Below are 112,996 nucleotides of genomic sequence, written 5' to 3'. Positions count from 1 at the left end.
TGAACCCACAATATCATGAATGAATGGGCCCAAATCGAAAACTTGAATTCTCATCATCATAAAGCCTATTTAACAGAAAGCCATCAACCTCTAATTATGTCTCAAGAATAATTAGTAGCTTTGGCTGAATAGTAGGAGTTCGCTCATAGCAACTTGATAGGACTGCAACTGCAAGGTGCCCCCAGCAGCAGAATTAATCGTTTGGTCATTACTAAATATCGCCCAAACCAAATAATATAAAATGCTTATATAACTGAAAACATCCCCAAATATCATGTAAACAAAACCATAAAATTTCTTCTACATTTGCGTGCAAGCTAATGATGCAAATCTCTCCAATTCTCTCCCACTCATTAGAGTGGTTGAGCTGCTATTCTTGTTTCTTCCTCTTATCAATCAATCCTTCTTGGCCTCTCTCCTTTTTTAAGAGCAGATCCGTGCATTTCTCTTACGTTCCTTGTCTAATCTTCCTGTTATATGTTCTTTGTAAATTAAGTAGTTAATTAGACCAACTAATTTGGAAGAAGTTATTTCCTAATACAGAAAGCAACCTCATTTAATTGACAAGCTTGAAATATTCTAGCATTCTTTATATGTTTGGTATTTAGTGAACGATCAACTATCGATGACATCAATGGCTTCAAAGGGTAGCATTAGATTATACTTCCCTTGTGATTTTCGCAATACGTTACAGAAAAAGAACATGAAAATGGACATGGTCATGGCCAGGTCAGGATTTTCTTATTCCCTTAATCCAATTGCACCAAAAATTCCAAGATTTTATGTGGTGGCAAATGCTAGCAATCCTCAAAGGGTGGACACAATCAATGGGAAAAAGGTGAACGGAATACATGTAGCAGAGAGTAGTAATTCATATGCAGATCAGAATAAGATGAATGCTACTGCAGGTTTAGTGCTAGATGGTAATGTGGATCATCAACCTCTTCACAAATGGTTGCTTGGAAGATTTGTTGATGAAAGGTTGGTCTACAGTCAGACCTTCATTATTAGGTCTTATGAGATTGGTCCTGACAAAACTGCCACCATGGAGACATTGATGAATCTCCTTCAGGTCAGTAACCTTTAATTTTCAATTAGCACAAAATACTATATATTTCTGTTTTAATGGAATTGCATAATTATGCAACGACTGCAGGAGACTGCACTTAACCATGTCACAAGCTCGGGTCTTGCCGGAGATGGCTTTGGCGCTACTAGAGAGATGAGCCTCAGGAAGCTCATATGGGTTGTCACTCGCATACATATTCAAGTTCAAAGATATAGCTGCTGGTACGTTTTCTCCAGATCCTGGAAAAAGCCTGCAAGTAACTGATCGTAAAACGACTCTAATAAAAATAAAATGTCACAGGGGAGATGTGGTTGAGATTGATACTTGGGTTGATGGAGCAGGGAAGAATGGAATGCGCAGGGATTGGATAATTCGAGATTATAATACTAAAGAAATCATAACACGAGCAACAAGGTGCAAGATCTTCATGTTACAACAAATTCCAAAAAAATGATTCCTGCTCTTAGTAATAGTACTATTTATTATTAATGTTACCATCTCAATGCAGCACATGGGTGATAATGAACAGAGAAACACGAAAACTGTCGAAAATGCCAGAACAAGTCAGGCAAGAGTTGGTACCATTCTACACAAATAGGATTGCAATAGCTAAGGAGAACAATGATGTTGAGAAAATCGATAAGCTTACTGATGAAACTGCGGAGAGAATTCGATCTGGTCTTGCTGTAAGCCTAATAATTTCATTTATTTTTTTAAACCCCTTTTCAGTTTATATTATATGTTGCACATTTTCATTAAGAGTTTGTTTCATGCAAATGCAGCCAAGATGGAGTGACATGGATGCCAATCAACATGTAAATAATGTAAAATACATTGGATGGATCTTGGAGGTAATTTTCTATATATGTATGTCCAACACCTAAATAACATGTTTTCACATAAACAGTGGATTAAGTTTGTTGCTTGTGATGGAACAATAATTAGTAACCTCAGTGTAATATGAATTAATAAGTAGATTTCTTGTTGATTGATGCCACAATATACAGAGTGTGCCAATAAATGTCCTGGAAGATTACAATCTGACAAGCATGACCCTGGAGTATAGACGAGAGTGCAGACAATCAAATCTGCTGGAATCCTTAACAAGCACAACCGAGCATTCAAATAATAATTCCTGCAACCGCAAAGCACACTTGGAGTATACGCACTTGCTTCGGATGCAAGCTGACAAGGCAGAGATCGTCAGAGCGAGAACAGAATGGCAATCCAAATCCAACAGAAAAACCATCTAATTCGATCCATCTTTCCTGTGTGATTCTATTGCTTCTATAAATTTGTTTTTGGGTTAGAATTGATGGGCTATGCGCATTTTTGCATGCACATGTATATCAGCTGTATTAATGTATGACACAGTTAGAGACCAAAAATCATATATGAAAAGACCTCTTCTTTTGTTTTTGTTTTTATTTTTCAAATGATTTCCATAATCTGGATGCTGGATACTGGAATCAGTACACAACTAAACTAAACTATGCTTTGTACTCGGAAAGTAATAAGGGGAAGAGAAATTGATAATGAATTCTAGACTTGAAAGAATAAATGAAAAGAATAAAAGTTGTATGTGAAGGACTAAACTTAACAACGGATTTTCAAGACTAATTAAAGTTACAAATTCTCCCCATGCTTTTTTGGTTAATCTGCTCACTTTTTATCAGCAATCTTACGAAATTCATCCGCAAGTTAACAGTTTACATGTTTAGAACAGGTTAGAAAATCCATCTCAAAGAAAAAAAATTGCTAATGAAGCTGTAAAAGGCTCTAACATTTGCTACTAAAGGTTAGTTTTTTGAAGGAATCTGTATAAATAATTGGAGTTGGACGTCTGATTCATTTTCATTTCAATTCATTTGACTTTGTTTAAAATATTTAATCTCAATCATTAAAATAAACATATTCAAAAATGATTAGGCTCGTTTACAATTGTAATTGCTAATTTGTGCTGTATAAGCTCTTGCCTAAACTTGTTTGGGTTGGGTAGCAAGATGCAGAGACCAAGCCCACAAATTAGCTTTCAGGTCTTATAGATATAGGAAACGGGATAGGCTGACGTAGATGGGCCTAACACTGACTAAAGATACTGGATAGGGAACAGCTTCTTTCCTGCTCAACTTACCCAAAAGAAACGGAAAGTTAGCCGCATGACCTTTTTGACTAATGAGTACAAATCCCAATACTTGAGGCCTTGATCAAGGTAAAAGCTCTTTTGCGGTTAGTGAAAGTTAACTCTATGCCCTATACTACAGAAGGAAAAATAAGCTTTTGGATGTGTGTTTCAGTTTGCATTGACTCTAGCTAATATCCACTAATTCTCTCTTCCATCACAATTCAAACCATTCTGACCATTAAAATTGTCAAAGAGAGTGTTGAATTAGAGGGTTGAAAACTAAAAGACTGTGGATGTACAATCTATACTGCACTTGTACTCTTTTATCATTCTCATTCTCATTCTCATCCAACCAAATTTTTGAAATGACTTGTGAGCTGAAATAATTCAGAATCAAATATCAAAAGTTTTGCTTCAGTTGCCCATTCTATAATGATTTGATTCCACAATTATTTAAAGCCTATTATATTCTCTTCAGACAGTAGGGAACTGTTAGTAAGTGAGACACAGGTTTAGGGCTCTAATTATTTATTAATTTTTGGTTTACTCCAGATTATAGGCAACATATGATCGACAATTAAAATAAAATATTGAAGCCACTATACTTTGATATGCACTTGTTTCAAAATATCCCACCTCACAGTGGAATCAATTATTATAATAAATGCATCTTATACAGCTCAATACTGCATGAATGCTGCTTGGTTCACTGCCATGTCAAAAACATATTGTTGAAGCCATGTTTTTCAGATTCAATAAAAATACCCATAAATTGTAGTTTAATTTATTGATCATAATGATAGTACTGTTAGTAAATATGCTTATTAATACAATACAGTCTACTTGTATCAGGTTATGTATGGACTGTACACAGTGCAATTTGTCAAGTAAAACAGGTATGGATTTTTTTTTAATTACAATTTTATCTTTTAGATATGACATTAACCCTGTGTTGGGTGGAGAAACTATTACAATAAAATGCTCACAATAATTTTAAGAAAAATAAAGGGAAATGTATTATGCCTGCGCAGTGCGTTGAGCGAGTACAAGGGAGAAGAAGATAGAAAAAGGGTGGTCCCAACAATACGTAGAAAAGACAAAAGAGCAACTAGTGAGGGCACGTGAGGACCACGACCTCAACTTTAGTCAGTGTCATACTGATATCATATTTCCTTTTATTGGGCCACATTTTTCTGACACTTCTCACCCCCTGTATAAATGATACTGCTCTCCATACTTGTGCCCACTTCCACTCTCTCTTATTTATTCTTCTTTCAGGAACGAACCAAAAAGCAAGCTCTGGAGGGCTCTCCCTCTCTGCGCCCTGTACGCCCAAAAACAACGCAAAACTACAAAAACCCACTTGTGTAATTCCCCTCCCCCCACATGGGGCCTCAAACCCTTCACCCAGCCTAAACTGCACAGAATCTATATGCATGCATGTCCTCTCTGCGCTTCGGTTCTATGCTTCAGCTGTTCTGCTATTTCCATTTTATAGTTACTGTCTTCAGTTCATTGGCAAAATAATATGTTCATCAAATTTATAACCCAGTTTTTAGTTATATTGCTGGCCTAATTATTTGATGGGAGATAAAAAAAGAAAAAGTAATAATAATAGATGGCCGAGGCCGAGAAGTACGAAAACAGTAAAGGGAGTGCAGAAACATTCACGTGGACTCGACCGTAAATACATTGGACCCATCACGTGGGGCCCTTCGATCAGTCAATGAATAATCTATTCATTCGGTAAGTCACGCGCCGATTGAGCGTGGAATTGAATGTTCTATTGTTCGTCCCCGTTGAACCTACGTGGCAAGATTTGAGGAGTGAATATCTGTCTTGTTCTTGATTCCGGAGGCTTCATGCGTTGCCACGTCGATTGACACTAATCCTTATTCCCTGCTCGGAAAATTAATTTTTGCAACACTAAATCTATTATTGTGTACGTAGTTATCTTTCTCAGAAAATTATGGACGAAAGAGAATGGATGACATATCTATTGGCGTGATTTATATGGAAACGAAATGGATTGATTCGGCAGAGAAGTAGGAGAGAGAAAGAGAAAGGTAACATGTTTGTGACGTAGGAGATGAGCATATAAAAGATTAAGATGGTTAGTGTTATTGTTTGTATTGCATCTGCACGTATAATATTACTAACACTGACACGCAATGCAAGTCATTAACCTCGCTGATTACGCTCTAACGTCAACTGAAATGCCTACTACTTACTAGAAAATGCATTTGCGGCGTTTTCTGAAACTGGTACCATCATTACTTCTCGTAAAATTTTTAAAAATAAAAGAAAGAAAAAGAAAAATACTTCATTTATTATTACAGAGCAAAGATGCCTCAAAATGCGAGCTTTTCAGATGCTCTTCGCTGCCCGCAAATATCAAAGCCAAAGTGTTGTCAGCCGAATTTAGTAGAGAATCACCTCCGTCAAATCAGCTCAGCTGGTAAAATCTCTCTTTTCCTTTTTTTCTTTTCTGTTTCTCTGAATATTTATGCTAATGAATAAATGATGATGGCCCTTCTGTGTGTGTGGGACACCGCCCAACAGTATAACGAGCAGTAAATGATGTACTGGTGCAAAAACAGAAATACACTGTAGAATTTATACATGTTCACTTAACGTCATCTCTCCTGCTTCGGCTTCTACATTTCACCCAGCCAGAACCCACACTAATTAATCCCTGCTAGGTTAACACATCCAAATTTATCATACTAATAATTAATTATTTATATCTTCATTATATTACTTTATAAAAATATATGAAATTAATTTATATTATACTAATTATCTCATAATAATTTTAAAAATATTTTTTTTAATTTTTTAATTTTATAATTTTATAATTTTATAATAAAAACTTCTTCTTCAACAATGCTATTTATAGTTTAAAATTTTATTATAGAATTTTATGCAAATATCAGTTTTAATGTCTGTTTAAAAGTAATTAATTAGTATTTTTAATTACTCTAAATTTTAGTATTAATTAAATTTTAATCAAATTTAAATATCTTTAAAGTATTTATATTAATCAAAATATATAAAATTTATATAATTTAATTTTAAATTGTTAAAATAAAATAAATAATATTATTATTATTAATTTTATTACATTAGAATTAGAAAAAAAATTACAAATATAATATATTAACATTACGTTTTACGTTTTTTGTTATTTTGGTGTCTCAATAATTTTTTTTCAATCAAGTGCTACAAATGTGCTAAAACGCGTCAATCAAGGGTATTGCTCCAGTTAGTTTGTGGTGGTTTTGATGCCTCCAAGGATAATTTGACCCACACAGCTGCTTACACAGCCTCACCACATCAGAAAATGGAAAAAATAATTAAAAGATCAAAATACCTTGACTCAAATAAAAACGTGTATACCTCACACTTATTTACAATCAAATTGGTTTTAGGAATTCTTTTTCTTCAATGAAAAATAAAAATAGATTAAGCTATACGCAGAAGAGGAAGGCGAGGGAGAAGTTGACGATGGAAGAGCAAAATTACAGCTATGGGATTCCTTGTTTACTTAGGACTTCATGGACTCCTATGAATCCAAGAAGGAGATTTGTGAATTATTCAAGGCGAAATGTAAGTTTGCTGCATATAATTTGATAGAAAATCAATTAATAAGCATATGAAGAAAATGGTTTAATTTCCATTATTTTTTTCATTTTTATGCAGAATAGTTGTAGATTTTTCCAATGGATTGACCTCCCAATGTAATCAAGGGCCAGACAAATAATACATGGCTTATTGCAAAGGGTTGAAATGGCAAAATTGCAGCTATAAAGGAGTAGAGTGAGAGAGAAGATCTTGTGGGTACTATTGGGTTTAATAATTTTTATTGTCGTTTTGAAATGATATATAATAATGTTCTAAGATGGGGAATGGTAGTGTTAGATTCTGTTCAGTTGTTTTGCAAACCATTATAATGCTATCAGATGTAGGTTGTGAAGTTATAGAAAGAATGTGTTTGTGATAGATGAAATGTGAAGTTGTAGTAAGAATATTTTTGTAATAGATGAAATGGCTACTAAATGTATAAATTTATAGTTTATGAATGAAATGATACTTTGCTTATGACTACTTTGTGTCTGAAAAAATGACAATGAAATGAACATGTAATTTGGAATAGAGAAAATACATAAAATACCGTAATCTAAAAAGATGGTTTAATTCATTTGCTAATCAAAAATACAAAATATGAAGTTCATAATGATACCTAATGACAAAATATTAAGTGACTAAATACTAAGTTCACAATTCTTGATCTGAAAAGACATAATACCAAATTCATTAATCTTGGCTAACCTACATCAACAAAAGTACTAAAAATAAGTAGACAATCATTAAGATTTTTTCAAGGCCTAATTAACAACAAAAAATTAGAAGACTGATTACAAAAAATTCTTTTCTAGCTTTTGATCACGGTTGTTTTGAAGTTGTTTCAATGCCTGAGCTTTTGCCAATCTGTTTCTTTCTTTTGTTCCTGGCTGGGCCTATAACTTTCTGAACTATTTTTTCCTTCAATTTTAGCAACTGATTGCCTGTTACAATTTGCTTTTCCCATTTCTTAAAATTTTCCCTCTTCTTTGTCATGAAGCTTGGCTCTGGCTCATTACCAACTCTCTTCTTCCCACCAGTGCATATGACTATTTCTCTATTAGTATTAGGCTGTTTGATATATCAAACATAATGTTAGTAGTTATCAACATAAATTACTTAAGAAAAATTAAATATGTAGTAATGACATTAATCTTACATCTAAAATCATGTTGTTATTATTCAAGTCAACATAAAAGGCCATATCTATATGGTGGATTGGACTGGTGTATTCTCTTTGGATTGATTGTGCTATAATAATCAAGCTTCCGTTTTCTTGAATAAGGAATTACTCCATCGAAGTTACGCTCTACAGTAGGTGTAACTGGAACTGCAAGTGATACCCTAACAGCTTCTTGTGTCGTGACATTACAACCTTTACAAATAAAAAATAATATATAAATAAATTACTACGATCCAAGAAAAGAACACTGCCATAAAAGGTGAACTTACACTGCATCTGGAAAGTGTTACAATTTCCTGTGTTGGCTGCTCATTAATAACTGAAGCTACCTACTCCTGTGTTGGCTAGTCATGAATAATTAAAGCAACATGCTCATGTGTTTGATGGCTACTACTTGTTCCTGAGTTGGCTGCTAATTTAATGTCGCTTTACATGTCTTCTTGTTATGGCTAATCTGATAACAAGCTTGGCAGATCATGACTCCTCCTCTCCTAGATAGCTTAGTCCCATTTAAAATCTCATATAATTCTTAGGTTTTTTATTTTTTGCAGGTCTTCCAGACATCCTCTTATTAAGTGGTGGTTATAGTGGATCAATCTCTTTCTTCTGCCAAAACTTCTTGCTATTCATTCCACCCTTCATAAATGAGTATGTTTTCTTATATTTATCCTTCCTAAACCAGCTATGAACATAATCTTCTAGATTTTTTTCTATATAGTGGATTGAACACACAACATGGTGATAAGGAATCTCCGTTAACTCCCAACCTCTACATGGGCATGTTTGGTTCTTTAAGTCAACCGCATAAGTGTCTACTTTGTACTCTATTTCAAAACTAGAATCCGCATTCCATAAAAAATAACACTTGGTGCTCTCTAAACAATTATCATACAACATCTTCCTAATTCTAGGACCAAAATTACAAAGCCATTTGTCACATAAAAACCCTATTTTCCCTAAACCTATTCATTACCATTTTTCTTATTTCTTCTAACATAGAATAAATGTTCTTTTCTCTAGCCTCTACTATTCTCCCATTAAATGCCCCAATTAAATTATTGTCCACAATGTCACATTTTACCTCAGTAAGAAAGTATGCCCTGCACCAATATCTTGGATGAGTATTCACCATATCATCAAATCCTTTGGGTGTTAGCTTCTTCATTTCATTCATATTTGCCTCAAAGTCTATCATGTTTTTGAATTTTGCACAAATCTAAAATTGTTTCTATAAAGGCTTCCCTCCATGGTTTTTCCTCCAATTTGCATGGAGGTGTCTCGTACAACACCTGCGTTCAGCTTTAGGCAGTAGTGTACCCACAACATCCAATAAACCCTACAAATAATTCACATAACCAACATTTCATATAATAAATAATATACAAAACCAGTAAAGTTAATTACTTGAAGCTCAAAAACTTGTTCAACAGTTGTGCCTCTAATTTTCTTTTTTCTTTGTTTGGCCTATCTTAGAGCATTCCTTGTAACCTGCAACTCCTCATCATCATCAAACAAATATTCACACTCTATTAGATACGGGTCTTCATCTAAATCATTATTTTGCTCACCAACCTCAACATCACACTCCATTATATATGGATCTCCGTCTACAGTAGTAGATCTGTTTTCAACTTTCTCTTCGAATATGTTATCTTTATCTTGCTCCTCAGATATGTTTGCTCATGCCTGCTCCTCACCTATGTTGTATTTCTTCTCAAATATATTATCTTTTTCTTGCTCCTCGGATTTGTTAGCTCTAATGTGCTCCTTATATATGCTATGTTCCTCTTATTGAGCTTCTTTATTACCTCCTTCCTTCTCAAGAACTGTTTCCCCTCTAAGTACTTCTTCAAGAAAACTACCTAAAATATCATCTGCAATGAATTACTTAAAAGGTCTTTCAAGGCTACCAAGAATGGCATTCAGCTCTTCAGATAAAGAAGACTGACTAAGATTTTCTTTCACAACATTTACAGATTCTGAATTTGAAGCCCCAACGTCTCACCAAGTGCAGGACCATACTCATCAATTGTGGTATCAATTATATCACTAGCTTATTTTCTACCATCTCTACTCTCTTATGAATTTACTTCAATAACCCTTGAAATCTTATGCTTAATATACACCTCAACCCCAGTGTGTTTCTTAAGCAAGTTTAGGAAAGTTAAGATGGATCCCTCATACGAAAACATCAGGCCATGTGCTAAAGGTTCCTCAGGATCTCTAAAGTGAATCTTTAGTAATTTTCTATTACCTAGCAAATGTTGTACAACTTTTTCTAAATTGGAAATAGAAAAATTACCGAGACTAGTTACCTCAATCTCTACATTCTCACTCCTCATATACAGTGATTTTCTACCACCAACTCCCTCACTAATAAAAATTTACACCATAGAAGACACTAATCACATGCTCCGTTATGCTGTCACAAATAAAAAAAGAAAAGAAAACACCAACATTACCTTTAAAGTACAAATGACAACTAAGTTTATTCTTGTTTAATAAAAATGACGGCAAAATTGCATATATCTTTTTTCAATGTCGGCTATTGCAATGTTCAATCTTCAGTCAACAGCTTTAAACTTAAACTACAACTACCACATTGCAATTGAAGACAAGTTCTGATATTCAATTTCAATTTGTTGACAAAACCTAATCTCCAATTTACAATAACAACGGTAACAAAGAGGGATTTAGGTAAAGTATTGGCTAGCTGAGAGCTATACACGTTTCTAATTTTCAAGTTAGGATATTTAGGTATTTTAATTATTATTTGTTTTCATTTTTCTAATGTGGTAAAGTCATGTAAGCAGTTTTGTGGTCAAATTATCTTTGTAGGCATCAAAATCACCACAAATTGGAGCAACGCACTTGATTCATGTATTTTAGGGCGTTTGTAGCACTTGATTTTAAAAAAAAAATTGTTAAAACACCAAAATAGCAAAAAACGTAAAGTTAATATATTAAATTTCTATTTTTTTCTGAAAGTTATAACTTTGATAATAAATTTGAGAATAAGAATAATATTTTTTTATCAATTTAAATTTTAATTACATTAATTTTTAAAATATAAAGGAATTTTAGTACCATAAATAAAATATAGAGAATAATTTGTATATTGCACAAAATATTAGGAAAAAGGAAGTATAACTAAGTCTAATTAACGATTCTCTAACAGAAATGCCAACGGAATATTTTTTTAGTATAAAGGTGCAAAATAGAAAAATAAAAAATATATCTTTTAAAATATTAGGAGTACCTAGTATAATATGAAAAAATAAATTAGACAAATAGTAATTATTTTGAAATACAATTATAGATTAATAAGAATTAATTAGTTTTAAATATGAAAAACACTGGGATCGTTCTCTTAAATAAACTCGAAGTTGAAGTTTAAACCTATGGTGCCACATTCTTATATCAGGTAGTCAAAATTCAAGGATTACAAATTATTCATTATCGTGTCATTATTATTGCACTGAAGAAGGATTAGAAAATCTAATTTTGCTTTAAGAAAAAGGAAAAGGAAGTGAAGTACAGAATGAAGACAAATATCAACGACTTCGAGACACCTCGTATTCTAAATAATACAAACAAAGTGAAACTGTCGAATTAATAAGGAAGAAGGATTAAATTAAGGAGTACCTTCGTCTTGGGAAACAGAGATTCAATTGTCCAATACAAATTACGTCAAGCCCGTCAACCGGTTTCTTACGCTTGTGTTTCTTTATATAATTAATACATACCTGGAATTTAATGATTCATAACAAGTCGGCTATTTTCAAATATATTTTGTTCTACTAATTTGGAAAAGACCAACGTACCCTCAATGCCCACCTATGCACTATTCTAACATCACGCTCCAACAATCCTGTCGAGGAAATAAAAGTTAAGATAACGGAAAGTACTTGTGCTAAAGAAGAGAATTTTGAATAAACTTTCACCCCTCTACGGAAGTGCCATCCTAAGAGAAGAAAACAGAAGGCTGTATCAACTTTCCTGGCAAATTTCTAGTCGGACTGCAAGTTTTAACCAAATTAGACTTGTCTTAATTTTACTGAGAAGTCTTGTTTTCAGTTTCGAGGAAAGAAAATGGGATGGAACGGAATCATTTCTTTCAACAAACGATGGGAGAGAAAAGATAACGAAGAAGATGAGAATGTGTTGATTGGAGGAAAAAGGTGGTCTATAGAAAACATCGAGTTTGTATTATTGTCAAGAAGTTTGCATGTGATTTCGTCATTGAGAGGAAACATGGAAAGGCAATTAGAAAAGGACATTGACACATTTTGAGTTGGAATGATTAATTCATCGCAACCACCGCACTTCCAAGTTCAGCTAATTTTCCCATTATGAACTTCCTCTACTTATTCCACTGCTACCCAATTTTATACTCAATCCATTTCATTTGGCACGACCAAATTTCCTCAACTTTTACCCGCCAAAAATTAACTACTCGACTGATTAAGACGTAATCTAATTTGAAATTATGTATCAATGGATTAAATATAAATATTTGAAGATAACTCAATTCCTAATAGCTGACCACATTGAGAAAAGAAAATTTAAATAATATTTTTATCTACAAAAAAAGTGTTTGCAAATATTAGAACATTGAACAATAAGCTTCATTGCACACAAAAATAACGAAGGTCAAAGACATATTTATTTAATCCAAAGAACGAATGGTATATGAATTGACAAATAAATCAGGATTAAGAAGAGGAAGTCAAATTAGTAAGGACAAAAAGTAGTTTAAGTAAAGTGATCCAAATTTGCAATAGTAAAATGTTAATTGCTGAAAGGCCCATCTTTTATGAACTACTTTGCCATAGGAATGCCAAAAAGACAACTTACCCATTTGCTTTAGTGGAGCCAGCCTCAAACTGAGTACACTTGGAACCACTAAAAATGATTATTTCACCTTCAGAAAACTATATACTAAAGGGTGCGTACACAAAGGTATCAGTATGTCCTCTTGGGATTTTTTTGAACCCCTACAAGAGAAACATAAACAAAAATCTATAGCTGGAAATGATGGAATTAGCATGTGATGGTCGAATCTCATGCAAAAAGACCTTTTGGAAAGGGTTTAGTGGCATCCTATAATGTATATAGAGAATAAGCCATGATTAAGTTTGTATAAACACTGTTGGCACAACTCTCGACATGCTGCTTTCAATATATATACACCAACACTGAAGGGCATTCCATGTGCTAATATCCTCGGCTATATATTATGCCATATGCTAATATACAATTCATTTAAATTATATATAATTTGAGCCTCAAATGAACCCACTCATGAGCCCCATAAAAACCACTTTCTGCTTAATAAAAATTGTCAGGACCCAGAAGCAGTTATTCCACATTCGTCATTATATTTCCATTTGCTTCCGTTGATGATCAGTCGCGTTCTTCTAAGAAAAAGTCATGATATCATAACAAGAATTCGCATCATATAAGATTCCCATTCTAATAATTCATAATTGTTTTTCCAAGGAAAAGATTGGAAATGGCCCAAGTTTCCAACACCTCTAATTCCGCAGTTGATGTAACATAAGGCAATCACCTAAACTGAATTACAATTCGGTAGAGAAATAAACTGGTCACCTCAATATGCAGAGCAGATAGAAAGCTAATAAAAGCCACAATGTTGAATAGACTTTTGGGTTCCAGAAATATGAAATCATTACCCAATTCAAAAACATTTCAATTTGTGTGCCTTCTTTTTGTGAATTTTATACATGGATTCTTAATTACCGAGAAAAATAACAGAACCGCAATAGGTGTCTTTCTATAGTGGGGGGGGGGGGGCCTCCTTGGAGAATTGGATTTGTAGTTACAAGGCAATATAATAGAATTATTAACTTACTTATTGGTGGAAATTTTAAGGAAGGTGCGGTCTTCCATATGTGGTAATCTAACTCCAAGGTGAGAACTGAAAAGGTATGTACCACGAGATTTTTAAGTGATATAATAATAATAATAATTATTATTATTATTATTATTATTATTATAAACTAACTTATTTTAGGTTGCCTTGTCCTGCATATGCCATGGTAGGGCTTCAATTCTATTTTATTTTTGAAATAATTATGAGATAATATGTTCTCTATCTCAGAAATATATATTTTTATTATTTTTAATTTATATTTTCAATATCAAACGAGCAATATAAATGTTAAATATATAGCATTCTATTATTATTTTAGTCATATTTTCTTATTTCATATTATTTTTTAAATTAAAATATTTAAATTATCTGTTACAATATAAATTTTAAGTACTTCTAAGTTGACAATTTAGTGCAAATTAGCTAATTTTTTTATAATAATTAAGACTATTTAAATTAGATATTTTCTTAATCCAAATAAATTATTAAAAAATAACGATTAGTATATAATTAAAAAATAATAATTAATTTATATACATGTAAGATATCAAGAGTGACTAATCACTTTTTATTTTCATGGAAGCTGAAACCAAAGGGGAAAATTAGGAAAATTATGAACTAAGACTAAGATGGGAGGAGAGATTTAAAGTTCAAATTATGCTTCGTTAATAATAATTCGAAATAGCAGATGAATAAAGTGATTTCACAACTCAGAATCCAAGTCATTCTGAAAGAGCCTCTCATTTGCAACCGCATTAGAGATCGGATGCGAAAAATTGACACCACATTGTCCAAGTTCATAATTCCTTTGTCCCTTTTTCTCCCCTTTCAGTACATAAATCAAAAAGCCATTTCATTGTCATTTGCCATTTGCCATCCCAATCCTCTGTCCAAATAATAATAATAATATCATTATCAATTTTCACATCAGAATTACACTAAATGTACACATGTCAAAAAGTACTATTAATTATTAAGAACCCGTTCCCACCAAGGCAGGCAGTCCCCTTTGTAGAATCTTGGATTTATTTTGGTATTTCTTTTGTAGCCCACATGCCTTTACTCCTAAATTATTTGATAGTTTTTCTCCCTACTATTCATTCTTGCTTTGTTCTAGTGATTTAGGTGGAAGCAATTAGCACAACCACTATAAGTGCCGAGGCAAACCCACCATTTGGGTCCATCTTCCAATCATTTCCAAAATCTATCTCAACACCTTCCACTTCTTTAAACAGTCAAATTGCAGATATATACTAAATTATTTCCAAAAAAAAAAAAAAAATCAATACTGTAGTACAAAATATAATAGTTAAAATTAAAGAACATGGTTTCAGAATTTTAATATGCTACTATATTATTTATTTATATATATCAAAAGTTGGGAAAGTTTTTAAAAGAAATAATAAAAAGAAAAAAAAAAACAGTACAAGATTCACAAAATTCTACAGCTTATCTGTAGATTATAACTTTCACCAAGAAGTACAAAAGGGCGCACATGTATTTGAGAAAGAAAGAGCAGGACTGATGATGGGCAGATTACGACCCAATTTTTTTAACCCCAAATCGCAGCTTTGCCCCCGATTTCCTTATATTTTTACATAACAGAACATGCATTGGGGTTCTCGTCACTAAAGATCTGAGGAGGGTAAGCATACAACTCCATCGCATACCTTGGTGGGTAATAGTAATACTCGTTCTTTTTCAGTTCAATAACTTTGGTCTCTTCCGTTTGTGCTTCTTCTGGTTTGGCTTCACCTTGATCACCGCCGCCGCCGCCTTCTTTCTTTTCTTTGTTATCTTCTTGTTCGCCACCTTTCTTTTCTTTGTCACCTTCTTGATCCGGTGCTCCTGCTGCTGCTGCTTCTTTTTTCTCTTCTTTTGATTCTTTACCTTTTTCCTCTCCTTCACCCTTTTTCTCTGCTGGTTCTTGCTTTACTATCAGCGCATGCTTTCCTGTTCTCTTGCGCACGTACTCTACTAGTTTTTGAGGATCAAACACTCCTTTCACAGTTACTTCTGAGCTTTTTAGATCTGGGTCAGCTGATTCCACACCTAATTTTAATAAAATTAAAAAAATCTCGGAATCAAGATCAGATTTTGGTCTACTTAACGCAAGATTTTTCAAGAACTAAAAGATGGGGTTTGGTTGGAATTTAATAAGGAATTAGAAATCTATTGAATTTTATTTAAGACTTCGATTGGACCAAATTGAATGGAATGATCAACATAATTAGGAAAAAGATTTAAAAACTAGGCAACTGATGAAGTGGGATTGGGAGGTGGAAAAAACTAAATATCTTTTAGTTTTACTTGGTTGACGGGGCTTTAGGCCTCCTAGCTAGTATACCATATAATATAAAATAAAAATAAAATCCTACATGAAAGATTCAATAAAGTGGTGAACACACTAAATATTCCTAAATGAAATTGTAAAAACGTGAACCATCAATAAATCTAACAACAAAAGGTTGTAGAGAAAAATTGCATGAACTAAAAAAGAAGAAGAGCAAAAGCACCTTAAAAACTATAGCTACTTAAAACAATTAAAATTTGAAAATAGAAATTAAAGGTCATGCCTTTCATTCTTTGTATCCGTTTCTTGATTTCCATTGCACAGGCTTCACAATGCATGTAAACCTTTAGCACCACTATTATCACCGGGGGCTGCAAAATCAAGAAAATGGATTCTTGTATCATGGATTGAAAGAGAAAGAAAAAGAAAAAGGAGCAAAAGGGTCACATATATTTATATAATTTATTTTTTCTTAAAAAAAAAGACCTCTTCTTTCTTCTCTTCAGGTTTGGGTTTCTCTTTCTCTTCAGCCGCCTTCTTCTCCTCCTCAGACGGTGGTTTCGGGATTGGAGAGATGAGCTCAACCTGCCTATGGCTCTTCCTTTGTACTCTAGCTAAAACCTGAAGTGGATCCGCCTTCTCTCCCTTCACAACAACCTTACTACTCTTGCAGTCGGTTATTACATCTTCAACACCTGAAATAATTCGAGGAAATTAAGGACGTAATGAATGAATCGAGAAAAGAGAAAAAGAAAGCGAGAATTAAGCAAGACATATAGATACCAACCATCAAAGCCCTTTAGACAACGGCGAACCTTGCGAGCACAACCCTCGCAATGCATATAGACTTTCATAATAATTTCTTGAGGAGGTGGAGGTGATTCATCTTTGGATTCTTTTGCTTCATCTGGCTTCTTGTCTTCTTTCTTTTCTTCCCCAGCTGGTGGTTTATCAGCAGCAGCAGGTTTTTCTTCTTCCTTCTTTTCAGCTTTGTCTCCTTCTGCTGCTTTTTTTGTTTCCTCTGGTTTTTGCTCCTCTGGTTTCTTCTCTTCTGCTGCTGGCTTCTTTTCTTCCTACGAATCCAAAAGGAAAAAAAAAAGTTCAGAAATGAAGAAAAACAAGAAAGGAAAACGGTAAGATTGAAAGAAAGAAAAGATTCATTATGGAGAGCTTCAAGAATCAAGACCTCCCCCATTAAGCTTTCTTTTTCTTTTTTCTCTTTGATTCTAGAGTAAAATACACTTGGCGGAGATAAGCTCTGCAGCCACTGCTCTTTCTATCTCTCTCTTACTCAGCCGTGTATAGGGAGGGGCTTTGGCTGTTTTATCTCTCTCTCTATATCCCTACTTCTAAAAGGAAAAAAAAGTTTACTTAAATTTGTATGATAACCCAATTCTATAAGGTGAAGCGAGGACCATCAGATCTGAGGCTAACTCAAAGGTAAATATTATGATGACTGTCGATATAATATGATGATGATGATCATGAAAATTACGTGGCTTTTTATAAGGGGCACGTGCAATGTAGGAAAGACCTGCCTGAGACAAATGGTGCCCGGAGGTTACTTGCTGTTTTCTTTTTCTTTTTTTCTTTTTCTAAAGTGTTGAAATTGTTTTACAGTTTGGGAAGGGTATCTTTATTTTTCTTCTGTTCCTTCTATTTAAAAAGATTGGCAATGGTAACTTTTAATTTAACTGCGGTCCTACCATTTGATCATCCAATTCCAAAAAACAGACATCGCCACTGCTATTTTAGGGAGGGAGATTAAAAAAATCTGGTCTCTGAATTTGTTACCTTACAGTATATGAAAAAGAAATGGCTGTATCCATGAGTTGTTGCAATTTGGATTATTTCGAAAATAAACTATTTAGGAGAAACCAATTCTATCTTCCTGCATGCATTACAAGTATTATTTTGCATATGTGGACTCGTCGGCATCCTATGCAGATTCGCATTATATATATAATTAGAAATTAATTTTATTTATAAATATGATTTAATAAAGAAACTCTGAAATTTCTGCCAAATTCAGCAGACAAAATACAAAATGACCGCTTACTTTTTTGTTAAATCAAAAGCCACTGAACCCAAAGGCTAATTCATGGTTGGTGATGGTGGGTAAATGGGTTAATGAGTTTGTGGGCCACAGAATAAGCAAAGAAGGCAGGTAATAATTAGAAGCAAATGGAGTGGGATTATTATTAGGATTTAACAGGTTCAGTTGGAAGAGTCTCATTTGGTCATCAATTCTCTGTTGAAGGTCATGAGTTGGATGTTTGACCATGGTTCCTATATATGCTCTCTCTATACTTCTCAATCATTATCTCTGCCACTTTCATTTCTATAAATTATTTTAATCTTTCATTATTTATCACTTCTATTGTGAATTGTGATAACAATATTTAATATCCCATTATTTGCTCTCATTTATTTTGTGTATCACTAATATTTTTGTGATTATGTTTTGGATATTGTGCATTCAAAAAGTCTCTTTTCTTATATATATTACAATCAATTAATACCTAATACATAATTAAATTATCAGGTCTCAATATATTATATGATTTATTGATTTTGATATACAAAGGAGATATATAAAAGACTAAAAACGATAACGATGTCCTGCTACAGTTAATTCTTTCAAATCCATTTATGTTAACATGATATATAGTTAATTCTTAATTAATGTAGAAACCAAAGTTTAAGTATACTCCAATACTTATTGGAAGAAAAACATAATTATTTAAAATATAAGACAATTGGCCATTTGACCTTTAAAAAAAACATTCAAATTAATTATCTATTGTTTTATAGAGTTATTAACATTTTAGTTTTAAACTTCCAAAATCTCTGTTATGTGATAATAGGGAGATCATATAATCCAGCTTCATTTTATTGTTTTTGGTTAATCAATTTATTCGTATGTCAGAAATCCCTATAGGTGAAAAATGGTGGCAGAAAACTGTGACTTGTGAATCTTGATTACCAGAAGGATCAGAATGCATGTGCTTCATTACTTGATCAAAAGGACATAAATTTAGAGGAGCCCATATCACATGCTATTTATTTATGATAGGAAAAATGTTGATGTTGAGGGTTGGCTCATTTCATATTTATGGTTACTTATTGACACTATTATTATAATACTGTTCCCTTTAATTATATATATAATGCGACATACCAGAACAATCAAATTTAAAAATTGTAATATGGACCACCTTTTCCATGTAAAGCAAATAGAATCAGCAATCTGGAACGTAAAATTGATCAATCAAGAGACAATTAATTAACTATTTCAACTGCACTATCCAGTTCTCCTTCAGTTTGGGGAGTCGCCATTATTATTTTTCTTGACCTTTTTAGGATAAAATAAATTAAAATCGGACTATTCAATTTTTAAGTTGGGGGGGAAGGATTATTTGGTACGTTAATTAATTTTAGGAATTCTCAGTATCTTTGTTACAGTTCAAGGAATTGGACATGATGCTGCAAACTTTAGAAATTCTCGAGCGTGTCCGGTTTTTATGGCCGCAGGGCATACTTCAGACCGGAATCCTAAAAAGCAAGTTTACATGACCCTATTTTGATGCTGTAAACATGATTTGTTTATGTTTGTAGAAGTTCATGGTAACAAAAATACGGCTTAAGTAGTGATAAGCCTAGCAGAAAATAAGGCGTTCATTGTATTATACCAACTAGCAGACTGCAGGGATTCATTAATAGGGATTGCCACTGTTGAACAACCAAATTCCTATGCAAATTTCATCATTTGTTACTTGGAGATTCCCCTTTAGTTTCACCACCCAACTCGCAACTTCCAACCATTATCACATTTTTCATCCTTGGCATAATTAATTTTGCCGTATCATTTTTTGCATTTCTAGAAACGTACAATCACCAAACTAAAACGCACTAAGTTCTTATATATGAAAAGGAAAAAAAAAAAAGTAAACTTAGTTATATCTGCGCAATCGATGAAAATTCTAGAGGATATAAAAAGCTTTCTCTTTAAAATGAGAGGGATAAGTACATTAATAATAGTAATAGAAAAATGAGTCGAACAGTCCGTTATCAAATACGTAATTTTCTTCCAGATTTCGATTTTTTATTTCTTTTCTTCAAGAAAGATACGAAAAGGGAGAAATAAATACTAGAAATTGACAATAGAATTTCCAGTATCTAATATATGGACAAAATAGAGACGCTTAAATTTCAAAGAGTAGGAAATAATTAACTTATCGACCCAAGTAGGAATGGTCCAGTGAAAATAATTTGGAATAGACATTGCTGGCTCTGATTCATACACAATCAATTGGGTTATTTACGAATTCGTTTATACAAATTATGACATGATTTTGATATGACCGTAGCTTTTTGGGTTGCTGATATAAGCCATCACCGATTAATGGATTACATAATGTATATTATTATATATACATATATCAAGCACTCACGTTATATGATAATGTTATTATGTATACCTTAATGGCCTCTTACAATTCGTCTGTATCATTGGCAGAAATGGGGATAAGGTTTCTCATCGAATATTATCCTCTCTAGTACGAATGATGACCAATATATGCAACTATTTTTTTCCTCCATGCAACTCAACGGAACAGCTGCTCAATAAATTATTGTTGATGCAATTTAAAGTCGAAGCTTTTTGTGGAAAAGTTAAGATATCATTTCCCACTTTATTTGTGCATCATTGAAGAAGGTTAACATTGTTGCCATAATTTTCATTCTTTAATTTTATATATATATACTTTCAAAAAATCTAAATCTAAATCAAATCGTGCATATATATGCGATTAACAGCTTTAATTTAAATAATTAATTAATTAAGTCTTTATCTTCTTATTGCAAGAACTAAGAATAATCAAGTAAGGCAAATCCTGTGATTTTTCTCTACTGCAGCAGGGAATTTCCGTCAAAGGATAAAAGGGAAAACAAGAAGTTTATAGGTGAGGCATTGACACACTGTATAATTGCATGCTCGAGTAAGAAAGTCTATCTAGTTGTTGAAAAGATTTAATAATAACAATGATATAAAATAAATCTAAATAGAGATAAGGTGTCTTATTAGGTACTTTGGTAAGTTAGCATTAGGAGACGGGCTACTAATAGCACAGTGACCATGTACAAAGTTATGTTTTTTAAGATGCTCGCCAAGCTTGTTGACCACCCTAATCAAAGCATACGCTTAAACGCTTAGGTTTAGTTTTAAAGAGGCAAACAACTTGGCTTCCTGTATCCAGTTCTGATTATTACACAGCATATGCTACATTATATTTAAAGCCCCGAGCCAAGTATATATAATACGAATACATAAACCTAACTTTGTCAAATTAGGGCATGCAAGAACTTACTTAAAAATAATTATGTCTGTTCGATTATAGTGCAGTTCGGTTCAAAAAAGTAGCTGTTTTTCAATATAAGGAAGTGATATCGGTGTCATAACTCAAAATAATTGCATGGTTTTTGGAGAAACGATAGTGATAAAAGGGGATATATAGGTGGTGAGGTTCCCTCTGATCATCATCTAGCATAACATAATTAGTGGCCTCCACACTAATTATTTTGGACACTTCACAAACCACAACATGCCCCTTATTTCTTTTTTCCTCATTAAGCTAGCCACAGATGCAAACCACTTGGATTCATTTTGTCCATATCAAATTCTTCTATATTCATATAGTTGCTAAATTTTTTGCCATAGTTATTGCTTCTTTCCATTACGAAAACTCCAAATGCTGGTAAGGTTTTTGCTCGGAAAAAGCCGTGGCAGACTAAAATATGGCTTCAAGCAGCAACTTATATATACTTGTGTTCTTGTTTTTTACTCCTTCTCATTTTGGACTCCACCAGTGGTAGTGTATATACACCAAATAAGATTTTGTTCTATGCAAATACTGCTGAATAATAAAACATTGAGTATAAATTTTGATATTGTGTCCAATTTGTTTTATTGATACATGGTAATTTTTCATTTGTTTTCGTATGGTATTCTTTTATTATATATTTAAGCATTATCTTTTATGATAAATATATTTATGCATTATCTTGGACAACTTTTGAGCACCTTAAATCCCTTATTCAATTTGGCAATTTGGTTATCAGACAATTACTCATTTGAATAATATAGAATTTGAGACGAAACGATTAAAACAAATAAAAACAAAAAGTTTCCGTGATTTTAATACATTGCATCAACTATCCAATAAATTACTACTATTTTAAATATTTTTGTATTCAAAAAGAGAAAATAATTCATATTTTGAATTTTAAACATATATAATATTATATATAGATTGTAATATACCTGGAGAATCAATACGTACTTAATACAACAGACGTCATTCCACTAATGCTCATGAAAAGGCAAAGAAAAGAAAAAACACTGCAGAAAAGAGGGACCCATAAATCACCAATTCACGATCCTCATTACAAACTGTTGATTTCTGTTATCCATATGAGTTTGTCTAATTAATTTCATGCAAGAAGATCACTGAGCATACCTCGTGGCCTTTTCCGCCCTAACTGAAGTTTCTAGATCTCTAATACATGCTGACTAATCTAATTAACCTTCTTAATAGCCACTGAATTTGCCACGTGGAGATGACATGTCATAATCACGCACCTTAAGTTGATGACTCGTGGCAGAAAGCGACAAAACCCACGTGACATAGCCACAGTCTGGATGCCAAGCGAAACCCTAATAAAGACTTTCCGCAAGAAAGACTAGACTTTACATGTTACGGAACACTGTGTATTTGCTGTGACAATACTAATGATGAAAGGAAACGAAATCTCTCTTCCTTTTTGACAAAGCCTCATGTTCTGTTTAATCAACCAACAAATTACACGTGGTTCGCGAAGAAATGAAAGGATTACAGTCGATCTCTATTTGAGTCGCTGAACTTTAATCATTCTTGTTCAAGATCCAAGATCTTCTTGCAAAGCTGATTTATCGTCTGTGTCTCGAGAGGTAAAATCAAGAAACATGTTTTGGGACAATTTGGGCTTCAAATTTGGGCCATGAGGCCACCTGGTAAGCTGGAGACCACGTATATTTTCCATTGTTCCCCCATTAAAATTTTGTTTGGAGAGCTTTCTCCATTAAAATAAGAACATTCGATAAGGATATGAGGATCATGGGGTGAAACTGCCAGCAACAGCTATGATTAATTTAGGCTTAGCATTTACGACGCTATCTGTTTGGTGTGGTTGTGGGCCTTCAGTTTTCAAGTTCTCTAACTAGCTGCCTCAATGGTCTTTATAAATTCAGAAGGAAAAGTAAAAATTATAGAAAAGTATTATGTTATTCTTTTAAAAAGAACAAGAAAAAAAGAAGAGAAATTATGTTACGATAATGCAGTACATAGAAGGAGGAACGACCCAGGTTGAGCTCCTGTGGCAACTAATCCACGAGAGGAATGAAAACAAGACCTGGATATCATATTAACCTAACTTCAGAAACATACAAAGACGTTGCATTCGAGTATTCAACGTACTCCATGCCTGTGTCTAAACATCATCATCTGCGTCTCCTTTGACAATATTTCTCATTCACCCACAAAAATACACAGCCTTAAACAACAAATGGTCTTGGTGTGAAGCGCACCCATCATTTTTTTTGTTTTCTTTTCTTAATTATCATGCCCTAAACACCCAAAAAGAGGCTATCGTAATTCCTATAAAGACGAGCAAATGTCATTCAGTGTTGAAGAAATGCTTGACATATCATGCTAAGATTATTTGATTGGCTACACATGTGAAGATGTCTTGTGGAATGTGGACCCATTTTGGTCCCACATTAACGTGGTCGCGCCCTAGTGGCCCCAGCTCAACAACCCAATATCTATTGAGGCCCATAAACACATGTACCTTTTTCTTAAGCAAAAATAATAAAGAGATTTATATTTTTTATTTTTTTATAAAAAATACGGTATAAATTTTTTATTTTTACTGTATGAAATATTAAAAATATAATTTTTTTTAAAAAGATATTAGTTATTTTTAGTTTTTCTTTTGGTTATTTTTTGACAAAACAATCACATCGTATTTTAAAAAAAAAATTTAAAAAATAATATTATTTAAAAAAAATTTACACAGTAAAAATAATAATTTTTAATAATTTTAGGATGTTTTTGAAAAGTTCCATTTTCTTAATTGGTAGGGCTCAAAACGAGCCGAGCGAATTCAAATATATCATTATTCAAACTTGGTACAATAAAAGTATATTAGTGAACAAGATTGGTTCGAGTTCAAAATATTTTAAATAAGCTCAAATGAGTTAGAAAATGAGTCGAGCCCGAATCAAGCTCAAGCTCTTCAAAATATTAAATTTTTTAATATTATATATTGATTTTTATTATATAAATGAGAATAATAAAACAAAATGAATTAAAATAAAAAAAGCTACATAATAATAAGCTCAAGGTAATGAAAAATCTATTTAAAAAATTAAATAAAAATATTTTGTTATATTGAAACTAAAAATAAATATAGCTTGTAAAAGAAGATTAGATGCCATTTGATCTTTTCAAACTTTAATTCGTGAAAAAATTATAAATTTATAAGTGGATGTGAGTGTATAACATATGTTCCCAAATTAAATATTAAATTTTCACAGTTGTTATAGATAATATAATATAATGAATCTAAAAGCTCATAAATATATTGAGTCGAGTTTTTGTCTTTTTTAATTCGATTCAAATTCTTAACGAATTTAAAAATAAAATTGAACTTGAATAGTTATATTTCTTATAAGAACTTTAAAAAAATAAAATAAAAAAATGAACCGACTTTGAGGTGAAGCTTGAACCATCGACATGGTTTTACACCTTATCAATGGCATTAGCAAAGATCAAACGATGCAAGAGATGCGACTCTTGCGTTGCATGCATAGTGGATAACCATCACCAATTATTCGAGAGAATCAATTCCTTTAGAACAAGGATGATAATGCATGGAGGCAAGAGAGCATCCAATTGACTGCATTAGACAAAATTAAGATAAGATAAGAAAACAAAAAAAATCATTGAAAGGTCCTTAAAGCAATTTACCGGTGACATCATCGTTTTACCGAGAGGGTAAACTGACTAGTTACAGATTTATGTATGTATTTTATAACTGAGAGTAATGTGATTTCTGAGGTCTTCGACAATCCTCTGTATGAATTTTAATGGAATATAAATTGCATAAAGTTAATAGAGGTGAAAGGGGAGCGGTGGGTGCATATTCATGGATTTAGATTGTCGTCAAAGTGGTAGACAAATGTCTTTTCTTTTTTCTAATATATATAAATGTGAGCCATACATTGTGGTAAATCCAAATGACAATGATGACAGAGGAATTGAGCTCTGAAACTGGTCATATTTACATAACATCTTGGACGCAAACACCGAAGCCTTAGCTGAATTAGAATGAAAAAAGATAAAAGAGCCATGGGCAGTTTAGGGCCCAATATTGACTTGATAGTTGATACTTGAGTTTTGAATTAAATGGGGCAAGTGAATGTTATTACTTGGGTCCATCAGCAAAACCCTAAACAATTCAGCCAACCCAAAGATGTTTCAGACCAGGCCAGGCCTCTTTCACACCTAAAAGCTAATTTTGCAATCCTGAACAAGGAGAGACCAGAAGGGAAATTCACTGTTAGTAGATAGCAAAAAGGGAGCAATCTGAATTCTGAAATGAAATTTTGGATGGAAGCTGGCAGTTTGCAGCAGTCAATCTCACCCAAGATGACGAATTCAATTATAAAACTGGGGAACGTACTGGAGTTGTACGCGATGATACTCGAGTGCTGTTGATGGGCTTTTTGTGATTGCTTTGGTGATTAGAACTCATTCAATTGGTTTAATGACTTATAGACATACCAAAAGTTAAAATAGATAACTCTGAACATAACACATGCAATTGCGTTATTACTCATTTGTAACTAGAAAAGGAAAAACTCCAATTTTTTTAAGCTCATAATATATATATATATATATATATATATATATTACAGATAGATGATAGGTTCTACCATAATCCTATAGAACCCCACTGGTTTATTTTGCTATGCTGGTTGAAAACCGAGCTTGAAAGGGAAAATATTATTAACTCATGTTTTGAAAACCCTAGAAGGACAAGAAGACACTGTTTCTTGTGTAATACTATCGCTCTGAAAAGCAAAAGCGCCACACTTCACAGTGAGACAAACCGAATAGCCGGTCGGCGTGGTACGAACCCTAAAGTAATGGCTTTTCTCTTTTTGAAAAAATAAATACAAATAAAATTCTTTGACACTTGTATCAGCTGCCAAAGAAACGCTTGAACCCAAGAAACCTCTCTCTCTCTCTCTCTCCTTTTCAACCCATCAAACAAAAGCTCTTTATTTCTGCAAAAACAATAAGAAAGGCCAGCCCTAGGTCCCCTCCTTCCTCTCGCTATCGAGACTCGAGACACTGGAAAACGAAACATCCCCTTCACATTAAAATAACGTTCTTTATTATCCCCAGATAAACAAAAGAAAGAAAGAGACCAAGAAAAAGAGAGCTAGTGTGATTTTGGGATAAACCCAGAAGAAAAAATGAAGGTTAAGCGAAAAGGTAATGTGTACCAGTTCCTATCTTCACCACCCCCATCACCATCTTCTTCTCCGCATAAAGATCCTGACTCAGTTTTGAAGCTACTCCCAGTGACCATCCTAGCCCTAGCATTTTCACTCCCTAATCAAGACCGTGAAGTTTTAGCCTACTTGATTTCAAGGTCCATTATTGCTACATGTTCTTCTTATAATGCTATAAACCAACATCATTCCAACAGCAAGTGCAGAACTACTGCTGCTACCAGTGGAAAGAGCAAAAGTGTTAAGAAGGTGCCGCCTTTTGAATGCGGGTGTTTTGATTGTTACACTAGCTTTTGGCATAGATGGGATTCATCTCCAAATAGAGAACTCATTCACCAACTTATTGAAGACTTTGAAGAGCATTTGCTTGTCAATGAGTCTCCCAGAAAAAACAACAGAGGTGGTAAAAAGAGAGGTAATACTACTAAAAGAGTTGATGTCATCAAACAGGCTGAGGAAAAGAAACCAGAAATAGTACTACCTGTTGCTGAGGATGAATGTGCAGTGGTAACGGTGTTGCCAGAAAAAAAATTTGACGGTGTGGATATGAAGGAAAATGGAGTTGTTTGCAGAGAACATGAAGAAGAAGAAGAAGAGAAGATAGGTATTAATGAGGTGACAAAGACTATTGAAATGGAAGTGGTGACCGTACAAGCAATGGGCTTGGGTGCTGATTGCCACAAGGGTTTTGCCAGGAAGGTATTGCCGGACGTGGTGGGTTTGTTGAACTCTCGTTTATGGAGCCTTTGGAGTCCGAGCATTTAATTTAATTCTGCAGTTACTAGGTAGACAAGAAAACGAAATTTTCATATTTTAGCATTCAGTTTCTTAGGAGAATTACATATTTTGTTCTTGGTAGTAATTTAGAAAATGTTATGCCATTAATTTAGGGTTTTGGCGTTTGTGGGGGGTACAATTCCAGAATTTCTTGACACAGGCTATAGGGACAGGGGGCCAGAAGTGCAGAAACAGTTTTAAAGTATATTAATCAGGGGGGGATGAATTCTATTTTAGCTTTCTTTCCATTCATTTCATGGACTAATTATCAGTTATTACACAGTTGAGTTGATGGTGACTTGAGTGAAAATTAGAATCTTTTACTGTCTCATTTCATTTTCGATATGAGGAAAGCTTGACCACTGATGAAGGAACTTAATGATCTAAGACTAGCTTAGCTAATTCAATCTACTGCCATTACTAAGGGCAGTAGATTGAAGACAGAGTGGAGCACCACCTTTGCTGTCATATTTACGTATTCAGTGTGGTTACTACTTGAAGCACGGGGACCAGAGTCACGGGCAAATATCTAAGATTAGTCAAACAGAAAAGCAAGAGATTTTGTAGTTTAAACCTAATGAATTAGGTTTTGTCAAACTGATAGGATATCCTCGCCACCGCCGTCGATATCGGTGATATTTTGTTTATTATTATTTTTTTTTTATATAGTTACTTTTTAAAAATAAGCAGCTAAAAACAGATCTAAAGAAATCTAAAAACAGGTGATGCGATTTTTGAGTGAAAACTAGTGTAAAATTAGCATATTTGATTTTTGGCAGACTATCATAACAGGACACTGTGTGGGCTAAATTAACGAAGTAAATTCCTTGGGCCATGAAATTTCTCATGGGCACGGTAATGGCTGTTTCTCAATTGGAAGTTAGATGATCTATTATAGCGAGTAAAACCCTAAAGCGCTCCATGAAGGAGAATATCAAATCCATCCATTAACAACCCGATGAAGATGAACGCTTCTTGTCGTCTTTTGGATAATGTTCAAAGCCCTACTCATTTTGCTTGCTTCAGTATCATATACATATAAGAGATTACAGTTAAAAGAAGCATTTCTTACACGACAAAATGAGTTCAATTATATGACAGTCGATACTTGATTACAGGACCCATGCATCATAGCATGTCATGTCATTATATATATGTACAAAAGAAGGAAATCAACTTCCTATTTCATATGTAAAATAATTTCTGCTGCTGCTGCTGCCCCACCAAAAATCACATAGCATTGGTATATGGTTGTTGTGAGGGCAGAAGGCTTATCCACTTATCCAGACCCCAAAACTACTTTTTAAGTGAATAAGATTGAATAATTAGCTTGGAGAATTTTTAATTTTTTTTTGCTTTCATTTTTAGAGCCAGAACTACCGGGATCAGTTGATGTGATAGTAACGATAAAGTAAAACCTCATGAAAACATGGTACAGTGGGGGAGCCTCTAAAAAGGCCCTAAATTCAGAAATTGCTCAGCAAATAATACTATTGGGCTTATTTTCACTGACCTGGCGCCTACAATTGGGCGGTCCACTACAGCACCATGGTTCTTTCTGGTCCCCGATTGGCCTAGGCCTTGGCCTTGGGTGCATTTATTCATCGGATATAAGGCAACGCGCATCGCTTGACTATCGACTCCTCGAGAAGAATCAAACTAAGAGCTTTTTGCATAGAATAAATAAATACAATACAGCTCCAAAATCACATTACATATATAGAGAGAAAGCATAAGGGTTCCCGTCCTATGGACTTCCGGTATTCCTTCCATGTAAGAAAGCACAATCAACATTATTCTCCCAAATACATAATATTAATTGATACAAATCTGCTAAAATAGATCACTCCAAAGCGAGCTATGACTCGTGATTATATTAATCAGGTCTTCCATCACAGATCAGGAACCACCCACGTGACCGAACATCAGTACTAGCTATTTTCTAGAAAATAAACTCCCAACAATCATCATTATAAAAATCCAAAGAGGTCACTTGCTCATCAAGGAAGGTCATTTTAACTATTGTAAACATTTATATTCAAGTCTCATTCAAAAACTAATTTAAGCTTTGGAGTGGTTCTTCAGGCACATCGTCTGGATCCTCCTAACTTGTGTTTTGCAGGTAACTCACAATCAGATCGTCTATCTAAGGATTGAAATTTTTTTCAGTTATATCATTTGGTGTAGTGAGCGTGAAACACCTTTCTTTTGTGATTTAATCTGCTAGTTATTCCCATGGATTTCTTCTACTCATAGAACTCGAACAACTTGAGAGCCTACTATCAATAAAGTACTAGAGTATTTATTTCTAATAATTTTCTTTATTCTTTTCTATTCAATAAATGACCAGTATTTAAGTTGTCCAACAGTTAATGTCAAGAATTCTTTAAGATTCTTCATACATATTTTTTATATGATATTTGTTTCTGATGTTATGAGAAGATCCTACATTCAAGATCCAATATTTTCGATATGCTTTTAGCTATATAGCCGCAATTCCAAAAGGGTTTTCATAGGAAGATCTCTGAATCAATGAGACTCCAAGAAGATTTCAAAGAGACCTCTTAGAAGATCTCTAATGAAATTTCTTCAAGAGACCTTCCAAGATTATATCCAAAAAAGTCTCCAAGAGATCTTATTGTAAGAAGATCTCCAAAGAAAAAGATCTTTAAAGAAAATTTCAAAAAACTCTTTAAAGAGAAAATCTCCAAAAACTTCAAAGATCTTGCAAGAGAAGATCTCTAGAAACTCCAAAGATTTTTCAAGAGAAGATCTCCAAAAACTCCAAAGATCTTCTAAGAGAAGATCTCTCAAAAATCTCCAAAAGATCTTCTAAGAGAAAATGTCCCGAGAATCTCCAAAGATCTTCTAAGAGAAGATCTTTAAAATCTCCAAGAGATCTTCCCAGAAAATTTCCAGCGAAAAAACTTCAAATGATCTAAAAAAAAAATTTCCATCAAAAGGAATCTCCACAAAGATCTTCAACAAAATGCTCAAAAAAGATATCCATCAAAAGAAAAAAAAAGACCTTCACAAGAAGATATCCAAAGAAAATTTCAAGAGCTCTCCTAAGAAGATCTCTAGAGAAAATTTCCAAGAGATCTTTACAAGAAGATCTCCAAAGAAATTTTCAAGAGATCTCCTAAGATCTCTAAAGAAAATTTTCAAGAGATCTCCAAGAAATTTTTTAAAAGGATCTACATCAAGTATCATCCGAATCCTTAACTCTAAACTTGTGGGGAGTGTGCGATACATACTTGCCTAAAGAGATTGCACATATAAGCTATGAGATTAGCCAAAGTACTATAAGATAGCCTGTAAAGCTATTGGATCACCTAGAAGAGCTATGAGATCGGATAGAGAGCCATGTGATCGTTTATAGATCTCTTTAAGGATGGACAAAGAACTATGAGATCGCCTAAAGAGTTATAAGATTTCTCGTACATCACAACCCATGATCTCCATCAGTTATCATGATTATGTACCATGTTCTCCCCTATTTGAAAATAGGAAATCTTGTCTCCAGCACACAAGGTACTTCTTAATAATTCTTCCATACAAATCTCTCCAGTATAGATTTCTTACGGACATAAATCTTCCACACAGATCTCTCCAAATCTCCCGCATAGATCATTATCAGTTATATCGTATAGACCTCTATATATATTCTGAGCTTTTAACTCGGAACTTGTAGGAGGACATGTAATACAAATTGGCTAAAATAGATCACCTCAAAGCGAGCCATGGCTTGCCACTTTACCGATCAGATCTCCCATCACAGATGAGAAACCACCCATATGACCAATTACCGCAACATACTTAAGCATATTCACCACTTCCTCCATAAATATAGAAACCTATTTACTCTACTACCGATATAAAACTACTAGCTATTTTCTAGGAAACAAACTTCCAACAATCATTATTATAAAAACCCAAAGAGGTCATTTGCTAAAAAAAAAGGTCATTTTAAGTATTGTAAATATTTATATTTAAGTCTCATATAAAGATTAATTTAAACTTTGAAGTGGTTCTCGAGGCACGTCGCCTAGACCCTCATAACTTGTGTTTTACAGGTAATTTACAGACAAATCGTCTATTTAAAAATAGAAATTTTCGCCGGTTATATCATTAATATTTTCAAAATCTAATTTATTCAAATTTCAACATATGCACAAAAAAAGTTTTGAATGTAAGAAATCTGGCTCACTAATAACAACAAAACAAAGAGTAATAAATAATAATAATAATAATAATAATAATACATTAAAATTGAAAAGTCAAAGTTCTAACTTTCATAAGCATGATTCATCGCAAATCGCAGAGAAAACATTGAAATTTTTTCAAATGATGAACTGAAATCTTTAAAAAATTTCAATTCTATTATTACATAAATAAAATAAAATCTAATGCTCAAATCAACTTTTTTTTTTTTTTCAAATTAAACCATGATAAATAATAAGTGAATTCTTTTTAACCTTCTAATTACAAGGTGCACGCATTGTCGTGTTTATTTTTAGATTTTAAAATAATCCTTTAGTTGAAAGAGTGATACTTTTCTATATACACACACGTGTGGGTGATGTATAAACCAGCTCTTCTGCGTCATATATTTTTCAAATTGATTTCATGATAATTGACAAGTTCTAAAATTTTAATATAATTACGAGTGTATAATCCAATGTTGAATAAGAAATTAGGTTGTTCTTATATCAGTATTAGGAGATTCTAAATCAATTTGAGTGTCCCTTCCAAGAATAAATAAATAAATTAGAGTTGACATACAAATACTGTTCGCGCGGATTAGAGTTAGCAGTAACTAGTCTCTCTCCAAGCGCCATATCTCATGTGAACAGAACAGAGTAAACATTTATTTTCTTTCCCTTTCACTCTTTCCTCGTTTCCATTTCCAAACCCCAATAATATTCCAACGCTCCAATTCCACTCCCCTGCCCCCTTCTTTAAACCCCATTCCCCCTCTCAAAATCCTCCGCTCTGCATAAACACTCCAATTCTCTCTCTCTATCAATGGCTCGGCCAGCAAGCCATGTGTATCCTCCATTGAAAGATGAACTCGACATAGTTATCCCTACCATCAGAAACTTAGATTTCTTGGAGATGTGGAGGCCATTCTTTCAGCCTTACCATCTAATCATTGTCCAAGACGGGGATCCGAACAAGACTGTTCGGGTTCCTGATGGGTTCGATTATGAGCTCTATAACAGAAACGATGTCAATCGAGTTCTTGGACCCAAATCCAATTGTATTTCTTTTAAAGACTCTGCTTGCCGCTGCTTTGGCTTCCTGGTTTCTAAGAAGAAATATATTTTCACCATCGATGATGATTGCTTTGTAAGCGATTCTCTTCTTCTTTCTCGGTTTCAATGATTCTTATTTTTATTTCTTTTACGTCTCCAAATCAAAGGTCAAACACTTTCGTATTACTACTACTTTTACTAGTTTGGGCAAGAATAATAGAATATTCTGTTAGAATAAATCTCCGATGATGGACATTTTTCTTAATCGGTCTGTTTGATGCGGGACCCACATGTCTGACTTGGACAAACTCTATGTTTTGATTTTTGATTGGTTTAAATGTCAATTAGCCCCCTGCATTTTTGGCTGATAGACAATTAGGTGTCTGATTAGCTCCGGATTTCTGACGCTAGATAAAGGCAGTGTGTTTTACGCTGAAATTACTCCTAATTAGCCAACATTGTAAAAGTTGGGGGATGATTTTCCATTGCTAACTTTCTAGAAAATTTATTATAGGTGGCGAAGGATCCAAGTGGGAAGGAGATAAATGCATTGGCGCAACACATACAAAATTTGCTAACACCATCAACGCCCTTCTTTTTTAACACACTGTATGATCCATACAGAGAAGGAGCAGATTTTGTAAGAGGGTATCCATTTAGCATGAGAGGAGGAGTAGCTACTGCGATATCGCATGGACTTTGGCTTAACATTCCTGACTATGATGCCCCAACTCAGCTTGTCAAGCCTCTTGAACGTAACACCAGGTTATCTCTTACCTTGTTGCACTAGTATCGTTGACGTGTAATTAGAAGCTTGCTTTGCCTAGCTAATTGTAAATTTATGTTTAGTTCACACAGGTATGTGGATGCTGTTCTCACAATCCCAAAAGGGACTCTATTTCCAATGTGCGGGATGAACCTTGCTTTTAACAGGGAGCTGATTGGCCCTGCCATGTACTTCGGACTCATGGGTGATGGTCAACCTATTGGTAGATATGATGACATGTGGGCTGGTTGGTGTGCCAAGGTCAAGTCATTCTCTTTACTCGCTCTCCGGTTCCTTGTGTTTGAATTAAAACTTGGATAGAGATTTGACTTTCTAGTAATAATTTGCATAAGAATTGATGGTCGATCTTGTTGATTTATTGCACAACTGCCTGAAAGATTTTAACTGCCGGAATAGTTCTTACATTTCTAGATGTTCACATCTTTCCGTGGCTTAGGAGCTAGGTTCTTCCAAATGCATAGTTCGTATTCTGATCGCAATTATAAGTTGGAGAAGTTGTGTGCTACTTCCTACTTGATAATTTCATAAGAAAATCAAAGGTGCTGTATTTGGGAGAGAGATAGTGAACTATAACAGGACATTCTGGATATGTTTCTCATGCTCATTGTGTCAAAAAAGGTTTTTGATTGCATCCTGATGCGCCATTTTAACAAATAATGACTGTTCATTTCAGGTGATATGTGACCATCTGGATCTTGGGGTGAAAACCGGCCTACCATACATTTGGCACAGCAAGGCAAGCAACCCATTTGTGAATTTGAAGAAGGAATATAAGGGCATATACTGGCAGGAAGATATCATCCCATTCTTCCAATCTGTTGCCCTCCCCAAAGAGTGCAATACTGTGCAAAAATGCTACATTGAGCTTTCCAAACTGGTCAAGGAAAAGCTTGGCCATATTGATCCGTATTTTACAAAACTTGGTGATGCCATGGTTACCTGGATTGAAGCGTGGGATGAGCTAAATTCCCCAGCTGAAGGAGCTACGGCACAGACCAACGTCACTAAGAAAGAATGAGGCCTCTCCTTGTCCCTTGTGGATACGGCATTGGCTATATATTTACAATTGGATGTAGTTGCCTTTATCCTTTACTGGCATTTGGTTTCTTCAAGTCATCCATACTGAGTTTGGTGTTCTTATTTCTTTGTCTCTTCTATGAACTAGAAATACTGAATGACTCTAATTTCTTACAACAGATCGAACCATAATGCAGTTGGCTCAGTGATTGTTTTTCTGTTTGGGGAAAATTTGTATTGGCAGGACTCACTTTTTAAGCCCTATATACTTGAGTTAGTCTATACCTTCAGATGAGAAGTGCCTAATTAAAATACTTCTTAAGGATTTTATATGATATCTGTCCGAAAAGTGCCAAGTGACATTGCATTAGGTCACAAACCGATCCCTCCATAAAGAAAAAATATAACGTAAATCAAATCTTGAAATGAATTTGTGAATTACTAAAACTCCTCTAACATATGATAATAATAATAAAAAAAAATGTTTTGAAAACGAACTGAAAATCTAATGATCCATCAATTCACAGATCAATTCTTTCAAAAGTTATTAATTAAACTATCAAATTAATAAAAATAAAAATGAAAATCGTTTGATATATGCAGTTAATTAGTTTGAAAAAGAGTCACTTTTTCTATCAACTTCATCTTTAAGTTTAAAACTATTTTTCTCCTAATATTTATTACTTTCTCTCGATCATTTTAATATATTTTCTTTGGGGTCCAATTCTTTTTTACTTTTAACTAGGAGATCCTTTCTTTTAAGGAAGAAATCTATTGAATGACCAAATTATTGACAAAATTGAATGAGTAGCCAGTTCATTTTACAAAAATATAATGATGCATAATTATTGATATTCATACATATAGGAGTTTTAGTGATTGGCCATGAAACTCGAGGATTGGACATGGAAATTAGGAAAAGAATAAGCACAGTTAATTCCTGGATTCAAACGTTAGTTTGTGGAGGAATAGTAATTGATTTGAGGTCATCTTCCATCTTTGTCAGAAAATGCAAATTATTCCACTGATGCGTGCGTGCTGCCTAACTTGCTTGATGGCAGGCAGCATCAGGATTATGTTAACCCACTTTAGGAAAACTGTGCATGTTCCACTATTAGTTTTTTTTCAAACTCGTTACCAAACTAAAACTCTTTCTATTTTTGGTGTTCATGTCCAAAGTCAATGTATTTATTTTGTAATCCGCACACCAAATTGGTAATCATGTTCATACAAACTTATCAATTAAACTAGTCACAGCTACCCTCAAGAAATTCCTCTACTTTCTCCTCCATGTACTCCAAAGGATAATTATCTCTGCAATTTAGTATTTTACTCTCTTTCTTTTTCTGGGATTTTGACACGTGGCCCTATTCTCCCTCTGAGTAATTTCAAGAACGCATTTTCCGACATCAATTTGATGCATTAAAAACTAAATCTTCATAATCCTTTTCAGAAGGATCAAAATCCTAATTAATCAGGATATAGAGTTAACTCTTTTAACTGATTAGCACCGTTAATAGTTAATGTGATTTTTAATTGGCATTGTTATTTTCTCTATTGTTTTCATAGAAATTCTTGAATATTTAAAGTGTTGGAACTTATAGTTTTTGTTGGAATCAGGTAACTAAAAAAAACACTCATAGAAGTATGAATAACTTTGATGGTTTATTATGCAAACTTAGGCTAGTATATATAGCCTTACAAAGGATAGGCTAATGAAAGGAAAATCTCTACTACGTTGAAAGTGGAGGTTGTTACACACAAAAACAGGAACAATCTTGAAATAGTCTTCTCCTATAATACATGAGATTATTTCTACAACTAATCAACTTGAAATACTAAGTCTTAGTACCCAACAATGCCTCTCCTAAACTGGTTGTGGTAACAATCAGTTTACCCTATCACAAACTCCAAGTTTTTCTCTGAGATTTCCAAATGCATCCAACTTAAGCGGCTTAGTCATAATGTCCGCAAGTTGTTCTTCTGTTCCACGATGGACCATCTTGATGACCTCCTCCCTTACCAGATCTCTGAGAAAATGAAACCTGACGTCTATATGCTTGCTTCTTCCATGTAGTACTGGATTCCTGGACAAATTAATTGTTGAATTATTATCACATAACATTGTAGTACCTTGAGCTTGAATAACACCAATTTGCTCCAGAATTCTCTGCATCCATACACATTGACAAGCACAAACAGCAGCTGCGATGAACTCAGCCTCTGTAGTTGATAAAGACACAACTGGTTGTTTCTTGGATGCCCAAGATACAACCCCTCCATTCAACAAAAAAACATATCCACTGGTGCTTCTCCTGTCATCTAAATCCCCTGCATAATCGCTATCTGTGTACGCAACTAAAACAAACTCTTCAGCACTGCTTTTCTTGTACCTCACTCCAAAACTTGTAGTTCCTTTCAAGTAGCGTAACACCCTTTTTGCAGCCTGCATATGCTGCTCTGTTGGTTCTCCCATAAACCTGCTTAAAAGACTCACCACGTACATCAAATCAGGCCGTGTGGCTGTAATGTACATCAAGCTTTCAATTAGTCTTTTACAACCTTGAGCCTGGTACGACTGGATTTTTCACTGCATTGCCCTCATGAAGATTGAATTTTTCAAGCAACTTCTCTGCATACTTCCTTTGACTAAGAAATATTTCTCCTTGCTTCTGGACCACTTCCACCCCTAGAAAATATTTCATTTTTCCTAAATCTGTCATGTCAAACTCCTTTTTCATAGATGATTTGAATGCAGAAAATATCAAACCATCGCTGCCCGTAAATATAAGATCATCCACATACAAACTAACAATAAGAACTTTATTACCTTCTTCTGCCTTGATGAAAAGTGTAGGCTCGTAATCACATCTTTGAAAGCCTTCCTTAAGGAAGTAAGATTCAATCTTACTGTACCAAGCTCTAGGTGCTTGCTTTAGACCGTATAATGCTTTCTTGAGTTTGTAGACTTTCTCCTTGTCTCCCCTTCGAACATATCCCAATGGTTGTTCTACAAAAACTTCCTCTTCAAGCTCTCCATGCAGAAAGGCGCTCTTTACATCCATTTGATAAACTATCTATTCCTTTTGAACTGTTATAAACAAGAGCATTCGAATTGTATCCTACCTAGCAACTGGTGCAAACACTTCATTATAATCAATTCCCTGTTATTGTGCATAACCCTTGGCCACAAGACGGGCTTTGTGCTTATCCACTTCACCATGTTCATTTAGCTTTGTCTTGAACAACCATTTAACACCAATTTTCTTCGCACCTGCAGGTAACTCAGTTAGCTCCCAAGTATTATTCCTTTCAATGGCTTGTAGCTCTATTTCCATTGCTTTCCTCCATTTTTCTTCCTTCACCGCTTGCTCGAATGAGATTGGATCTTCAAATGATGCAAATAAAGCAAAGTTACCATATTCTTCTTCATCTGAAAATCCTTCTCCCGTGGTATACTCGTGCAAGTAAGGAGGTGGTCTCCTAACTCTTGTACTTGTTGCTGCTTCCTCCACATGTGCAGTTGGATCTTCACAATCAATCTCATCTATTTCACCCTTCTGATCATCACCTTCCATAGTTAGTATTTCTTCTTCTGCTTGCATTTCTTTCTTCTCCCAGTTCCATCCTTTATCTTCCTCAAAGATTACATCTCGACTGATAATTATTTTTCCTATGAGTGGATCATATAATCGATACGCCTTTGACTCATCACTAACTCCAAGCAGTATACAACACACACTTTTATCATCTAATTTCTTTCTTCTTTGATCTGGAACATGCACATGAGCTAAGCATCCAAATACTCTAAAATAATCCATACTTGGTTTTACATCACTCCATGCTTCCTCTCGTGTTTTCTCCTTCATCATAGACGTCAGACTTCTATTTAACACGTGTGCAGCCCATTTAGCAGCCTCAGGCCAAAACTTCTTAGGTACTCCTTTGTCATTCAGAATGCATCGAACCATATTCATGATTGTTCAATTTTTGCGTTCTGCTACCCCATTCTGTTGTGGCGTATAAGCTGCTGTGAGTTGCCTTGTTATACCTGTCTCCTTACAAAACATGTTAAACTCATCTGAGGTAAATTCACCTCCTCTGCCAGTTCGCAAGCAGCATAACAATGATCCACTTTCTTTCTCAACTTGACTCTTAAATTGCTTAAAAATGGTAAAGGCTGCAGATTTATCTTTCAACAAAAAAATCCATACCTTCCTACTGTAATCATCAATAAGAGTCATCATGTATTTTATGCCACTAGTTGAGGATGGAGAAATTAGTCCGCAAATGTCTGAGTGTACCAGCTGCAATTTTCTCAAAGCTCGCCATAAACTCTTCTTTGAGAAAGCTTCTCTATGTTGCTTGCCTACACAACAACTGGTGCATGCATTTGTCACTCTCTATAAAACTGGTAACCCTTTTACCATATTCCTAAACTTCAAGGTTCTCAAACCTTTATAGTTTAGATGGCCATATCTCTGGTGCCACAGGTTAGACTCATTATTTGTTATTATCTGCATACACTTTGGAGTGTTTGTTTCTTCTAGTGTTGCTATTAAGGCAAACATGTGATTGGACGTCATCCATGTTTGCACTATCAGCCCCTTTGCTGGATGAAACATCTTGCACACATCATGTTTGATCATGATGGTTAGGCCTCTTTCTTGAAGTTGACCTATACTGAGCAGACTGCTCTTTAAGTCTGGAACATAGTATACTTCTGATACTACCATTGCATTTCCATCAATTTTGAAGCGCACACTCCCAATTCCCATAACTTCTAACCTGGTATTGTTTCCTAACTTAACAAAACGCCTAAAACTCTCATCAAAATTTGTAAACCAAGTTTTATCTCCACACATATGATTACTACTTCCAGAATCTAGAAACCATACCTCTTCCTTATTGGCATTATTTTTCTCCACAAAGGCCATCAACAACATTGCATCTTCCTCATCGACCTCTGCGTAGTTCACCTTTCTTTCCCATTGCGGACAATCATATTGGAAGTGACCCAATTGGTGACACTTGAAACACTCCACCATTGCTTTATTCAGTGACCTTCCTCAACCTCTCCCCCTTCCTCGAGTCATGCCTCCTCTGCCTCTTCCTCCACGCTCATCATACGAGATCTTCAGAACTTGCTTCTCTCCACCTTCGTTAGTGGTCTTCTTAAACTTTTGTTTGTGCACAAGTAGTGAACTTTGCAATGCATCAACAAATAGATTATCAATGTCTTTGAACTCTTCAATTGAGCATACAATATAGTTAAAGTTTGTTGTAAGAGTTCTTAAAATCTTCTCCACAATTTTAACATTTGGCATGTTTTCTCCACAGTTCCTCATGTCATTTGCCACCACCATAACTCGGCCAAAATAGTCTGTGGCCGATTCTCTACTCTTCATATCCAGGAGCTCGAAGCTTCTACGCAACGTCTGCAATTGTGCTCGCTGCACCCTTACATTTCCTTGGTATTTGATCCTCATAGAGTCCCACAGCTGTTTGGATGTCTCCTTTTGAGTGATGGTCTTCAAAATGGTCTTATCGATCGAACTAAACAGGTAGTTCTTAGCTTTAAGATCCTTCAGCCTTGCTTCATCATAAGTTTTCTTTTGAGCCGCAGACAAGACCATATCAGATGGAGACTCTGTGAAACCATCCTCTATCACGCTCCAATATTCTTTCGACCTCAGAAGATTCTCCATGATGAGACTCCAGTGATCGTAGTCACCATCAAATTTACGAATGCTAGGTTGAGCAAAACTGCTACTCTCAGCCATACTTGATTGCTCTGATACCAGATGTTGGAATCAGGTAACTAAAAAAACATTCACAGAAGTATAAATAATTCGATGGTTTATTATGCAAACTTAGGCTAGTATATATAGCCTTACAAAGGATAGGCTAATGAAAGGAAAATCTCCACTACGTTGAAAGTGGAGGTTGTTACACACAAAAACAGGAACAATCTTGAAACAGTCTTCTCCTATAATACAGGAGATTATTTCTACAACTAATCAACTTGAAATACTAAGTCTTAGTACCCAACAGTTTTTAGGGTTTGAGATTCTTTAAAAAATCATAATTTATCATTTTTTATAGATGAATTTTAAAAAATTATTTCTCATGTTTTAAATTCTATTATGCTTTTCATATTAAGAATTATATAGGAAATTCATGATAAATTAGAATGATTGATTTAGACATCCTTACAATCATAAAATATGTAATATGAAGATAATTTTTAATTATTAAATGTTAATATAAAAGATCATAATTGAAGTAATTAAACGTTAAGAGATTTCATATAAAAAATTTCTATATATATATATATAAAAACCAAGTTGATCAACATGAGCACATAATACATATATATGATTTATCAAATAATAAAATAAAAAGAAACTAAGAATTCTTCTATAAAACCCAAGTTTAAGACTAAGAAATTATTGTTTTCAAATCTCCTAGTTTATAAAAAAAGATTAATAATAAAGATAAGAGGGAACAACATATACTTGCAGAAAAACAAGTTGAATATATTGAGCTGAAAATATTTGAAAAATGATTGATAAAGAATGTTTAGATGTGATGAAAGTTGTATAGCATAAATAATGGATTCAAACTTGAAAATTTTTTTATTTACACTTTCTGTATACACCATAATTAATTAAAAGGGTGGCACTATGAATATTTTATATTTTGGTATTAAATGATCGATACATAGTTTATTATTTAAAACTAATAAATATGTATCAATTATTTATCGATTTGGTATATAGGTGGAGACTAAGTCTAGACAAAAAAAAAAATTCAAACTTTTATAGAAAAAAAAAAAGCATTTATATAATAATGCTCTATTTTCTTTCATTTATCCACTCAAAAGATTAACATCCTCTATGAATTTTAATATTATTTTTGCATAGATATTAATAAAAATTCAGAGCTAAGAAGTTTTTAAAATTTATCTTTTTTGTGTAAACTTATTTTTTTCAAATTGAAATTCTTACAAATATAAATCTCATGATCTTTAATTATTTAAAGAGCAATGTATTTTTATCAATTATTGTAATATTTGATTCTTTTTTTTTTTCCAAAAGAAAAGCCCTTAATAAAAACTTTTGGACTCTCCTTATTTGCCATATACTCCCAATATTATACCAATTTTATTTTCTTCTTTTCCTTTTTCTTGTTGAGGGAAATGCTTTATAATCTAGAAATGATTTTCCAGTTTTCTTATATCTGAAATTTTTAAAAACACAAAATTGTTCATTAAGTGAAATCTCCATGCATGACAGCTATAATTCAAGATGCGAAGAATCTAGATGGTCATGAGTAATTAGATTGGCCTAACAATTTTAAAAAATGGCAACTTTGCGTTTCCATTGCTAAAGCTCGACCAAAATTACAAGGAGCCGTTATACAGGCGACGAGTATAATTTCGTCGCCTATTCAAATGCGACAAAAGTTAGCCGTCGCTCAGCCAAATATAGCTACAAGACACTGTATTCGTAGCCAGATCAAATAACGAAGGAAAGACGGAGTTTTCCTGTTGCCATTTTGATCCGGTAATAGATATTTCAGTCGTTATAGAAGAAAATTTTACCCCCATTTTAAAAAGACAAAGGGCTAATTTATTCTCGAACTTATGAAATATCTAATTTAAATTTTCTAATTTTTATCCAATAATCGAATAAATCTGATTTAAATTTTTTGAAAAATAAAATAATATTAAATTTATTAATTTATTAATATAGTATTTAATGACATTTTATACAAAACCGTATTTGGCAAGATTTAAAATTTAAATTTAATTTATTAAAAATTAATATATTAATAAGTCAAATTTTAACTTTCTAAGAATTAAATAAGATAAATTTTAATTTTTTTAATAAAAAAATCTATATATTATTATTTTTAATAAATTAAATTGAATAAGAATTATATAATGATTTTTTAAATATAATTTTTATTTGTAGTATTTTTTAATTATTATTTAAGTAGATATTATTAAAAGCATATTTATTAATTAATGAGGTTAAGTTTTATATTTTTGCATTCTACAAACTATAAAAACTTTGATAAAACAGTTTAAATGTGTAGCAAATTAACAGTATTTACTTTACTATAAAATAAAAAATATTATACAATTTTATATTCATATATTTAGATTAAATAAAATATATAACGATGAAAAATTATAATTTAATAGAGATTTTAATATCAGATGTGTTTTATGATTAATGATAAAAATTATAGGTAAAATATTTTAATATTTTATTATATCATATGAATAAAATCGATGAAACAAAATAATATTACAATAAAATAAAATATAGCATAATATTTATTATTTTAAAGTATATTTATAAATATTATCTTATAAAAATATTTTTAAAATGAGATTTAATAAAAATATTATCTTTATTTATAATAAATTTACATTAGATTAAAATTTTATTATTATAAGAATTATTTATACTTAAAATTATATATGGAATGTTGAATAAAATAAAATTAAAATTAGATATTTTCACCATCAATTCAAAACAAGCCAAAAAATGGATGTAGGAGAGGTAGCAATTATTGCATTAAAGGACAATATACATTACATTCAGTACCTTCACTTGTAAATAGCTGGAATCTCTAAAATTCATGTTGCTCCAAAATTTGTATCAAACACTACAATATTAAGAAAAAAAAGTAAAAAATAAAGCCATCACTTATTATAGATATTATTTTTATTATTATAATTTAATTAAAATTTAAGATTTTTGATGTAATTTTACTTTCTAAAAATTTAAATTAAATATGTTTAGTTTTTGTACATGAATTTAAAAAATTATTTATCAAAAATATTTAAATTGGATAATGTTTAACATTGAAAATTATTTGCCGAAAGAGTTCACATAGCAAATTAATCATTTGTCCATTTTAAAACGGCGAAACTCAGAGAATAAATTATGACATACAGATGCTAACGTGCCGTTTACGACTCATATTGACAAATACAGTTGCAATGCACAAAAGCATATCTCCGTCAATTGGTTTTTGTATAACCGCCTAACTTTTTGTACATTTTCTGCTTTTTATAATCACATAATATCCTGTTTTTGTATCTTCTAAATGTAAAGCCATCAAATACTTTCTTCGTCTTCTTCTTCATTAAATATGGCAAACCTCAGAATCAATTTTAGTGGCAAGGATGAAACGAGGAAGGTTAAGGCAGAATTAACAGGTCTCCAACATTTGGGCGTTCAAAACATTTCTCAAGAGATCAGTGGTGGCAGCCCAAGAAGTTCGGATATTAAGGTAAGTAGTGGAAAAAGAGATGGGGATTATGATAATAAAAAGGAGATTACAAGACATAGGTATGCTTTTCAAACAAGGAGCCAAGTGGACATATTGGATGATGGGTATAGATGGAGAAAATATGGGCAGAAGACAGTCAAGAACAGCAAGTTCCCAAGGTTAGTATTCTCCAGTTCTCTTTATATTAATTAGCAATTTTTTGATGATTTCTCATAGCTAGATCAGAACCAACAAGACATCACAAGACCCATGAAGACATATAAATCTGTTGGTATTTTTTTTTTCCTATTGAGCAGAAGTTACTATAAGTGCACGCATAATGGATGCAGCGTGAAGAAGCAAGTGCAACGCAAGTCTGAAGAGGAAGAGGTAGTGGTGACCACTTATGAAGGGAAGCATACTCATTCCATCGAGACATGCACTGATAACTTTGAAGACATCCTCAGACACATGCAAACTCACACACTCCTTTCTAAACGCCACGCAGTTTGAGATAGACATATTGGAACAAGAAGTGTGAGGACGTGAGGGTTAGACCCAGCCCAGGCATTGAGTTTCCAAGAAGTGTGTAAAAAATATTTATAGAAAGGTATATTGTTCTGTGCTTAGTTCGATCCAGTATATATTTGCTAAGTTGAATTCAAAATGATATATACTTGAAATTAAGAGGGAGATTCTCTGATTAATGTGTTTGATACCAAGAAAACGTAACTAGTGCAAACACAAATATCTGTGCAATCGTAACTAGTGCAAGCACAAGCTATACTACTGAAGCATGGATGAAAAGGAAATGAAAATTAATCATAAAATTAAAGTAGAAATGGTCATCATCGCATATTGAAATTCTGATGTATAGCTTCATACTGGTCATGATGATGGTAAATTAACAAAATCAGAATAGTTCATACAAAATAGATTGATTACTTAATCAGCATCTTACATTTAGGTTCCACCACAAAAACATTGAAAAAGAATTCATTTTGTTCTAAAATGAAAAATAAAATAAGAATCATGTTGGGACTAAGATCACCATATTACCATCCCTATAATTATCAATAGTAAAGCTTCTCATTGAGATGATACCAATCGTATATATAACTATTAAACCAACCGCAAGCCAACCCTTGACACCATTTTCGCCTCTCTTCTTTTCCTCTTCACTCCCTTTTACCTCCGCCGCCACCGCCTTCTCTCCCTCTATCATCAATATTTCTTTCTCTATACACTCGTCACATATATAAGCAGAAGAGGAAGAAGAAGTTGATGACAATGATGATGCTGATGAACAATAAACAGGACGCGACATCTCTTCTTTGCTTTCAACAATATTTTCCTTCTCGTCATCAGAATCATAGGAGCATACTGACCTCACTTCACTGATTTCTTGAACCAAGCCATCCCAATTATAACTGCATATAATCTCCTGAATCCCTCCAGAATTTACCTCATTCGCACCTTCTGCCGCGTCGAAAAGCCGCCTTCCCTTAATCTTGCCGCTCTTAATGGCTGCCTTTCTTTCTCTTAATATCTCCACAACTGCCAAGTCATTGTTCCTCACCTTCCATGCTCCTCCTGATGGTGACCTCCTGTGCTGAAGTAAAGACATGAGTTTTCTTGGAGAATTGTCAAGGAAATAAAGGCCTCTATCAATGGTTCTGGAATCTGTTAGTGATCTACGTAAGGTTCTTAGTTTTGATTGTTTTATGGAGTACCATTTTTCTTGCAAACTCTTGTACTGCTGTTGCAGTTTTGCTTCTGTGTCTTTTCCTTTTCTAGTTGGTCTTTCCATGGTGGGGTCTGTTTCTTTATCGTACTGTTATCATTAGTTGGGTATTGTGGTGTTTTTGAACTAATGATGAGGTTAGTGGATTTTTATTTGAACTTGATTTACTGTATCAGAATATAGTGCGGATAACAACTGCCCACGATCTTATTCAAATATTTTGAAATTTAATTTTGGAGCCAGTTATAATGACCAGAATCTAGCTTGGGATTGTCTTGGAAGAAGAATTTTGACCGTTAATTTCTTAATTAGCATAATTAGGCTGAAGAATTGTGCGCTTCACCTCAACCTTTGGTTAGATGTGTTTCCCTTTGTAGGAGAACATTATCTTTTTAATTCCTAAAAAGCCAGATTATTACTCCTTTTTGCTGCAAAATTTTCAGCATTTTCCCCACAAATTTCACCACTTATTACCAGTATATTTTTCCGGCTCCTTCAGCCTTGAGCAAAAAAGGCCTAATTAAATGTCTCACGACCTTTCTAAATATACTCATAATTCGTTCTTAAATTATTTTGGTTTTCATATTTTTGGCATTATCCCGTTTGCCAAATGGCAAGACTGCATATCACCAAAAGGCAAAGCATGTAGATGATTTTTGTCAAAAGTGGGGGGAAAAGAAAAATAAAGCGTCGCCCCGTTTGCATAGCTGTTATAATTTAGCGGACAAACTGATTGCCTATTCCCCCACCTCGCATCATCGAGAAGAACATTTCCGAAGGCGCCTGCATCAGTCTTCCACGGGTCACACCCATGAATTAAGAATTCACAAAGATCATCCATTTGCACAACTCGGCCACGGCAATACTTCATACATTTATCCTCCCCGAAACAAAAATGACATCACCAAACTTCGAACAGGGATCATTATTGATCAATCATCATGAATAGCTGTTTGGCAACTCTGTTATTGAAGACTTCAATATAATATATATGTTGCAACAACATAGTAAGATTACTAAATAGTCACAAAGCGTCCAAGCAATATCTTAGAGATTCATCAGCAAAAAGCCTATGTTCAAAACATGCTGAGAAACCTGTTAATAAATACAATTGTCCTAGGTGTCAACTTCTAGCTTTGGGTTAATTTCTTCTGGTGAAGGAGATTGTCAGTTTAAAATTTCCCGCATGGGAGACGAGTAATAGATGCCCATTAGAAACAAGCTGCTGCTTAATTCACTGGTCAGCAGGTATTATGTCCTCTATTATTCCTTTTCCATCCATAGCATCAAAGAAGAAGAAATTCTTGAGGGGATCACCTTTGCCTGATATCACTTTAATGACCTCCTAATGGATTTAAAGATGGGCACTTTCAATGAAATGAATATCAAAAAGTAACTCGGACTAAGATGAGAAGAATCAGTAGAAATCTAACCTGTCCAAGGATTCCTCCTATGATGGCACAAACTGGAGGGAATTCTCTTCCACCCATCACTAATCTTTCCAGGAGGGCATTAGGAATATGAGATTCACTCAGAGACTGATATGCATTCAAATGGTACTAATGTAAGAAGATGCACAAAACCCATATAACAGAAACAACCAATTTCTAATATTATACCTGTGCCTCACAAAGTTCCTTTTTCAGGCTGAGAACAGCAGGAAGATCCTTAATATAAATTTCACCTGGCTTACGTCCCTCAGCCTCTTCGAACCTTTCTATCACTGCAAAGAGAGGAGGACAAAACATGTAACTTCCTGTAGATAGAGCAGTTTGAACCACAGGCAACTATTTGAAAATCCCAGTTCCATGGAGCAGTAACATCATGCACAGGTTTTTCATAAATAGATGACCAAAACACTATTTTTTCCCTATCACAAAAATAACAATACAACAGAGCTACACTCCTCATCCTAAACAAATGTGCATTCATTTGATAGTATAAAAGGTATCATTATGTGCTCAAACTACCAAATGCCACCTAGAAGAGCAGCCAATAAATGCTTCTTAATATATCCAAGCTAGCTTGTATAGCTTCATGTTTTCAGTTTCTTTCTTTTTTTCTTACTTTTCATTTCGTTTCCTAGAGCTAGAAAGACATTATTAAATCAATAATCGCACCTCTCATAGAAAAATAAAGCTTTGACACTTTCCTGGGAAGTGTTTTCCAAGGTACTGAAATTGATTCCTGCATCAAGTAGACAGGCTGTCAGCATACAGTAGGCTAGTGTATATATCATTGCAAGACTCAGCTTCAAGGTTAACGATATTTCAATCATAGTTTAGTATAAACATAAAAGCTTGTATATCTTAGTTCTGTGTGTTACATGCAATTTAATGAATGCTAAAACCATGAGACAACATTTAAAATAATCATGAAAAATATACAAGATCCTATTATTGGGAAGTGAACTCAAAAGTATACTTAATTTCCATAGCAATTTTAACAACATCAAGCACACAGCACATTAACTCTGAGCTAAGAGACTCGATGAATTATTGACAGATAAAATGGCATAGTAGCAACTCACTTTTAACAATGATCTGAAAGATTGTAACTCTAGTTCAGCCAAGAATCTAGTCATTTTGCTATTTCGTAATGTACACTAGAAAAGTTTACTGGATCTATTACTTGTTCAATACCTTGCACTGGAATTAGTCACGTAGCAAAAGGAACAGATAATGCATTTACGGTTTATAAACTCAAATCTATAGAAACTTAAAAAGTTCAGTGATACCTGAAAACTTGGGTATTGCAGTTCACATTCTGTGGTTTCATCTACCTTTTTCTGTAACAAGAGAGATAACATAAATTTAGTGCCTCTGTTAACAAAGTATGATACTTGAGGATCATTAAAAAGCCATAACTTGGTAGAACATGTCTAAATTTACACCTACAATTAATAATGCTAAGAAAGTGCACCGGATCCACTTATTGGAGCAAGACACTTATAGAAGAGAAGCAGTACTTTACTTAAGGTTCTTAACTTCGTTAAAGTAAATTAAGCTCCGTTTGTTAAGCCTTTTGTCAGTTCATGATAAAGTCAGCATGCATACAGCAATAGAACTCAGTTGCAAAGAAGTAATATCATTAAACAGCTCAATTTTACCCTCCTCCGTCCTTGAATCAAACACCGCTAATACGTGATCTGAAGTGATCATAGAAATTAACATTAGGTAGTACGTTAGTTACGAATCACATTTGTACAGCATCTTTATAACTGGGCATTGAGTATAAAAACAAGAGATAGGAGTCAACGCAAGTGGACAAGAATCAAGACTTTACCACTGGAAACAGAAATACACATTTTGATGCTAAGCTAGTGGAGTAGTTTTCAGAAATTCTATCTAGGATCAGACACTTCAGAGCTAATATAGAAAGTATCAGAAAAATCAAATTAAATACATTAGCACATGAAAGTATGCCATCAAAAACCATACAAATATTTAAAAATAAAAAAAGTAAGAAAAATAACTGAAGATTTAGAGATGAAAGATAATTACCTTTGCATATAGATACTTCTGCAAATCAACAAAAATCTCACCACAAGAATCTCTGCAATCAACTGTATAAAATGCTACACGCTTTGCTAACTTGCGGCACTTCTCATTGATCAATTTCTTCAGTAGAAACACAAAATACATGTAAATCTGGTGAAACTCTAGAGTACTCGATGAATGTAAAATGAATAACAAAGTAACTGTTGCTAGAACTCAATCAAACTGGAAGATATTTGTAGTACTTTAGTCGCAAGGGTGCAGCAACTGACAACTACGACATCAAACTTATCAAAGAAGTCTTCACTGAAGCCTGACAAATCACCTGGAATTTGGGAATCTTAATCGTTCTCAGTTAATTACATATATGCCGAAATTAATAAACACAGCATATCTAGAATCCAAAGTAAGCAATTTAACGACTTCTAAACGTTCAAGCCAAGAAAACAACATTGCACATGACAAACTGAACTCAAAAGAAAATCAAGGCAGCCGCACCTCTCTCAACCGAAACACGAACCATTGGATTGAATTCTTTCAAAGAATCGCAACAAAGCTCAGCAATTGTTTTACCAGCACAACCATTCTCATCCGGCGGTATCAAAAAGTTAGCAGATAATGCATCTTCAGTGACAGCACGGTCATCGACTAGTGTCAAACTACCAACCCCTGCTAATACAATGTTCTTGCAGAACTGCTCACAAATATACACCCCTCGAGGTCAAAAGGTTTATATAATTTATCTAACATAGTTAAAATGAGCAAACATGCCAAATAGCATAAATTATAGCTGTTTAAGTTATAGACATACCTCAGCAACAGTCCCTTTCATTCCATAGACTAATATGTGAGATTTGGTCAGTCTATGGCATAAAAAAGAAGGTTATAGAATTGGAAATGGTAATGAGAAATCAAGGGAGAGAGAGAGAAAGAGAGAGAGAGAGAGAGAGAGAGTACCTTCGTTGAGCATCAGCACCCCAAACCCTAATTTGACGATCGTACAATGCAGTCTCCTGCTCTGTCAGTTCCTCTCCGTCCATATTTAACCTAAGTCGACCAGTTTCACCAAAATTGCATGTACTGAACTGCAAAGAATTACAAAAAAAAAATTAAGATAAAAATTAGAAACCTTAAACAGAAACTAAAAGAACAATAGTGACGCGCAGTTACCTCGAATGAAGCTGACTGTGATCTCAAGCAGTTGCAGTCAGAAGTGCAAAGTAGGAACAGGAACTTACATTTGAGTGTAGTGAACAAGTTTGAAATGGGTCCAACCAGCAAAACAGATTATCCGGGTCAAATCTTCGGATCGAAGGCTTTTTTGGGCCATTGATATGTCTGACGGGCCCAATGAGTTTTACTCTATGTAATTTTTCTTTTTTCTTTTTCTTCTATCAATGGAACCTCCTCCTCCTCCTCCTCGTAGATCGCATGCTTGTATACTTCTTTTTCTTTTTCTTCTTCTTCCTGTGTAATTCACTGTTAAGTATTCTGTCTGTCTCCATTTTTTTTATATGTTTTCAGTTTTCTGTCTTTGCCTATTTGACATTTTCATTTGTCATCTGTCTATTTAATATTTTTCACATATAATCTACTTATTGGGTATCAGTTTTTTGGTTCGGTATTATTATTCAGTTTGTCCAACGTTGTATTAATATTTTGTCTGCCCGTTTCTTTATTCTCTTAGACATCTTCTAAAAGAAATATTATATAATATATAATATGTCACATTTCCTTTTCTATAATTGTTTTTAGCATTACGTCTTTGTATCGGTTTTCAATATTTTGTCTTTTATTTTCATGATATATGATTTTTGTCTTCTTCTAACATGTTACTTTTTCCCCTCAAAAAAATTTAAAGAAAAAGTAAAAAAATACTTTTGGTTTAATCTTTTAATACAATAAATTATCGGACTTTTTTATTTTAATATTATAATAATTATATTATTAGTAGTAATTTATATAACTTTGAAATTAAATATCAGATAAAGTCCATTGCTGTTGCAAAATTAGTATTATCAAATAAATTACGAAATATAGAATATTTTAACATTGTACAATCATTTAAAAATCGTCAAAATATTAATAAATTGAATTATAAGACTAATTTTTTTTATTTAATTATTCTTTTCAAATTCTATAAAAATTAATATTATCAGTTTTAAATGAAAATTAAATTAGTAAGAATTGAAATTGTGGAGAATCGCAATCAATTAATACTACATAAAAAAACTATAAATACTGAATTAAATTTACTAACATTTTAATTTTTAATATATTAAAATATTAAAAAATATATATGATCCTTTGTGATAAGAGATCAAATCACATAATTATTGTTTATAATAACAATTTGAGTTTGAAAACGGTATTAAAATGATTAGTATATATCATTAATATTTTATTAGCATATAATAAATATAATTTGATTAATATAATTAACATATTGGGTTTATGGAAGCAGTCAGACATCTTATATCTAGTAATTTATCTTTTTACAATTTTGATAACATAGTTAATCTAAGTTATATTTTAATCAGTTAGTTATTGATTTTAATGGAAAGACATGTCAGTCGATTGAGATGATTTAATCCGATCCTTAATGAATAGAATGCAATAATAATATTATAACATAATCTCAGAAAAATAGTAACATATATTATTTTTTTTCCTTTTATTGTCTAATTTATTTATTTATTTTTCTGTAATGGTGGCTCCACATCAATTTGTTCCAAGTACATCTGACATAATAAAAGATATGTGCTGGCACGTGAATAACTAACAATATTTTGTAATAAAATATCAGTTTCTGTTTTTTATTTGTATTAAAGAAATATCTTGGGTTATTAGACTGGCGGCAGGAAAATCACATAATTATTTTCTTTGCCTGCAATAAAATGCATGAGATCTTAGCTTGATCTCTTTCGAAGAAAATTGGAAGTGCAAAAAACATTACTATCAAATCATATAACAACATTATGTAGATAAAATAATAGCAATTTATTTTAGTTTAATTATAATTAAATTTTAAATATATAGCTATAATAAATTATTATTTTATTCGATATATTGTAAATTATTTAAAAAAATAAAATAAAAATATTAATATTTATAAAAAAATGTTACATTTAAGGAATCAAATTTGAGGATTTTTTTAAATAGATTATCAAGATAATATAATTGATATTGATATTTATTTTTTCTTTTCATTTTTACTATCCATATATATTAAGTTCTTTAATTATATTACATATATATATATATATATATATATATAACTTTTAAATTCCATTTTATAATATTTTTACAGTTAGAATTTACAAAAATAATTAATCCTTTTGGTTCCTCAAACTAAAATATCAAATGACAAGTGGGTCCACCTAGGAGCTCGAACCCGCTTGAAAGTATTATTTTATTTATAATATAATTTTACTTTGAGAAGTTATGAAATGTAATATGAGGATTAAATTGTAATATACTTTTGTTGCTAGTTTCGTTCAGTAGTTAATTCAAATTGTAAGAAATTGTATAGACCTTGGAAATTTGATTGTATAAATCAATATCAAAAGAGTCAAAAACAAATTTTAATATTAAGTTATAAAAGTTAAATTAAATTTTTTTGAGGAGGCAATCAGAGAGAAAGTTGTGAATCAATGCAGAACAGTATCAATGGACCAGATTTAGTTAGCTGGAGGATGGAGGTGACGGGGAGCAATAACTCCTTGTTTGCAAACTGAATTTTATTACAAGGAAAGAGAGACCAACACTAGAGATGCCAATTCAATCCGTACTCGCAACTATGTCCATAACTCCATCTAAATGGAGTGGAAATGGATTTAAGCCATCTTGTCAGGTTTTTGTCTTTCCAACAATTTTTATATATTCATAGAATATAAGTAAATAAATATATAATTATTTTAACAATATATTAAATATTATTTAAATTTTTAATTCCTTAATTATATTTCATAATAATTAAAAATATTAAATAAATATTATTAGAAAACATATTGTTAATATAAAATACATGTAATAAGTATTATCTAAATCTAGTCCGATTTTATTTAAATAGGTTAAGCTCTATTTCTATTCCTACATGGTGGCTCATTCACTGGGTAGTAAAAGCTACCAATAGTGCTGTAATTGAACCGAGCCGAGCCAAATATCAATAAGTTGAAACTTGACATATTTAATTCTGGTAGAGGCTCGAGCCGATTTGAGGTTTTATAATGGAGCTCGGGTTCGTTAAGTATTTTTAATAATTAAGTTAATCAATTGTAACATCTAAAAATATAGCAAAAAATGAAAAAAAATATCAAATTTAGTAAAAAGAATATAAAAATTAAAATTTACAATAAAAATAATCAAAATTAGCTTCTAAAAATATAGTAAAATATACAAAAAAAAAACTTATTACTAAAACAACATAAATAATGAAAGTAAAGACTATCAGTGCATAAAAATTATAAGAAGACCATAATAAACATATCACAAATCTGTGTTAACTTAAAAAAACATATAAACCAACCCCACTAATTCATTTTCTAGTGCCACTCACTTTTTATGAATAATACTTATAAAATTTAAAATATAAAATAGTTGAAATGTGATATAATAAAGTAGCTAAAAGATTTTCATAATAATATATTAACTTATATAAATTACAATCTTCATTTTTTTTAGTTTAATTTTTAATTTAATTACCATTTATAAATATAAACGTAAATTTAATCTAAAGTTTTAATTAAATTAAGATTTTTTCGAAGAAACCGTATAATCTAACACCGACACTCCACTCTATTGACTCCAAAATTCAAGTTAGATAAATATGATATATCTAAAAAGCGAAGAGCATGAGATTGAAGAAAAGAGACTTTATGTTAAAGTTAAAATATATAAAGTTTCACAATAATGGCAATACCATTTACTATATTCATTTAGACACAATGTTTAATTTTTTCTTTATACGTTAGTACCTGGTTAGTCATGACCTATTATATACTAATTAAGGTTTTAATAATAAATGATTTTTTATTAAATTAGTATAATTAGATGATGCATTTAGAATATTTTTTATTGTCGTAAATATGTAATTAAGTTTTATAATACACAATAATTCATAAGTAAAATAAAAATTATATTAATGAGTCAACTTTATTTTATTTTATTTAAAAATCACTCATTTTATTAAATATGTTATAGAATGTATTTGTTTATTATTTATTATTTTTATTGTATTTCTTACTAATAATAATAGCTATATTTAAATATTATAGTTATATTATTATTATTTTGAATTTTAGCTCGAGCCTATAGATGAGATTGCTCACGAGCCTACTTGTCAAACTTATAAACGAGCATGTTCACAAACTTTATAAACGAGAAAAATTACGAACGTTTTCGCAAACTTTATTAACGAACCGAACTCGAGCTCACGAGCCTATTCGTGAGCTAACGAACCAAACTTTATAAAGCTCGAGTTCGGTTCCATAGAATTATCAAGCTGGAAATTGAGTTCGAACTCGGTTTGTTTAAATTAATGAACAACCTTAAACGAGCTTTTTATCGATCCGAGCTAATTTTAAATAGTTTACGAGATATTTGGTTCATTTACAGTCTAGCTATTAGAAAGTATATATGTCCATTTAATAGGATGATTGTTTCACCCGGTTTTGAAATTGATGTTTCCTTCTTCTTTTTTTAGTGAAATCTTACTAAAAACAGGAATGTTGCGTGTTAATGTTGATGAATCATATTTAGTTAGTTGGAGGATGGAGCTGACGAGGATCAAGTTGTTTTTTTTTTAAAATATTGTCGGATTTAAAATCGGATATTCATTTTTAAAATAATATAATTTTATTATTAAATTAACACATCAATTTATGAAGAGATTAATTGTTAAAAAGATTACATATTAGCTTCGCGGTAGAGCATTTTTATTAACCTCTTTTTTTCTTTTTTTTTTTATGCTAAAAGGAGTTAAAAGTAAAATGAAAAATTAAATTTTTAATTTTATTATTAGTTATTAACAGACACTAGACACTTGATTTAGGGGTGATTGGGTCAAGTCTTAATCTATGCAAGAAGAAAGATTCCCCTCCCTCGTAAAGGTCTTACACAGTCCGTCTTCCATTTCTGGTCGGGGTGAAGACTTTGAGTGCAAGAATATATAAAAAATATCTTTGTTAATAACAACCCTTAAATGAGAAAATGCAATCTCATCATCATGTGATAATAAATAATAATAAAATAAGAATAGAATATTAAAAACAAAAAAAATCACCATAACAAAAAACATTAATATTAATAATCGTTGATATTTTTTCATATATAAACTGATTTTAATATCGTAACATTAATTCTCATGCAATGAAATTACAAATTAAGCAAAATAAGTTATGCATTCATGTTTCTACCATTTATGGAGATGACGATGTGATGGTGTTTGTTGAAACAAGAAAATGCAAGAAAGAGAGAGAAAAGAAAAAGATCGCATTAAAAATGCCGACAGGAAAGGTTTTTTTTTTTTTTTTCCTTCAACAATGGATTAGTAAAGCTGCAGGAACTTGGATAAATAGAAAGGAAACACATGGAAAATTGTAGAACACCAAACAAACAAAAATCTTATTACCATTTTGAAGTATTCATGAAGAGGTGGTCCTACTTACATTTGCTATTACAGCTGCCACTGACTTTGGTAGTTGCACATTTGAAAGGTTGGTCTCTTTGTACATTATAGTGTGTGAAAATGCATCTTTTATAAAGAGTCCCTTAATAAAATAAATTTGTAATAACATTTTTTATTGTTTAGTATCACATAAAGAGTTTGGTTCGATTCTTTAATTTGAACACTTAAACTTCACTCTATTTCAGATTTAATAAATGGAATATAGATTTTTTATGCATTTTATTTATTGATATAAGTTTTTTTTTGTACTTTACCAATTTCTTTTATTATTAATATTATATAAATGATGAATATACTAAAACTAAAATAAAGAGTAAATAATTATAGAAATTAACAAAATAACAATATAAAAATATAAAGGCGATAGAACACTAAAAGTAAGATATCAAAGTAAGAAAACAAAATGTCAATAATAAAATAGATAAATTTCAAATTATGCGGAGGCTAAAATAACTAAAAATACAAGAAGATGTGAGAGTTGTTAGACAATTTTTATCAAATCAATTTTACAAGATATAAATTTTCAAATAGAATTTATAGATTAATTAATCGGTCAGCCAATTATAATTTATTATAGAATAAAAAAACAAACATAAAATTAATAATTAAAAATTATATATAGCTCAAAAAACTGTAAAGTCTATCTATAGATTAAACAAAAAACCCTAATTGCTCATCTAATATTATAATCCATAGATGTCCATCTTTTTAAATGAATGGTATACCTAATTTTACAATGTCCATCTTTTTTCTAATGTTTGATTGACAAGAAATAAGAATTTTGATTTATGGCTCCATAACAAACTGAAGTTGGAAAGAAATGAGAGCGATGATAATGGAAATATAAACAATTGCACTCATGTTATTAACATTTCAACATTACACTTATTTTAAACCAAAATTCAGCTCCTAAAATAACGTCGGGCTGTGACCAAGAAATAAAAAACCACCCGATAAAAACTCTTTGAATAAATTTAATTATGCGGTAAGATGTCCATTTTAAAAAATAAAATTGTTATGTAAGACCGTATAGATGAAATGGTAATGATATCTTTATACAGTTACATTAAAATTCTTGAAAAAATACTTTTTCATCTGTAAATGAAATTATATTTATAAAAACCTCAAAAATATTTTATATCAAGTGAAAAACTCACATTTTAAAACATAACATACATATTAAGTTGATAATATTTATTCTATTAGTAACTTACTTTCCGATTATGGTTCTAAAACACAACATTTCAATTATATTTTAATATTATATCAATTAATAAATTAGATTTTTAAATAAAAAATAGTTTTAATATTAAAAATAAATACTATATTACCTAATAAGTTAGCTGCTTAGTTACACAATAATTTATAATTAAAAAATAATAACATATCAATTATGTTTGTATTATTAATTTTATAAATAATTAGAAAATTAATTAAATAAATTTATATTATTACATTAATGAATCTTGTAACATTAGAAATTTTGTTAAGAAAGATACTTAAAAATATATTAAATTATTATTATTTTATTAAATTTGATCAATAATCATAAGATATTGGAAAGTTCCTAAAAGCTCTTGATGTTTTTATGGGTAACACTTTTATTTGTTGTTTTAATAAACTACTTTAGTTGTTCACTTAAATTTATTTTAATACAAATATTTATAAAGACTAAAAAGAATCAAAATACTTTAGTTAAAATTTAAACAAATCTAATATAAAGTCAATTAGAAGTAATACAATAGCATTTATCAGATATTTTAACAGTTGACCAACCAAATAATTAAAGTGTTTTACTAGTGACTAAGTAAAGTATATAATTTAAAATAATAATGATGAAAGTACCTATTAAGACAGCTTTAGAGATACAGAAAATTTTCCATGGAATATTACTTTTTATTCATTATCTTGTTTTTTTTTTTCTCCCCTTTTTTTCTAGGGAATCAAACAAACAAAATTTTCCCACTTACCGTTGAATAAATCTGGATGAAACCACGACCAAATTATTACAGTAACAATATCATATTTCTTATGACTAAAAGCACATAGATTTCCTATTAGATATCTCCAAATTTTAAAATACTTTTTCACGTGCCTCTCCTTAAAAAGCAAACAATAAGAGAAAGACTATCATTCAATAAATTGAATTAAGCAATAATTTCATGAAAGATTTTAAATTTAACTATTAATCGGAAATTATCACTTTTATAATAAAAAATCTGTAAGAAAACTACTGATACAACTTTCCTTTAGAATAAAAAGAAAAGGAAAGAAAAGAAATGTTGGCGAAAGAAAAGAAGAAGAAGAAGGAAAGAGTGATATACCCAACTCCAAAAGAAAGAAAGAAAAGGAAAATGTCATGAAATGTGAAACACAAGGGCACATGCTTTGTCCCAACCCAAGCATCTTATATTACATAATCCTTGTACTTCTTTTCTTTGGCTTATCAAAAGTTGAAAGGAACAAACAGCCTGTCCTTTTTATTGTTCTTCTTTTTTTACAGAAAATATTTCCACATCTACAGTTCTAAATAAAAAAACCCTAAAAGTGGCAAATTAAGTAAATGATATATTATTAATACAACTAAGAACTTATTAAAAAAAAAAAAAAAAAAACTAATCTCTTAACTCTAGCTCTTTTTGGCCTTTCATTGTAGCTTCTCTCACTCGTTCGTATCTCTCTTCACACACTGCAGCTTACTACTGAAGTATTTAAAGTGCCCCTCTTTAGCCATTTATGGCATTTTGGTAGTGGCTAGGAAGTGATTTTGAACCTAACTTTTCAAAGTTTGATTTTGTTTATTATATATTGGGCTTCTCTTTATTGGTTCTCATATGGAATCCTTGTCAGTAAATGAATGGCTGCAATGATCAAACCAGTCTTCTTTTGCTGCACATTGTCTCTGTAAGTACTCTCTCTCTCTCTCTCTCTCCCTTCCCTCTCTCTTATTATTTCTTTTATTTATTTATTTATTTATTTACTACTACTACTACTATTATTATTATTTTAATGTTTGTAGTTAGTTGCTTTCGTCTTTGTAGTTTCCAATCTTTTTGGAACTATATATATATATATATATATATATATCTATATGTCCGCAACTGTATTGCTAAATTCATGATTATTTATCCAGCAAAATAAGAAAAAAGAAAAGTTGCTTTCTTTCTGATGTGGGTTTATTTTTTTTTTCTCAATTTATCGTTTTGTTTGATTGAAAAAAATGTTAAGCGTTTATGTTATAAAAAAGTATCGGACTTGATTAAGATAATATTTCCATTTCTACTTTACTTCTTGTTGCATGTAGAAAATTGTTTGGATTTACTTTGCTCAATTAAACATTCAACAAAAATTCCTTCGTCTTCTCACATCAAATTTGAGAGGTTCTACAACAAGTTTGTGGATTTGTTTGATTATATTGTTGTTTAAGATTAGATGGGGTTGTAAAACAGTGTTACTTGGTTAAGAAAACAAAAAAGAACTTTCTGTGTTGTTTCGTTGTTGATTATGTGTTGTAATTGCTGTTCTGTACTTGTTATTTTGGTTTGATTGTGAAATAATTTCCTACTGAAAGGTTTTCCTTAACAGTGAACAGTCAAAAGAGAAGCTTACTTAACTGAATTGAGAAGGGTTTAGGGGCAATATATATTGAAGGGATTGATTTTATAGATATATGGACTGGAACTTGACGGCGACTTCTTGGAATTTGACAGAATTCAAGCAAGAAGCAATACCAAATTTAGATTCATTTGATAGCCGGTCTGCTAGTTTTGCAGATAATAGGAGTAGTGGGGATTTTTCAATTGATCTGAAACTTGGTAGAGTTAGTCATTCAAATGATCAAGCAATAAATCAGTGGAAGCAGCCTGGAGCAGACTCAAAAATGGAGTGTTCGTCACCTTCGGTATCAACGAAGAGGGCACGGGCAGCTAATAATGGAACTCAGGTAGCGTATTGCCTTGTGGACGGATGCAGTGCTGACCTTAGCAATTGTAGGGACTACCACAGGCGCCATAAGGTTTGTGAGCTTCACTCCAAAACTCCTCAAGTTACTATAGCTGGCCAGAAGAAACGGTTCTGCCAACAATGTAGCAGGTATATGCCAATTTTATGGTATCATGTTTCTTCGTGCTAGAATTGCCTAGTACTTCAGATTGAGGCTTTTCTGAGATTTTTCTCTGATGGATAATCGCCAATAGTTTGTAATTTTGTAGTTAAGAAACCAACTTACAGCTAATAGGTTAATATCTTTGCTGGTGAGAGGAAAGCTTCTGACACTAACGATAAAGATTTTGAAAGAAATTTCTTTAGTACGAATAAAAGTATTTGAAGGAGGATTCGGTTATGGCATGTCATTCAGAGTGATTTGAACCCTTTTGAACTGAAACATTTTTCTGCATGTCTTGGGTAAGAGGTCTATTAGCTAGCTACTGCTGGTTCTTCAGAATTTATTCTGCACATCTGTAAGCTCTTGAAAGTCTCTTCTATGCCCTTGAAGTGATATTGTGTATTGCCATCTCATCAATCTCTTGCTAAATCTATAATGTTGATAATGATAGTTATAAATTTATAACTAGTTTAAAATATGAAAGTCCGTTAACTTCCTACTTGGATAATGTTACTACCAGCGCTGGCTTGGTTGGTCTCTTGCATTAACCATTTTAAGTTCAGGAATATCTGCATTAAGATTCATGACCAGGCTTTAGCCTCTTAACAGTTGCAATGCTCTCTTCATAGGTTCCATTCCCTAGAGGAATTTGATGAAGGAAAAAGAAGCTGCAGGAAACGGCTTGATGGACACAACCGCCGACGAAGGAAGCCTCAGCCAGATCTTCTCTCACGTCCTGCAAGCTTTTTGTCCAATTACAAAGGTTTGTCACGACAATGTCTCATGGACTCTGTTACAGCTATACAGCAGGTTCTGCTACACAGTTGAGCAATTCCACACATGATAATTCTGCCTAGAATCCTTTCTTTCATGCATTAAAACAACTAAGTGCTTCTCCAACTGTGTTGGGCCATATCACTAGGATTATGATGATCTAGTGGCCACCACTGGAGCTATTATCCGTGGTCCACATTCGTCCTGCATGTGCTCATCTTTTGCACCTAAATTAGTATTGTCATGGTCCAATTCTACTAGTTAGTCACAAGTCCCTAGATGTCAAGTCTAGAATATGCTTAAAGTCACATTAACCAGAATGCTTGGCATATATTTTTGATTGGTTAAAAGTACCATTTTATATCATTCAAAGCTGCTCTTAAAGTTCAGATGCATTCACAAACACAAAGAATTCAAATCCTCAAGATGTTGTTTTTGTTTGGCTTTATCAGATCGAGAATAGAGGAATCTGTAAATCATAATCAGACTAATTTGTTCTCTGCAAATATTGGAATTGATACTTTTTAACAACTAATGGAATAAATATTCTTCTTCTCCTTTTTCTCAGGGAACCATTTGTTGCCATTCTCTAGTACACACGTATATCCATCCACAACGGTGGTGAGCTCTGCATGGTCTGGAGTTGTTAACACTGAGGCAGACGCTGCTGGCCGATATAGTGTACAACAACGGATGAATATGATTGGCAAACACAGTCCTTTCTTTGGATCGTCCCTAAGCAGCAGCAGCAGCAGCAGCTACAAAGGAGGGAAGCAGTTGCCATTCTTGCAGGTCGACAACAACCACTCCCCCCTTAACCATCAAACAGCATCTCCTCCTCCTCCTCTTAGTCATGCAGCTTCTATCTGCCAGCCACTTCTGAGGTCCATTACTATGGATGAAAGCAGCGTGATCAGTAGCTACAGCATGTTCTGTGACAAGCTAGCACCAACAACAACACAAGTCCGAGACTCAGATTGTGCTCTCTCTCTTCTGTCATCAGCAAAGGCACAGATATCTGGGAACCACATGCTGCAACCTAACTCAGTTCCTTTAGCTCATTCCGCAGAACCAATGGACTCAGTTCTGGTTTCCAATGGCAGGGACGCTTGGTCATCCACAGACAATGCTCCTCAAACTCTTCCGTTCAATTGGGAGTAGAGAACGAAATGCCATTTACACTCCTTGGTGGGTGATCAGCTCTATATTAATTGTGGATTGCCATCTCGTCTAAACTGCATCCTTTCGTTATTTAAATTTAAGTTCATCTCTTTTTTGCACAGTCGAGCTTATACATGCAATGCATGCCAACATTTGTTTCCATTATTTTTTAGTCTTCATATTAGTTTTTAATAATTTATTTAAAATGCTTTCATTTTTAGTATTAAAACTTGTGAATGATTGGAACCAAAACGTTGCAATTTACTATATTTCATTGAGGAATTCGATTTTTGGAAGATTTACAATAATATTCACCTCTTGCATTGCTGCTTCCTGTAATTGTTATAGAGATAAAAGAATCAAACATTAATCCAAATCCCAAAAGAAAAGAAATACCAAAGCTAACTCCTAAATGTAAAGTGTAAACGACATTAGCATAAAGGACCAAATTGCTAACCTTTTAATGCTAAAGGGCCAAATTGGATCCTAGAGTTTAAGGCATTAGCCCATTAAACTATAATTGCAAATTGAATCTCTCAACTTTTGATTATATTTAATTCAACCCTTAACTTTCAATCACAGTCAATTAAGCCCTCGATCTTGTACTTTGAAGACTTTTAATAAAATAGAATTTATTGATGACATTTTAATGAACTAATAATTTTTAATTTTATTTTTTAGGCTGCTTAAATATGTATAACTTTCTTGTAATATCAATAACAATAATAACAACAACAAACAACAATGATACAAATTTCTTATTCTTTTAATATTTTTCATAAGTAACTTAAATATGATATTTCAATTAATAATAAAGATAATTACATAAGAAAATAAAAATAAAAATAAAAACATCATATACATTTAAATTTTAAATTTTCTCATTTCTGAAGTAGACATTTTTTATAAAAGAAAGAAAATTATGTTTAGATTTCTTGTAAAAAGTATTAAAGAATAAGAAATATGTAATAATTATTGTCATCATCATTGATATTTTTCGATTATTTTATTATTTTCTTAATTTTCAAACAATGAATTAAATAAAATTGATAGAATACTAATCTCAAATGTATAAAATTCTTAGTTAAAATTAATTTAATTTCTAAAAAGTACATTTTTCACTTAAATTTAATTTCTTTCATATACTTATATTATATTAACTATAAAAATTAATTAATAAATAAGGTTAAATAATCTAAAATCTTCAAAGTTCAACTTCCAAGGGCTATTCCATATATATAAAAGAAAAGATGTCAAGGACTGAACTGACCACGATTGAAAATCAATGGCTGGATTAATCGTAATTAACTAAGAGGTTCAATTAAATTGCAATTGAAGATTAAGGGTCAATTTGACAATATCGCTAAACTTTAGGTGCCAATTTGTCATTTCAGCCATTTCTTTTTATAAAAAGAAAGTGGCTTGTGATAGAAAAGAAAAATGTAAAAAAGGCATTTGCAAATCCCTTGGGCAAGAGGATGATTTAATTTCATGGATAAGGTAGGTGCCAGAATTAGTACAGTTGAATGTGGATTCTGGACTATGTGTCTTATAATCTTGCTATAGTGGACAGGAAAAGAAAAAAAACAATTAGAATATCTAGAATCAAATAGAATAAAATCATTAGTCACTATAAGGACTTGGAAACACACAATTTATTAGCGTAAACTATAGGATCCATTATTTATGAGAGTCCACAGATACACTGGTTTCTACCTAATGGTCACTAAAGTTGATATCAGAGGATTTTGAAGTGATTCCACCCCATAGAAATACAACATTGATGATGCCAAAATTTTCACTTATTTCAATAGTCTTTGGATTTTCTCCAGCTTTCAGATTTCTTTTCTGACTGTTCCTTTTTAGTTGTCTGTGTAGTGAAAAAGTAAATGTCAAAATCTGCGTCAGAACAAAACTTGAGGAAAACAGAATCGGATGTGGGGTTTGTAATTAATGATTCCAATCCCAGTCCTTGTGAAAACCTCAACTCCAGATCTGCTCTTTATCAGGGAGTTTAGGAGTGGGCAATGAACCAAGACTGCATTGGCATATAAATTAAGGCAAACAAATATAATTTCCTTTCTTTTGAAAATTTCTAACACATGCTTACAAAATAAGAGTAAACAATATGTTAATTCCGGATTCTCAAGTTTGATAATAAAAATAAAAAAAGAATCAGATTGCACAAGCAAAACAACAGTTGGCAATTAGCAGAAATTACCAAAATCCTATCAATCTAAAAAATCCAAACCCAGATATCAAGAAAAGAAGTGAATCCAAATCCCCTTTAATGCTCTTTATTGCAACAGGATTCTTTAGAAGAAAAACCTTCCTTTTCTATCTGAATTTGCTTATTTCTTTCCATGTATAAAATAGGCACCAGTGCCCATTTCATTTCCATGCAAATAATAAACTGGGTCTACTCTGTCTCTCTCTCTCTCTCTATATATATATATCTATATATATACACATATACACACAGACATAACGTAGTAAATGGAGAAGAACCCATCAAACTCAAAGAAAACGGTGATGCTGATGAGGACTAGTGGGTTCTCTTTGGTGAGTGAAGATGTTATTGAAAACATTCTGTCGAGACTACCTGCCTTGTCTTTTGTATCAGCATCTTGCGTTAGTAAATGCTGGAACAAGGTTTGCGTTCGAATTCTGTCAAGGCCTAAGCTTGCCTCTGCTCTCTCTCTCAACCCTTCACTCCATGTAAGTTCCCCTCTTTATAATCTTCTAAAAGGAAAGTTCGATTAAATTCTCTTTTATAAATAACCCCACTTGTAATTAATAGGAAGCTGTGGATGAGGTCCTTGGCAAGGTTCTTTTGCAGCCCATTGTTCCTCACTTCGTCATCGCCTGCATTGGCAAGCAATTCAGCTTGGAAATCACTCACCAACTGGTAATAATTCTTTTCATTTGGCCAACCTGGTTACAGTTGCCCTTTGCTCTCTTATAAATAATAACCTTTTAATTGATGCCTTGTTGTGAAGCTTACAAAGAGATTCGGTACAAGAGTGCCAGTTATTACTAATGCTGCCAGTGGAATCATTGGTCTTGATGCTGCTACTGATGAAGTGAGGGAAGTTAGGTGGGAATCAAGCGATGATGAAGATGACAATAATGATCCTGATTCTGAAGCAAATAATCTACTTAATAGAGGGATTGTTCTGGTAGTTGGATTTGTACCTGGACTCAAAGTTGAAGCCATACCACTTCTGCGTTCAAAGACGGTAACCATTCTGCTATCCTGATTAGATGATGCTATATTAATTAACATGCGGTTGTCATAAGGTTGTCCTGAAAGCAAAGATCAGTGACGGCTTAGTTGGCATAAAATTTATGTATGCCACAGCAATTTCGTTTTTTCTTTTCTTTTCTTCTTAATTTGGATTGATTGTGAAGTCCTGACGGTATCTTTTCGCAACCTTTTCAGGTTCCTCAGCCAACTTTGGTTGACAAATTTTTAACGGACATTAAGAATTTCAGTGTCTCTGTGTCAGACTGCACCTCACCTGCTGGGATCATATTGTTTGGAGTAAGTTGTCAATTACTCCACTTATATATATATATATATATATATATATATATATATATATATATATATATACATATATCTCTATCCTGGTTAACAGATCCCTGACTGAATGCGTTATTGGGTTAAATTTTTCTCGAATTGCTAACATGTGATATGCTCTTGATTTGTCTCAGGATCGAAGCATCGACCTCAAACCTGTCCTTGCAAGGATGGGTAAGTATCATTACTAGTCATGTGAATAATGATCAAGACTCTAATCCAACTCATGAAATCTATAATGCTCATCTAATGTATGGTTTCTTGGGTGTTAATTGCAGATTATGCACTAAATGAGGAAACAGTAATGGTGGGTGATGCAAGTGGATGCTTCTTGTGCAGAAGTGTCGACAATTCACATAATAACTATGGAGACATGTACTTGCTTGATGCTGTTGCTCTTGTTTTCTCAAAGGACAAACACAAGTCTCATGGTACTCAGCCCTGCATCTTATTATATACTAAAATTAGTAATTCCATCGCTCACAAACTTGCCGTATTTTGCAAATCTTGAAACAAAAAAACCACACTGAATGCATGTTTTTTTTTTAAAATTTCTTTTCTCTGATTTGTATTCTATCCCTTTTATGTGGAAGGAGCAGATATAGGAGAAACTCAGTTTCATATCACACTGTCAACGGGTCTAATGCCATTTGGTCCCCAGCTCCAGGCAATCTGTGTCATCGCAAGAGGCACAGATAATTCATGGCTCAGTGCTAGAATGGAGGGACAATATGATGTTCTTAATGGTGAAGGCCTTTTAACGGATATTAATGATCAGGTACATACAGTGCGTCTGGTGATGTAAAGGTGAATTTTATCAGGTGTAATTTATGTTTTCCATTCTTCCTTTAATTAAATTAAAACAAAAAGAAAATTCTTTTGCAGTTCACTGATGAAGATTTTCCTGAACTATATATTGGAGTTGTACAACAAAGAGAATACCCAATTGGTGCAGAGAGTACAATATCAAGAGCATCCATGGCATTTTATGAAGTTATGGGGTAATCTATATGTAGAACCACACTGTACAAAAATTGATGTGTCTCATTATCTTTCTTTTTACTTGAAAAAGAATTGAATCTTGATGAGTTATTTTATATTCGACAGAGGAGAAAACCAGTTCTTTGTGATTAATGGAGTTGGAATCAGACCTGGAGACTACTTCCTTTTCTACCATTCAGATTCTGGTACAGCATCATCTTCATGCAGTGATGCATACAGAGACCTTGCAACTCTGAAGTCAGAATCAACACACAAGAACTGCAATAATCCTTTAAAGGAAGTTACAGGCAGTAGCAGTAGCAGTAGTGGTAAAGAGAAAGAAGTGTTCGGAGGCTTAATTTTCTCTTGCTATTTAAGGGGAGAGATATTCCACCCTAATGTTGACAGTTCTCCAATTCATGAAAATTTTCCAGGAGTTGCATTAGCAGGAATGTATTGTAATGGAGAAATTGGAAGAGGTTCTTCAAGCTCAATAAGTCAAGAAGATGATGAAGAAAACTCTGCTCGTTGCTGCTTGCATTACCATAGCGCAGTTTACTTGGTTTTATCATATGTTCCACCAACTGCTTCAGAGGCTTAATTATTAAAGCTTGCTCAGGTCTCCTAAGCACAATTGTGTGCGTTTGTTATGTTATATATTAGCATATATGTGTCAGCTTGGTATGTACCAAAGCGGTTGTTGTTTTAAGTTCTCTTTTGTTGTTTATGTATGAAAGTGAAATTGGGTTCCAATATAATATGGTATTGCTAAATAAATACCCCTTTTCTTTTTTTATCTCTTTCTCTATCAAATTTAGAATTCAAATACGTTGTTGGCCAGTATAATGGTAATCAGCTCAAAAAAATCGAACCCAAGTGAGAAATTGTCCAAGGTTGTAGAAGAAGATACAAACATGGAAAGGTTTAAATGTCAATTTGCTACTTAAACTTGTAATCAATGAACAATTAACCTCAAAATCAGTTTTATTTTTATAAAAAAAACGCCATGTCGTTCGAATAAACACAGAATTGTCATGTATATAGATACCATCATCATCATCACTGGACATCGCTAGAACAAGAAAGAAAGCAAGTTAACCGTCTTAAGAAATGGAAGAAGAAACGAAGAGGAAAGCTAAAAAAGAAGACTCGAGAAATGGGTTTGATTCGTTTAGCGAAGATATAGTAGAAAAGATACTGAGAAAATTACCAGCTTTATCATTAGCATCAGCAGCCTGCGTTTGCAAATCATGGTACCATAATTCCAATCGTATCCTCTCGAGACCTAAGCTCGCCTCTGCTATCTCTCTCAATCCTTCCCTTGATGTATGCCTACTTGCCCTAATTTCTTATACATTACTTCTTCTTTTTTTATGTATTTCTTTTATTTATCCTGTTTGATTTATGCATGCTTGATTGTCAGATTGCTTTACAAGAAGTTGTTGATAAAGTTCTCTCTGAATCAATTCGACCGCATTTTGCCATTGCAAGTGGATTTGGGAATAAATTAGGCCTGGAGAAAAGTTTTGATTTTGTATGAATGTTTGTTTCTGTACATTATGGAATTTGCTTCTCTCTGGAATTTCTGGTTTTTTTGATAATTTTTCACGCGGTTTTTCAGTTAGCAGGAAAATTTGGTTCAAGGACTCCACTAATTGTTACTTGGGCTAATGGGATTATGGGAAGAGATGCTGTTACCAATGAGTTTAGAGAGGTTTGATAGTTAGTTAATGTGTGCATGTGTTTGTAGGAAGGATGTTGAAACAAAAAGAATAACTTTTTAATTACATTAAATTAATGTGGTAGGTCATGGGAAGAGATGATTCTAGTAATTATGATGGTGATGGTGATGGTGATGATGAACATATGGAGATTAATTCTGGTTTTCTTTTGACTGTGGGTTTTGTACCGGGATTAAAAGTTGATGTCATCCCATATTTGAGAAAGATAAGGGTAAGTACTTCTTACAATTTCTACACTATTTGATTTTGTTTGATATTAATTCTCATGCTCTAAACATGCACATGGTTTTTCTTTTAAAAGTTCTAATGTTAAATGCCCCATATTGAATGACATGGTAACATGTCTGATTTGAAATGGAGAGAAGGAAAATGGAAAAAATTAAGGAAATGATTTCTCTAAATGAAACAGAAAAGTTGTGAATTGTCATTTTTTGGCTCATTATTATTTTAGACGTAGCATATGGAGCTTTATATGATTGTTGTGCCATCTGACTCATTAAAATAACTGATCTTTATTTTTTTCGCTAACAGCCAGCACCTATGGAAATGATTGATATATTTGTGATGGATATCAGGAATTACACAACTTCTGCTTCAGGTTGCACATCACCAGTTGGAATTATAATGTTTGCAGTAAGTGATGTTTTACCACTTGCTAGAACATCCTTATATCTCTTTTTACAGTTTTTGTTAAAATTTGGATTTGGTATTACACAGAGTGAAGATTTTGACCTGAAACCTATAATGGAAAAGCTGGGTGAGTCTTTCTCATCAAGGAAACCTTCTTTCTCATGTGTTATTTTATGAATGAAAAGAGATATCTAGTCGTTTTTCCTGAAGGGAATGTCACAACAAAGAGGATGTAACTTCTGCTCTAGGACCCCACATAATTGAAGTATCGCTAGTACAACTGGATGGCTGAGTTTATTGAGGATTCATACCTTTCTAAAATCCCAAATTTTACAGAACTCTTTTAGGATTGTGTTATGTTTTATGTTTGACTTCTATTGGCAGGTAAATGCAAACTACAAAAGGAAATACCTCTATCAATTCATACTTTGCTAGATATTACATTTTTCTTTTCATAGGGTGATGATGGTCCTTTAAATTTATCTGTTTGGTTATGTAAGTACACGTGAAGGACTGAACATATTTCTGGACGAGAGATTATTCTGTAGTTCACTTTATGGTTGGCATAGATGACGAAGTTGCTGCTAGATTATGCCATATTACTAGATGCTAGCTTGTCATTTACTTCAAGTTTGCAACATATTGCTCAATGCAGATTATGCCATCCAGCTAGCTTGTGCACTTGCTTCAAGTTCTTGTTCTATATTGCAGATTATGCTATGTCAAAGGAAACTATTATCGTTGGTGATGAGAGAACTAAATTTTTGTACAGAAGCAGGATAGATTCAACAAATCCATTTGCAAAGGCTATTGCTCTTGTGTTTGCAAAGGATAGAGAAAAACCTCATGGTAGCTCTTTATTTGTCTGCTAAACTTTTTTTTAATTTGAACTGATGAGCTGGTATACTCGATTTGATTTAATATAATGTGTGCTAATTTAGCTTAGCAAACAGGATTAGGGGAAATTCAATTCCATGCTGCATTATCAAATGGTGTTTCTGCAATAGGTCCAAGGTACAAGACAGCTTCTGCCAGAGAGGCCTTCCATGATCGAAATACTTGGCTGACTGCCAGACAAGAAGGACAACCGGAGATTCTTGATGGGCAGAGGATTCTAAATGACATCAATGATGAGGTATGCTAGTATCTATTGAAAATTATGCTTTTAGTTTAAAAAAATCTATGCTTTAAATTCCTGTCAAAAGGAAGAAAGCAGCTGGAATTAGTAGAGACTTTTAAATGCTTTTTCCATATCGGGATGCAAGTATTTCATGATTACAGCTCTTTTAACGTTTACAACATTATCATTTCAATTTGTTATAATTGTCTTTACTTTTGAAGCCTTCATTTTATGCTGGATTTTAGAGTTTTTCCCAACAAAATCTTGTTGCTTTTCTTTGGACATTGATGAGAACGTTGTACATATTAGATCTCAACCCTTTTACCCCATTTATTATACTACTATTTCTAAATTGAAAACTGGCTGCAGTTGGAAAATCGTATTGGAGATACTGATCTATACATTGGGGTTACAGAACTCAGAAAACGTCGTATTAGGAAAGAGAAGCCAAGGTTGATGTCATCCTTGTCCTTCTATGGAGTCATGGGGTAAGATGTCAAACTTTCATCTCGCCTTTATTTGGGGATGGGGGGAGGGAGGGAAGATAAGCTCTCTTTTGGTTGACTTCCATTCCACTCCTTTGCTCTTCTTAACATTTTGTGGTTTTGCTTTTCAACAGAGGAGATGAAGAGTACCTTTTTGTTCATGGTATTGGCATCAGAACTGCTGACTATTTCCAATTTTACCATTCAGACCCTAGTGCTGCATTATCTTCATGTAGGAATGTATCTGCGAACCTAAGAAACTTGAGGCTAGACTGGAGTTGTAAAAAATACCTTTATCCAACTGATGGTGCCAATGAGTTTAAGAAGGAATGTATTGGGGGTTTCATTTTCTCTTGTTGTGGTCGTGGTGAAGCATTTTTCGGGAGTCCCAATGTTGATAGCTCTCCGTTCCTGGAGAATTTTCCTGGGGTCCCATTGGCAGGAATATTTTGTGGTGGGGAAATTGGCCGCAGCTTCTCAATCTCGAATACGCTCGACGACCGTGAAGAAAGCACTCCTAGTAGATGTCTGCATGTGTTTAGCTCGGTATATCTGGTGCTATCGTATACTCCAAGTCCGGCCCCTATGGAGCAATAAATCCTGTTCATGTTTGTGGTTAGAATGGAAAAGAATCAGACATGACCCGTTGCAAGTAGCTAATAGTGTCTCTTTTTCATATTTCCATTTTCTAAATCAGCAGTCTTTGTTTTGTAAGTAATGATTATACCATAGACATATACATGGTGGCAAAAACCGCACAAAAATTACTCTGCTGGAAGGCCAATAGCATGCCTTGGTTTGCATTAGTTGTACCTGTTAGGTAATATGATCCTTGTAGCATGTTACCTGTTTTATTCTTTCTATGTGGAGTTTAACTGCGGAGTATCGGATGATTTTACAGATTTACCAACATGTACATATTTTGTTACGTTACCACAAAGAAACGGTGTGATTTGATTTAAATTACTGTCAGCATGGAAGCTAACCTTGGCACGGCCATTCTACTCGAGTCCGTGAAGCCACCCAATGCTTGCCGCGGTTGCGCCACTAAACTTTTATCAACGGAATTCAGTAATACTTCCCTAATAGTAATGAGAAAATATACACATTTCATCTATTGATATATGATTATCCAAAGGATAAAACTATTTAGGTAAGACACTTAGCTGGCTTTCAAAGAAAGCCTTATCAGAAAGGAAAAGGCACTTGGCATTTTGCAATAATATCACTTTGTAACTAATTAAAATTAAGTTCAGAAGAAAATAAAGAATTTTCTGGAGAAGCATTACAACTTAATTAAAGAAAAGTTATACTTTATTTTCACTTTGCTATTTGCACTATAGAATGAGATGGAGTTTTATCATTTAATGGTAGTTGCTAACTAACTATGTCTTACTTTGTCCAAAGTCACCATTAGAAAATGTCTGACAAGAAAACAAACAACTAATTGCACAAAAAACTTATTTCTTCTTTTAAGGAAAGAAATGTATAATGGACATAAAAACTAATATGTTTTAGTAGAACAAAATAAAGGAAAAATCTATTGGAGATGCCTTATTTGAATAGAGAGAAGAAATAGAGACTGACGAGGGCCTTCTTTGGTGCACCTATAATGAGCTTCATAAAAGCGCTATCTTATGAAGGTATTAAACCTGATCCCATTTCTTTTCTTTTTCTACAGAGTTTGGAATTTTCTTTCAAGAGTCTCTTACAGCTCAGTTGTAGTCTAAGGGGATCTGCTTTTAGTTAGTTCTAATGCTAGCTACTTATTACGTTCAACCGGTACCCTCTCAGTCTTTGAGTCTCTTAAATTCAATTCTGATGTTGCTTTCAACTCTACACCTGAAGTGAAGCTGGAATCGCTGTTATCTGCAGAGATCATAGAGGCAAGCTAGTTCATGGCGCTTCTAGAATTGTTAAAACATCCTCCTCTCTCTCCCAGCACAATCTTTGGCTTTAGCTAATGCAGTCGATCCATGGAAGCTTTGAGTTCTTTTCTAGAACTGACAATTTAATTTTGTCTAATGCTTTGCTTTCTGCACATGGGAGATTGAGGCAGTGTTTTTGTACATAGATATCATAACAAGGCTCTGCAACAGCTTTGATGAAGAAAATATCTAGTTGCTAAATGGCTAGCTTTGTTTTGGCTCTGCTTAGAATGAAATTTCAATTTTAAAGACTGAATTTTGCATTCAAGAATAATTGAAGAGGCGAATACTATACGCACAGCTACTGCTTCAGCCAAGTCATCAGAATTTAAATATCAAACGAACAAGTCATATACATGTACATGTACATATATAGTTGATTATTGGTGAGGTTGGTGAATGCTAGCCTCTATACATTGACTAATCGCATTCACATGCAAGATACAGCACAACTGTGCACCGTGTCTTGTCTCCGAATCTTCTCTTTTAGGTAATTAACTTGCAGATGTTGGTAAACTCCACATTAACTCAAACAAATTATAAGAAACTTCAGCTCAAGCATCTCTATAAACAATCATGCATGCGCTGATGGGCATGCACTGCACAGCTTTAAGAAGAAGAAGAAGAAGAAGAAGAAGAAGAAGAAAAAACCCTAAATATTTATGAATTCTATGGTAACAGTAACATTGAAAGAAGAGAAAAGAAAAACCACGATTATATATCATTTACCAAAAGAAAATTAGCCCGATCAACATTTTTCTCATTTTATTCACTGCGAGTGAAGATAAGGTGGAGAATAATTATAAGAACGATCACAAGTATTCAGCTAGTTATCATTACTGTCATCTTTACAGACAAATTCTACCTACTGATGAACAAAGAAGGCATCTTGAAAGTGGAATTATTGGGACTTCATGTACAGCTTCACTCATGCATATTCTCGAATTATTGTCTGCTATCACTATAATTTAGAAGTTGAAAAACACCAACCAAAGAACATGCAGAATACACTGAGAAAGCTGAATAAGGGTGACATGTGTAACATTCAATAAGATTATTTTGAGTGCTTGCGCATCTATGAATATATAATTACTTAATGAGCTTAATCAAAAAAAAAAAAAAAACAGAAGCTTTTCTTTTGGAGGAACTGCAAATTATATATAACAAAGAAAAGGCTCTACAGATTTAATTAAAAAATTATTTTGCAGATTTTATGTAAAATATTAAAAAAAAAACAAAAAAAGATGTCTCCAATAAATCACACTCCATAAAAGTTTATATGTACAAATTAACCATGATAATTATAAATATATTAAACCACGCATGTCTTTATACAAGTGTATAATCACTTCATCAATGATGATTAATATACATCAAATCTCTAATTTTATCTGCTCTAAATTTCATGCCAAAATCCACTGCAGAAAAGTTAAAGACTGGCATAACATGAAAAGAATTAAAAAGAAAATAAATCATTAAAAGAAAAAGATTTTAGCTAGTAACCATCCATAAAGAGAAGAACTAAATATGGGGGATATTGGCACGGCTCAATCAGATTAAAGGACCCAAAACTTTGGGAGATTTGATTTGATTGAGCCATTCCAACATCCCCACTTTCTCTCTATATACAATACACTTACCAACGCATGACAAGATGAAGAGAAATCGATAAAGAATCAAACCACATATTCACCACTCATCATCATGTCTTTGAATCTTGTTATGGGCATTCAAAACGATGGACCATGAGGTTCCTTTCTTTTTCTTTTTCTTTTTCTTTTCGTTTTTGAAGAGAAGTTGACAAAAACCAATAGAAGGGTAGAGAAGGGCTCTCAATTGTTTTGGTGGTTGATCTAATAGTTGATATATAGTAGGCAGAAGAAAGTGGGAAAATCAAGAAGATAATATCAAGAAATCAAAAATGGTTGAGATGTCAAAATCTTTGCTTCATTTAGAAGAGTCACAATTTATATAAAATTTCCCATTAGGTCTTCCCACATTGCTTAGTGTGGTTGATGTCATTGGCACAAAGGTATACCAAAAGCTTTTTTTTTTTTTTTTCTTTCTTTCTCTCTTTCCTAACTAATACTTTTCTTTTTTCTTCATTATAGTAACAATTTCTATATTCTTATATTGCCATAATAATATATTATTATTCTCTAATTTATCAAGAGAGTTTGTCATTTTTCATTATATAAAACAGAAGTATCTAATTCATAAATGAAAATGAATTTGTACTTTCGGTTTCAACATTCTAGAGTGTATATAAATGGACATCCAAACAAAATCGTGAAAACATCAAAGAAATGAACATCTAGCAATTGTTATTTTCCTTTCAAACTTTAGTGTTTCAAGTTTATAAATTCTTAAGAATTAATTTTGATCATATTGAAATACGTATAACAATATCTTCTCTATTGGACTTGGTCTCTGAAAGCAATTGAAACTTAATAAATTGACTGTAACATATATGTTCTTTTTTTCTCGAGTTACTAACATCCCAGAAAAAGGTATAAACCAATAAAATCTCTTTTTAAGTTTGAGCAATTAACATATATGTATATATTTTTATACATACATTACATATGCCTAATTTAAATATATAAATCTGCTATTATGATTTGTATAAGTATGTATTTTCTTAGTGAAAATACAATGTATTGAGCCATTTCCATAATATGGTATATTAAATTTCGATGAGCCTTTAGTAGCAAAACTAACCGAAGAGGTTATAAGTAATGTTTCGTTGTATATTTATACTTTGTTGGCTTTTTGTTTCTATTTGATTACTTTTGCACTTGTTAATATATTTTGGTTCAGCTAGTTATGAATGTACATGTATAGCAAATGATGATCATGATCATGTACATGTAATGCTTTAAATTGTGATTGAAAAAGAAAAAGGATGGTCGAATTATATTTGCTCAAGTGACCAATTATTGTACAATGGAAGGTCATACTTTTTGTGGTACCATGCTAGGGGGGGTTAGTTGAAAAGTGTTTAAATTATAAAACCCAATTCTTTAAATTTATGTTTTGATAAGAAATCCAACTACTTCTTTTTAATTAATTTTGCAATTAGTGTTGATGATTGTTTTAATCTACTTTTGGGTGAGGAAACTTCTTCTTAATGATTTGTCTATTTTGTCCACTAAAGATTCGGTTCCAATGACTATATGCCTGATTATTTTTTGAACCATTTAGTGGATATATGATCATATTAACAAAATCAACCATTGGAATGAAAACTTATATTTAAATATAATTTGATTTTTACCCCAACCTTGATGAGAAGCAGCAGATTGGTATTTGGCTGTTGATTCGCCCAACGGTTTATTACAAAGAGCCCCTCAATTTGTGATTAGAGTGGTATATGCTCACTTTCCACCTCAAAAAATAAAAATTGTTGTAATAATTACAATAAATTTTGTGGAAGTCTGTTAGCCAGACAAAGAGACATTTAGAAAAAGACAAAAAAAAAAAAAAAAAAAAAGCAAAATGCATAAACAAACTTGTGTTAATTTGTAGATAAATAAATACTCACCTGGGGGCTATATATATTAATTATATGTTAATCCCTAAAATAGTAGAATGTCGTTGCCGACTACTAAAATAAGTGGTTGAAAGCTGAAAACGGCCAATTGACCAGTGAAGAAGAGAGAGCTATTAGGAATGGGAGAATCCTGGAAGGAAGCATTCCAGGAAATTAAAGAAATGCAGGAGTAGCTCGTGCATGCCCACGTTCTATTACAATACAATATCCTTTTCCATTTTCATTGTCAAAATATGCAAGAAACAAACCAACCAAAGCACACGAGTGAGAGAAAGGGACAGAGGGTAGAGGGAATATCATTACAACTTTCCCACGGATGGAATCTACAATCCAACTCCAAAACCCAGAATTCTAACAAGATTGACAATTTAGTAATTAATATAATCTTTTGGAAAGGCCATATTCCTCAATCCATCGATGGGAACTCTGAGGTTTGGATAGTTTTGAAGCTCTGCAATGCAATCAAGCCAGAAACGGAGGACAAAGCATTTTAAAGTGAGAGAGGGAAGGAAAGGTCGAAAGAAAATGTTTTTGTAAATAATTATCATTAATTAAAATTTAATTTTTCTTTTTTACCATCATACGCCCTAAATTAAGATACCTTCTATCAGAAGAATAAAATACTCCCTTCCTCCTACAAAAATCTTTAAAACTAATTCTTATAGCTCAGCAGCTTACCACATTAACTTTAGATCCATCAAACTGGCTTGGTTTCTGATACCCAATAATAGCAACTGCCAAAACGTCTCACAAACGTTGTGCTATTGCCAACAGATATCAATTGCGAGACTGAGTATAATTCAATGAAACAAAAATTAATCCTTCATACGGTAATCATCTTACCAACCACCCCAATGCCATCTTTTTTTTTTTTTTTTTTATTATTATTGTTTTGTTTTCTATGACAGAGAAACACATTTAGCTCCCTGTAATGGTATTTCCCCAACTCAACTGGAATACCTTCTCTAACATGGAGGAAAAATCTTGTTATTCTCTTGATAGCCAACATCAGCTGGCCCGGACAAAGAAGTATACAGTGGGCTTAAGGACTACTGTTGTAGGGCATGCAAACAAAAGAGAAATGACAAGTGCCTCAATCGACTACTGCCACCCATTTGATTGAAATTCACAATTGGCTCTGTCAACAGCCAACTCAAATACAGACAAAAGAAAAATGGAAGCTTGCTTTACATGTTCTCGAGCTGTTTATTTCCTTGCAATGAACTGGTACATCGAAACATGACAACAAAAAAGCATCAGATAGAAATTCCCAACTTCTTCTTCATCTTCTCAACCTCTAAATAAACTGTAGAGTAAGGTAGAAATTCTGAGAAATGGTTTTTGCTGAGGTCGTTAATTGCAACCGCAAGCTTAGGGATTTCCAATGTCTCCTCGTGGGTCAAAGCCCTCACAAATCTTGCTGGATTTCCTGCCCAAAGTTCACCTGTTGGGATTCTTCTCCCTGGGGGAACCACAGACCCAGCTTCCAGGATTGAGTGCGTCTCCACCAAAGAACCTTCCATCAGGATCGAGTGCTGCCCAATTATGCATTCTGGCTCAATTGTGCAAGATCGCAAGAGACTATAAGCACCGATTGTCACATACCTCTCAATGGATGTCTCTGCTGGCAGTCCTGATATACGGAAGTAATAAAGAGCAATAATAGTATTAGAGATCCTCCCTGTAGTTCATAAGAAGAAATCACATCGTGCATTTTATTCAACGTTTTCCAGTTAGCCTAAAATGCACTATGTTGCTATGGAGAAATCAAAAGGCAAGCCCATGGCACAAATGTTAATGCACCCTTGGTATAATAGCATCATTAATCAGCAAAATACATCATGACTCTCATGCATCTGACACCCAGAACATTAAAATTTCCAACGTAGTAAGTTTTCTGGTTCATCAAGGTAAAACCTAACAAAAATTAAAGAATTCCTGAAGGGATCTGTCAGACTGTCACTCCAGCCTGTTCATATAGAGCAATTCTGAGTAAATTATGCAAGGAAAAGCTACATAATACCATAATGTAAGATGTCAATGATGAACTAAGTGCCCTATTGCACTCACTAGTCCTGTCCACCATTGAGTTGCCAAACTCTCGCCCAACTTCTAGCAATTCCAAGATAGTCCATCCAACACTGAGTTGCCAAACTCTCACTAACATTTAGCATTTCCAAGAAAAGAAAGCACTAGTTTTACCAGAAATATTTTTTCCAGTTTTACATACCCGCAGTTCTAGATGATAAACCTAGCCTTATTTATGAGTTGGAAATGTGCACTTCTGTACAGAAAGACATGCACATACATGAGAAATAATTAGGCACATAATGGACAAGTCTAAATCAATATTTCCAACATAAAGCAAATCTGATACACATATGCATGCACAATGTAAATAATTATATACATAGATTGCCAAGCATCATGATGACTCAACTGGAAGATAAAGAAAATCAGTTATATCAAAAAAGTATTATAAGTTGCAGATGATAGACCGGATGCATATTAAATTAAAGCTTTAACCTTTATTGCCCAGCAATTTACCTTATCCTCATTGCTACTTAGCTAAAAAACAAATTCAATAAGATGGTAAAGTACATGATTGGACTGATGTGAATGGAATCTTTGTATTTTTCAGGAGGAAAAGCTTTCAATATTATTCATGAAAAATACCAGTCAGTGAGAAAGAAAATGTCCTGATGAACTGAACCTTCAAGCCTTCCAATAATACTAGAAATATCCATCTGTTAATATGTTTTAATTACATTTTTAACTCTAGTCAATTTTTTTCAGACTTAAACAAGTGTTTTTAAAACTGTACGTTCCCCCCTCTGGAAAATTGAAATTTTTCGCTGTTATTCATAATTATTGTCACATGAACTTTACAGTTTTAGGCAATCAACGATATTTTGGATATCAGAAATGTATACAGTAAACAGCAGAAAACTATACAGATTAATATTACGACTTGGCATACCATAGCCAAGCCTTTCACACGTCATCTCATAATTCAGAAAATCCACATTACATTACAGACTTCTATGCATATAAAGCAGAAAATTCAACATACATACACACGTGGAGGATGAAGTTCTGAGACAAGTAAGTCTTGGAAATACAGTAACAATGAGGAATCAAAATGCCAACTACCTTGGAATACAGCTCTTTCAAGCTCCTAACTCATTTCCCAAACTGACGAGAGATATTGAAATTGATAACCAGAATCTAAAATCAAGAAATCGATCAACATCTCTATTTCAAATAAGAGAGGGAGAAAAGTGTAAAATCTATGCTTCTGGCAGGTAATGTCATCCAAAACATGACTTCCATTAGAAACTAATACTTAAAGAGCCAAACTACTAGAACTTATGTGCATCTTACTAATTACTAAATGATGCACAGTAAACAAATGTTCAGGGCACTATATGCTTAATGGGAAGGCTACTATATAACACGATACAGCTGGCAATTGAACAAAACTAATTCTTCCCAACTTCAAGAATATCAAGTAATCATCCAGCGGAAAACATTGAACATCCTACCAAACTCTTTCACATTATAAATTAGCTTACTCTAAGCCACGGATCAATAGTAGTTAACCAAAATAACAGAACTTCGATCATCATTCCAAAGCACTACTCAGTTATGAGATTGATTAACAAGTCAAATTAACCACAAGACTTAAAAAATGCACAATTAGGAAAACCTCAAATTTTAATTCAATTAAACCTAAAAGTAGCCAAAACACTAATAAATCAGTTAAGATAAATAAAATAATAATAAAAAGGGCAACCTGTAGGAGAATTCCAGGCAGCATGAACAACGCACCGCTCTTGAACATTAGAGCAAAAGCCAACAGTGATCTTGTTAAGATCGCCACGTAGTACCGATCCGCTCCAGACTGAAGCTCCATCCCAAACCGTGACCTGTCCAGCTAGGACTACATTAGGTGCCACGTAGGCATCCACAGCTACCTTCGGGAGCCACTGTCCCAACGGTATAATCTGCCTCTGACCTCGATAATCCCACTTCACGCGATCCGCTGACGGCGTTATCGATTTGGTTGGTGAGGACGATAATGACTCAGCAGCGGAGAAACCGCGTTTTAGGAAGTGGCACTGAGGAGAGATTGTGGAGGTTAGGGCTTTCTTGGAGATGCGAGATAGGGCAGCTGCCATCGTCTTCGACCTTGTTTGCGCTCAATCAAGTTGCAGGGTACAGAAATGAGAATTGAGGAGACACTGCGAGTGGTGATAATTGGGCCCCAAACAAAATTGGATCCAAATATAGAACACGGGCTTCATATACACATAATTCACCTTTCGATTATGGACCCAATACCCCCATGTAAAAATTGTATTGGGCTGTCTACTTCTTTTTCATAATTCACTGGGGTATCAAAATGAGCCCTCCCTGTCATCTTTTGAAATAGGTGAACTAGCTAGCACCCCACTAACAGTCAATTGTTTCTAGGTACAAAAATAGGTTGATTCTTTATTTGCCAGAGGATAAGCCCTTTTCGATGCCAGATTAGAATCTCCTATCTCTTTCATTTTAGAGCAATCCAAGAGTTTATTAAGATTCCCTTCATCTGATACAAGTTTCACAGTTTCATGTTAATACGTACCAAGATTTTCATTTAGGTGGTGCCAATAAATTTGACTGTGACCCTACAGAATCTCATTGTCAGTTGAATTAGCAGTTCAGCTGGAAAATTTTTGTTGTGTTCTATTATGGGTAGGTGTTGGATTAAAAGCTGCAGGGCTCAAGTTGCCATATTGTCTCTTTTCTTTTGGGACTTGTTTTTATTATAGCCTTAGTACCACAAGGAAAGTGGAGCATCTCTTCTGCTAAGAAATAAGAATAAAGTGAAATTGGGGACTCCTATGGAAATCATTTTACAGGCTTCTTGATAAATTATAGCATGTCCTTCGATTGTTTCTTTTCACTTGAAAGCCATTAAGTCACCAGGTTGCCAGTCTTACATTACAATAATTAAGATTAATTATATGTTCAATTCCTGATGAGATTAATAAGAAAATTGCTAATTGGAAATATAGCAATCTCGAATAATAATAATAATAATAATGAATAAAGATGGAAAAAGAAGTTTAAATATCTATGAATGTTTATCTTGGATCCACACAGCACAGTAACCTATACCAAGTCCTTTTTTCTTCTAACTTATCCAATTTATGGTGTAAAGGAGGAAAATAAAAGATAGGTAATATTCTTTCTTTTCTTCCTCTCATTTTCTCTCATTAGTGTTACATCTTAATCAATTAATGTGCAATTCACTTTTTCCTGTTCAAACATATGGATTTATATTTTATTCACTATTACATGTGTTATAATTGTTTTTTCTTGTCACATAATTATATAGGAATATTCAAAGATATATTATAATGGAAAGCATATAATCAATTTGAGCAGAAGAAGAAGAAGAAGAAGCAACCAATATTAATATATATTCTTGTTATCCTAAAAATTATCTAAATGCAAGCAACAAAAGATAGGGTTGATGATGAATTATGAGCACTGAATTATTACGTTAGCGTAAGGAATATATATATATATAGGATAATTGCAATGAAAATTGTAGCAGGTTGGAAGTGGGAGAATCTATTTTTTTACATCCTGTAAAGCTCACCTCCAGTACCAGGATAGGAACATATCTGGACTTTGCCCTTTCAAGTTATTGCAGAATGGGATGGATACGATCTGATTTCTCACTTTTTTCAAATATCTAGCAGATGCTGATCCTAAACAATACCCTCCAAGATATTTTCCTTTTCCTTCTCTTTGCTCTGTTTGAACCGAGTGAAAAATTAAGCACCAAACCACACTACTATAAATACAGACTCTTCAAACATTTTGGAAAACACAAGACGCAGAAGCAGGAACACAGCAGCATTTTGAAGTAATGGAGACCAAACACATGCTAGTGATGTCTATGTATCAGGCAGGCAAGGCAGCTTCTTCAGTGCAATATGTTAAGCACTGTCCATCTTCGGTTACTTCTGTGGGTGCACATCGTCCCCAAAAGGAGAAGTCGTCAACAGGTCAAGGTGGTTATGCCTGTGATGAAAGCGTTGATGAAAGAACTGCAAATTACATCTCTACTGTTCGAGAGCGCTTTAGGCTACATGATTAATCTCGTTACTTGGATCTAGAAATTAGCGGTCTGTTCCACTCCAATTCTAGTACTATAGTCTTTGTGCACAGATGTAACAGTTAATATAGTTATTATGTTTTGCAATTTGAGAGTTTAGTTTACAGAGCTGCAACTAAACTGACAAACTATAATTCACACCAGATAATAATTAATTAATGATCTTTTTTATCTACTTTGGGTTCATATTATTCGATTGATATATAAGTGACAAATATAGGATAATTATAAAATTTAACACTATCTTTTTTATTGTGCAAGTGCAAAACACTCAAGTATTACACATTCAATAGCTAAGTGCAATACATGGAGAATAATCAAGTCATTACTATTAAGAAAAGAAAAATTTATGTAAGAAAAATAGACAAATCACTGTCGGCCTAAATATTTAATAAAACAATACTATTAATAACTATAATAAAATAATATAAATAATTTTTTCTCATAATTATCGAACAATATATTGTTGTTATTATGTTGGAATTTGATATGAAAATAACTCAATTGGACACTATATAACATGTGAGATTTCTAATATTATTTGACTAAAAAAAAAAAAGGAAACTCTCTGCCTAGATTCTTGATTTCTATATGGAATTGGGTTCAAGGTAATTAATTTAAGTTGAAGACTTGTAGTTTATTATATTAGAGTATAATGTGATTAGGAATCAAATAAGTAATAAGTTAACAATACATGTCCAATTTGGATTAATGATGTTTTAGTAGCATAATGAATACTTGAATCTGTCATGGCTTGAAGAGTCCATAATTATAAATACATATCAAAGTGCACAATTGGGCATTTCCAGTGATCAATATAAAACGTCCCTCTAATACATATCATGAAGAGGAAACTTTCCTCGTAGGAATTTACTTAACGAGGAACATACATTTTTTTCCGACTGCAACTGCGTCCTTACAATTCAACAACACAAGCATTATTCGACGAAAGGAAACCTACTCTTAATTACGTAAAAAGCACAAATATTAGAATACATAAGCACAGACGGAGAACATTAATGGAGGAAAACCTCACATCTAGCACTTATTTAATGGCGAGTTTCATCATAAAGAGCCCTGCATTTCAAGATCATCCAGTAGCAGTCAGCATACAGCTCAACCCAGCATATACTTTTTTCTTATAAAATGAACTATTCAACCGCTAGTAGGGTTTTGATTAATAAATTATAATCTTATACATTCTTGCTTCGTTCTGTTTATTACTTATTTCTATTTATTTGTAACAATTAAATCTATGAAAATACCATACATGTGTGTTAATGGGAAATTCTCATATAATGAATTCTTGGTTTCTTTTAGAAAAAGAAAATAAAGAGATTGTTTTATTTAATTAACCAATTGTTTTGCTAACATCACCTTACCTTATTATTTTCTTTTCACTTGTGCATGAGTTGCCACAAATAAATTTACATAAATGGGAAAAGTAAAAGTTTAATTTAACAATTCATAAAGTTATGTACCTTCTGCTGATCAAAAGCATTACGTGCATTTGATTGAAGAATTCCTGAGCTTATGTTTGCATCTTGGAGTTCATGCAACTTAACATCAAAGCATACAGAAAATAAGATTCAAATTAATTAAGCTTTATGCATAATATATATTGATCAAAACTTTAAAGGGAATAAGATATATCTCACTCTTTTCTGGAGACGATTATTCTCCTCTTGGAGTACTTTATGCTGCATTTTAACAAAGAGAGAAATTCAATAACAATAACCCAAAACTACTTTTCGTTGTGAAATTATTAATGGCTTTGGTTATGTGAAAAGTGAATTCTTTTTTTTTTTTTAAATATACAAATCAATTGCTTTGAGTTCATTAAATTTCTATTGATAATCTTATCTAGGGTTAAGAAAAATATTCCCTATTTCTTTTGGGTAGAATAACAAGAACATTAGCAAAATAATTGCAAGCCTTTAGAATCTTGAGTGTATAAATTTACACTTGTACATCTATTTACCTTTCTTTTCAGCGAGTTAATGTGCTCCGAAATGATGCGTCTCTGTTTATCACAACGACAATTAATGGGTCAACACAACATAACAGTACTAATAGAAGAACATGTATTTTATTACCAAAATAAAGATAATATATAAACAATAATGATACTAACAGTACGTTAAGAGCCTGTTTATTAAAATCTAATGGTGATCTTACAATTAAGTTTAATATAAATTATCTTTTTAGAATTTTAAGTAGCAGCATAACTGAATTTCATTTGCAATAGAGCAATGCATATGGTTGGTTAAAAATGATTACCTTCTTAGAGCGGATGCGTTCAACTCCTACCTTTAAATGCCTCTCCAGCTGTTTTAACTCTTTCATGCCCAACACTGATATATCTTCTCCAGAAAAGTGCCTGCAGATTTATAAACAGATACAGTCATGAAGATGGAAGGGAAGGAGGATATGTATAATATTAATACTAACAGTACAGTGATTACTTGAGTCTTGTTTCCATGGTATCAATTGTTCTCTTTAATTCTTCAATCTCGTTTCTCCAGTACTGTTTACGCACCGGAAAAAAATACAAAGCAGCTTACATGTCATTCGCAGACTTTTACAACAGCAAAAACCTGGTCAGCATTTTTCTGTTACCATTTTTATATGAAAAGACATACCATTCTTTTCTTTTTTGATAGATTGGGAATTGTGAATGTTTAAAAGTTATAAGATACTTTCTGATATTTCATGACAGCAAAAATGAAGAATTGACAGTCACCAGCATGCTACTTTTATTTTCTTCTTTTTTTTTTTCTTTTCTTTTCCTGTTCCTTTTCTAAAGATCATTAATGTTAACATATTACATATGCCGTCCGAGATCACATTAAAATCAAACAATCACTAAATCTAAATACTCGGTCGAATAAGAAATGGTCGAGATTCTCAAAATCTTTGCATCTCTCAAATGAAGAATGAAGAGAACATACAGTTGAACATGAACTGATCTACGAACTCTTTTCTTTTATGTTAGTTATATAGATGCTTTAGTGGAAAAGAAGACAAAGTCTTTCATCCATATCAAGCAAAGTGAATTGAAAAGATAAATAGAATAATATATGTTTTACCTCCAGTGATCTGGTACGCAGGTCAGTTGATCCTAAAAGTCCTACTTCGCTCCTGTACCTAGCAATGGTCCTATCCATTCTGCAACAAGAAAAACCAAAACTAAGATAATAAATGCATCTATTAAAATTAATAAAAGAAATTAGTCACTACTTACTCATGACTGGAAAACTGGTAAGCCCTTCCAGTAGGAGAGAAGATCAGTAAGCAAACTTCAGCGTCGCAAAGAATTGAAAGCTCAAAAGCTTTCTTGAGAAGACCATTTCTTCTCTTGGAGAAGGTAACCTGTCTGCTTGTTGGATTTTCTATTCTCTTTAGCTCTACTTTCCCTCTCCCCATTTCGTATCTATGTCTAAATCAAAATCGAAAGGAAAACACAACAAAAACACCTTCACTGTGTCGTGCGTATGTTATATGTATTTAGATATATTGATGAAGAACATGCTGCAAATTTAGAGAATTGTGTTTGGCCTACAAGTGTGTATATATTTATAGTTCTGTCCATGCAAAGGGAAAAGTGGGTCACCATTAATCTTTAATGTTTAATGTTTAATGTTAATTTTAAGTGTGATTAAGAATAAAATGGACGATTATTCAAAAAAATCACTGCACTTTTTGGCGCAGATGATGCGACATGAAGGCACTACACTTTCCTTTGGGGAGAAGATTGGATCCTCTTTCTTATTTTTCCATTATTGCTTCTATATACGACTCTTCGCATTTGCATATTTATTTATCATTCTTCTAATCCATAAGTCTGACCGCATTGTTTCAAAAAAACAAAAGAAAAAAAGTCTTTAAGTAGAGAACACTTTGAAATCTTGCAAGCATACAACTAAACTAAAACCATATTGGTCCTATAATAAATTGCAAAAATTAAAACTCTTATGAAGAAAACGCAAATGTTGCAGATCTTGAAAATTAAATTAAGAATTAACCAAAAAGATTGAAATAAATCAAGACAGTTTCTTTTTAATTAGAACCTAAATAAGAAAGATATGCAAATACGGCTCTACGGACAGCGGAAGACATCAGGTGGCGTAGGAGTAGTATCCAATTAATCAGCGATCGACACGTAGAGCTTAATAAAGTTTCATGGATCCATTGAATCCGATGTGCAGTCGACACGTGTATGCAAATTTTGATTGATTAGATATCATGTTAATGAAATTGGGAAAGCTGTGGAGATTACAAAAAGAATTCAAAAATATAGTTAGTAAATCTCATAATTATGCCTTTTTGAATAAAATGGTGAGAAATGAGAAACCTGGGATAGGCGTGTCCAAATGTCTATTGTCAAGTCAGATGCGAGTCGTAAAGATAGAGGAACACATACTTTTTCTTTTTCTGGGGACATTTTAATGCCAAAATCTTTTACCCGTTTCATACATTTTTCTCAATTAATTCAAATTTGAACCAATATTCATAAAATAGACAGTACCTAAAATAAGCCATAAAATTTTAAATCAATAATAAGATGAAAAATGAAAATACATAAATGTCAAATTATAGGCAATTGGCTCATTAAATTTTCTTTCCAACATTGTCATAAAGTGTAAAAAAATAATTATCCTTTATTTATACGGAGTTCCAAACCATTTGAGTGTTTAATAATTAAAGATTAAAATAAAAGTGATATAAATAATTTTGCTAAAAAAAATTAAAAATTATTAGTTAGTGATCGTTACATGTTAGTTTTAAATATATTGAATTGAATAGGTTGTATAAATCAGAGAAAATTAACTATTCGAGCAAATAACAAGAACACGGAATGATAGAATTTATCGTAGAAGCAAACACCCTTATCAACAAATGGGCAACATAGTTTGCACATCTCTTAACAAACTAAAACTAGAATTTTGAACAGAGTAGAGGAAGCATGTTTATGTCTACAATATTATACATATGTATTCTCGAAAGGTTAAGAAATGAGTTAAGAAGAGGGACCAATCATTTCACTTCAAAGTAGTGGTTGGAGCACAAAGTCAAGTTAGAGAGGATTACCAAACTAATTAATCCTAGTTAATATTAACTTAAATTTGTTTGGGTTTCTCAATCTCGGGGAATACTTCTTTTATTCTTGAGTTGGGCATTCAAATTACAGGAACGGTGGTAGAGGTAGGAAGTTAAGAGTAGAAAGTGAAAAAACTCAAAACGTTCCTAGTAGGACCAAAACAAAGAAGAGCTCGAAACGTATATATATATATATGATCACTTTGGCGAATTAATGATGTGGTAAGGTGGGGATACAAAGTTACTCTGTGATTGAGCAATGGGTGATGGATAGATAGTTGACATGTGGGGCTTCCTTAACCTAAATGCAATTGTGATAAGTATAATGTGTTTTCGACCTGCTTGGGTTGGACCATTTTTATCTTCACTTTCAGTTTATATTGCCTGTGTTTTATAATCAACTCCAATTTATATTGGGTTTTGTTTTGGTGTGTGAGTTTAGTTTCTCCTTTCAGCCTATTGTTTTCATTTTTATATAATAATTGTAATTCGCTTTCAACTGACTTTCTTTTTATTTGCCGTTAAATAACTGTTGAAGATTAATGTTTTTCTTGTGGATATAAACCCAATTAAAAAAAATTATTAAAAGCACTAGTCAATGTTCATGTTCATCTCTTTTTGAAAAAATAAAAACTAAATGTAAGCTTTCAATATTATTTAAAATCAATTTTTAAAAACAATGCTACTGCTCTAAGAATCGCATATTTCCCTGTTATATATAATAAATATGACTATAATAATTCGAGAAACATGGATATAGGGTGAAACATATTTTAATTAAATAATATATAAACTGCACGTAAAATATACAAATGGACTTCTTGTTTGTTGAGTAACGGTTAAGTTAAATTAGTCAATAAGTTAAGTTAACAAATCGAATCTCAAACAAATTATAATGATAAAATAATTCAAAAGATTCGTGGCCCTAATCAAATCTTTATAATCTTGTCATTTTTTAAATCATTGTATTCCAATGAATTTTATTGGTTTCGTATTTTCAATTCCAAAAGCAACATCCTCTAAGGTCATTATGAAGATCCAGTTGATGCTGTTCACATTTTAGCAAAACTCAAGCTCATAGCCTCTGATTTATGTTTCGCTATATAATTCTTTTTTAGATAAAAAAAGCATAAGAAAATATATCTTAATATTAAAAAGTCTCAAATTATAAGAATTCAACTATTTTCGCTCCGATCAGCCATCATTATTACGTTGTACATATTTGATAATATGAGTTTGGAGCTTAACAACTTCTAATTCTATTATTTGATTGTTAAATCATTATTTAATAAGTAATGGATTCAATGATATCGATTTAATAGTCAAACAATAACGTTTTAAGTCATTAAACTTTAAACTTATATTTCCAAATACTGAAAATATAATAATGATAGTTAATTGGAGTGAAGATAGCTAAATCATTACTCATCGATATTTTTTAACGGTAAAATATTTATTTTTATCACATATCCTTTTTTGTCTGAAAAAATACTATATATTAGAAATTGTCAAATAATGAACCACATGGTACTTTTTTTATAGTTGTCTCTATATTTTAATTATTTAATCAAGCTAAATCCTGATTATAAAAAATACTCCATCAAATTCAAATTTAAATTTAAGTCTTTAAGAGGGAGATATATAATCAGAAGTCAAGCTTGATAATATTTTGATCCAATTATACTCTTACTTTTTTCCTTGACAAGATAGTATACATATATAGGTTAAGCTTTATATATTATCAACCAATATTAAAAAAAAAAAAAAAAAACAAAATTGAATACTCAATAATACCTACTAAAAGAAGTAATACTATATATATATATATATATTGTAAAAAAATCTGTTATTATTGATTTTATAAAAATCAAGATAGAAATTAAGGGATAAATGATTCTCTATTCGAGCGAATCAGATTTTGCCACCTCCAATTTTTATTTTAGATCTAAATATTATTGCTATACAAATAATAATCCGAGCACTAAGAAGTAGGCAATATTTAGGATAGGAGATCGATTTAATAAAGATTTTGATCTCCACCATGCAATACAAATGATTTTATTAAGGATAAAAAAAAATTATTTTTATTAACAAATACTTTTTCCCACTCTAAAATAAATAGCAATCAATTTTTTTTTTCTTTCAATACAAATAATGAACAAACACAAAAAAGTAATTTAATTATATCCCTTTTTTTCTTAAGAATGACACAATTTATTAAATTTCTTAATCTCGTAGTTGAAACTTATAATACATCAGTTGAAGAGAATTTGTTAAGCATGACTTAAGAGAGCAATAAACATTATTACTACCCAAATGAAACTCCTGAGGTAACAATTTGGAATACGAATTAGGGCCTTACCAATATTAAGAGGCTTTCAAAAGACCCAATCTTTATAATCCAGCAGACCTTAAAACCACATCTTTAAAGCTTGTAAATTGTAATTTATTCACGACAGGGTAATGTCGAACGCTTGTAAAATAAGAACAAGTTACTAATAACAGATATAACATTACTCCATTTCTACCAATCTCGTTTTCTCTAATCACACAACAGGACGATTATGATAAAATGATGAGAAATAAATAGGTAATGTAACCAATAGATATATCGTCAGGATTTGATACAAGACGTTTAGAAAGGCATTGGAACAAATTGCTAGATCGTGGAAGTGAAAAAAATGCAGTTCATTCTGTATCCATTTCGACTCGTAAACATACTGCCATCAATCAAGGTCGCATGCTCTCATCTTCTTCACCCTTCAAATCACAAGAAGCAACCCAATCATAGGATTCGCCAATCTCTGATCAGGTTGGTATTTTTATTTATAAATTTAAGCTAGTATTTTCATTCTTCAGGATTTGAAAGGATCAATATTGTTGATCAGCGGTAGATATAACTATTGGCAGTTCACTGCCCACTCAGCTCCAATGAATAAAGAAAAAGCACCCCATGTTCCAACCCCATCAACCGGGGCCAATCCCTCCCATAGCCCCATGCCAACCCCATAAGGAGAAAAAAAAGAGAAGAGAAAACCTCAATTAAGAAAAAAAAAAAAAAAAAAAAGGGAAAAGAGTCCAAAACAGATCTACACCTTACATTTTTCCCAAAATTAATGGACACATACTTGATACAAAGATCATAAAATGCATATCAACAACTGCAAAAATTAAAAATAGATTAACAGCTATAAAGCCAAAAAGAAATAGAAAGTAAGAATAGTATTACATGACATAAAAGAAGAAGCAAAAGACTACTAGCCAGCATAAATGTGTATACCAATGGCGATAAGGAGGATAGTGATGAGGCCAAAATATATGATGGCATGAACAACAATAGAAGCACCACTTGTGTGCATGTTCCCAAACTCAACAACTCTATTTCTACCCGGTATCTGAAACAACAGCCCTGGCGTTAGCAGCACAAACAGAATCACTGCTATGATCACTGGCCCCCAATCTGCCATACCCTTATATCTTTTTCCGACACAAGATCAAGAACCCAGATGCAAACTAAAGATGGTTTTAGACTTTAGATAGGGAAGTTAAAAGGAAGGAAAGTGCTAAATTATTAAAGAGTTTAAGAAGAAAGATGGGTTTGGAATTCGATAGGGAAAACTGAACTAATGGACAAATGCATTGATGCAGATGTGACTTGTAATGGGTGCATGTGCATCCCAAAACGTGTCCGCAATTTTCTTTCGGTTATATCAACGGTCGTCGTCATCTTGGGATAAGCATGATTATTATTTTACCTGATTATGGTGGAATAAAAACCTTTTAATTTTATTCACCCACTCCACTTCTTGAGGCCCAGCTCTGACCCAGTTAGGGAATTAGGCTCAATTTGTTACTGATGTTGTTCTAAACTTGCAAAGTGGGATAGAGACCCAGGTAGGCCTGCCCATTTGCTCAATTTTATTTATTTATTTTTATTTTTTTATGTAAAGAACCTAGTTTTATGCTGTCAAACATTTCACTCATGCAACTGGAACCAACAAGACTCATTAAAGGGCAAAAAAAAAATAATCATCAAATAGATCAAACGTTTTTACAAATAAAACTGCAGCCACATTTACGGGAAAAAACAGATTTTAATAATTTCAACTTGCAAAAACTTGAAGTTATATGGAGAAGAAGAACAAATTAGCCAGTGTAGATGCGGATGCCGAGTGCCAGAATGAGGATGGTGAAGACGCCAAAGAAGAGGATGGTGTGAACAAGGATAGCCTTTCCGTTGGTCTTGAAGCCGCCAAACTCAACGTGCCTGGTGCTCCCCGGAAGCTGGATTATTAGGCCCGGAGAAAATAGTATGAACAGTATAACTCCTATTAATATAGGTGCCCAATCCGCCATTGCAACTAAAATCAGCTTACTAGTTCACGATATATACTGTTTGAAAAAAGTGCAAACAAGCGGAAGCAATAATGGCACTGATGGGATTGAAAGAAAAGTATGAAACTGATATGCACTGATCCATTTTTATTTCAGTGCTAATAGTATTTCTTTTATATGCCAAAATATGCCGAGACCAGATGTGTATTCCAACAGTGGGACCGGAAATGGACATGCCTTTACAGAAATTAACATTCTTTTCTTGCAAGAAATGCATCATTCCTAAGACTCGAAATTGTAATATACAAACTAGTATGTATTATATTGGATATGTTGTGAAGTTTCTTGCATGAACCATTACATTACATAAACACTTGAACTAGATCCTTACGCAAAGGACCTTTCATTACTTTTCAATGGAAGAGATGTCCTTGGATGGGTCAAGCATCTTATCCTACACACCTTTTCTTTCTATAAATAATTTTCGTAAAAGAAAAATTAAAATTTATATTAGAGTTTAAATTCAGAACCTCTCAAAATTTAGAACCACAGCATTGCAACACATGACTCTCATTCATTTGGCACTTTTCGACCCTTGTCTTAATTCAGACACTGCTATAAGTCTCTTGTCCTCCTACTTGCAATGAAGAAACAAAATTATTGCCTATTTATCATCATTCTCGAGGCGTGGAGGTGTTTTAAGTTTTAAACTTTCATTTTCCAGGTTTATACGCCTTTCATCCGTCATTCTTCTCTTACCATACACGTGGCAGATTGCACCTAGTTTATACGCTATTCCATTCACACAGTACAAATATTTCCTGTTGATGATGACTCGCATATGATATGGGTTTGATTTGGTAGGCCTCTGTGGGACCCTCAGCTCGTGCTATGTACTCGGCCGAAACTCAAGTCCACTTGCTTAATTGAGCATGTCTAAAAACAATTGTTTTTCTTTTCCTCTTTCAAACAAACAAAATTAATTGTTTATTTTGACAAATTCCGCTCTTTAATTATTTTATTAACTCACTGGAAAAAGAAAAAGAAAATAATTATCAGGGCATGTACTCTAATGCCCTTTTCAATTTTGATGACTAACCTTTTCAAAATTCTAAGAGACAATACCCAAATCTCATTACCATTGCTATAATCAATAAAATAATTACTGATTATGTGCTCACATCTATCCCATTTCCTTTCAGTACAAAATCATACTTCCTTTAATAATTTATCAATTTTCTTTAACATAATTCTTTGGTAACACATATTAACTTAATAGACAAAAAATTAACGTCAAATTGAATGAATTAATATATTAAACATGCAATTGATTATAAATCAAGCCAATTAATATTTTTATTTATTAATCTAATTTTAGATTTTCATTAACATTCTATTAATACTAAATAATTGATAATTCTATCATAATCTAATTCTAAATATGAATTATTAATCCATAATTCAAACCATAAGTCAGGAGCCAATACTAGCAATGTACATAAATAGACAGTCGTTGCTGCTGTAACTATTAGAACTTAATTAAATATTATTTGGTTAAACTGGAAAATTTAATGATTAAAGAAATATTAAAAGATGTACTATTGCATCCACTCTTTACAAAACAAGCAGATAAAAATTCTTTAGCAGTCAGAGATGATGTCTTAATTTAGAAATAGGGCAAGAAAACAATAAGGACAACGAGGTAAAAAACCATGTTCTCAAATTTTAAAAAGGACCGTTTAAGGAAAAAGCCATAAAATATTCCCGTGAAAATGGAGCAAATTCAGTTAAAATCGTTAAACGTGCGCGAATATCATTGGGCCCTCTCCCATCGTTCAGCAAAATTTGACATTTCTTTCTTCCTTTTCTTTCTAGGGTTTCGCCACCAACTCTATCTCTCTCTTTACCTCGCCGGTCGGTGAATATTACGGAAAATCCTATAATTTTCCGATAACAGTCCCGACCTGCGATTTCCTTCCGAATATTCTTTAACTCTCGCAATCCAATATTCGAATTTTCGCTTCTTGATTGAAATGCTAATCTCATTTCGCTATTGAAATCGTCGCAGCTCTGGTGAGCTTTATTTTTTAAGAATTATAAATTTCAGGTGTTTTTGAGGATATGTGATTATGTTGAATCAGGAATCTTAAAAGCGGAGGAGAAATATAATAGATAGGGTCTGGGAGATTTATTGATTGATTGTGTGTGTTGATTAGAGGTGAAGAAGAAGAAGAAGAAGACGATGGCTAGCCAAGGAGGATCTTCAAGGAAAAGTCTGTCAATGACGAATTCATCATCTATGCTCGGAAGAAAAAAATCTTCTGATAATGGTTTAGCCTCCTCTGATTCTGCTCGCAAATCTTTCGCCTCTTCTCGCCCCGGGTAATTACATAAATATTCCCCTTTTCTTTCTATTATAAACTGTTAAATCCGGAGATATTATTTTTAAGTGTGTGTCGCTAATGTGTTTGTTGGCTGTCATAATAAAACATTTATGTGATGTTGATGTTAATCCATAATCATTTATTTGGCCTTTTAATTTTACACTTTGATTTTTGGAAACAGGGGACTAACTGGTGAACGAACAGTGAAAAGGTTGCGCTTGTCTAAGGCCTTGACGGTGCCTGAAACCACCACTATTCAGGAGGCTTGCCGTCGTATGGCTGCTCGTAGAGTTGATGCCTTATTGCTAACTGACTCTAATGCTTTACTTTGTGGAATCCTTACGGACAAGGTTATAAAATAAAATAAAAATCCACCTTTGTGTTGCTACCTTTACCTTCATGCAGTTTATTTTACATATCATTTTCTTGTTGCTATAGGATATAGCGACAAGAGTTATTGCTCGTGAGCTTAACCTTGAAGAAACACCTGTTTCTAAAGTTATGACCAGGAACCCAGTTTTTGTTCTTTCTGATACTCTTGCTGTCGAAGCTCTCCAGAAGATGGTCCAAGGTTGGTAGTTACTGGAAATTACATCAACTTTATTGGACAATCACATAAACTACACTGTACTATTTCATATATTCAAAGTAACAAACAACTCAAGTGGGCTCCTGATATTGGCATATACAGGAAAGTTCAGACATTTGCCTGTTGTGGAAAATGGAGAGGTTATTGCTTTACTTGACATTGCAAAGTGTTTATATGATGCTATTGCTCGTATGGAAAGAGCAGCTGAGAAGGGGAAGGCTATTGCTGCAGCTGTCGAAGGTGTTGAAAAGAATTGGGGGACAACTTTTTCAGGTTGGTGGAAACTTTTCCTATGTATATTTGCACTACTTTAGGCATATATTCTCATCATCTACTCAGCACCGTATTTGTTGATTACTTTCCCTACATTCGTTTTCCCTTTTCTGGTTGACTAACAGGACCTAATACATTCATTGAGACACTTCGAGAGCGGATGTTTAGGCCGTCTTTATCTACGATACTTCCAGAGAATTCAAAGTAGGTAATATTTGGAAGTTCCTTTTAGTATATCACTTTGTTTGTAGGATTTTGTGGATATTTTATTCAGCCTATTAATTTAATACTTTGCGTCATGTCTCAGGGTTGTAACAGTTTTGCCAACTGAAACAGTTTTGGCAGTCACAAAGAAGATGCTTGAATCCCGGTCAAGCTCTGCAGTGGTGATTGTTGATCAGAAGCCACGTGGAATTCTAACGTGAGTGGCTATTTAATTGCATTTACTTTCTGATCCAATAAGAAGCTCACATCTTCCACTACTCCTGTCCTAATATAAACCTTAAAGCATGAACTTTTCTTTTATTGTTTGCTTCTATGTTATAACCTGTGCATTCTTCTGGCAGCTCAAAAGATATATTGATGCGGGTAATAGCACAAAATCTTCCCTCGGATTCCACTCTCGCGGAGAAGGTATTTTTGTCTTTCAGATGGTTTTGGTTATTCTTAGAGTATTTTGTCAAACAAAATTCATATATTTTCTGATTCTATTCTCTATTACTTATGAAAAGAAATATTCACTTAATATGCATCTCAGATTGATAAAAGAGAATAATTTTTATTCAGGCACCACGCTTTTGATTTCTATCTGCAGGTTATGACTCCTAATCCTGAATGTGCAACCATTGATACACCAATTGTTGATGCTCTGCATACCATGCATGATGGGAAATTTTTGCACCTTCCTGTGCTTGATAGAGGTAATAACCATTTTAATACTAAATGAAGCTAAGTGGTCTATGTTGGTAATCTTAGTTTCTGATCATGGCTCTGTATGAATTACAGATGGGAATGTAGTTGCTGTTGTTGATGTTATTCATATCACTCATGCTGCAGTGGCCACAGTAAGTCAAGATGATGTCCTTCTGGTGCTTCTTAATTATTCTCTCTGCAAGTTCTATCTATATGGGCACAAATTCCAGAACACAACAATAATTAGTGGTGGTGGTGATAGTACTTGTGGCAGTGGTGCCAGCTACTGTTGTTGGTGATGCACTTGGAAGATGAGAGGGTTGAGGGAGAGGTTCGCCGTTCATTTTGAAAACCAACCAATAACTTGTGGCACTTTTACTAACATTGGAGACAAGATCTACATATTTTTACATGTTATGCTATGATCTGCTGTCATGGAGCTGAATAGAACATCCTAATTATTCCTTTGCGAATCAGGTTGGAAGTACTGCTGGAGTAAATAATGAGGCAGCAAGCACAATGATGCAAAAATTTTGGGATTCTGCTATGGCCTTAAGTCCCAACGAGGATGATGATGATACACGGAGGTTTATACTTTGTTCTTATAGTTATGATAGTATTGAGTATTCTGATGTCCTTGTTTACTGACATATGTTCTGTTACATTTCAGTGAAGGTTCCTTGAAATTGCCTTCTGAAGGAGCAGAGACAGGAAGATCACTTCCCTATCCTTCGGCAGGTTTCCCAAATTCATTTGGTTTCAAAATTGAAGACAAGAAGGGGAGAATGCACAGATTTACTTCTGGTAAATCTCTTTTTGTTTTTTTTCTTTTTATCAGATGGTTGTTTATGCATTCTCAATGTCGCATAAGGCATACATGTAGCTCATTGATGTACCTATTGCCATTTTATGATTCTAGTTTACTTGCTTTAGACAATGACACATTTAAACCTTTTTGTGGACTGAAATAAATGTATGTTTTTGAGTTTGACAATGAGTCAGGAGATTTAGAACCACTATATCATGAGTTCTTTTTTCTTTTTTCCTGAATTTTGTGGTTACCTTATAATAGGCAGTTGACCTGGTTTTTGGTTCTTTTGTACTAGATACTCGAAGTCTGACAGATCTAATAACTGCAATCCTTCAGAGGTTAGGAAATGATATTGATCGTAACAACTTGCCTCAAATTCTGGTATGTCATATGAATTTCATATTTTACGAGCATCAGCTTTGATTATTGATTTTTAATCTCTTTCTAATTTATGATCACATTCTAAAGTATGAAGATGATGACCATGATAAAGTTGTTCTGGAGTCGGATAGTGATCTTGTAACTGCAGTCGAACATGCAAAATTAGCTGGTTTCAAGGTATAGTACTGCTGTCTAATGGTTTTTAATGCTCTTTTTTTAAGGCACAGGAGAGTACGATGACAATTTTGCCCATCTTTTTTCATCCGAGATACCAGTACAGTAACTAAATCGTTATTAAAGACATCTGTAACTGTACTAAATAATATCATTAGTCCTTAAAGCATGCAATCAAAAGTAGAAAAACGGATCCCTTTTTGAGGAGAAGTGTATATTTTCTTGTTGTCAATTAAATTGTTGAACTCTGCCGCATTGAACTTTTAGTGATAAATTTGCAGGGCCTGAGGTTGCATTTAGACTATTCTGGAGTCCGTAGTCGGAGGGGGGGTTCTGGTTCAGGAGATTTAGCTTATGCTCAGAAAGATGCATGGGCTGCTGCATACAGTGCTGTAGCAGCAGGTGCTGCTCTGGTTGCTGGCCTAGGTGTACTAGCATACTTGCGAAGATCTGGTTATTGATACATTTTGAGAGTTACAAGATCATACAAACTAACCAAATTGAAATATTTTTGGAAGGGCATTGCTTGTGCTTGATGTTCTGTTTTTGTGGAACAACATATTGTACAAGTAAGGAAAAAACTCATTTTTCTTGCTGTTGGATACTGCACGCTTCACATGTATTTATTGGCAGCTGCTGCTGTGTATTCTTTTCTGCTACATGAAGTTGGAGATTTTTGGTGTATATAAAATAAATTGCGCCATTTGGGTTTCCACATTTAGATTTTCGTTTCATCAAGTCCAGCATATTTTATTTGTGATAAATTCTTTTATACATTTAAGCCATAGTTTAATGTATGTAAAATTAAAAATAAAATATTTAGAAAAGAAATGCTGTGCGCAGGAGTATTTCCATCTTTAATCAAACCAGAAAAGCAAACTTAACAAACAATCAGAAATGGGTTGCTCAATTAGAGCCCTAAGCCTTTGCGGGGAGGGAGGGGGAAGAAAAAAAGGAAAAAGAAGAAAAAGAAAACCCTTTAGGAAGTACCAAAGCAACTCCTGAGCACAGGATCTGACGGTTGAGTGGAGACGTGTCGTGCAGAAAAGTGGGTTAGTGAATACTCTGTAGTAATTGCAGGGACACACAGCCAACTTTTTTAGAAGGTTGAATAGATATGGATGCTCTCAAACCTGGAAGGTCATTATTATATTCCTGTACAATATCATTGCCAGGATATTGATAGTCTTGCTCGTCATATGCTACCTTTTTTTTCTACACAATCACATTCTCGATGATTTGAGCTTTTCCTTACGCGAGTGAAATATGAAGCATCCGTAGGGTTTATACTATATACTATTTAGATGTTGAAGACAGAAACAGAGGCTACAAACAAAGTTCCAATATTTGGACTAAATGCGAATGATTCTCTTCTGAACCGACCAACGTAGCATCGAGAATTGCATTATCAGTTTTGTTGAGGTTAATTAAACTCAGAAGCCGCTCATGCACGTCAAGTAGTTATTCATATGATTGAACCAGAATATATGTAGTTCGCCCACATATTATTAGTCTTGCCGCTCTCTTTATCGCTCCAAAATTAAACTATTACATATGCAGAAGACTAAATTAAAATCTTGGGACTTGAATAGAGTTTAGAATACAGTTGTAATTTACAAAGGTTGCCTCAGTTTTGTCGGTGTGGGTGGGGAATTTAAAAGACCGACGACTTTTTTTTTTTTGTTTTTTTTTTTTAAATTTTGTTTTTCTGTTCTGAAATATAGGAAATGGGAGGTGCAGCTGCGAGACCCCGATGGCCTTCTTTCATTCAACGCCTGGGACTTTCACTGTCGGTGTATGGGGTCTTTGACCTTCTCTGCTAATAATCAAAGCTTATCGCCACAGATTACGGGCTTAATTATAATTATAATACTAATGCTAATACCAATTTGTAAATTATTAAGTTCTTCTATCCCCAATTATGCCACACACGCACGTAGAAGATATACATGTCTTAATCAAATGACTTTCTTTATTAATATTTGAAAGAATACAAAAAGTAGTTCAATTTATCTTTTTGCAATTTCTTTTCATACTCTTATGCGAGAAAAGATTTCATTGTCTCTTCTTTTCACTTCCCTACTCTTCCACCCCACTATCGATTATCAAATGTAGGGTTAAAGCTAATCTATTAGTGTAATTAAAATAATTGCATCTTCATTAGCGTGCTCAACAGTAATGGAAGACAGAATAGATCAAGTTGGATAAATAAATAAAAAATAATATTCCGAAAGTTGAGTGACATTTTTAAAGAGTAATGCGTTTTTGTTTTATGTGTTAATGATGCATACAGTCTTAAACCCATTAAAGTGATAAGAAAACCAATCCTTAAAATGGTTAGTGTAATATTTGTAAAGTAATTATAATGGATAGGACCCAATGGGAAGCCTATGAGAATGATAGCCACAAAGACAGTGCACATGCTGTGGTGACTTTGATGTCAGTAAATAAAGTAATCTTGCTTTGTGTTTGCCATTATATTTTTTGAATTAAAAAGTTTCATATTTCAATATTATATTTTAATATTGATTCAATTTTGCCAACAGTAAATTATTTACTAAATTTGATGGTACACCATAAACTCCAAAGACAATAGAATTAAATCAATATAAAAAGAATAAATAATTTGTAAAAAATAAAAAATTTCAGTTAAATAAAATGTTACTTTTATGAATGCAAATATTACTATTTATTTGGATTGAGAACTTATGACACAGTACATTGAAAATGCTTTTCTAGTAAAAGAAAAAAAAGAAGATAAATTACAAAAGAACTTATGTTATTACCTTTTCTTAATAGTATGACGTGTCACTCGAGAACCCTAAAGTAAATACATACAACTACACAAGAATAAATATAATATTTTTCACATGTAATACTGTTAGGAAGCTGACTATAAGATGTCATTTTGTAATCACTCGGCGAACATGCCATTGACTATAAGACGACAACTTTCGTAAATTTCTGGCAATGCTCAACACTTTGGGTTGATTAATTAATGTTCTGATTTACTTTTCTTCATGAAACATCAGGTAAGGTATTATAATCACATTCAAATCATACCCTTAATATGAAATTATTAAATCAGTTTAATCTAATCCTACTCTAAAAAGCTCTCCAGAGTTACCATTTCCCTTTTTAGGTTCTTTTAATAGTCATTTTAAAATCTGAGTCATTGTCATGGGCTTGAACATTATTTCCTATTTTAGTTTGCTCTATCAATTCAGGCTCCAAATTCTCTAGATATACAGATATATTGCCAACACTGTTTTAAGTTCACACATACATACAAGTACAGAAATTTGCCACCCAAATCCGTGTGTTCTGCTCTCCCAAGAATTCAAATATGGACTACTAAAAGATTCCTACCTACTCATTGCATTAATGTCCTCTAGATATCCTTGACATTCTTGCTCCTTATTTCCATACTTAAAATACTTCCATTTCATCATTTCAATTACCAACTTTCTGCATGCACTGCAGGAAAAAAGAAAAAAGGAAAAATAAAAATTAAACCCAAATGTGTATACGCTTCTCTTTAGAAGTGTCATCGTGTATAAGCAAAAATTGCTGAATCAATCATTTTGGTCAAAATAACTGTAATCCTAAAAACTTGGAATTGATGGTGCATAAATTCGAACCTCAAAACTGATGTACTGTAACAGTAAAATACAAGAGTTACATCACTTATAAAAACTGAATGTGCGAAAGAAATGGACTGAGTGTCCATGTTTGATAAAGCTTAACCACAAGATTTAATTTTTAGTACTAATAAATCTTTTGAAGCTAAGTAAAATCTTTCAAATGGAGACAAATGTCGTGTTCCAGCTTTTACTTTTAATCACTTCCTCTTTATAAAAAGCGAAAGAGCAAGCATAATCAGTTTAGAACCAGAACCTTCTTTATTCTTTTCCAGTGTCTGTACCAAAACTAGCACAGTGAATCCTCTCTGCCTCTCATTCTTCTCAATCAAAAATATCCAACGACAGAAAATATTACATCCTATACCAACAACTATATCCTTTCTTTATATAGCAATAACTCTTAAAATGAGTTCTTGATTCTATTATATAAGCAAAACCCAATTTCTTGAAGCTGAAAACCCATTAGCCAAAAGGCCTCCACAGAACAGCCATGAGAGAGTTCAGAAGAAGACCACCTTCATTTTCTTGCATTTTCTTGCTGTTTCTCACTCTTTCATCTGTTTCTACAGCCCAACAACAAAATCCCATCAAGACTATTGTGGTTTTGGTGATGGAAAACAGATCCTTTGATCACATGATTGGGTGGATGAAGAAAACAGTGAATCCAGCAATCAACGGAGTGACTGGAACAGAATGCAATCCTGTATCAACCAAGAATCCAACACGACAATCTATTTGTTTCACAAACGATGCAGAGTTTGTGGATCCAGATCCTGGTCACTCATTTGAAGCTGTTGAGCAACAGGTATTTGGCAATGGCTCAATTCCTTCAATGAGTGGCTTTGTTGAGCAAGCTCTCACTATGTCACCAAATTTATCTGAAACTGTTATGAAAGGTTTTAGGCCGGAATCTGTGCCTGTTTATGCTGCTTTGGTTAAAGAATTTGCAGTCTTTGATAGATGGTTCTCTTCAATCCCTGGTCCAACACAGCCCAACAGGCTATTTGTATATTCTGCTACTTCCCATGGCTCAACTAGCCATGTTAAGAAGCAATTAGCTCAAGGATATCCTCAAAAAACAATATTTGATTCACTTCATGAGAATGGTAAAAACTTTGGGATTTACTTCCAAAATATACCCACAACTTTATTTTATAGGAATATGAGGAAACTGAAGTATATCTTTAAGTTTCACCAATTTGATTTGAAGTTCAAGAAAGATGCTAGAAATGGAAAATTACCTAGCTTAACTGTTATTGAGCCAAGGTATTTTGATCTCAAGGGATTGCCTGCAAATGATGACCATCCTTCTCATGATGTCGCGAATGGCCAAAAGCTCGTGAAGGAGGTATACGAGGCACTAAGGGGTAGTCCTCAGTGGAATGAGACACTTTTGGTCATTACTTACGATGAGCATGGGGGGTTCTATGATCATGTCAAGACCCCTTTTGCCGATGTTCCTAATCCAGATGGAAATACTGGCCCTGCCCCTTATTTCTTCAAGTTCGATCGCCTCGGTGTTCGTGTGCCGACAATTATGGTCTCCCCTTGGATCAAGAAAGGCACTGGTAAGTAAAGCTTACAGCTTTTGTTACTTGCACACTCTTTTCTCTATGAGGTTGTTCAGTTTTGTCATATTTCTTTTTCTATTTAATCAAGCGAGTTTGGTAGCATTCTAATGAATTAGATTTAAGGATAAGCTGTTGTCAATTGAAGGATAAGTGCAATTTTCTTTTTTGAAGGAGGATAAGCAATTTGGTTGAATACAGAAAGACTTTAGTTGTTGAGTTTATTTTTTCTGTTGTATTTCTTCTTATTATTTTCTTTATTCTCTCCTAATCTTCTGATTTCTCTCTCTTTTCCAGTGGTAAGTGGCCCAAAGGGACCTGCTCCAAACTCAGAGTTCGAGCATTCTTCAATCCCTGCCACCATAAAGAAAATGTTCAATCTCCCTTCTAACTTTTTGACCCATAGGGATGCATGGGCCGGCACGTTTGAAGGGGTTGTTGGGGAGTTAACCTCTCCAAGAACTGACTGCCCAGGTATATAAATTCACATCCTATTTTATTCTTAGTTTTGCAACATTGATGAAATATCTATAGATAGGTATATTCATGAGATTTCTTGTCATAATTTATTTCCAGAGACCTTGCCGGATGTGGCACCTTTGAGAAGCACAGAAGCAAAGGAAGATAGTAGCCTGTCTGAGTTTCAGAGCGAGGTAGTTCAATTAGCAGCGGTTCTTAATGGCGACCACTTCTTGAGCAGCTTCCCGGATGGGATGAGCAAGAAGATGAATGTGCGAGAAGCACACCAATACGTTAAGGGTGCTGTTTCAAGGTTCATAAGAGCTAGCAAGGAGGCCATTACTTTAGGAGCAGATGAATCCGCCATTGTAGATATGAGGTCGTCGCTGACTACAAGATCTTCAGTTCATAATTAGTAGTAAATCATCTGTCCATCGATCTCCATGTCTCTCTTATAGATTAGACTATATTCAAAATACAAAATATTCGTGAAAGTAGGAAGCAATAACAAGTAATTTCTCCTTTGATAATATGTTAGTTTCTTTTAGTATTGTAATCATGCAATCTGCTTGTTAGCAAATCAACATCCTGAAATACTAAACTAAGATACATGGTAAATCTTATAGAAAGATTCGACTATTGCAACTTAAGTCTACTCTTAAAATGAGTTTCGAATTTTATGCCTAATTGGGTTCGCATTAAATTGCAGTGCTGAAGATCACACGCACCCTTTTAAATGCAGATGGGACCTTTGTTCTCTTCGGCTGCTCATTTTCTGTTGTATGGTGGGTAGTGTACAAAGACAGCAAATGATGGTCCTAATTTTTCTGCACAATATATGTGATGCCTTTTCAATACTTCCGAAACCAAGGGCCTCAACATGTGGACTCTATTCTTTAATATCAGTTGCTTACGCTAGAATCAAAATGCTTGGCTAAAAAGGCCAGCGTCCATGATGTTTGCCATAAATGACACCGAACAGAAGGAAGTTCTTTACAATTGCAAGGTGCCCATACATGCACCATACAGTAAAATGTTAATTCACAAGGCTTTATTAAGCTTCCCAACTATATAAGGCCATCTTGACTTCATTTATCCTATCGATTGGCCTAGGTATCTTTTAAGCAGAATGGCTCCAGTATAATTTGGTAGAAACCTAACATATCGATGAGCTTGCATAACCCCAGGAAAGGAGGAAGAACAAAAGTCCAAAAACCAAATTATCAGGATTTCTCAGCTGAACAAGAAAAGACTCCTTAAAATATTAAGTGAAACATACAGAAGTATCAAAAACCAAATTAGTCACAGGTTCTCTTAACTGATTTAAAGTTGAAACGTTTTCCACCTTAAAATGTCAAAGCACAGAGAAGTATTTCCCACAACTCGCACAGGTCCAAAAACCCAAGTTAGTCACATGTGATAAAAAGCCCAAAAATTTTCCAACTCCCACCTAAAATGCCAAAAGATGCATAGACATATCTCCACATCTCCTCCACACGGCTCGCTATCACATGAACAAATTTGGAGCATGCAATGGAGACACATTCATTGTGATATCTCTACAAATTTTAAATTGCTTACTTTGATCTCATTCATTGAAATTGCAAGATTAGTGAATTATTCAAAATACAGTTGTGCCCAGCTCCTCATCGGTGAGAGACAATAAAGATAGATCCCACAAGATGCATGTTACTATCATTAAAATCATTCAGTCATTGATATAACTATCATGAGAGACAACTAGAAAAACATCAAGAAGAAAGAGCAAAGGGAATAAAAGAATCAATGAAGACATTAGCAAGAAAACTGATAGAACTTGTAATACAATATTGTGATATCAAGACCAGAAAGCAAAATTTTAGGTCAATTAGCATACATAATAATGAAATACAGGTATTCAATTATTCACCAAAGTTGTTGATAAACCGCTTAAAGAACAGGTCATACTACAGATAATTCACCTAAAAATCTATTAAATGCAAACCCAATGAATTACTTAAAAACTGAGATCTAAGCAAATATATAAACTGCTAGGTCAAGTGCTGAATGTTTCATGGAAACCTGTTAAACCTCCGGATACTTGCCAAGATTCTATCAAGCAAGTATTTCAGCAAAGCAACTAATCAAAACTTAGCCCTTGCTACTTATACTTTAATTAGTGCACACCTGAAACCTTTCACCGTTCAGCTTTAGAGAGGAATTGTTCCTTAATAGTTGACTGCAGCGTATAAAGATTGTAAAGGCGTGCTTGTGCTAAAATATAAAGATTGTTGCAAAGCAACAGAGTAAGCTTCCAACAAAAGCAACTCCAAACTGACCGCTTGCAGTTCAAGTAAACATACCAAGGCTCATGTTGACAACCCGATTATGCTCTAACCACCAAGCCACTTAGTTCTCAAGAAGCAGGAACAGTATTAATAATAAGATTCAGTCTGATGTAATTCATATATGGTTCAATAAGAATGGCATTACAACTATCAAATGTCTTTAGCTTCAACAAAGGCTTTATAATGCTGAACACATCGTGATATACAAAATCCTCCAGTTGTTCTCTAATAAGGACTATTATCTTTCTCTCAAAGTCTACCTACAACTTGACTCAAAAATATGATCTACAAAAAATGGAGATAAAATTTAAAGAAATGTCAAGATAAGATCACCTGTCAAGCATTCTCTTTCTCATGATCTATCTGTTTATGAACTTCAAACAGAGCAAGGACTTTGCCACGTAGATATATCAGTAATAAGATCTCGTAATTGATCAATGAGAAGCTTAAGATATGCATTCTTGTTGAAAAGTTCCTTCATTGGGAAAAGCACAATTTCATAGGAAACAGAAACAAAACATAAAGCAGGTATTATAGAAGCTAAAGATAGTATAGTCAAGAACAATTATTGCAAATTTTTTCTTAAAGCTATAACTCAGAAGTAGTATTAGTACCTTTCTTAGATTGGAGGCTTGCTCTTCTAATTTCTCAACATCAGCTTCATCTGCCGGAGATGATGAGCTTGTTTCAAATGATATTGCCTATTTGCAGAGAAAAGCCAAACATTGTAATTATATATATATGAGAGATAGGTCTAATAAAATAACTAGCAGAGAATTGGAGATTTACCTTATGAGAATTAGGAATCGCAGCAAGTACCTCACGAAGAGCAGCTACGGAGTTTTTATACCGAAACCGAGCTTCATCGAGAGCTCCATTACCTGTACCACCGCCAACAACACCAGTACCGGTTCCATCAAAGTGATGAGCAACAACAGCATCCGATACAGAATCGCCGTTTACAACGCCGTTTTGCGAGAGAGAATTACTATTAGCAGGAGCAGAAATTGGTGAAGTGGTATTATTAGAAGAGGAAGTAGTGGACCATAAAGTAGGGTTACAAAGCTCGTCGTTCATTGAAGAGAGAATTTGATATGCTGCTTGGATTGTTTCTTCCAGATGCTTTTGTCCTTCCATTGCTAACTCTTGTGTCGTTTTGGACTGCGTTATTGTGCTCATTGTGGTGTCTTCCATTTCCTATTTTTTCGTACTTCCCAAGCACAGCAAGATTCTTTAAGTAAAAAACCCTAACGTTGATTCATTGACAGAGGGAAGAAAAAATGTTTTTGAAAAGAATTTTATGAAGTTGGAAAAAAGAATAAATTAAAACGTCGACAGCAGGGTTCGAACCTGCGCGGGCGAAGCCCAACAGATTTCAAGTCTGTCTCCTTAACCACTCGGACATATCGACTTTGGTGAAAAATCTTCATTAAATATCAATATAATTCAAAACAGCTAAAGTATTTTCTAACACAAAATTCCCAGGGACTAAAGTTATAAAACTTGTGCTTTACCAAACTTCAGGGTTTATTTGCTAATTTTAATAACATGGACTAAAGCGTATATTTTGGTAAAACGCAGGAGTGTTTTAGTAATTAATCCATAAATTATAGTATTTGGGCAGAAGGCCTGAATCCTAATGATGGATAAGGATAGGAAACTTTTAACATGAGTTTGATTGGCCATGTTCTTCTGCCTCTCCATCCTTCAACATCCAAAAATTCAAGCCAAAAAGCCTCCAATTATCCCCACTTCCCAAAGTTTAGTTTACCAATTCTTGCTCCAAAACCAATTCTCTTCACCAATCTGCTCTCCTTAGCTCTAACTGTTACCTTAAGCTCTCCATTGCCTTCCTTGGCTATCCCTTCTCCCAACTCTCTGTCAGCATCTCCCTTACTTCCTCCAACCACTCCATTCTCTCAATCCAAGAACTTGGCCACTGGACTCGAAGATGGGTATGTATTGTCTTCATTATAGCTTTCATAAAGTCTCACTTTTAAATTGCAGTATTAATATTTTTTTTTCTTGCAATGTTATGTTTTTGTAGGAAAATTCGGCCTTGTCCATCTACGAATCCAAGCTGTATATCAACAAATCCGAAAACTTCACAATTTGCATTCCCATTGACAATTCCTGGAGACTCAACAGAGAACGCAATTCAGGTTTAAAGAAAGACAATTCCTTTCATCTAAGCTGCTTTGTGTTGAACTAACTAGTTTGGTTCTTAAATTCATGCAGAAATTGCAGGAAGCAATCCTGAAAACACAGGGAAATGCCAAGATTCAGGTCATTGAAAATACCCCTAACGGTAATTAGACTAAACTGAATTCGAGCTGTATTCCTTTACTACTTGAGTAGGTGCTATAACTGGTAATTTATTTCTGTTTTACTGAGACATTCTTGAATCTTGATTGTGGTCACAAATTCAGGGCAATATTTACAAGCCGAGGTTGACGGAGGATTTGGGCGTGATGTGCTTGAATTTTTGGTAAAAGGAGATGTGGTTGCTTACAGGTCTATGGCCACAAAAGTTACCTATGTGTATCCCTTCACTACAGCTTTTGGGGATTCAAAAGGACAGGAAGAAAGAATGAAGAAAATCATTGACCAATTAGGTTGGTATACATTCTCATTAACCGAAGAGTAGTTACCCATGAGAAAACTCGAGAGGAAAAACAAAGCTTAGTAAGAGAATAGAATCAGCTCATCTACTTCTCATTAACTGAAGATATTTATATACAAGCCTTCAAGACCAACTGTCCAACTACTATGCTTAACTAACCTTTCCATAAACCATTATTTCTGCACCTGTTCTCTCGAATGTTACACTGAAGAAAAAGTATAATATAAAATAAATAAACAGGACATTTAGTAATTCATGTTCGTTTCTGTGACATTCTTATCTTCACACTGGATGTCCATATTAAGCTGAGGTGGACGGAGGTTTCGTCATGAGTTGCTTTAGTTTTTGGCGAATAGCAATGTGGTTGCTTATATATATTTAGGTCTATGGCCGCAAAATCACTTTTATTTTTATATTATTCCTATTACTGCATATCACAACTGCTAATCTCAATGTTTTTTTAGTAACAGTGTCTCTATGCTAGTGAAAATAATGAGACATCCGAGATTCCTTTGGTGCACAATGACCGCTGAATGTTTTAAACTTTACTGGACATAAAGAGTAAGAATTATGATGCTTGATGCGATTGTAAACTTTTCAACCTTAAAGTCCTTTCAAATGGGAAATAGTTAAAATTCACGCAACCATTCTTCAAAAGTTTCTAGACCAAACAATAAACACCAATAATAAATAATTAATTAATGTGTTCTACATTCAGATGGCAATATATATAATTCAAGCATCCAAAATGACGCTCTAGAAATGCTCATTAGCACACTCAAATTGCTACTTGCTTGCATCTTCTTCCAACAATGCACAACCTACCTTAAATATCAGTACTAATTTGAGCTCACTTTTAAGAGGCTTGCCATGAAACTTGGAAAGATCAGAGTATCACCAATTCAGCCTTAGGAGGTAAACAAGTTTCTAGATGCTTAGCTCGAGCTCTTGCTGCTAAGATTACTCTTGGAATCTGTACGTTCTGCTCTATCTTCCATTGAATATGTGCACGTATCAATGATCAATTTCTCAAGCGACACAGCCCTTTTAAGTAAATGCTGTGCAAGTTCAGCATAAATTGCAAAACCAAGAAAACTGCCCAGTTCAACTACCTTCAGGTAGCGATGCGGCTTTGCTTTCCGCTCCTTCTCTTGCTTTAGACTTGAGCACTCCAGCGCTAAAACCTGCCAAAAGGAAGCAAATGGTTGTTTTACTTCTGTTAATATTAGCTTGGAGTACAGACATTAAGCAAGTATAAAAGAGAACATTAGTTGTGCTTTTTAGTTTCTTTATTATGAAAGCAAAGGTGAGCATCTAGAAGTACAAGTTTGTAGAAAATGTAATTAGAAGCTTTATTAATTTGTGATGAATTTACAAGCAAGAATTCTGAGATTTTTATGTATGTAAGTGTTCTATTATATAATTGCTACCCTGTTGATCCCCTAAGCTCTATGTCAACGTTCATCTCTATTCTGAGAAAGGTAGAAGCGACCTTTCTTCCCTTCCTTTTCTCAGCTTTTAGGCCTGTGATGATATGATCTGAGGTCTTGACCTTCGGTCCTTGACGGTTGGTTTTTATTTTTGTTTTTGTTCCTGTCTTCCCCCTCAAGATGGATTCGAACAAGTTGACATAATCTATTTTGCTAAGAAGATTGTGATGATGAGTTTTGTCCAGAGCTTTTGTAAAGATATCCGCTAATTGTTCGTGGCTTCTGATGAACGGGGTTTCAATTTCACCAGATTGAACTTTTTCCCTTATGAAGTGGCAGTCCACTTCAATGTGTTTGGTTCGTTCATGAAAGACAGGATTTGAAGCAATGTGCCTTGCTGCTTGATTATCACAGTATATTTTCATCGGATCTTTGCATTCTATTTTCATGTCAGTAAGTACTTGTTTGATCCATATGAGTTCGCTGGTTGTTGAAGCCATTGCTCGATATTCTGCTTCTACGCTCGATCTTGCGGTTACAGTTTATTTTTTGCTTTTTCACGTTACTAAGTTTCCTCCTACGAAGACGCAAAATTCATAAGTTGATTTTCTGTCACAACTTCCGGCCCAATCTGCATCAGAAAAGCCAACTATAGTGTTAGCATCGTTATTATTTTTCATTCAAATACCTTAACCTGGGGTGCCCTTGAGATACCTAAGAATTCTATCAATAGCATCCAAATTACTAGTACGGGGAGCATGCATAAATTGGCTTACCATACTTACCGCATAAGCGATATCAGGCTAGTGACGGTTAGATAAATTAGCTTTCCTACTAGGCGCTGATAATTGCCTATGTCATCTAAATGGTCACCATCTTCCAAATTAAGTTTTGTTTTAGTTTCCATTGGGGTATTTATAGGTTTGGCTCCTATTTTTCCTATTTCTTTTAATAAATCAAGAACGTACTTTTTCTGGGACAAAAATAAGCCTTTATGTGATTTGGTTATTTCTATCCCAAGAAAGTATGAAAGTTGACCTAGTCTTTGATATCAAATTTCCCTTTTAGTTTTTGCTTAACCTTTTCAATTTCCTCATTATTATTACCGGTTATGATAATGTCATCACATATACAAAAATAATAATAGTGCATGTGTGGGTGTGTTTTACAAACATAGAAGAATCAAAGGCACATTTATTAAAATTAATTTTTAACAAAAAAGGCTTAGCTTAGCATACCATGCTCTTAGGGATTGCTTTAATCCATAGATAGCTTTTTTGAGTTTACATACTAAGGAGTGATCTGATGAGGACTTGTGACTTAGAGGAAGGCTCATATAGACTTCCTCGTCTAGAGATCCTTGGAGGAAGGCATTTTTTATATCCATTTGAAACAGACTCCATCTTGAATTAGTGGCAACAGATAATAAAAGTACTCATTTTTGCTATGGGTGCAAAGGTTTCCTGGTAGTCTACCCATACCTTTTTGCTACTAATCTAGCCTTGTATTTTTTAATTGTACCATCACATTTATATTTTATTTTATATACCCATTTGCATCCTACGGGTTTTTTATTTGGTGGTAGAGTAATAATATCCCATGTGTCATTTTTCTCTAGTGCTTGAAGTTCTTCCTTCATGGCTTCACACAAATTGGGATTAGAGTTAGCTTCATAAAAAAACGTGGGTTCTGTGTGAGTTGTGAGATTGCATAGGTATGCCTATATTGACTTGATACTGAATTGTAATTAATAAAGTGTTGAATTGGATACGACACCTTGTGGGACACATAGTCCCTTAACCTGGCTGGAGGTCTGGTTGGTCGAGATGATCTTTGCAAGGCAATTTATTCTTATGGGTCACTTTGTTCTTGTGGCTCATGTTCTCCCCCTGAAGAAGTTGCCTCGGGAGTTGCTTCTGGAAGTGGCTCCCTCTGGTGGAGTATCCAGTATTTGATTGTCAAAAAAGGAAGAGTTATGCGAAAATAACAAGTTAAGGGGCCCATGATTGTGAGTGGGGTCATTTGTGAAGTAAGGAGTACTTTCAACAAATGACACATCCCGAGAGATGTAGGTCTTATGTGTGGATGGGTCATAGCATTTATACTCCTTTTTTTCAGAGGAGTATCCTAGGAATATAGTTTTGACAGAGCTCTTATTGAGTTTGTGGTGGCGATTAATGTGGACAAAGGCTGTGCAGCCAAAGACTCGAATGTGCCCTAATTCAATTTTTCTTCCTCTGAGGATTTCTAGAGGACTTAGATTTTTCAGTTTGGTGCTGGGAAGTCTGTTGATAAGATACTCAGCAGTTAGGAGGGCATCCGACCAGAAATGATTTGGGACATTATTTTAAAGAAGGAGGATTCGCGTGACCTCAAAGAGGTGTCTTTTTTTTCTTTCTGAAAACCCATTTTGTTTGGGGGTATAAATGCAGGTAGTTTGATGTAAAATTTCCTTTTTTGAGAGAAAGTCGGAAAAAAATTTATTTATGTATTCAGTACCATTGTCTGAGCGAAAATTTTAATTTTGGCATTGTACTAATTTTAAATAAAATTAAAAAAGTTTTGGAAGTAAGTAAAAACTTCATTTTTTTTCTTTTAACAAATAAACCCAAGTAGTGCGGAAATAGTCATCGATGAATGTGACAAAATATGTGAAATGATTGTAGGAGATGACGGGGGCAGGTTCCCAAACATCGGAGTGAATTAAGTCAAACATTTTTTCAGATATAGTGGAAGATAAAGGGAAAGGTAATCTAGTATGTTTAAAAAATTTACAAATGTCACAACAACTAGAATTTAATTTTAAATAAAAAAGCTGATTTAATACTTTATCGGACGGATGCCCAAACCATCGATGCATCAACACTCCTTGATTGACTGGACTAGTCGAGACAAGACATTGATTGGTGGAGTTTGTGAGATAGTACAGGTCATTTTCAAAGTGTCCCTCACCAATTGTCTTCCGTGTGATTCGATCCTGAAATAACACTGTAGTAGGTGAGAAAATAACATTACAATTCAAATTCCTAGTTATTTTACCAACAGATAATAAATTAGATTTAAAATTAGGTAAAAGAAGAATATCTTGTATATTGTTATGAAATAGGTTTGATGAGCCAAAACCAGAGATTTCAGCTCGATCTCCATTTGCAATGATCAAATGTTAGGAATCTGTAGGTATAAAATTTTATAATTTTGTTGGATCCCATATCATGTGATCGGTTGCACCGGAGTCGATGATCCAATCTTGAGAATTTTTTAAAGAATTTATGTAATTTTTTTTATACTAAACCTGACCCACGGGGTTGCTGAAGCTGAATAATGGACTAGAGCTGAGAAATTAATTGTGAAAATTGTGAATTTTCTGTCGAGCCAGGTTCGGGTCGGGTCGGCTATACGAATTGGGTCGGATCCGAGTCAGCCTATTGATTGCAATCAGGTAGGGTCGGATTGCTAGAGCCGGGTCGGGTGCAGGTGTTGGGGTCGGGTCAGATTGAATTAAAAGGATCCAACCCACTACTCAAGTCCGGATCCGACCCGGACGTCTCGTCATAACCCTTAAGGTTAGACACATTCGAGACGCCTAAGCCGCTAAACCTTCTCCTATCTACTTTCTCTCGCCTCCCCCCACTTCTTCCTCGCTCGACTCTACTGAGACTCGGCAGTAGGTGAAGGTGGAGATGCCAACAGCGGTCGTGAGAGTGCCCCTGCTTCTTGTAGTGGTCGCACCTCTTGACGCTGGCAGGCGCTCCTCTCACTCGAGCCGTCTCTCGAGGATTTGAGAGGTGAGAGGCGTAGGCTTTAGTTTCTATGTTGTCGAAGTTGTTAACTGTGCTCATAGTCGCGCGTCTAGTCTCTTCCTACTGGATGATGGCTATG

General features: G+C 33.4%; 18 protein-coding genes, 2 long non-coding RNA genes and 1 other non-coding gene across 33 annotated transcripts; 11 read left to right on the top strand and 10 right to left on the bottom strand.

The window, feature by feature from the left end:
• The first annotated feature begins 464 nt into the window (after positions 1-464).
• LOC8269197 (palmitoyl-acyl carrier protein thioesterase, chloroplastic) lies at positions 465-2,488 on the top strand. Its single transcript, XM_002511102.4, has 6 exons — positions 465-1,072; positions 1,157-1,290; positions 1,370-1,483; positions 1,578-1,755; positions 1,852-1,920; positions 2,077-2,488. Exons 1-6 carry the CDS (start codon positions 626-628, stop codon positions 2,320-2,322), a joined length of 1,188 nt encoding a protein of 395 aa, XP_002511148.2. The 5' UTR covers positions 465-625; the 3' UTR covers positions 2,323-2,488.
• Positions 2,489-4,484: 1,996 nt separating this feature from the next.
• Positions 4,485-7,301, top strand: LOC107261837. 2 transcript variants are annotated; one of them, XR_007215420.1, is made up of 3 exons: positions 4,485-5,652; positions 6,626-6,803; positions 6,897-7,301. It is a non-coding gene; the product is annotated as an uncharacterized LOC107261837 (long non-coding RNA). The 2 variants fall into 2 exon arrangements; XR_001535747.2 differs by having other exon boundaries at positions 5,308-5,652; positions 6,675-6,803.
• Positions 7,302-15,225: 7,924 nt separating this feature from the next.
• On the bottom strand, positions 15,226-17,645 carry LOC8269199 (heavy metal-associated isoprenylated plant protein 7). The gene is made up of 5 exons (XM_002511104.3): positions 17,377-17,645; positions 16,978-17,263; positions 16,677-16,885; positions 16,474-16,561; positions 15,226-15,949 (listed from the first exon to the last, which is right to left on the bottom strand). The coding sequence occupies exons 1-5, from the start codon at positions 17,383-17,385 to the stop codon at positions 15,492-15,494; spliced, it is 1,050 nt and encodes a 349-aa protein (XP_002511150.1). The 5' UTR covers positions 17,386-17,645; the 3' UTR covers positions 15,226-15,491.
• Positions 17,646-26,258: 8,613 nt separating this feature from the next.
• LOC8269201 lies at positions 26,259-28,274 on the top strand. The gene has a single exon (XM_002511106.4). It carries the CDS (start codon positions 26,773-26,775, stop codon positions 27,574-27,576), a length of 804 nt encoding a protein of 267 aa, XP_002511152.1. The 5' UTR covers positions 26,259-26,772; the 3' UTR covers positions 27,577-28,274.
• A 4,092-nt stretch (positions 28,275-32,366) lies between these two features.
• LOC8269202 (UDP-arabinopyranose mutase 1) lies at positions 32,367-34,868 on the top strand. 2 transcript variants are annotated; one of them, XM_015721971.3, is made up of 4 exons: positions 32,367-32,940; positions 33,361-33,611; positions 33,696-33,873; positions 34,307-34,868. In XM_015721971.3, exons 1-4 carry the CDS (start codon positions 32,617-32,619, stop codon positions 34,649-34,651), a joined length of 1,098 nt encoding a protein of 365 aa, XP_015577457.1. In that variant the 5' UTR covers positions 32,367-32,616; the 3' UTR covers positions 34,652-34,868. The 2 variants fall into 2 exon arrangements, with proteins under 2 accessions (XP_015577457.1, XP_002511153.1); XM_002511107.4 differs by having other exon boundaries at positions 32,373-32,940; positions 33,705-33,873.
• A 4,851-nt stretch (positions 34,869-39,719) lies between these two features.
• Positions 39,720-40,433, bottom strand: LOC125369875. The gene has a single exon (XM_048373145.1). It carries the CDS (start codon positions 40,431-40,433, stop codon positions 39,720-39,722), a length of 714 nt encoding a protein of 237 aa, XP_048229102.1.
• Positions 40,434-43,741: 3,308 nt separating this feature from the next.
• On the top strand, positions 43,742-44,648 carry LOC8269203 (probable WRKY transcription factor 75). The gene is made up of 2 exons (XM_002511108.4): positions 43,742-44,120; positions 44,259-44,648. Exons 1-2 carry the CDS (start codon positions 43,822-43,824, stop codon positions 44,452-44,454), a joined length of 495 nt encoding a protein of 164 aa, XP_002511154.1. The 5' UTR covers positions 43,742-43,821; the 3' UTR covers positions 44,455-44,648.
• Positions 44,649-44,838: 190 nt separating this feature from the next.
• On the bottom strand, positions 44,839-45,901 carry LOC125369803. The gene has a single exon (XM_048373019.1). It carries the CDS (start codon positions 45,749-45,751, stop codon positions 44,972-44,974), a length of 780 nt encoding a protein of 259 aa, XP_048228976.1. The 5' UTR covers positions 45,752-45,901; the 3' UTR covers positions 44,839-44,971.
• Positions 45,902-46,624: 723 nt separating this feature from the next.
• Positions 46,625-50,681, bottom strand: LOC8269205 (SUMO-activating enzyme subunit 1B-1). 2 transcript variants are annotated; one of them, XM_015726735.3, is made up of 11 exons: positions 50,353-50,681; positions 50,140-50,267; positions 49,994-50,045; positions 49,681-49,876; positions 49,428-49,522; positions 49,189-49,305; positions 48,423-48,473; positions 47,806-47,872; positions 47,305-47,408; positions 47,119-47,223; positions 46,625-47,030 (listed from the first exon to the last, which is right to left on the bottom strand). In XM_015726735.3, exons 2-11 carry the CDS (start codon positions 50,220-50,222, stop codon positions 46,920-46,922), a joined length of 981 nt encoding a protein of 326 aa, XP_015582221.1. In that variant the 5' UTR covers positions 50,223-50,267; positions 50,353-50,681; the 3' UTR covers positions 46,625-46,919. The 2 variants fall into 2 exon arrangements, with proteins under 2 accessions (XP_015582221.1, XP_002511156.1); XM_002511110.4 differs by having other exon boundaries at positions 49,428-49,507; positions 50,353-50,672.
• A 7,161-nt stretch (positions 50,682-57,842) lies between these two features.
• On the top strand, positions 57,843-62,070 carry LOC8269206 (squamosa promoter-binding-like protein 13A). Of its 3 annotated transcripts, none has more exons than XM_048372556.1 (4): positions 57,843-58,774; positions 59,581-59,962; positions 60,605-60,798; positions 61,318-62,070. In XM_048372556.1, exons 2-4 carry the CDS (start codon positions 59,751-59,753, stop codon positions 61,908-61,910), a joined length of 999 nt encoding a protein of 332 aa, XP_048228513.1. In that variant the 5' UTR covers positions 57,843-58,774; positions 59,581-59,750; the 3' UTR covers positions 61,911-62,070. The 3 variants fall into 3 exon arrangements, with proteins under 3 accessions (XP_048228513.1, XP_048228512.1, XP_015578947.1); XM_048372555.1 differs by having other exon boundaries at positions 57,844-58,774; positions 59,456-59,962; XM_015723461.3 differs by having other exon boundaries at positions 57,859-58,774; positions 59,456-59,962; positions 60,605-60,738.
• A 2,129-nt stretch (positions 62,071-64,199) lies between these two features.
• LOC8269207 (F-box/LRR-repeat protein At5g63520) lies at positions 64,200-67,270 on the top strand. 2 transcript variants are annotated; one of them, XM_002511112.3, is made up of 9 exons: positions 64,200-64,628; positions 64,711-64,818; positions 64,910-65,149; positions 65,353-65,454; positions 65,628-65,667; positions 65,772-65,924; positions 66,087-66,271; positions 66,379-66,494; positions 66,601-67,270. In XM_002511112.3, the coding sequence occupies exons 1-9, from the start codon at positions 64,407-64,409 to the stop codon at positions 67,073-67,075; spliced, it is 1,641 nt and encodes a 546-aa protein (XP_002511158.2). In that variant the 5' UTR covers positions 64,200-64,406; the 3' UTR covers positions 67,076-67,270. The 2 variants fall into 2 exon arrangements, with proteins under 2 accessions (XP_002511158.2, XP_015578702.1); XM_015723216.2 differs by having other exon boundaries at positions 64,210-64,628; positions 66,093-66,271.
• Positions 67,271-67,398: 128 nt separating this feature from the next.
• On the top strand, positions 67,399-71,414 carry LOC8269208 (F-box/LRR-repeat protein At5g63520). Of its 2 annotated transcripts, none has more exons than XM_048373042.1 (10): positions 67,399-67,800; positions 67,898-68,008; positions 68,096-68,188; positions 68,281-68,427; positions 68,748-68,849; positions 68,934-68,973; positions 69,558-69,695; positions 69,854-69,981; positions 70,336-70,454; positions 70,586-71,414. In XM_048373042.1, the coding sequence occupies exons 1-10, from the start codon at positions 67,585-67,587 to the stop codon at positions 71,046-71,048; spliced, it is 1,557 nt and encodes a 518-aa protein (XP_048228999.1). In that variant the 5' UTR covers positions 67,399-67,584; the 3' UTR covers positions 71,049-71,414. The 2 variants fall into 2 exon arrangements, with proteins under 2 accessions (XP_048228999.1, XP_015581327.1); XM_015725841.3 differs by having other exon boundaries at positions 69,800-69,981.
• A 481-nt stretch (positions 71,415-71,895) lies between these two features.
• LOC112535736 lies at positions 71,896-74,751 on the bottom strand. The gene is made up of 2 exons (XR_003079814.2): positions 74,020-74,751; positions 71,896-72,600 (listed from the first exon to the last, which is right to left on the bottom strand). It is a non-coding gene; the product is annotated as an uncharacterized LOC112535736 (long non-coding RNA).
• A 2,254-nt stretch (positions 74,752-77,005) lies between these two features.
• Positions 77,006-80,212, bottom strand: LOC8269210 (gamma carbonic anhydrase-like 2, mitochondrial). Its single transcript, XM_002511115.4, has 2 exons — positions 79,729-80,212; positions 77,006-77,565 (listed from the first exon to the last, which is right to left on the bottom strand). The coding sequence occupies exons 1-2, from the start codon at positions 80,111-80,113 to the stop codon at positions 77,189-77,191; spliced, it is 762 nt and encodes a 253-aa protein (XP_002511161.1). The 5' UTR covers positions 80,114-80,212; the 3' UTR covers positions 77,006-77,188.
• A 2,683-nt stretch (positions 80,213-82,895) lies between these two features.
• Positions 82,896-85,948, bottom strand: LOC8269211 (truncated transcription factor CAULIFLOWER A). Its single transcript, XM_015723875.3, has 8 exons — positions 85,352-85,948; positions 85,197-85,275; positions 84,573-84,634; positions 84,388-84,487; positions 84,089-84,130; positions 83,766-83,807; positions 83,589-83,666; positions 82,896-83,184 (listed from the first exon to the last, which is right to left on the bottom strand). Exons 1-8 carry the CDS (start codon positions 85,531-85,533, stop codon positions 83,173-83,175), a joined length of 597 nt encoding a protein of 198 aa, XP_015579361.1. The 5' UTR covers positions 85,534-85,948; the 3' UTR covers positions 82,896-83,172.
• A 3,846-nt stretch (positions 85,949-89,794) lies between these two features.
• LOC8269213 lies at positions 89,795-90,857 on the bottom strand. Its single transcript, XM_015723052.3, has one exon. The coding sequence runs from the start codon at positions 90,672-90,674 to the stop codon at positions 90,465-90,467; it is 210 nt and encodes a 69-aa protein (XP_015578538.1). The 5' UTR covers positions 90,675-90,857; the 3' UTR covers positions 89,795-90,464.
• A 2,482-nt stretch (positions 90,858-93,339) lies between these two features.
• Positions 93,340-97,787, top strand: LOC8269215 (CBS domain-containing protein CBSCBSPB1). 2 transcript variants are annotated; one of them, XM_015726849.3, is made up of 15 exons: positions 93,340-93,615; positions 93,759-93,924; positions 94,108-94,276; positions 94,365-94,497; positions 94,618-94,788; positions 94,914-94,992; positions 95,096-95,209; positions 95,355-95,421; positions 95,603-95,708; positions 95,794-95,852; positions 96,178-96,287; positions 96,371-96,504; positions 96,807-96,892; positions 96,980-97,069; positions 97,348-97,787. In XM_015726849.3, the coding sequence occupies exons 2-15, from the start codon at positions 93,785-93,787 to the stop codon at positions 97,525-97,527; spliced, it is 1,638 nt and encodes a 545-aa protein (XP_015582335.1). In that variant the 5' UTR covers positions 93,340-93,615; positions 93,759-93,784; the 3' UTR covers positions 97,528-97,787. The 2 variants fall into 2 exon arrangements, with proteins under 2 accessions (XP_015582335.1, XP_048229022.1); XM_048373065.1 differs by having other exon boundaries at positions 93,340-93,924.
• Positions 97,788-100,308: 2,521 nt separating this feature from the next.
• On the bottom strand, positions 100,309-106,462 carry LOC8269217 (mediator of RNA polymerase II transcription subunit 30). Of its 4 annotated transcripts, none has more exons than XM_015725492.3 (4): positions 105,854-106,462; positions 105,679-105,765; positions 105,398-105,539; positions 100,309-100,543 (listed from the first exon to the last, which is right to left on the bottom strand). In XM_015725492.3, the coding sequence occupies exons 1-3, from the start codon at positions 106,256-106,258 to the stop codon at positions 105,441-105,443; spliced, it is 591 nt and encodes a 196-aa protein (XP_015580978.1). In that variant the 5' UTR covers positions 106,259-106,462; the 3' UTR covers positions 100,309-100,543; positions 105,398-105,440. The 4 variants fall into 4 exon arrangements, with proteins under 4 accessions (XP_015580978.1, XP_048228991.1, XP_015580973.1 ...); XM_048373034.1 differs by lacking the exon at positions 100,309-100,543 and adding an exon at positions 104,584-105,124; XM_015725487.3 differs by lacking the exon at positions 100,309-100,543 and adding an exon at positions 104,584-104,955.
• Positions 100,759-103,594, top strand: LOC8269216 (non-specific phospholipase C6). Of its 2 annotated transcripts, XM_025158413.2 has the most exons (4): positions 100,759-102,278; positions 102,576-102,752; positions 102,855-103,155; positions 103,447-103,594. In XM_025158413.2, the coding sequence occupies exons 1-3, from the start codon at positions 101,201-101,203 to the stop codon at positions 103,151-103,153; spliced, it is 1,554 nt and encodes a 517-aa protein (XP_025014181.1). In that variant the 5' UTR covers positions 100,759-101,200; the 3' UTR covers positions 103,154-103,155; positions 103,447-103,594. The 2 variants fall into 2 exon arrangements, with proteins under 2 accessions (XP_025014181.1, XP_002511167.1); XM_002511121.4 differs by lacking the exon at positions 103,447-103,594 and having other exon boundaries at positions 100,760-102,278; positions 102,855-103,269.
• TRNAS-UGA lies at positions 106,394-106,475 on the bottom strand. Its single transcript has one exon. It is a non-coding gene; the product is annotated as a tRNA-Ser (tRNA).
• Positions 106,476-106,695: 220 nt separating this feature from the next.
• Positions 106,696-107,939, top strand: LOC8277431 (thylakoid lumenal 17.9 kDa protein, chloroplastic). The gene is made up of 4 exons (XM_002511123.4): positions 106,696-107,019; positions 107,112-107,226; positions 107,303-107,372; positions 107,494-107,939. Exons 1-4 carry the CDS (start codon positions 106,733-106,735, stop codon positions 107,709-107,711), a joined length of 690 nt encoding a protein of 229 aa, XP_002511169.1. The 5' UTR covers positions 106,696-106,732; the 3' UTR covers positions 107,712-107,939.
• Positions 107,940-112,996: the final 5,057 nt, after the last annotated feature.

This window comes from Ricinus communis, chromosome 4 (assembly GCF_019578655.1).
Source record: "Ricinus communis isolate WT05 ecotype wild-type chromosome 4, ASM1957865v1, whole genome shotgun sequence".
Lineage (NCBI taxonomy): Eukaryota > Viridiplantae > Streptophyta > Magnoliopsida > Malpighiales > Euphorbiaceae > Ricinus > Ricinus communis.
This window is presented reverse-complemented; position numbering and strand designations above follow the sequence as displayed.

Excerpts from the sequence above, each read along its gene's own strand:
- LOC8269197 (XM_002511102.4), top strand. The coding sequence starts at position 626 with ATGACATCAATGGCTTCAAAGGGTAGCATTAGATTATACTTCCCTTGT. Across the intron at positions 1,073-1,156 it reads CATTGATGAATCTCCTTCAG|GAGACTGCACTTAACCATGT; the intron begins GTCAGTAACCTT and ends CAACGACTGCAG. Across the intron at positions 1,921-2,076 it reads ACATTGGATGGATCTTGGAG|AGTGTGCCAATAAATGTCCT; the intron begins GTAATTTTCTAT and ends CACAATATACAG.
- LOC8269199 (XM_002511104.3), bottom strand. Across the intron at positions 16,562-16,676 it reads CTGAAGAGAAGAAAGAAGAG|CCCCCGGTGATAATAGTGGT; the intron begins GTCTTTTTTTTT and ends TTGATTTTGCAG. Across the intron at positions 15,950-16,473 it reads ACGGATACAAAGAATGAAAG|GTGTGGAATCAGCTGACCCA; the intron begins GCATGACCTTTA and ends TATTAAAATTAG.
- LOC8269201 (XM_002511106.4), top strand. The coding sequence starts at position 26,773 with ATGAAGGTTAAGCGAAAAGGTAATGTGTACCAGTTCCTATCTTCACCA.
- LOC8269202 (XM_015721971.3), top strand. The coding sequence starts at position 32,617 with ATGGCTCGGCCAGCAAGCCATGTGTATCCTCCATTGAAAGATGAACTC. Across the intron at positions 33,612-33,695 it reads CCTCTTGAACGTAACACCAG|TTCACACAGGTATGTGGATG; the intron begins GTTATCTCTTAC and ends ATTTATGTTTAG. Across the intron at positions 33,874-34,306 it reads GGGCTGGTTGGTGTGCCAAG|GTGATATGTGACCATCTGGA; the intron begins GTCAAGTCATTC and ends TGTTCATTTCAG.
- LOC125369875 (XM_048373145.1), bottom strand. The coding sequence starts at position 40,433 with ATGGCTGAGAGTAGCAGTTTTGCTCAACCTAGCATTCGTAAATTTGAT.
- LOC8269203 (XM_002511108.4), top strand. The coding sequence starts at position 43,822 with ATGGCAAACCTCAGAATCAATTTTAGTGGCAAGGATGAAACGAGGAAG. Across the intron at positions 44,121-44,258 it reads AAGAACAGCAAGTTCCCAAG|AAGTTACTATAAGTGCACGC; the intron begins GTTAGTATTCTC and ends CCTATTGAGCAG.
- LOC125369803 (XM_048373019.1), bottom strand. The coding sequence starts at position 45,751 with ATGGAAAGACCAACTAGAAAAGGAAAAGACACAGAAGCAAAACTGCAA.
- LOC8269205 (XM_015726735.3), bottom strand. The coding sequence starts at position 50,222 with ATGGACGGAGAGGAACTGACAGAGCAGGAGACTGCATTGTACGATCGT. Across the intron at positions 49,523-49,680 it reads TCGTGTTTCGGTTGAGAGAG|ATTCCCAAATTCCAGGTGAT; the intron begins GTGCGGCTGCCT and ends AGAACGATTAAG. Across the intron at positions 49,306-49,427 it reads GCTGCACCCTTGCGACTAAA|AAATTGATCAATGAGAAGTG; the intron begins GTACTACAAATA and ends TTTCTACTGAAG.
- LOC8269206 (XM_048372555.1), top strand. The coding sequence starts at position 59,541 with ATGGACTGGAACTTGACGGCGACTTCTTGGAATTTGACAGAATTCAAG. Across the intron at positions 59,963-60,604 it reads TTCTGCCAACAATGTAGCAG|GTTCCATTCCCTAGAGGAAT; the intron begins GTATATGCCAAT and ends CTCTCTTCATAG. Across the intron at positions 60,799-61,317 it reads ACAGCAGGTTCTGCTACACA|GGAACCATTTGTTGCCATTC; the intron begins GTTGAGCAATTC and ends CCTTTTTCTCAG.
- LOC8269207 (XM_002511112.3), top strand. The coding sequence starts at position 64,407 with ATGGAGAAGAACCCATCAAACTCAAAGAAAACGGTGATGCTGATGAGG. Across the intron at positions 65,150-65,352 it reads CACTTCTGCGTTCAAAGACG|GTTCCTCAGCCAACTTTGGT; the intron begins GTAACCATTCTG and ends CAACCTTTTCAG. Across the intron at positions 65,925-66,086 it reads GGACAAACACAAGTCTCATG|GAGCAGATATAGGAGAAACT; the intron begins GTACTCAGCCCT and ends TTTATGTGGAAG.
- LOC8269208 (XM_015725841.3), top strand. The coding sequence starts at position 67,585 with ATGGAAGAAGAAACGAAGAGGAAAGCTAAAAAAGAAGACTCGAGAAAT. Across the intron at positions 68,428-68,747 it reads CATATTTGAGAAAGATAAGG|CCAGCACCTATGGAAATGAT; the intron begins GTAAGTACTTCT and ends TTTCGCTAACAG. Across the intron at positions 70,455-70,585 it reads TCCTTCTATGGAGTCATGGG|AGGAGATGAAGAGTACCTTT; the intron begins GTAAGATGTCAA and ends GCTTTTCAACAG.
- LOC8269210 (XM_002511115.4), bottom strand. The coding sequence starts at position 80,113 with ATGGCAGCTGCCCTATCTCGCATCTCCAAGAAAGCCCTAACCTCCACA. Across the intron at positions 77,566-79,728 it reads TGCCTGGAATTCTCCTACAG|GACTGCCAGCAGAGACATCC; the intron begins GTTGCCCTTTTT and ends TCCGTATATCAG.
- LOC8269211 (XM_015723875.3), bottom strand. The coding sequence starts at position 85,533 with ATGGGGAGAGGGAAAGTAGAGCTAAAGAGAATAGAAAATCCAACAAGC. Across the intron at positions 84,635-85,196 it reads TGCGTACCAGATCACTGGAG|TACTGGAGAAACGAGATTGA; the intron begins GTAAAACATATA and ends GTGCGTAAACAG. Across the intron at positions 84,488-84,572 it reads ACCATGGAAACAAGACTCAA|GCACTTTTCTGGAGAAGATA; the intron begins GTAATCACTGTA and ends ATAAATCTGCAG.
- LOC8269213 (XM_015723052.3), bottom strand. The coding sequence starts at position 90,674 with ATGGCAGATTGGGGGCCAGTGATCATAGCAGTGATTCTGTTTGTGCTG.
- LOC8269215 (XM_015726849.3), top strand. The coding sequence starts at position 93,785 with ATGGCTAGCCAAGGAGGATCTTCAAGGAAAAGTCTGTCAATGACGAAT. Across the intron at positions 94,498-94,617 it reads TCTCCAGAAGATGGTCCAAG|GAAAGTTCAGACATTTGCCT; the intron begins GTTGGTAGTTAC and ends TGGCATATACAG. Across the intron at positions 95,210-95,354 it reads AAGCCACGTGGAATTCTAAC|CTCAAAAGATATATTGATGC; the intron begins GTGAGTGGCTAT and ends TTCTTCTGGCAG.
- LOC8269216 (XM_025158413.2), top strand. The coding sequence starts at position 101,201 with ATGAGAGAGTTCAGAAGAAGACCACCTTCATTTTCTTGCATTTTCTTG. Across the intron at positions 102,279-102,575 it reads TTGGATCAAGAAAGGCACTG|TGGTAAGTGGCCCAAAGGGA; the intron begins GTAAGTAAAGCT and ends TCTCTTTTCCAG. Across the intron at positions 102,753-102,854 it reads TCCAAGAACTGACTGCCCAG|AGACCTTGCCGGATGTGGCA; the intron begins GTATATAAATTC and ends ATTTATTTCCAG.
- LOC8269217 (XM_015725492.3), bottom strand. The coding sequence starts at position 106,258 with ATGGAAGACACCACAATGAGCACAATAACGCAGTCCAAAACGACACAA. Across the intron at positions 105,766-105,853 it reads CGATTCCTAATTCTCATAAG|GCAATATCATTTGAAACAAG; the intron begins GTAAATCTCCAA and ends CTCTGCAAATAG. Across the intron at positions 105,540-105,678 it reads AAGCCTCCAATCTAAGAAAG|GAACTTTTCAACAAGAATGC; the intron begins GTACTAATACTA and ends TTCCCAATGAAG.
- LOC8277431 (XM_002511123.4), top strand. The coding sequence starts at position 106,733 with ATGAGTTTGATTGGCCATGTTCTTCTGCCTCTCCATCCTTCAACATCC. Across the intron at positions 107,227-107,302 it reads CAACAGAGAACGCAATTCAG|AAATTGCAGGAAGCAATCCT; the intron begins GTTTAAAGAAAG and ends AAATTCATGCAG. Across the intron at positions 107,373-107,493 it reads CATTGAAAATACCCCTAACG|GGCAATATTTACAAGCCGAG; the intron begins GTAATTAGACTA and ends TCACAAATTCAG.